This window comes from Oncorhynchus nerka, linkage group LG20, assembly GCF_034236695.1.
Source record: "Oncorhynchus nerka isolate Pitt River linkage group LG20, Oner_Uvic_2.0, whole genome shotgun sequence".
Taxonomy (NCBI): domain Eukaryota; kingdom Metazoa; phylum Chordata; class Actinopteri; order Salmoniformes; family Salmonidae; genus Oncorhynchus; species Oncorhynchus nerka.
The window spans coordinates 57,426,470-57,544,081 of record NC_088415.1 but is presented as its reverse complement, the minus strand read 5'-3'; the positions used below and the strand labels follow the sequence as shown (position 1 = coordinate 57,544,081).

Here is a 117,612-nt window from a genome sequence, read left to right as displayed (position 1 = left end):
GGCCATGCTGGAAGCAAAATAGGTCAACGGCATCATGAACTTTACCAAGTACTAGGGGCCTCGTTTATGTCACACAAGTGTTGTCTTTTTTGTGATCCAATACGTAATATAGCACACTTATCATAATTTGGTTTTAATCAAGAGAGGATAGAAAAAGTATCTAAATCCTCTATGGATCCAAATTGTGGATTTAAAAGAAAACATGAATCATCAGTGTACAATGACACCTTTGTTTTTAAGCCCTAGATTTCTAGCCCCTTGATATTATTGTTGGATCTGATTTTAATAGCTAACATTTCCATGGCAATAACAAATAGAAATGCCGATAGTGGACAACCTTGTTTTACTCCTCTTGACCGTTTAATACTTTCTGAGAAGTAGCCACTATTTAATATTTTACACCTGGGGTAACTACACAACACATTGTATAAGATATTCTCCAAAACATTCCAGGCATTTATATAAATTCTAATCATACTTTGTGCCTTTTCAAAGTCAGCTCTGACTACCAGGCCTGGTTTCCCTTAGGGTTCTATCAGTTCCAGTACTTGTCTTATATCCCCAATGAATCTTCCATGTAAAAAAAATATCAGACCTTTTCAATTTTTTGCATCACAACACGGCCTCAAGAGTTTTTAAATGGTCTGGATCTTTATTTACCCCTTGTATCCTGTTTTAGTAATAATGAAATTAGACCTTGTTGAGTATCTGATAATCTACCATTTTTATAGGAGTGGTTAAAACATGGTAACAACAGTCCTCTGAGTACATCACAAAAGGTTTGGTATACCTCAACTGGTATAACATCCAGCCCTGGAGATTTCCCGGACTTGAAGGCTTTATTTGCATCAATATGCCATTGCATATTATCAACTCAGCAAAAAAAGAAACGTCCTCACTGTCAACTGCGTTTATTTCCAGTACATATTTGTATGAACATAACAAGATTCAAAAAATGAGACAAACTGAACAAGTTCCACAGATGTGACTAACAGAAATGACATAATGTGTCCCTGAACAAAACGGGGGTCAAAATCAAAAGTAACAGTCAATGCAGCTGGTGGCCACACCAGATATTAAGTACTGCAGTGCATCTCCTCCTCATGGACTGCACCAGATTTGCCAGTTCTTGCTGTGAGATGTTACCCCACTCTTCCACCAAGGCACCTGCAAGTTCCCGGACATTTCTGGGCTCGGTGTAACGCTCATTCCTTCGACGATAAACGAGAATCCGACCATCACCCCTGGTGAGACAAAACCGTGACTCGTCAGTGAAAAGCACTTTTTGCCAGTCCTGTCTGGTCCGGCAACATTGTTGCCGGTGATGTCTGGTGAGGACCTGCCTTATAACAGGCCTACAAGCCCAGTCCAGCATCTCTCAGTCTATTGAGGACAGTCTGAGCACTGATGGAGGGATTGTGTGTTCCTGGTGTAACTCGGGCAGTTGTTGCCATCCTGCACCTGTCCCGTAGGTGTGATGTTCAGATGTACCGATCCTGTGCAGGTGTTGTAACACGTGGTCTGCCACTGCGAGGACGATCAACTGTCCATCCTGTCTCCACGGACATTGCAATTTATTGCCCTGGCCACATCTGCAGTCCTCAGAGGTCCTCATGTCTAAGGCACGCTCTCGCAGATGAGCAGGGACCCTGAGCATCTTTCTGTTGGTGTTTTTCAGAGTCAGTAGGAAGGCCTCTAGTGTCCTAAGTGTTCATAACTGTGACCTTAATTGCCTACAGTCTGTAAACTGTTAGTGTCTTAATGACCGTTCCACAGGTGCATGTTCTTTATTTGTTTATGGTTCATTGAACAAGCATGGGAAACAGTGTTTAAACCTTTTACAATGAAGATCTGTGAAGTTATTTGGAGTTTTACAAATCATCTTTAAAAAGGCCGAGTCCTGAAAAAGGGACGTTTCTTTTTTTGCTGAGTTTATGATATCACGATTTCACTGTATTACAAAGGACACCACACAAGTTCAGTATGAAATGTCAAAGAGGATTTTATTTAGATACCACAGCAGCGATCACACTTCAATAAGCTCTATTCATTTCTCTTAGTCACTTAAAACAAGGTTTAGAAAAGCTACATACCGGAACCACTATCTAATTTCATATCAACAGAACAGGATGCCTATATTACAAGAACATTTTAAAATAATAAAAGATAAATAAATACATCTATTTATTAGTTTGGCCTTTTAAATTTAAAATGAGAAACTGTACAAAGAACAAAGCCTAAAACTCAAGCCTGCATTTTGCTAAATCAAACAAAACCGTATTAAATGGTGTGTCTAGTGACAAAGTGCAAAATACAGAAGCTGAAAGTAAGAAACGCAAAACACCCTGAATACGGTTGATCGTTTTAGAAGATCTTGTGCACAAGCTACTCCCTTTCGAATTAGGCAGAGCCTGCCATCTAGGTAGCAACCAGTAACATTGCAGATGAAAGCAAAGCTACACTACACAGGGAGTGTTGCTGAAGCTGGCCAAGCCAACAAGTAGACCTGTTATTCCCTTCCAAGTCGATATAAAACAACTTTTATTTGTCCTATTTGGAGGCAAGCCATAGCAAGAAACACCACAACAACTGTCTGAAGAGAGCATTTTGCACCAAACACTGATTCAGCATTAAAAACGTACACATTTTTGACTCTGATATCTACAAAGCCTAAAGCAGAAATACGGTGGGCAGACTTGCACAGTAACGTTAGGCATCGGAAACTCCCACAGTAGTAGTATTGACAACAGCTAAGCAACCGATAGCTAATTGATGCAACAGATTCAACTCCGGCAAGGAGGACCTGATGGACCGAGTCACACACTGACATATTGTCAGCAGTTTAGATCGCAACATCGTTGCCTTGGTTTCTTCTCAAATAATAGCAGCATAGTAACACACGCTGTAACAAAAACACTGACTGTGCAAACTAATTAGGAATGTCAATTTGTTCTTGAAAAGATCTCAGATAACTTCACTTTTTGACCTGAAATGGAGAGGGACCCACATGGGTTTCTGTATTGGGAGACTGGATAACTCAAGACACCATATGAAACAATGCACTGTAGCAAAACATCCCTCTCCTTATTCAAAACATGATGGAGTAGATGTATCATTTGTAGATGAATATGTGAAGAGTCATGGGCGAGTGGAGGAATGGCGTGATGGAGCGAAGGGAAGGGTCAGTTGGTGCACTTTTTCACTCACACACACACAACTAGGGGATGCATTTGCTAAAGTGAGAGTTGTTCACAGAAGCAGTGATGTTGAGGGGAGCTGAGCAAGATACGAAATCAAACCTAAATACAGCTAAACGATACCCAGACAGCCACACAACCAAATGTACAGCGGGACAAACTGTCCTGTTTGATGCAAGAGGAAAAAGAGTGTCAGGAAAAGGGTGCATGTGTGTGTCCAGGTTGTGTATTACAGGTTATGCATGTCCACTATATGTGACTTATGGTTGTGTTTGTGTGTCTATATTTGTGTGTGTTCACAAGCTATGTGCATGTTAGGGGTTGTGTTGCGTGAGTGTGTGTGTGTCTGTTAGGGGTTGTGTGTCCAGAGTGTGTGTCTGTTAGGGGTTGTGTGTCCAGAGTGTGACGGTGCGGTCAGTGGAGGAGGAGAGGAAGGACAGGTCGTGTGTGTCTGTTAGGGGTTGTGTTGCGTGAGTGTGTGTGTGTCTGTTATGGGTTCTGTGTCCAGAGTGTGACGGTACGGTCAGCAGAGGAGGAGAGGAAGGACAGGTCGTGTGTGTCTGTTAGGGGTTGTGTTGCGTGAGTGTGTGTCTATTAGGGGTTGTGTGTCCAGAGTGTGACGGTACGGTCAGCAGAGGAGGAGAGGAAGGACAGGTCGTGTGTATGCCACCTGCACTGGATCACCTTGTCACCGTGCTCCCCTACCAGAGTCAGGGGCAACGGCTTCGTCAAGTCACCTACAGAGACAAACAAACATTTCAATATATTGTGAGTACAAAGGGCCCAAATAACACATGCTTGGACGTCTGAGTCCAAGTCATTGATAGCAGCTTAAACAAATAAATACTTCACTAGCTTCTTTGTGCTTTGGTAAGACTGCTAACGCGCAGTTACACAGTTGAAGAACACACCCATCAGAGACTATTCAGTGACAAGGGGAAGAATCAATAGCCTAGGTGCCTTCTTTTTGTCCCCTTCTCAAAACCCATTGGGTGAAAAAGCCAGCGGTCCCATCCCTGTGACCTTCTCCTCTAATGGGCATTGAGAAGGAAACGAGGAGGAGTGAGGACGCGAATTGAGATCTTCCCTAGATGTCTTACTTACCTTGCAGGTTGCTGATCATGACCTTGGTGTCGTAGGAACCAGTGAGCAGGTAGTGTGCCCCGGGGGAGAACCTAACGGAGCGCACGTCGCTGGAGTGGGGCCGGTACGTCTGCACAACGCGTCCCCCTCTGATGTCATAGAGCATACAGCCGCTGTCCTCCTGTCCCGTCGCTAGGAGACGACCGCTAGGGTCAACCGCTACCGAGGCAACGGGACTGCCTGAGAGGGGGAGAGAAGAAAAGAAAGAGAGAATATTAGACAGAGGGGAAGAGGGAGAAAGACTAATAAGTAGGTCTCATAAATGTGTGTGGGTCTGTTTCTTGGTGTGTAGGGTAGCAGTACCAACCTGATCCATGGAAGGCAGTGCCCACCACTCTAACACAAGTGGGTATCCTCAGGTCCCAGAACCTCACAGTCTTGTCCTGAGAGCCTGACGCTATCATCCACCCTCCCCACGTATACAGAGACAGAACGTGACCTGAGGATAAACACACGGACCATCAGTCTCTCTCTCTCATGGAAGCCTTTATTTTCCATATAGGAATAACGATGACTAACTAAGTAGAACATGAGTGGAATGTAAAAATGAGTGTGTGTACCTGTGTGTCCGCTGAGAGCGTGTAGGCCCTGTCCTCTCTGGCAGTCAGTGGTGTAGATGTTACAGTCTCCAGCTCCGGCGCTGATCAGGATGGCCCCTCCACTCTCTGGTCCCTCCATGAACGCCAGGTCTCTGATGGTACCGTCGTGCATACTGAACTCCAGGTCTGGACCTGAGAGAGAGACTCAAACTTTAACGGAAAGAGCGTGTACCCAACTGAAATCAAGACAACTGGAACTTTCATTGTCAGGTGTATATTGAGTCAATTCCAATTGAATTCAGTCATTTCAGGAGATGAATTACATTTAAGGATTTAAACTGAATTGATCCCGAGTATAGAGTGGATTTAAACTGAATTGATCCCGAGTATAGAGTGGATTTAAACTGAATTGATCCCGAGTATAGAGTGGATTTAAACTGAATTGATCCCGAGTATAGAGTGGATTTAAACTGAATTGATCCAGAGTATAGAGTGGATTTAAACTGAATTGATCCCGAGTATAGAGTGGATTTAAACTGAATTGATCCCGAGTATAGAGTGGATTTAAACTGAATTGATCCCGAGTATAGAGTGGATTTAAACTGAATTGATCCCGAGTATAGAGTGGATTTAAACTGAATTGATCCAGAGTATAGAGTGGATTTAAACTGAATTGATCCCGGTATAGAGTGGATTTAAACTGAATTGATCCCGAGTATAGAGTGGATTTAAACTGAATTGATCCAGAGTATAGAGTGGATTTAAACTGAATTGATCCCAGTATAGAGTGGATTTAAACTGAATTGATCCCGAGTATAGAGTGGATTTAAACTGAATTGATCCCGAGTATAGAGTGGATTTAAACTGAATTGATCCAGAGTATAGAGTGGATTTAAACTGAATTGATCCAGAGTATAGAGTGGATTTAAACTGAATTGATCCCGAGTATAGAGTGGATTTAAACTGAATTGATCCAGAGTATAGAGTGGATTTAAACTGAATTGATCCAGAGTATAGAGTGGATTTAAACTGAATTGATCCCGAGTATAGAGTGGATTTAAACTGAATTGATCCCGAGTATAGAGTGGATTTAAACTGAATTGATCCCGAGTATAGAGTGGATTTAAAGAGTGGATTTAAACTGAATTGATCCCGAGTATAGAGTGGATTTAAACTGAATTGATCCCGAGTATAGAGTGGATTTAAACTGAATTGATCCAGTATAGAGTGGATTTAAACTGAATTGATCCCGAGTATAGAGTGGATTTAAACTGAATTGATCCCGAGTATAGAGTGGATTTAAACTGAATTGATCCCGAGTATAGAGTGGATTTAAACTGAATTGATCCCGAGTATAGAGTGGATTTAAACTGAATTGATCCCGAGTATAGAGTGGATTTAAACTGAATTGATCCCGAGTATAGAGTGGATTTAAACTGAATTGATCCCGAGTATAGAGTGGATTTAAACTGAATTGATCCCAGTATAGAGTGGATTTAAACTGAATTGATCCCGAGTATAGAGTGGATTTAAACTGAATTGATCCCGAGTATAGAGTGGATTTAAACTGAATTGATCCCGAGTATAGAGTGGATTTAAACTGAATTGATCCCGAGTATAGAGTGGATTTAAATGTCATAGATCCCTTTGAATGGAAAGGATTGCTAACGGATTTGAAACTGTGTATTGAGTTGACCTGTGGCGTTGCAGGTCTCGGCACTGAAGGGCAGGACTTTGACGTATTTGTCATTGGAGCCGGTGGCTAGTAGCTTTCCACAGTGACTCCAGGCCACACAGTAGATAGAACCTTTATGGTGCTTATTCCTCTTAAAGCGAACCTCCGGCTGCTTGGTCATACCCGACACCCCACTGAGGGAGGGAAAGATAAAGTCTCATTACAGCAGAATACCTCGCAAAGGAATTAAACAGTAGATATCAACAATTTCAGGAATGATTAGTTATTAGGCTGTGTGTGTGTGTGTGTGTGTGTGTGTGTCACCTGGTGTCCAGCGGTGCATCTGGGTAGGCACACACGCGTAGCGTCTTAGAGTTGGAGCCCACAGCGTATAGCGCCCCCGTGGGGTGGAAGGCTACAGCGCGCACTGCCTGAGTGTCCTCCAAGGTGTTCACAGCTACAAACAGGGCCTTGGGCTTGTCCCCATTGTCCCCCTGCAACACACACAAACAAACATTCGGGATGAGAATGAAGATATCCCACTTGCCCCGGGCAAGTGCTTTTTAGCCCGTCAGCAGAGTTAAGAAGGTCCAGGCTGTATCACATCCGGACGTGATTGGGAGTCCCATAGCGCGGGTCCAGAGTCATCCGGGTTTGGCCGGTGTAGGCTGTCATTGTAAATAAACATTTGTTCTGAACTGACTTGCCTAGTTAAATAAACATTGTAAAAAAAAAAAATGTATTTCACACACACACAGAACTGCCCGCACATATACAGTGGCAATAACATAATTACCAGTGTAATCTGGGTTGATCTTTATGCCATTATTCTGAAATAGAGCCAACAGCTCATGTACAGTGGCAATGGGTTTAACATAATTGCCAGTGTAATCTGGGTTGATCTTTATGCCATTATCCTGAAATAGAGCCAACAGCTCATGTCAACATGGAACACCCTTCATCGCTGCTGGTCTAACTATAATCTGATGGATTCAATCTCCACTCATCACAGTACATAATCTAGGATTACTGTGCATGACCTCAGTGGGTACACTGAATTGATACTAATTTTTTTATTTGATGTATTTAACTAGGCAAGTCAGTTAAGAACAAATTCTTATTTACAATAACGGCCTACCGGGAACAGTGGGTTAACTGCCTTGTTCAGGGGCAGAACGACAGACTTTTACCCTGTCAGCTCGGGGATTCGATCCAGCAACCTTTCGGTTACTGGCCCAACGCTCTAACCACTAGGACAGCTGCCGCCCCAATGCCTCTCACTCCTAAAGAGTTCTACTAAGGTTAGACAGACTGTGTGTGTATGGGCGAAAGAGAAGGGGATAGGAACCTACCTCCTTACTTCGGGTTAGGGCTCCTGGTGAGTCGTCTAATGCGGAAGGCAGTCCGGCTACTTGAGGACTAGACCACACACAGATACAACACATTAGTACATTACTTGTGTATGTACACAAAGACAAACAAAATGTATACAAACCTGCCACACAGACATATGTGTGTGACACAAACACCCACCCGTAGCTCACCTCTGGCAGACCACTGGGGATTCGTTCGGTGGGTGTACCCCCCGACCCGCTGCGGTGCGTTGTGGCGTGCTGCTGACCACCCCTCCTCCATGGGGCTGGCCCTGCTCAGGGGTCAGGGTCACGGCGGGGTCAGGGGTCAAGCCTACAGGGTCACCGATATTGTTGTTCTCGGGAGAGGGTCCGGTACCATTGCACTGCTGGGCCAGAGACTGGACATCCTCCTCTAGACTCTCCATCCCAACGTTCAACTCCTCCAGCTTCTGAATAGACCTGGGTAGACAGAACACACAGGTTAATACACAGGACAGGACAGAGACAGAGACACCTCTGTCTTTTTAATAGTGTCATTAGGTTAAATATGTTGGATTATGACAGTCGGAGTCTGGCTCTGCTCCAGAGACACACGGAGCAGGTACCGCAGGAGCAGCTGGTGCTCAGGACATTATAAATATGTTGGATTATGACAGTCGGAGTCTGGCTCTGCTCCAGAGACACACGGAGCAGGTACCACAGGAGCAGCTGGTGCTCAGGACATTAAAGACCGTTCATAAAGAACAGAGAGGAGCAGCAGGCGGCGGGGGGTGACAATGAGGGGTCCCTTGTGGCTTCCTCCACTCCAGCCTCCCCCTGCCCAGCCCAAACCCTAGGCACACCCTGCTCCATCTGGGGTACCAGACTCCACTATACACCCAATCATTAATCATCACCAACCCGCAACACCACCACCATCAGCACCTCCCCCCAACACACACAAACCAACGTCCCCTTTCACAACCCGTTACTGAGAAAAACACCAGTATGTCAAGTCGTGTGTCTCTAAGCATTAGTCAGCAGTTTTGTCCAACAGGACAATACAACAGTCACATCCAGGCTTTGAACCATCCAGGCTGAGGCTAGATTCTCTCATTGAACTGTGGTTTCACGATAGTCGAGAAGACATCATAGGGTCAGGCCATGCTCTCCAGTGATTGGCAGTCCAAATCTTTTGGCTCCGCTCATCTAAATGAGCTGTTCATTTGGCTCCAAAACGGCTCTTCGTTCAGTAGTTAATAAAAAATATAAACCCTGAAAAATATCACATTTCTAATGTAAGCAGAAAAAGGTTGCCAACCATTATGTCAGATTGTATATCTGAGTTCAAATACATTGCACCTCACGAAATTACATCTCTTGCAACAAAGAAAAGGACGCTTTTTATTTGAATTTGAAACACGCCCGTAAACATTTTGCGTGGAACAGAATGAGGCTCTCACCTCTTCCCATTGCTCCTGCAGTGAGGAATAACCACCTTCATGATTTTAGAACTGATCTACAGATCATCGCTGTTTGGAGCTCAAGAAGCAGTGTGCAAATCAGGGAGCTTCATGAACGGTGCCTTCACAGATGCGGTTCTGTTCCAGGCGATGACCAAAAATATCTGTTTGTTCGCGAGCGACCCATCACTAATGCTCTCCCTTCTAGACTGCGGTGTGCATCAGTAGGACAAAGCCCTTTTGATCTCCCCCTATCTAACCCCCCTGCATTATTTATAAGGTCAGGGCATAATGGCATCCTTAGTGTCTCCACAGTTCTCTTGGGACCTTTCTTTGTCCTTTCCTACTTTAACTAGATTCAAAATGTTCCCATATTTTGGTATCACGCTGAAACCAGACTGTCCTGAATTTTGGGGATTTAACACGTGTCTTTCCATTGCCTCGTGTTAGGTCGAAGCCATGGGCTGTACAGGGAGGGGTGTCTTCTAAAATCCGCCAAGTTTTGTTTTTTTTGCAAATGGCTGAGGCAATCGTGCTTGATTTAATCAATATGTTTAGCAACAACCCTTATTCCATTCATCGCATGAAGGAACTACTAACTGCATGACATCATTTAACGTCTGACAGAATGTGGTCTGCCACAGATAGAGCAGTCCAACAGGAGAGTCATTACAAGGTTTGGGACGAAATGGCAACTCATCAAACCACAGAAAATCAAGGCAACCTCATGTTTGTTATGTTGGTTTCAGACTTTGTGCTGTGCAGTGATGGGTGAACTGACCTGTTGAGGACCTGAAGTCCTGTGCTGTGTGTGTCAGGGTGTGTGTGTGTGTGTGTGTGTCCACATTCCAATCTCTAACCTGTTGAGGAACGTCTCAGTGAGGCTGTGCTGCATGGCGTCTGTCCCGGGGGCTGGCTGGTCACTGTGTTGTACCCCTCCCTCCAGAAGCATCTGCTGGTAGAGTTGTCTCTGCTGCTGCTTCTGTTCCAGGTGCTGCTGCACTCTCAGACGCTGGCGGTAAAACTCCTCAAACTTCTCTGTCGAGTCATGCAGCTGAGGTGGTAAGAGACACACAGTGAACATAACGTCACACATACAACCCGTTTTCACTTTGTCATTATGTGGTATTGTGTGTAGATTGCCGAGTATTTTTTTTGTAATCCATTTGAGAATAAGGCTGTAAAGTAACAACATGTGGGAAAAAGTCAAGGGGTCTGAATACTTTCTGAACGCACTGTACATACACCGACACACACTGCTGGTAAAACCATTCCAACTTCTCAGTAGTCACACACACACGCCATACTAAAATAAACCAAATTCAGAAATAGTTTGAAGTACAGCCAACTTCTTACATACTGCCATTCACATTCAAAGCCAGCACTGACCACACACCCCTCCCTTCCCTCTGTAACTTCAGAGAAAGGGAAAAGACGGTGTGTCAAAGGCTACTTCCCTTACTGTGCCCTCTGATAGTCATTAACTTACACACTGACCAGGGGCCAGCATGCCAAAGACGAGGGAGATGCAGAGGGAAAGAGAGAGAGGGTTGCAAGAAATGAGCCGTTCATGACATGCTTTGCCATCCCTCACCCTCGTTGACACAGGGACCACAGCCAGTGTGAAATCCAATAACCACACACACGGTGTGGCAGAGGGACCCACAAACCAGTGTGAAATCCAATAACCACACACACGGTGTGGCAGAGGGACCCACAAACCAGTGTGAAATCCAATAACCACACACACAGTGTGGCAGAGGGACCCACAAACCAGTGTGAAATCCAATAACCACACACACGGTGTGGCAGAGGGACCCACAAACCAGTGTGAAATCCAATAACCACACACACGGTGTGGCAGAGGGACCCACAAACCAGTGTGAAATCCAATAACCACACACACGGTGTGGCAGAGGGACCCACAAACCAGTGTGAAATCCAATAACCACACACACGGTGTGGCAGAGGGACCCACAAACCAGTGTGAAATCCAATAACCACACACACGGTGTGGCAGAGGACCCACAAACCAGTGTGAAACCCAATAACCACACACACGGTGTGGCAGAGGGACCCACAAACCAGTGTGAAATCCAATAACCACACACACGGTGTGGCAGAGGGACCCACAAACCAGTGTGAAATCCAATAACCACACACACGGTGTGGCAGAGGGACCCACAAACCAGTGTGAAATCCAATAACCACACACACGGTGTGGCAGAGGGACCCACAAACCAGTGTGAAATCCAATAACCACACACACGGTGTGGCAGAGGGACCCACAAACCAGTGTGAAATCCAATAACCACACACACGGTGTGGCAGAGGGACCCACAAACCAGTGTGAAACCCAATAACCACACACACGGTGTGGCAGAGGGACCCACAAACCAGTGTGAAATCCAATAACCACACACACGGTGTGGCAGAGGGACCCACAAACCAGTGTGAAATCCAATAACCACACACACGGTGTGGCAGAGGGACCCACAAACCAGAGTCTCATCTGAAGGTGAAATCACACAGTCTGATTTCCCATTCTGCTCCTGGTCTGTTGATCAGTCTCCCAGATGACATGGCTGAGCAGGGCTGTTAATTCACAGTCTGATCTCTTCTAAGCCTAGAGTTGGAGTCAGGGGACTAGTGTCCTTTGGGCTGTACTGTAACTCATGTGTGTGTGTGCGCGCCAGACACACACACACACACACAGACAGAGAGAGAGAGCAGGGCAGGTGACATGTCTCTTGGCTGTAATTCAGGCCCTGTAAGCCCCAGACGGTCGATGACTCAGTGAGTCTCATACATACCACACACATTCAACTAAGTCCGGCCTATATTTAGACTGAGGGAGAAGGCCACCATCTTTGAAAGTAATCCTCTCCACAATCCACAACCCCAATCCATACACATCAGCAGAGAAGATGACTCCAGAGTTTGTTGGAACTGGGTAAAAATGGTTTCCATCTCATGCACTTACAGTTGAAGTCAGAAGATATAAACTTTAGCCAAATACATTTAAACTCAGTTTCACAATTCCTGACATTTAGTCCTAGTAAAAATTCCCTGTCTTAGGTCACTTAGGATCACCACTTTATTTTAAGAATGTGAAATGTCAGAATAATAGGAGAGAATGATTTATTTCAGCTTTTATTTTTTCCATCACATTCCCAGTGGGTCAGACGTTTACATACACTCAATTAGTATTTGGCATTGCCTTTAAATTGTTTAACTTGGGTCAAATGTTTTGGGTAGCCTTCCACAAGCTTCCCACTATAAATTGGGTGAATTCTGGCCCATTCCTCCTGACAGAGCTGGGGTAACTGTGTCAGGTTTGTAGGCCTCCTTGCTCGCACACGCTTTTTCAGTTCTGCCCATAGGATAGAAATGAGGTCAGGGCTTTGTGATGGCCACTCCAATACCTTGACGTTGTTGTCCTTAAGCCATTTTGCCACAACATTGGAAGTATGCTTGGGGTCATTGTCCATTTGGAAGACCCATTTGCGACCAAGCTTTAACTTCCTGATTGATGTCTTGAGATGTTGCTTCAATATATCTACATAATTTTCCTCCCTCATGATGCCATCTATTTTGTGAAGTGCAACAGTACATCCTGCAGCAAGGCACCCCCCACAGCATGATGCTGCCACCCCCGTGCTTCACGGTTGGGATGGTGTTCTTCAGCTTGCAAGCCTCCCCCTTTTCCTCCAAACATAACGATGGTCATTATGGCCAAACAGTTCAATTTTTGTTTCATCGGACCAGAGGACATTTCTCCAGAAAGTACGATCTTTGTCCCTATGTGCAGTTGCAAACTGTAGTCTGGCTTTTTTATGGTGGTTAAATGTTAAATGTGTTTTGGAGCAGTGACTTATTCCTTGCTGAGCGGCCTTTCAGGTTATGACGATATAGGACAAGTTTTACTGTGGATATAGATACTTTTATACCCGTTTCCTCCAGCATCTTCCAAAGGTCCTTTGCTATTGTTCTGGGATTGATCTGCACTTTTCCCACCAAAGTACGTTCATCTCTAGGAGACAGAACGCGTCTCCTTCCTGAGCGGTATGACGGCTGCATGGTCCCATGGTGTTTATACTTGCGTACGATTGTTTGTACAGATTAACGTGGTACCTTCAGGCTTTTGGAAATTGCTCCCAAGGATGAACCAGATAATTATTTTCCTGGGGTCTTGGCTGATTTCTTGATTTTCCCATGATGTCAAGCAAAGAGGCACTAAGTTTGAAGGTAAACCTTGAAATACATCCACAGGTACACCCCCAATTGACTCAAATGATGTCAATTAGCAGAAACTTCTAAAGCCATGACATCATTTTCTGGAATTTTCCAAGCTGTTTAAAGGCACAGTCAACTTAGTGTATGTAAACTTCTGACCCACTAGAATTGTGATACCGTGAATTATAAGTGAAATAATCTGTCTGTAAACAATTGTTGGAAAAAATTACTTGTGTCATGCACAAAGTAGATGTCTTAACCAACTTGCCAAAACTATAGTTTGTTAACAAGAAATTTGTGGAGGGGTTGAAAAACAAGTTTTACTGACTCCCAACCTAAGTCTATGTAAACTTCCGACTTCAAATGTATTTTCTAGAAATCTGTATATTTTGCAAGACAGACGTGGTTACATCTCATCTTCCTCCATCAGGTGTTTTACCTCGTTCCTCTCTGTAGAGCCTGGTGACGGGGCGTCCTCTCCAGGGGCGGAGTCAGGGCGCAGGGTGCCCGAACTCATCATCTTATCCACGGGCGTGTCCGTCCTGGAGCTAGGAAGAAGAATCAGAGAGATTAACTTCTGCTCTATGGACTAGCTTCTGGTAAGACAAGGGGTGGCGGTCTATGTATATTTGTAAACAACAGCTGATGCACGATGTTAAGGAAGTCTCAAGGTTTTGCTCACCTGAGGTAGAGTATCTCATGATAAGCTGTAGACCACACTATCTACCTAGAGAGTTTATCTGTATTTTTCGTAGCCGTCTACATACCACCACTAAAACCACACTCAATGAGCTGTATACCGCCATAAGCAAACAGGAAAACGCTCATCCAGAGGCGGCGCTCCTAGTGGTGCAAGACACACTCAAATGTGCATACCACCCCAACAGATCCACAGATGATGCAATCTCTATTGCACTCCACACTGTCCTTTCCCACCTGGACAAAAGGAACACCTATGTGAGGAATGCTATTCATTGACTACAGCTCAGTGTTAAACACCATATTGACACAACAGTGGTAGGCCTGATCACCAACAAGACAGCCTATTGGGAGGTCAGAGACCTGGCTGTGTGGGGCCAGGACAACAACCTCTCCCTCAACGTAATCAAGACAAAGGAGATGATTGTGGACTACAGAAAAAAACCCGAGCACACCCCCATTCTCATCGACTGGGCTGTAGTGGAGCAGGTTGAGAGCTTCAAGTTACTTGGCGTCCACATCACCAACAAACTAACATGGTCCAAACACACCAAGACAGTCCTGAAGAGGGCACAACAAAACCTATTCCCCCTCAGGAGACTGAAAAGATTTGTCATGGGTCCTCAGATCCTTAAAAGGTTCTACAGCTGCACCATCGAGAGCATCCTGACGGGATGCATCACTGCCTGGTATGGCAACTGCTCGGCCTCCGACCGCAAGGCACTACAGAGTGTAGTGCGTACGGCCCAGTACATCACTGGGGCCAAGCTTTTTGCCATCCAGGACCTCTATACCAGGCGGTGTCAGAGGAAGGCCCTAAAAATTGTCAAAGACTCCAGCCACCCTAGTCATAGACTGTTCTCTCTGCTACTGCATGGTAAGCAGTACCGGAGCGCCAAGTCTAGGACCAAGAGGATTCTAAACAGCTTCTACCCTCAAGCCATAAGACTCCTGAACATCTAATCAAATGGCTACCCGGACTATTTGCACTGCCCCCTGCATGTGACAAATAACATTTGATTTGAGCCCCACATCTGTTTGTGCTTTCTTGCCAACACCAATCACAGCAATGAAGTTAGCAAGACATAAAATCAAATCCAAGTGTATTCATCACGAGCACAGGATACAGCAGGTGTAAACGGTGCAGTGAAATGCAAGTGCAGAGAGAGGGTTGCAGAGTACAAACAGATGTACCAGACACAACTCAGATCATCCCTACTGTCACTCAGCTACGCCCTACTGTCACGGCGTCCACATAAGTGGGTGTTATTGAGCAGTAGAAAACTTCAAGATAATCACTGAGCTTCTCCTTCAACAGTAGAGTCTCAAGTGTTTTCTACCACGCAGGCTAATCAACAGTCTACTCCAGTGTCTAGGCTAAATCAAACAGGTTAATTCATGTAATTACTTGGCCTACTTAGCCAATGGTTGGGGATTATTCTAGAGGGGAAAATGACTAGGTAGAGCGCATCACCCAGGTGGGTACTCTACATTAATGGTAGATTAGTTAAATTCCCCACTTACAATGGAAAACTCTTTTACACCTCCATATTGAAAAGCGCTACATGAATCCAACCCATCCTCCTCTCACCTCTCAGGCGACTCCTCAAAGATGCTGTGGCAGTCGGAGCTCTCCAGCATCAGACTCCTGCTCAGACTCTGGCCCCCCGTGTGGTAGTTAGCGAAGGAATGAGACATGGGGGACACCCCCTTCCCCCCGGCCATGTCCCCCCCTGGGCCCCTCTTCTCCTGGCCAGACAGACCATAGGACAGCCCGTCCAGGGCCGGGTTCAGGGAGCGGGACATGTAGGCATCGGCGGACTGGGGGCGGCGGAGGGGCGAGGAGGGGTAGGGGGACAGCTTGCTGATTAGCGGGGTGAGGAGGTCTGCGTAGCCGGCCTTGGCGGGCTTGACCAGGCGGTCCACGTGGATCTGGAGCAGCTTCTGCTCGAAGGCGCAGGAGAAGACGCTGTGTGACAGGTTCTGCATCCAGGACAGTAAGGACAGGTCCAGGTCGTCACAGCCGTTCCCACACAGCATGTCCACCCCCAGGAGCACCTCGCCCTCCGTAATCTCCTCGCCTGTCGCCTTGCTCTGGAGACAGAGGTAGTCAATCCATCAATCTATCAGCCAATCAAGCATGGCATGAATCAATGGTTAATTAATATAATCAAGCAAGCAATGAAATCATAACATCATATTAAACTAAAACAGTAATATCAAGTGATCGATAGAATGGTATAGGTACTTTGTAAGTACCTGGCAGAACTCGACGCAGCACTCATACAGAACTCCTTTAATGAGGAGTTGGAAGAGGCGGTTCCCTGAGGCCCTGAACCCAGCTTCGCTCAGCTTCCTGTCTGCAGGGATGAACTCCGCCACCATGGTGCACGCCTCTTCAAAACAGTGCACCCGCGCCGTGCTGGGGTTCCAGTCCTGGAGGGGAAACATTATACTGTTTAGTCATTTAGCTAAAACCCAAACATTATGAGAGAATAATAAACCACAAGGGCTCATACATGCTTAGAACAATGAACAATGTAATAATGCCTTTTCAAATCAAAGTTTATTGGTCATATACACGTGATTAGCAGATGTTATTACCGGTGGAGCCAAATGCTTGTGCTTCTAGCTCCGACAGTGCAGTAATATCTAACAAGGAATATCTAACAAATTACACAACATATACCCAATACACACATCTAAGTAGGAATTAATTAAGACTATACATATGGACGAGCGATATAGTAGAGAATACAGAATATACATATGATGAGTAATGCCAGATATGTAAACATTATTAAGTGAATGCGATACCGTAGAATAGTGTAGAATACAGTATATACAAGTATTTGATACACTGCCGATTTTGCAGGTTTTCCTACTGACAAAGCATGTAGAGGTCTGTATTTTTTAATCATAGGTACACATCAACTGTGAGAGACGGAATCTAAAACAAAAATCCAGAAAATCACATTGTATGATTTTTAAGTAATTCATTTGCATTTTATTGCATGACATAAGTATTTGATACATCAGAAAAGCAGAACTTAATATTTGGTACAGAAACCTTTGTTTGCAATTACAGAGATCATACGTTTCCTGTAGGTCTTGAACAGGAGGGCTTCTTAAAGAAAAACTAACAGGTCTGTGAGAGCCGGAATTCTTACTGGTTGGTAGGTGATCAAATACTTATGTCATGCAATAAAATGCAAATTAATTACTTAAAAATCATACAACGTATGACCTGTTAGTTTTTCTTTGAGAATTCCTCCTGTTCTCCACTCATTACCTGTATTAACTGCACCTGTTTGAACTCGTTACCTGTATAAAAGACACCTGTCCACACACTCAATCAAACAGACTCCAACCTCTCCACAATGGCAAAGACCAGGGAGCTGTGTAAGGACATCAGGGATAAAATTGTAGACCTGCACAAGGCTGGGATGGGCTACAGGACAATAGGCAAGCAGTTTGGTGAGAATGCAACAACTGTTGGCGCAGTTATTAAAAAATGGAAGAAGTTCAAGATGACGTTCAATCACCCTCGGTCTGGGGCTCCATGCAAGATCTCACCTAGTGTGGCATCAATGATCATGAGGAAGGTGAGGGATCAGCCCAGAACTACACGTCAGCGCACGCAAGGTCCCCCTGCTCAAGCCAGCGCATGTCCAGGCCCATCTGAAGTTTGCCAATGACCATCTGGATGATCCAGAGGGGGAATGGGAGAAGGTCATGTGGTCTGATGAGACAAAAGTATAGTTTTTTGGTCTAAACTCCACTCGCCGTGTTTGGAGGAAGAAAAAGGATGAGTACAACCCCAAGAACACCATCCCAACCGTGAAGCATGGAGGTGGAAACATCATTCTTTGGGGATGCTTTTCTGCAAAGGGGACAGGACGACTGCACCGTATTGAGGGGAGGATGGATGGGGCCATGTATCGCGAGATCTTGGCCAACAACCTCCTTCCCTCAGTAAGAGCATTGAAGATGGATCGTGGCTGGGTCTTCCAGCATGACAACGACCCGAAACACACAGCCAGGGCAACTAAGGAGTGGCTCCGTAAGAAGCATCTCAAGGTCCTGGAGTGGCCTAGCCAGTCTCCAGACCTGAACCCAATAGAAAATCTTTGGAGGGAGCTGAAAGTTCGTATTGCCCAGCGACAGCCCCGAAACCTGAAGGATCTGAAGAAGGTCTGTATGGAGGAGTGGGCCAAAATCCCTGCTGCAGTGCGTGCAAACCTGGTCAAGAACTACAGGAAATGTATGATCTCTGTAATTGCAAAGAAAGGTTTCTGTACCAAATATTAAGTTCTACTTTTCTGATGTATCAAATACTTATGTCATGCAATAAAATGCAAATTACTTAAAAATCATACAATGTGATTTTCTGGATTTTTGTTTTAGATTCCGTCTCTCAGTTGATGTGTACCTATGATAAATATTACAGACCTCTACAAGTAGGAAAACCTGCAAAATCGGCAGTGTACCAAATACTTGTTCTCCCCACTGTACATATGAGATGAGTAATGCCAGATATGTGAACATTATTAAGTGACTGAGATACAGTAGAATAGTATAGAATACAGTATACACATATGAGATGAGTAATGCCAGATATGTGAACATTATTAAGTGACTAAGATACAGTAGAATAGTATAGAATACAGTATACACATATGAGATGAGTAATGCCAGATATGTGAACATTATGAAGTGACTAGTGTTCCATTCCTTTTGATACCTGCTTTCAGTAAACTGTTACCAAACCTTCTTAAAAGTAAGTTGTAGAATCAATCACTGTGCTAGAATAACAGTATGAATCATAAGGTCAGATGCCATATAATAATAATTATATATATTATTATAAGACGATATAGTATGCCATAAATATAAAAATGTGTCATGCCTTGAACTCAGCGTGGTTGGTGAGACGAGGCAGGGTGAGGAGCAGACATAGCTTGCTGTAGTCATCTTTAGAGGGACACACCTCCTCCAGAGCATGAAGACACTTCACTGCCTCCTGCATGGTGAACTCCAACTGAGGGAGAGAGGGATGAAGAGGAGAGAGCAGTAGAGGGGGAGAGAGAGAAAGAAAGAGTGGATTTTGGGCCACATTAGATTCCCTCATGTTAAGCTCACACGTAGCAGGACTTTGATACAGTCTAGAAGGTTTGCATTTTTTTTTTAAAGGGCTTTTATCATATTTATTCATTTTTAGAGGCAATGTAGCGCTACCATTCCCATTCCCTCCAGACTCAACATTCCCTCAGAGACAGAGGGGGGATGAAAAATTATGTTTTGAACATATAAATCCAGAATGTCTGTAGATCCTGTAGAAAAGCAGCTACCTGTTATCGCTCTCTAAGGCTTAGGTTGGGATGCACCAACATGGATTATCTCTTAAACTGGGTTAAATCAAGGTTTATCTATTCATCTTGTTGCCCCAAATGTTAAACCTAGTTTTAAATTAATCCCAGTTCAATTAAATCCTTCCTCTAATCTAAATTGAATTTTCACTTTAAAACCTAGATTAATTTAAACCATGTTGGTGCAACCCACCCTTGGATTCTAAATGTCAGGGTAGAAGGGCTTAGATCTCTATCATGTCCAAGGAGAAACTTCAGAAATAAGATCATGTCCGTGTTGCTTCGAACTGCTTTCAATCATTGTGCAAAAGAGATGTTCACGAGATCTAACCTAGACCTAAATCTGACTCATATGTCACACACAGTTACACGCTAACTCATGAAGAGCTGGGCTGACAACCGAACACACTTATACACACAGACACAGCTGGCTTGAGGAGCCCAGACTAATCCAGCCAGGCTACACAAGCTGGATTCACATCTACACTGTCTGTGACTAAGCTAATATAGGAAGGGTAGAGAAAGCTCGATGAATGTGTGTGGGCTAGGAGAATAAGAAGCTGCGAGAAATAGAAAATAATTAGATGGAAAAATAAAGAGGGACTGTTTCAGGATTCATTGCTCATTTGTTTGCTCATTCAGAAGAAGACAGAGGAAAGGAAACAGACAAACAAAGGATGGAAAATGTGAGGGCAGAGACAGGCACAAAGTGTGTGTGTGTGTGTGAGGGGGCTATTCTTTGTCTGTTGACTCACATGCTGTGGCTCGTCCTCAGCAGACATGGCGTTGTTCACACACAGGGCCTCCAGAAACTTCTGCTTCAGGACGATGTAACGGAACCTATGACAGCACACAACAATATAATATAGCCCCAGTGCTGGGTTGTCTCATCCTACAGTATATGCATGTGTCAGTAAAGTAATTCAAGCCCAGGATCTGCCTGAACCTATGACAGCACAACACTACAATATAATATAGCCCCAGTGCTGGGTTGTCTCATCCTACAGTATATGCATGTGTCAGTAAAGTAATTCAAGCCCAGGATCTGCCTGAACATTCTAGCCTGGGTGTCAGTAAAGTAATTCAGGCCCAGGATCTGCCTGAACATTCTAGCCTGGGTGTCAGCTTCCTAACGTGTTGTTGTTGTTGTTTGACAAGGCAATAATAGCATTGCTAACTGCAGAAATGGTCAGGCATAGTCAGACTACGTACATTCATTTCTGACCACAGAATTTAGTGTTGTATCAATGCCTCACCTTTTCCTGTCAAACGTGTCCATGCACTCCAACGGCTGAATGAACTGGAGCACCTCGTCCCACTGCCCATCCAACACCAGCTGTCTGGACAGAGATAAACCATGTACAAACAAGTCAGTTATAGGGCCAGATTGATACCAGTATCGCAATGTTTTTTCCATGGTTAAAATGAAAACACAAAGCAGACCAAACTCTTCGGTCCTTTAAAAGCCTGCTGTATATTGTGTGCTATAGCCTGGAAAATAAATGCATGTGACTCTGGATGACAACATATTGATGTTTGTTTCCAAAATGAAGGCTGTTTTTCCTAAAGAGGTTAAATCTGCTTTGTGTTTAGTTTCCTCGCCACGATACTAACGGGTATCGCGACACCCATTAGAGTGCTCTGAGCCTATTCACACTAACCAGATCCTTTCAGAACAACAGAAACAAAATGAACAAAGGGTTCTCTATTCGACTTCCCTGCTATGCCATGTCTTATGGTAACAGAACAGATTGTTTTTTTATTGGCAGATGAAAGACAGGCAGTGAATGGTCACCAGGTAACAGTGGGGCCCTCTGTGTGAAAGGGGTCCAACTCCAATCCCATCAGGCATTTCACACACCAAACAGAGTGAAATGCCAAAGAGGTCTCCACTGCTGGCTGACATTCAAATGTCCACTCCAATCCAGCATAGAAGAGGTCTAGATCATTATTGGAAAAACAAAGGAAATGATGCTACACTTTCTGAACATTGTTAGTGTTTCAGCATTAGTTTAGCAACCAGCGATCTATTCATAGGCGACTGAAAAATAACCTGCATGAAGTTGATGAAAATGCTGAACTGCAGGAATCTTGTCTAATTAGTCTGTCAACTGTTGTATTGCAGCAAACACTTATGGAGGTGTCCTGATAAGCTATGGGCGAGCCAGACCTTTGTCATTCCAAACCTAGCCATGTAGTAAGACCCAAACAGTAATGTCAGGGTCATATTCACTAGGGCACACCGTAGCAAAACATTTTGCAACTGAAAAGTTCCTTGTTGGATAAATCCATGTAGTCCCTCCCTGTTTTAATCTTGCGTTTTGTTTTCGTTGGTGCCTATTGAATACGACCCAGGTGTACCTGAGGAACAGCATGTCGTCAGAATAGAGTCCGTTGATGACTCCGCTCTCTTTCTCCAGGGCCAGCATGCTGATGTGAAGTTTCCTGGAGTTGAGGAAGTCCAGGATCACCTTGATGATCTCCACCTCCTTCACATTGATGATCTCCTCTGCTGTCATGGTGACGGCGGGCTAACACACACCCACACACACGTAGACCAGCAACAAAACTGAGAGTGAGTATACAAACCACAAACGGAGGCTCTCTTGGTGATCCTAGAAAGGCAGCCTGGTATCTGTCTGGTTAACCTAACGTAGTGGGCATAAAGAAACCTCTGAACAGGTCCCCACATCCGGTTTTCAAAGGAAAAGGAAACTAGGTTGAAGATACTATATCTGTGAAAAACTGATATTTTCATCTGACCCAGCTGTCTGGTAAACAATTCATTTCTAATGTAACAATGTCACTTTATTGCCACACTGTTCAACCAATTATTTTTTGGTTCCCAATATTTTTGCTTGGCCAACAATTGTTACAACTGACCTTTCTTTTGAATAGGCTTTCAAGAAGTCTAGCATAATTCATTTCAATTCCTTCCTGCAAACAAGCACCGGAAACATAGGTACTTCTCTACTTAATGTGGACAAAATGACAAAAGCCTCAGTTGTGCCTAATGGAATAAAGCCCCAACTCTCTGGCTACTGTAACAGCAGGACAGTGTCCGTACAACGTCTGCAGTAGAGAGTTAATCCAATCACACACACAGCTGTGCTGTTAATTAAGTAGTAACAAACAGTAACACATTATGGACTAGAATTGCTTTGATGTTCATTTAATTTGGGGCGGCAGGTAGCCTAGTGGCTAGAGCATTGGGCCAGTAACCGAAAGGGTTTCGTTCTGCCCCTGAACACGGTACTGTTCCCCGGTAGGCCGTCATTGTAAATAAGAATTTGTTCTTAACGGACTTGCCTAGTTAAATAGAAGGTTCCATTTGTATTTATTATGGTGTGTTAGGCTAACTAGCTATGTCAATAGTCATGCTATCTTGGTGTTACACTGCAACCTGCATTGTTGACAGGGTGTCCAAGCATTGGTTGCTCAAAACATACGGATGCTAACGTTACATCATTCTGCTTTTAAATAGACCTTGGTGCGGTCAACAAAGAACATGGTTAGATATCTGGCAATCAACAGAACAGGCCATTCAGAAGAGAAAAAGAACAACCAAGCTGCATGCAGATCATGCCAGATGCACTGCTGGTGACAATGACGGCAACAATTTAGCAGCAAATAAACTATGCGTATCACCTAAACAACGGATGAGTTAAGTATTACTTGTACGGAAGGGTTCAAATAAACACATATTTACAATCTATAACTACATAGCTAGCTATGAAGCTAGGCACTGCAGCTATGGGTGGGGTTCAAACCCAGCAAATTAGCTAGCTAACTGCTAGATAACTAGCTAGCTACTTCACCCCAAGCTGTTCTTGTCCTATGTTATAAAATAAACGCCAACACAAGCTATGTCTCAGAGACATTAGCTATCTATCTAGCTAGCAGCCCATGTTGGCTGGTAGCTACATACCACGAAGAGTAAGTAGTCAGACACCCAAAGCCACTAACAGATTCAGATGATAGCCAGCCGACAGGAGAGCGGCTGGTCTAGGGTGTATTCATTACGTCGATTCTATCGCAAAACGTTTAGCAACAGGAACGGCTCCGAACGCTCTTCAACGGCACGTACAATCTGTTGACTGACTATTCCATGCTCTCAAGTGGCGTTACAATTTCTTCCAGCCGCGTATTTATTTTTGAAGCGAGACACCACTGAACTACAACTTTCGTTTAAAAACAAAAGTCAACAGCGTTTGGAGTAAACGGTTTGTGTAGCAAAACGTTTTGCAACACACGGCGTAATGAATACACCCCCGGGTCAAGCAGCACAGGCGGGATAGGTGGGGCGATACTTCTCACGCATAATTAACCAACACGCTCCCAAATGCAATTTAAAGCGCACCTTGGTCTAAAAAGACATGGTCTGAAAACACTGGATTTGTTTCTATGTTGCTGAAAAAGCGTAGCTGTCACGGCGATCCTGCTTCAATTGGTTTCTCCTTCCTTTCTTGCCTCGAGTCCGCTGCTGCTGCTACCCAAGCTCCTTCGCTTGTCAAGCGCACCGCTTCGTCCACCAATCACACCCCAGCATTTTCACAAGGGCGCTCCAAGCATCTCTTGTCTTGCAAGTCAAAGCCACACAGCTTTTGGCTACGGATCAACATTCCTGGCTACTACCATCCATTGAGTACGCGCATCAAGTTGTCATTAAAGTCCAATTATGCCACTTTCAATGAGATAATGACTTGTCTGGGTGTATGACGCTTCCAAGAGAATACTTGATGGTGGATGGCTAGGCCTAATCCTCATGCCTTCACTGCTCAGACTAGATGGTGTGTTCCGTTTGCGTGTAGGCTAATCGCAGAATCACAGTGGAAAGTTCAAAACTGATTAAATGCTTGAAGAACATGGCCCCCTGAAAAGGCTTTAAGAGGATTAAGACAGACAGTGATAAGAAGTAAATCTGTTTGGTAGCCTTCCGGTTGAATGCAAGAGGGGACGACTAGTGCATTACTTCTCAATCATTAGGTGATACCTAGTGGTATTAATAAAGGTGCATTCAAAGGACCAGCATTTTTATGAGAAATTCTGTAACAAAATGACAAACGGTTTATCTTGATATTTTACCACTGGTATGTTCATCCCTGTATGTAAGCCTATGCCTCTTCCATAAGGTGTTGACCTTCATGGCACAGAATCTGCGTTTGTTTCCCCTGTGGCCTCAGGTTGCAGGTTCAAGACCCACTTGTTCTGTAATTAACTGGATATTGTGCTGTAGGAATGTGAACATTTAGCACAACAAAGAATCCAAATCTGAACCAGCCTAAAATGAGATTTAAGTGGATAACCAGGCTTCAAAAACACCAGTCACAAGTGTTGATGAACATCTGCATTTTAATATTGTTCAAAGGAATTGATAAAAAATAACAAATGCATGAACATATTGACAAGGTTCAAATAAAACAGATGTAGATGGGGGGAAAACACAGAATGGTATCTCACACATATCTGATTATCCACTACAATAGACTATGCAGTGGAAACAGTTTGCAATCACTTCTCTCTCCGTTTCCTGCCCGTCACTCATACAAGACATATTGTACCCTCTCGTGGTTTTACATTTCCTTTTGCAACAGATATGCTGCTCATATGAAACCTCAAAATGGTTTACAAAAAAATACTTTTATACGACAAAATATATGTACAGCGTAAACACTGCTTTGCTCCGAAATAAAATAAACATAAATGTCAGTTTCCTTTCATAGGTTAGAACAATGTAACATGTTGAAGCATAATGTAACAGATGTTTTGAAAGTCCCGAAGAACTATGTTTTTGTGATCTGTGTTTGACTTCATTTATGTAAGTACGCAGTTAAATCAACTACAAATACTGCAATCTACAGTGGGACAGAGTCATGAAATTCTATTCCTTACTCTCTATTGAATATGTACACATACGTATTGTGGACTACTTTAAGTGTAATAGGAATTCAACAGTAAAGATATTATCCACAATAAAGTCAAATGCGTTTGAATATCTGTGAGGTCCAAACATATACAGTACCAGTCAAAAGTTTGGACACACCTCATTCAAGGGTTTTTCTTCATTTTGACTATTAGTGAAGACATCAAAACTATGAAATACCATATATTGAATCATGTAGTAATCAAAAAAAGTGTTAAACAAAGATTCTTCAAAGTAGCCACTCTTAGCCTCGATGACAGCTTTGCACAATCTTGGCATTCACTCAACCAGCTTCATGAGGAATGCTTTTCCAACAGTCTTGAAGGAGTTCCCACATATACTGAGCACTTGTTGGATGCTTTTCCTTCACTCTTCGGTCCAACTCATCCCAAGCCATCTCAATTGAGTTGAGGTCGGGTGATTGTGGAGGCCATGTCATCTGGTGCAGCACTCCATCACTCTCCTTGGTCAAATAGCCCTTACACAGCCAGGAGGTGTGTTGGGTTATTGTCCTCTTGAAAAAGAAATGATAGTCCCACTAAGAGCAAACCAAATGGGATGGCGTATCGCTGCAAAATGCTGTGGTAGCCATGCTGGACACTGACAGTGTCATCAGCAAAGTACCACCACACCTCCTCCTCCATGCTTCACGGTGGGAAAGAGTAGGTGTGTCCAAACTTTTGACTGGTATTGTATGCCAACAAGGATTTTTATAAGATATTTTCTCGGAATTGCACAGGCTCATGACACAATTTGTGGAACTTGCTTCTATTCTAAAGCTTGAAATTGTCCTGCCAGTGACATTGAAAAGGGATCACACACTTGCATCTTTTTTAAACAATAGAAGGCCCCATATACAGTATAGTACGTTTATATACGTCCATATTAAATGATAAATGCTAGTTTCACTCATTCATTTTGAATGGAATAACCATTATATACAAACGAAATTAACTTATACAGTATATATTGTCTTAAAGTATGTTACACACCTCTGTTGATGAAACTTTAAAAGCCTTTAAAGTCCCAGTGCAGTTAAAAGCATAATTGTCCTGTGTTTGATACACTATGAGGTTGGAATAATACTGGAAAATAGTGAAAATGATGGTAATGCCCTTTTAGTGTAAGAGCTGTTTGAAAAGACCATCCTGAAATTTCAGCCTGTTTTGGTGGGAGGGGGTTTGGCCTTCTATAGTGACATCACCATGCAGTAAATTAGTTATTAGACCAATAAGAAAGAGTTCCAAACCTCTCTGTCAATAACAGCTCACTCCCAGACTGTCCTAGCAAAATTATTGCTTGAGAAATTGCTCTTTGCTAATAAGCTATTTTTGTTTATTTTTGACCATTTAAAACAATCACAATATGGTACTTAATTGTTACCCAGAAATTCTTTGATATTGAGGTAAAAACATCTGCATTGGACCTTTAAAAAACTTCCAAAGCCTTATCAAAAACATTCAATCAATTAAGAGTCAGTTGCTGACATTCCTGTGAACTAGATTATACTTAATCAATGACTTTACAATCTAGTTCTTATCGGAAGTTATGACAACCTACTTAACTATTGACACATTATGTAAACCCACCTTCTCAGTCTCATCTTTCAGCCACAGAGAAAAGCAAGCCTCACACACAGCCACCCTCAACAAGCTCTCATATACGTATCATCTTGTACTCACCAAAACATCACATTTGGCGCTTAAATATGACCTAATCACTGCGCTTTCACAAAACAAGCATAAGGCCACACATGATGAACATAGGGAACTCAAACTCGATCTATTTCAAAAGGAATGACATTCAGTGCTTCAGTGGTCCGATTCAGTAAGGCTTTCATCAGCCCCTTTTTTTTGGCACACGAGAACATGGGCACCCACGCATGCTGACGAACATACACACATGTGCACCATTAGAATGACTCTGGGTCCCACACACACACGCACACAGTCTTGCATAACAACAACAATGTCCCTTGAGGCTTGTGTTGATGTTTTTCCCCCTACATTCCAGTTGTGCATAAAGTCAATAGTGTCCTGTTTAGAAGAAAATCCCCTACCACATATTCATCAAATGAAACTGTACATCAGATATCAGATCCAGATGAATGCCAAGTGTAAGTGTTCGTTAAATATCTGAATGGGAAAGAAGATTAGAAAGATGTACTCTTTAGCACTGTCACACCAAACCAGACCCTGTAATATCCCAGGTCACAACACCCGCAAAGCCTCCCCTCAGTCCTCAACTATAACTCAGGACACCTAGCAACAATATCCTGGGTTTGGTATGAAAGGGGTTGTTGCTGTGACTACTTGAGACTACCCAGTTTCTTGGGCGTGCCCTGTTTCTTGGTCTGCCACAGGTGAGCGGCGATGGTGATGGCGTCTACACTAGCCGACATTGTCTTGGCAGGGATGTGGCTGAACTGCTTCCTATCTGAGTTATATTTATACAGGCCCTCGATCATCTTGGCTGTGATGCTCTTGGGCCCGATGCCCGCCAGCTTGGTGATTTCCTCCGTCTCAGGGCAGTAGGTGTACACCGAGCGGAACTGGCAACCCGTGTCTCGGAACAAAACCAGGAAGTTGTTGGCCCCCGACCTCTCCATTTCCTGAAAGAGATAGTGGAGGAAAAGAAAAGAACAAATGTGAGGTAAAAGAGTGAAGTAAAATTAGAGAGAAAGAAACATATTGTGTACAGCAAATGACCTACATCTATTATCTTATTCTTCTGTCCTTCGTTGACCTTGCCCGCCAGGCAGCAGTGGGCCAGGGCGTTCTGGATGATATGCTTGTTGGACTTAGCACTGGGCTCCTTGTACAGCTTTGGCCCTGAGGGAAGAAGCAAATACCAGCATAAGGAATGCAGTAACAAACAAACAGACACTCACAACACAGCCTGTTCTACACATGGGCTACATAGCTCTGGTATACTGCAAGAGTTTGGTCTCCTTTTGAAAGCAGAATACCGTGATTGCAGTGGAGCGGTCCGTACCTGTGTACTCTTGGTTGGAGGGAGTGGAGGAGGTTGTGGACTCGTTCTCCCAGTCCTTCTCTCCGTTATGAGACGGGCAGGACGACAGATTGCCCTCCGCAGAGTCTGGCCTAGCAGAGTCTGGCCTAGCAGAGTCTGGCCTAGGGATGTACACACACACACATATATACAGTACGAGTGACACATGCGTGGACACACACACAATAACAGATACACATTCACACAAAAAACAGACATAGACATATACACCACGTATACACAGACACAGAGACATACAGAGAAACAGGGTCAGAGATAGACACAGTTCTCCCAGGCAGCCTTCCCTGTTCCCTCATATTACATCATCCCCAGTGATCTCTGTGTCCCTGGATCAGATCAGAGGCATGTGCAGTAGAGCAAAGCTATTGTACAGTCCAATCATTATGGCTGCTAGGATATGGAGAAGAAACACTGCAGTATGCAACAGCAGCTTTAGGCAACTGTACAGTGACAAGAAAGAATACAACTGCAGCAGCCACACTCATGTCCCAGGCCCAGGCTCATTCATGTCCTAATTGGGGTTAGGGTTAGTGTGTACCCTAGTTTGAAGTCTCTACATACAAAACAAAGGGCCTGTGGCTCCATGTGAGCCAGCATGGCTGTGGAAGTTACCGTGCCTGGGACGGGAGAGCGCCCGTCTGCTGCAGCTTGGATGGCTCTGACGCCGGGTCTAATCTAGAGGTAACAACCACAGACAGCAGCTTAACGTAGAGCAGCTAGCATGGAGCAGCTAGCATGGAGCAGCCTCGGAGCAGAGAAAGGGCAGAGTCGGTGAGGCAGGAGGCTGGGCATGTGGGCATGTATGAAATGAGGCAGAAGCAGCTGCGGTACTGAGCGGAATTTTCTCTGTCTGTTTTAAAGGAGGTAATTGGCCAACACTTAACCGATACAGCATGACAGTGAAATAACACATCTATTAAAAACATATGGATGTGTCCTCTATGTCTCAGGTCATACTCGGAATGAATGTTGGTGTACTGTATGTGGCTTGCTCAAACATGATTCATAAATATATGTCTGCACATGGGATATTTAGATAGATTCTGTTAGGTATGGCTACAGGGAATTGTTCTCAAAGATATTACCTCAAGTAAAAGCAGATTGATTGATCAATCTGGACTGTGATGCACTGAGATGAAAGTCTAGATGAAAGGCTTGGCCCTCGGCTGGTCTAGGGAGGGGAGTTACTAACCTTCCCTTTCTGTCTTTGGGAGAGCTTAAAAAGAAAGAGATATGGCCTTTCACAGTGCCTAGTTTACTGCTTCCGGGAGGTCCGTGCAAAACAGAGGGGAAAAACAGAGAGCGAGGAGGGAGAGAAGATCAAGAGAGCGAAAACCGTTTTGGTTGCAATACCTAGACAAGTCACAAGACACATGAATGTCCTCTTGAAGAAGTATTCGTGCTTTTGATGCTCTGTAAAGCCTTTTTTTGTATCGTAGCCAGCCTGTTTGTGCTTTAGTCAACTCTTTTGACGTGGTCATGCTAAAGGAGTTGGCTAAACTGTTTGTCCTTTTTTACAGATTTTCTCAATCGCGTACAAGTATTTTTTTGGAACAATATTGTCGAGTTCAAAACAAGACACAGAACTCTGTGGCCTTTTGAAAAACAGTAAATGTGTTTTCAAAACATAATTACCTTCTCGAAACATAAATACATGAATCAAAACTATATTATACCGTCAAAATGGCAAATACATACAATAGAACACGACTGCCTGCAAACAGATGAACACTACCATACTTATCTCTCGAGTCCAAGCAGAAAACACAGAACATCCAAGTAGATCAATTATACACCACTGGGCAAAAACTGGCTGAATAAACATTGGTTCCACGTCATTTCAACAAAAACATTCAATGTGATGATGTTGACTCAACGTGGAAAATTGATTGGATTTGCAAAAAGTAATCAACCTAAGGGAATTGTTATTCACCCAACCTAAGTCCAATGACATGGTGACATTTGTTGTTGAATTCACGTTAGTTGACAACTGAACCACATGTAAATCCAAACTAGACGTTGAATTGACATCTGTGCCCAGTGGGACTTTCTTTGCAATCACTATATAATGATGATCAAAATTGGAAGTACAACTATCCAAAGTTGCAGAATTATGGGCAATTACTGTCCTTTAATTCATATTTCACAAAACAATTTCATACATATCAAATTAAATACGATTCCTAATTTAAAAAATGTTTTATATAAAAAAAGCCCCCAAAATAAGTGTGAAGGATTCATTCATCAGTATCATCTCAATCCAAATCCATGCATTTAATACATAGGCTGGTTCGCTCATAGTTTTATAGACTTTCCATTGGCGCACAAACACAATCCACAACAGAAATAAGTGAAGGTGAATACAATGGAAGAACAACATTGGTCCTGGGTGACTGAGTTGGTAGAGCAGGGTGCTTGTAGTGCTACGCTAACAACACTAGTCCTGGGTGACTCAGTTGGTAGAGCAGGGTGCTTGTAGCACTAGGCTAACAACACTAGTCATGGGTGACTCAGTTGGTAGAGCAGGGTGCTTGTAGCACTAGGCTAACAACACTGGTCCTGGGTGACTCAGTTGGTAGGGCAGGGTGCTTGTAGCACTAGGCTAACAACACTAGTCCTGGGTGACTCAGTTGGTAGAGCAGGGTGCTTGTAGCACTAGGCTAACAACACTGGTCCTGGGTGACTCAGTTGGTAGGGCAGGGTGCTTGTAGCACTAGGCTAACAACACTAGTCCTGGGTGACTCAGTTGGTAGAGCAGGGTGCTTGTAGCTCTAGGCTAACAACACTGGTCCTGGGTGGCTCAGTTGGTAGAGCAGGGTGCTTGTAGTGCTAGGGAAACAACACTGGTCCTGGGTGACTCATATAAAATTAAAAACAGAAAAACCTTATTTACATAAGAATTCAGACCCTTTGCTATGAGACTTGAAATTGAGCTCAGGTGCATGTTGTTCCCATTGATCATCCTTGAGATGTTTCTACAACTTGATTGGAGTCCACCTGCGGTAAATTCAATTGATTGGACACGTTTTGGAAAGGCACACACCTGTCTATATAAGTCCCACAGTTGACAGTGCATGTCAGAGCAAAAACCAAGGTCGAAGGAATTGTCCCGTAAAGCTCAGAGACAGGATTGTGTCGAGGCACAGATCTGGGGAAGGGTACCAAAACCTTTCTGCAGCATTGAAGGTCCCCAAGAACACAGTGGCCTCCACAGCCAAGACAATGCAGGAGTGGCTTCGGGACAAGTCTCTGAATGTCCTTGAGTGGCACAGCCAGAGCCCGGACTTAAACCCAATCGAACATCTCTGGAGAGACCTGAAAATAGCTGTGCAGCGACGCTCCCCATCCAACCTGACAGAGCTTGAGAGGATCTGCAGAGAAGAATGAGAGAAACTCCCCAAATACAGGTGTGCCAAACTTGTTGTGTCATACAGGCTGTAACATAACAAAATGTGGAAAGAGTCAAGGGTCTGAATTCTTTCTGAATGCACTGTATGCCTCCATCCACACCAAAGCAAAACTCGTATATGAAGGTCACAATGTTGGAGATGTTGACTTAGGAGTAACCCAACTTCATTCACTTCATGTCCGAAACATTTACATGTATGACACTGATGGGGTAATTTAAAATGTTAAACAATGTGTTAATGTTCTGTGAACGGTCTAAGATATGCAAGTCAGGTACAAAGGCACATTTTGTATCAGAAGTTCTTTAAATGTATTTCAGCATTTGATCATTGCTGTTCTGCAATAGATACGTTTCAACACAGATCCAAAAATTGCTTGTACACGATTGAGAAAATCTGTAATCAGGCAATTTCTGGCCTCACCTGCGGATCCTCTTATCTCCGGCGTTGCTGTCGTTGTCAAGGTTGAGGGAGGCCAGGGACATGCTGGAGACTGAGAACCCACGCGGTCGAGTACCTGGAGGTAAATACAGAAGACATTATTTGAGTGTGTGTGTGTGAATATATGTGTGTACTAAATACACATAAACAGCATAAACTCAGCAAAAAAAGAAATGTCCCTTTTTCAGGACCCTGTCGTTCAAAAAATCCCCAAAACTTCACAGATCTTCATTGTAAAGGGTTTCAACACTGTTTCCCATGCTTGGTTCAATGAACCATAAACAATTAATGAACATGCACCTGTGAAACGACCGTTACGACACTAACAGCTTACAGACGGTAGGCAATTAAGGTCACAGTTATGAAAACTTAGGACACTAAAGAGGCCTTTCTACTGACTTTGGAAAAACACCAAAAGAAAGATGCCTAGGGTCCCTGCTCATCTGTGTGAACGTGCATTAGGCATGCTGCAAGGAGGCATGAGGACTGCAGATGTGGCCCGGGCAATAAATTGCAATTTCCGTAATGTGAGACACCTAAGACAGCACTACAGGGTGACAGGACAGACAGCTGATCCTCCTCGCAGTGGCAGACCACGTGTAACAACACTTGCACAGGATCGGTACATCCGAACATCACACCTGCGGGACAGGTACAGGACGGCAACAACTGCCCGACTTACACCAGGAATGCACAATCCCTCTTTCAGTGCTCAGACTGTCCGTAATAGACTGAGAGAGGCTGGACTGAGGGTTTGTAGGCCTGTCCTAAGGAAGGTCCTCACCAGACATCACCGGCAACATCGTCGTCTTTGGGCACAAACCCACCTTTGCTGGACCAGACAGGACTGGCAAAAAGTGTTCTTCACTGACGATTCAGGGATTTGTCTCACCAGGGGTGAAGGTCGTGTAGACTTGCGTTTATCGTCGAAGGAATGAGTGTTACACCGAGGCCTGTACTCTGGAGCGGGATCGATTTGGAGGTGGAGGGTAAGTCATGGTCTGGGGCGGTGTGTCAGAGCATCATCGGACTTGTTGTCATTGCAGGCAACCTCAATGCTCAATCCCTCATGTGGTACCCTTCCTGCAGGCTCATCTTGACATGACCCTCCAGCATGACAATGCCACCAGCCATACTGCTCATTCTGTATGTGATTTCCTGCAAGGCAGGAATGTCAGTGGTCTGCCATGGCCAGTGAAGAGCCCGGATCTCAATCCCATTGACCACGTCTGGGACCTGTTGGATCGGAGGGTGAAGGCTAGGGCCATTCCCCCCAGAAATGTCAAGGAACTTGCAGGTGCCTTGGTGGAAGAGTGAGGTAACATCTCACAGCAAGAACGGGCAAATCTGGCGCAGTCCACGAGGAGGAGATGCACTGCAGTACTTAATGCAGCTGGTGGCCACACCAGATACTGACTGTTACTTTTGATTTTGACTCCCCCCTTTGTTCAGGGACACACTATTATATTTCTGTTAGTCACATGTCTGTGGAACTTGTTCAGTTTATGTCTCAGTTGTTGAATCTTGTTATGTTCATACAAATATTTACACATGTTAAGTTTGCTGAAAATAAACGCAGTTGACAGTGAGAGGATGTCTATGTCACAGGAGGTTTGTGGCACCTTAATTGGGGAGGACGGGCTCGTGATAATGTCTGGAGCGGAATAGTAGAATGGTATCAACAACATCAGACTCATGGTTTCCATGGTTTCCAGGTGTTTGATGCCGTTCCATTCGCTCCGTTCCAGCCATTATTATGAGCCATCCTCCCCTCAGCTGCCTCCACTGATATATGTGTAACATGAGCATGTGTAGTGTATGTGTGTGTGTCTAAGAGTGTGTGTGTTACCCGTGGCTCTGGCGGGTGGCTTGGGTGACTCCATGACGTCCCTGTGCATGGATTTGGGCCGGGGCTTCTTTTTGAGACTTCCATGGCGGGGCCTGACATCCATATCCTCCACCTGCTTCAAATGCTTCCTCCTCATGTACTCGTTCTTTATGTAATCTTTCCTCTGCTTGTCGTCCTCTCGCTTCTGCTGCTCCTCCTCCGCTTTCAGCCTAGGGAAGAGGGACAGAAGAGACGAGAAGCTTCAATACTTATTACCCAATCAAAGAGAAGTTACTAAGAGGCACATTTTCACTTAGTCACCCATTGACAATAATGCATGACTAAATTTGAAGTGGGAGTAGTAGTGCCGGTAGTGTTCAGACCAAGCATAACAGTGGAAAAGGTACAGGTCCCTTGAGGTCCAGACTGACCGTGCTTCCTCCTTCCTCTGCTCCTGCTCCAGCTCCTGCTGCTGTTTCTTCTCCTGCGTCTCCTTCTCTCTCCTCACCCTCTTCTCCAGCAGAGCAGCCCTCTTCACCGCCATGTCCTCCTCTCCCTTCCCATCGTCCTGGAGGTGTGTGGGGTGGAGACGGAGTCAGATATATATATAGTGTGAAATTGTTAGATTGGAAATTGTAATCTTGTTTTCATGGAACGTTTGGTGCCAACATGAAGGCTAGTTGCGGGACAAAATGACATCAGGCAGCCCTGTCACATCCTCTCATTTCAAAGATCCACACTCATCCTCAGCTCTGATTGGTCAAATCTATGTCAGAGGGAATTCAAGGCGGATGAGTATACCAAACATTAAGAACACCTGCTCTTTCCATGACCTACACTTACCAGGTGAATCGAGGTGAAAGATATGATCCCTTATTGATGTCACGTGTTAAATCCACTTCAATCAGCGTAGATGAAGGGGAGGAGACAGGTTAAAGAAGGATTTTTAACCCTTGAGACAATAGAGACATGGAATGTGTATGTGTGTCATTCAGAGGGTGAATAGGCAAGACAAAAGATTGAAGTGCCTTTGAACGGGTGTGGTAGTAGGTGTCAGGTGCACCAGTTCGTGTTAAGAACTTCTATGCTGCAGGGTTTTACACGCTCAACAGTTTCCCATGTGTATGAAGAATGGTCCGCCTCCCAAAGGACATCCAGCCAACTTGACACCACTGTGCATTGGAGTCAACATGGGCCAGCATCCCCGTGGGACGCTTCCGACACCTCGTGCAACACAATATTAGGAAGGTGTTCCTAATATTAGGTATACTCAGTGTATATGACCCATTTGAATGTTGTACAGTGTTGGCTTCATGTCCAGATATTTTTGGACTGGGATAATATCATGTGTGTCTGTTGACGCTGATAGTATGTTCCAGTATAGTGGCATACAGTAGCTCTGTTGGCTCCATTCTCCTATCATGGCTCGTTAGTCTACTGTTCTAGCATTAGTATGTGAGCTGTTTCACCCTTTATCCTAGATACTGTACACACAATTACTGTCCCAGACCCATTTGAAGTCATAGTTTATGAGTCTTCGCATAGTTCATGTGTTGCTCTTACAGTACCTATGGATCAATGAACCATTCTCGTGACATGCTACATACAGTACTTGTACCGTCCTCTCACAATTCTGAAATGTACAGTGTAGCCCATTGTTACCTTGAAGAAGAACCCACAGCACATTTTCTGGTCCTCTCCGTACAGCTCTCCTCTTTTCTCCCCCTCTCCACTTGTCTCTAGACCCTGTCCATCCAAAGGCTTCAGCAACGACAGCGGCACCTCCATCAGGTCTCTCACTGGCTGAGACAGCACCTCTGCCAACTTCTCCGTTTTCCCTTCATCTCTCCTCTCCATCTGTCTCTCTTTGGCTGGCTCTGTAGTGGGCGAGGAGGGACGAGCGCCGGCACTCCTTATCCCCGGCACCTCTGTCTCAGGTGGTTTGGTTTGGTTTTGAGGCTCCTCTGTTCCCCCTGGGGCCCCTCTCTCCTTGCCCTCCGTGGCCCCAGGTCCTTCGTCGTGTCCCAGGTAGGCAAAGGAGGTGACCTGGGTCTGGCTGGGTGAGAAGCGTCTCAGCCTGGGCAGACTGTCCACGGACGTGGGGGTGTTGAGCATCCGTCTAAAGGGGGTTACCTTGAGCTCGGTGGGGCGTGGGGTGCGTGGGGTGTGAGGGGTGCTGGCATGGAAGGAGGCCGGGCGGCGCTTGAGGCCGCCGGGGGAACGGTGGGCGGCGCGGGGGGAACCACCCGCAGAGGACAAGATTGGGGACAAGGACCCCACGGACCCCGGCCGGTTACACTGTTGCTGCGGAGCTCCCGGAGCTGCCTGTCGAAAGAGTTTAAATGTACAATGATAACTAACTAAGCAATAATAGTGTTGTGACAACTGCTTTTCTCACGATAAATTAGGGATAATAGTACGGTGATAAATGGTTTTAGGTGAAATATCTTAACTTCATCCGATATTATACGCACCTATTTTTAGCCTGCATTATCAATTATCATGCCAGTCTTGGGTAACATTTATGTGATATTGATGACCATACCTGTGTGGCGAGGGTGCTGGAGGAGGTATGACCCAGGCCTGTTGCTGTTCCCTCATGGCCATGATCCTGTCCTGCTGCTGGGCCAGCCGCTGCATCTCCGTCTGCAGGAACCCCAGGGACGTGTTCAGCCTCTCGATGGAGCGAGTGTACTCGCTCAGGTCCACCTCTCCAACCCCGACACCTGGAGCGTGACACAGCAGACATATCTCGTCCATAAGGTGGCTATTACACATGCAGAAAACACTACACATAAAACAGTACACGTGCCCCCTAGCCTGGCCCTCTATCATTTTGTGCTGTCTTGCCAATTGGTAATTGTCAAGCCAACGTTGGCAACGCAGCACAAACAGAGCTGGGACCAGGCTATTTGCTCCAAAAAGTAGGGAAGCAAAAGTAGAAAACAAAGGTTGGTTTCATCAGAAGCTACAGTGGTGACTACCTGCACCCTCCTCGCAGGGGGACTTGGGTGCTGCTCCGTCGGGCTTGCACCTCTCCGCCTGGCCCAGGCTTTCCGAAGGAGTGAAGAAGCGATCTGGGGAGGGCTTGTCCAGGTCGTGGCCCCCAGGGACGGGGCTGGTGGGGGAGGGGGTCACCCCTTTCCTTCGCACCACGTTGAGGAAGGCTGTCCGGCCCATCTTCTGACGATGCCGAGTGAACGCTGCCTCAACCTGAAACAGAGGAAAAATCTCTTATTATTTCAGCAATTTTTTGGGGGGGGAACCAATGAACATACCAAATTATCCAACAAGATGATGGTGCAAATGATTTATGTTTGATTAGGTTTGATTACTAACTGGCATAATTTGACTGGACGGCTCTTTTAGAAAACCTGCAGTAGTGCTTGAAGACCAGAGTTTTGTTATTTTTCTTTAGTTTTGGATTGTACATTGATATGGCACCCAATTCCCTACATAGTGCACTACTTCTGACTAGAGCCCTATGGAAATAGGGAATAGGATGCCGTTTGAGACGCTGCCAAAGACGAGAAGCTCTCTGAAGCGTTATTAAGCCTATACCTTCTTCTTTTGGGCCTCGATGGCTCTGCGTTTCTCCTCCAGCTTCATCTTCAGGTGCACCATATCTGACGGCAGCAGGTGGGTGTGGTCTCTGGGAGAGGGCGTGGCCGGGGTCTGGACTGGGTGGGTGGGGCTGGAGATCTGAGAAGGAGAGAGGGAGAGAGAGGGTGGGAAGAAGAGGGCGAGAGGGGTAAGAGAAAAAGCAAAAGAGAAATGCGGAGTAGGACCAAAAAGTGTTGAAAGAGAAGAAAGATCGAGAGTCCAAGAGACATTAACATGGAGAGAGAGAGAGAGTTTCTCTACTGACCTCGAGCGTGGCAGTTCGTGTGGGGGGCGTGTTGGGAACGTAGAGTTCAGCGCTCTCGGGGGTGGTCCCTCCACTGCTCCGCCCCTCCAGCTTACGGAACTTCTGCTCGGCGAAGCTGGTCATGCGAACCAGTCCGCCGCCAGAACCACCCGAGGACGAGGCAGGGCTGGGAGCATGAGACATAGGGGCTGGGGACACCGAGCTGGGGTATGGGCTGCTCCTCACCCCCCTCTCTCCATCCCCCTCTGGTAAGGGACAGGATCGGGTCATAGCCTCATAGTCAGGGTCCATATCAGAGTAGTCCCTGAGGGAAGAATTGTCCTCGTCCAAACTCTCCTGGATGTCCTCCGACCTCACGTGGATCCCTGTGTCCACTTCCTCCGTAGAGGCTGAGTAGAGGTCGGCCTCGTCTGCCCGGGCCTTAGCCGATCCTGGGTAGTCATCAGGGTCGTCCCCTGGGTCTGATGGTTCAGCTCCATCGTGGAGGAAGAAGCCGTTGGCCCCGGGCCCCAGACTGCCGTGGGGCCTCTCTGTGTGGTGGATAATCTTCAGAGCCTCCTCAATGCTAGGGGGGCTCGATGGGCTGACGGGGCCGCGGCCGTCATTGCCGTTCTCTTTGAGAACACCATTGGAATATCTAGATTGACAGACATTTATTCAACACTTATATCAAAAGAAACGAACAGTTAGTAACATATTTATATTCAGCATATGTATCCCTTGTACACACAACTCGGGTGTCCTACCGTCAGAGCCATCATAAGTACCTGTTCCGGTTCTTGTGTGGCTGAGTCTGCCCACGCCCCAGTGCTTTGTGGGGGTTTGGTGAGTCCGTGTTGTAGTCCTCCTCAGTTATGTGCCCTGCGGTGCTGCTAGGACCGTTGACGCTGACCGGCTGAAAGGAGAGGTGGCGCCTCATGTCCCCCTGGGGTGCGTGGTGAACTTTGAACACCCCCAGGCCCTCGGTGCTGGCAGAGCGGGTCATGCCCCGGAGTGAGGGACCCCAACAGGGAGGGACGTTAGGATCCCCGTCCAAAGGAATCTCAAAGGAGATGCCCCTAGACCGTCTTTCCTTAGGCCACGTCCCCACACAGCCGTCTACATAGGACATGGTCCTCTTTATCACACCTGCCCGAAACAGGGGGAGAAAAAAGGTTAGTTCCACACACACAGAGACTAAATCAAAGAGAACCAATAGTAGTTCAGAGTCTTCTGACAGATACGTGTTTGTGATTCTGAGGAAAGGGGTAGTTCCTGTGTTCTTACCTGAAGCAGAGTCTGGTTGAAGCCTGAGACAGAGAGAGAATTACAATAAAGCTCAAAATCACGCCTCCTGTAACTGCCAAGTTGAACTACGCTCGACCTTTCCCAAGCTTGCTCAATAAGGGAACATTAAATAACTCCAGGTTAGTAAATTTGTCCACTCAATATTAAATCATACCTTTTGTGTTCTGGGCTGTCCCCAAAGTCCTGTTTGGCTGGGCTACAGATAGGAGCCATAGCCCTTGCTGACGGGGCTAGATCCCAGGCTGACAAACAAACACCAATCAGTCAATAAATAAACACTCAAGTCAATAAAGGTAGATGACGTGGTCTGAATTCTGGTGAAAACTGAAATATACTATGTCAATGCAGTTGATTACTTCATTATCCCCATCATCATCTTCAGAGTCACCCTTTTTGGCTTACCTTGTGGGTCAAAGACTCTGGGCTGTACAAACGAAGGCTTGACCACTTCAAACCACCAGAACAGCTCTGCCATAAACACCAGGTAGTTATTCTGCAACAGGGCAAAACACACACGAGTTAGAGAAGGGCAAAGAAAATGTAATACAACCAAATACGAAACATGTGTCCACAAGGTGCCTCTGTTAAGACACATAGGAGGCAAAATACATCAAGTGTTCATACCCCTGGACTTTTCCCACACGTTGCTGTACTACAGCCTGAATTTGAAATGGATTAAATGTCGATGCTGTGTCACTGGCCTACACACAATAGCCCATCACGTCAAAGTGGAATTATGATTATCGGAAATGTTTGCAAATGAATGAGAAATGAAAATCTGAAATGTCTTGAGTCAATAAGTGTTCAACCCCTTTGTTATGGTGGGCCTATATAAGTTAATGAGTACAGATTTGCTTAAACAAGTCACGTAATAAGTTGCATGGACTCACTCTGTAGTGCAATAATAGTGTTTAACATGATTTTTGAATGACTACCTCATCTCTGTATCCCACACATACATTTTATCTCAGTCGAGCAGTGCATTTCAAACACAGATTCAACCACAAAGACCAGGGAGGTTTTCCAATGCCTCGCAAAGAAGGGCACCTATTGGTAGATAAAAAAACAGACTATTCCTTTGAGCATGGTGAAGTTATTAACTACACTTTGAATGATGTGTCAATACACCCAGTCACTACAAAGATACAGCAGTTAAGAATAAGTTCTTACAGGCATCCTTCCTAACTCAGAGGACGGAAACTGCTCAGTGATTTCATTATGAGGCCAATGGTGATTTTAAAATGGTTACAGCGTTTAGTTATAGAGTTGAATGGCTGTGATAGGAGAAAACTGAGACTGGATCAACAACATTGTAGTTACTCCACAATACCAATCTATTTGACAGAGTGAAAAGAAGGAAGCCTGAACAGAATAAAACATTCCAAAACATGCATCCTGTTTGCAACAAGGCACTAAAGTAATACTGCAAAAAAATGTGGAAAAACAATGAACTTTTTGTCCACAAAGTATAACACTAAAAACAAGACAAAAAGTTAATAGTTTTTCCACATTTTTTGGGCAAATCCAATTGGGCAAATCCAATACAACACATTACTGAGTACCACTCTTCATATTTTTCAGGATAAAAATGAAACGGAAGGGGGCAAAGCACAGACAAAATGCTCGAGGAAAACCTTGTTCGGTCTGCTTTCCACCAGACTGGGAGACAAATTCACCTTTCAGCAGGACAATAACCCAAAACACATGGCCAAATCTACACTGGAGTTGCTTACCAAGATAACATTGAATGTCCCTGAGTGGTCTAGTCACAGTTTTGACTTAAATCGTCTTGAAAATCTATGGCAAGTCTTCAAAATGGCTGTCTAGCAAAGATTAACAACCAACTTGACAAAGCTTGAGGAATTTAAAAAAGGTGATTCTAATATCTATTGACTCAGGGGTGTGAATACTTATGTAAATTAGATATTTCTGTATTTCATTTTCAATACATTTGCTAAAATTTCAAAAAACATGTTTTCACTTTGTCATTATGGGGTACTGTGTTGTTGATTTAATCCATTTTGAATGCAGGCTGTAACACAACAAAATGTGAAATAAGTCAAGGGGTATGAGTACCTACTGAAGACGCTGTGACTGAGGCCAGGGATAGCAGGTCAAGCTGCCTCTGAGCTGCCTTTGTTGCTAGGTAACTGATTGTGTGTGTGTGTGTGTATACGCGCATTATTGGCAGCCTCATATAGCTATGTTACCTCAACTTCTAGTGTGTAGTGGAAGAACTGACTAAATACCATCTGGTATAGTTTAGTGTGCAATACACACCCCATAGAGTGTAACCCAAATAAGATGTTATGCTTTTTATGATTTAATGGTAAAAAGAGACTCTGGAGACCTCCATAGAAGAGTCATTCATTTGTTGAGAGCCTTTTAAACCACATTTTGACTGGGCTTCTCTCTCTCTACGGAAAAGAGCCTCTCCATTGACCACAAAACTAAGACTGGACATTAGATTCCCAACATGGTTGCTTGGTTATTCTCTTTGTATTGTTATAGTTCTAGGACATCAAGTCGAGTTTTGAGTCTAGAACAAACTCCTCCACAAATAACGGGTGTGAACAGTGTCCCTTTTCACACACGCCCACACACATACACTGTGGCTGGTTGGTTAGGGGTTCTGGAGGTTTGGCCAGTTGGGAGTTGGCTCTATGCCAGCTTTTGGCTGCTCTTCAGGAGCCGTTCTCTCACTCTCTGTCCCTGCCTGAGGCACTCACTTGTAGCACTGCTTCACACAAGCAACAAGCAGTCTATGGAAAAGACACAGTGTGCCAACGGTCAGGGGGAGGACCAGAATCCTAATTGGTTCTGACTAATGTTCCTATACCAGTGGAGGCTGCTGGTATAGGAACTTAATAATGGTTATCAACCACATGGAAACCACGCGTTTGATACCATTCCAGCCATTATTATGAGCTGTCCTCCCCTCAGCAACCTCCACTGTCCTATACTGCATGCTATGCATTCTGGGAGTCTATAGCCAGATCACATGGTTTTCTATCTGTTTTGTCCTGCCTCACATTGAAAACATCTCAGTTAAGTGATCAATTCTGTGTATGATTAGTAAATCAGAACCCCATTCAGTATTCTTTTTGCACATAAAGAATCAACAGTTCTTTACTGACAGTTCTGTCTTCCTTTGATAGAAAATGTAAAAACAACAGAACAAGAGAGGCAGGGAGAGGCAGGCACAGAGAAAGTAGCATGACACTTCTCTCTAAGCAGCCTCTGTTTGTCTGAGGGGGAGACTTTGGCCCACTTTGGCCCTTCTGTTCTGGAATAACCCCATACAAGCACGCACACACACACACTGACTCATTTGACTTGGCAGAACAGTCAGTGTGACAAAATTGACCCCTCCTACACAAACACGCACACCCAAATCTCCTCTACCCACAGAGTACAGTACACTAATACAGTGGTTCAAAACCTTTTTTTAACCGCGGCACACCTTGATGGGATATAAAATGAAGCTCATCGACAATTTCCCTATTCATTTATTTAGTGGCAATCGCCGCCATCTCATCTGATCCATACTGAAAACCATCTATTTTCTATTAGATTAAATAGGGTTCTGTAACGATTTTCTTCTGGGGAAAGAGAGGCGGACCAAAACACAGCGTGGTTACATGTAAACATCTTTAATAAAGATGAACAATCTACAAAACAAGAAATGTGAAAAAACCAAAACAGCCCTATCTGGTGCAACAGAGACAGGAACAATCACCCACAAAACCCAACACAAAACAGGCTACCTAAATATGGTTCCCAATCAGAGACAATGACTAACACCTGCCTCTGATTGAGAACCATATCAGGCCAAACATAGAAATAGACAAACCAGATACACAACATAGAATGCCCACCCAGCTCACGTCCTGACCAACACTAAAACAAGGAAAATACACACGAACGATGGTCAGAACGTGACAGGATCATTTGAAATATTTTCAGTTTTACTAATTTGTGTGTACCCCTTTAAAAGCGTCCCGCAAATCTGCACCAGAAAGAAGAAAATGTATCTCCGGTAAAAAACGCTTTGGGCTACAGACAAGGTTTTCTACCTTGTAAAGGTGCAACCACGGACACAAAGCCATGCTCCGTTTGTTTCTATGGCAGAGGCTGTGGTATAGCTAAGCCCAGAGCCATACAGTACCAGAGGCTGTGGTATAGCTAAGCCCAGAGCCATGCAGTACCAGAGGCTGTGGTATAGCTAAGCCCAGAGCCATACAGTACCAGAGGCTGTGGTATAGCTAAGCCCAGAGCCATACAGTACCAGAGGCTGTGGTATAGCTAAGCCCAGAGCCATACAGTACCAGAGGCTGTGGTATAGCTAAGCCCAGAGCCATACAGTACCAGAGGCTGTGGTATAGCTAAGACCAGAGCCATACAGTACCAGAGGCTGTGGTATAGCTAAGCCCAGAGCCATACAGTACCAGAGGCTGTGGTATAGCTAAGCCCAGAGCCATACAGTACCAGAGGCTGTGGTATAGCTAAGCCCAGAGCCAAACAGTACCAGAGGCTGTGGTATAGCTAAGCCCAGAGCCATACAGTACCAGAGGCTGTGGTATAGCTAAGCCTAGAGCCATACAGTACCAGAGGCTGTGGTATAGCTAAGCCCAGAGCCATACAGTACCAGAGGCTGTGGTATAGCTAAGCCCAGAGCCATACAGTACCAGAGGCTGTGGTATAGCTAAGCCCAGAGCCATACAGTACCAGAGGCTGTGGTATAGCTAAGCCCAGAGCCATACAGTACCAGAGGCTGTGGTATAGCTAAGCCCAGAGCCATACAGTACCAGAGGCTGTGGTATAGCTAAGCCCAGAGCCATACAGTACCAGAGGCTGTGGTATAGCTACGCCCAGAGCCATACAGTACCAGAGGCTGTGGTATAGCTAAGCCCAGAGCCATACAGTACCAGAGGCTGTGGTATAGCTAAGCCCAGAGCCATACAGTACCAGAGGCTGTGGTATAGCTAAGCCCAGAGCCATACAGTACCAGAGGCTGTGGTATAGCTAAGCCCAGAGCCATACAGTACCAGAGGCTGTGGTATAGCTAAGCCCAGAGCCATACAGTACCAGAGGCTGTGGTATAGCTAAGCCCAGAGCCATACAGTACCAGAGGCTGTGGTATAGCTAAGCCCAGAGCCATACAGTACCAGAGGCTGTGGTATAGCTAAGCCCAGAGCCATACAGTACCAGAGGCTGTGGTATAGCTAAGCCCAGAGCCATACAGTACCAGAGGCTGTGGTATAGCTAAGCCCAGAGCCATACAGTACCAGAGGCTGTGGTATAGCTAAGCCCAGAGCCATACAGTACCAGAGGCTGTGGTATAGCTAAGCCCAGAGCCATACAGTACCAGAGGCTGTGGTATAGCTACGCCCAGAGCCATACAGTACCAGAGGCTGTGGTATAGCTACGCCCAGAGCCATACAGTACCAGAGGCTGTGGTATAGCTAAGCCCAGAGCCATACAGTACCAGAGGCTGTGGTATAGCTACGCCCAGAGCCATACAGTACCAGAGGCTGTGGTATAGCTACGCCCAGAGCCATACAGTACCAGAGGCTGTGGTATAGCTACGCCCAGAGCCATACAGTACCAGAGGCTGTGGTATAGCTAAGCCCAGAGCCATACAGTACCAGAGGCTGTGGTATAGCTAAGCCCAGAGCCATACAGTACCAGAGGCTGTGGTATAGCTAAGCCCAGAGCCATATATTTATAAATAAATCCTAATCAGACTTTCCTTTGCTAATGATTTTCACACACCTGAGAGTTCCTCAAGGCACACCGGTTGAACACCAATGACTAATATATTCTTCATGAGTCATTCTTTCCAAAAAGTAATTTAAAACATCTACCCTCCCTGCCCTCTTATGCCCCACTATGCATCATTACCCCATTTGAAAATAAGATATGATCCCTTATTGATGCCACGTGTTAAATCAACTTCAATCAGTGTAGATGAAGGGGAGGAGACAGGTTAAAGAAGGATTTTTAAGCCTTGAGACAATTGAGACATGGATTTTGTATGTGTGTCATTCAGAGTGTGAATAGGCAAGACAAAATATTTAAGTGCCTTTGAACGGGGTATGGTAGTAGGTGCCAGGCGCACCGGTTTGTGTCAAGAGCTGTAACGCTGCTGGGTTTTTCACACTCAACAGTTTCCTGTGTGTATCAAGAATGGTCCACCAACCAAACGACAGCTAGTCAACTTGATACAACTGTGGGAAGCATTGGAGTCAACATTTAATCCTAGCAAAAAAACCCTGTCAGTTAAGATCATCACTTTTTTTTAGGAATGTGAAATGTCAGAATAATAGTAGAGAGAATGATTTATTTCAGATTGTATTTCTTTCATCACATTCCCAGTGGTTCAGCATTTTTTATACACTCAATTCGTATTTGGTAGCATTGCATTTAAATTGTTTAACTTGGGTCAAATGTTTTGGGTAGCCTTCCACAAGCTTCCCACAATAAGTTGGGTGAATTTTGTCCCATTCCTCCTGACAGAGCTGGTGTAACTGAGTCATTTTTGTAGGCCTCCTTGCTCGCACACACTTTTTCAGTTCTGCCCACAAATGTTCTATAGGATTGAGGTCAGGGCTTTGTGATGGCCACTCCAATACCTTGACTTTGTTGTCCTTAAGCCATTTTGCCACAACTTTGGAAGTATGCTTGGGGTCATTGTCCATTTGGAAGACCCATTTGCGACCAAGCTTTAACTTCCTGACTGATGTCTTGAGATGTTGCTTCAATATATCCACATAATTTTCCCCTCTCATGATGCCATCTATTTTGTGAAGTGCACCAGTCCCTCCTGCAGCAAAGCACCCCCACAACATGATGCTGCCACCCCCATGCTTCACGGTTGGGATGGTGTTCTTCGGGTTGTAAGCCTCCCCCTTTTTCCTCCAAACATAACGATGGTCATTATGGCCAAGCAGTTCTATTTTTGTTTCATCAGACTAGAGGACATTTCTCCAAAAAGTACAATCTTTGTCCCCATGTGCAGTTGCAAACCGTAGTCTGGCTTTTTTATGGCGGTTTTGAAGCAGTGGCTTCTTCCTTGCTGTGCTACCTTTCAGGTTGTCGATATAGGACTCGTTTTACTGTGGATATAGATACTTTTGTACCTGTTTCCTCCAGCATCTTCACAAGGTCCGTTGCTGTTGTTCTGGGATTGATTTGCACTTTTCGCACCAAAGTACGTTCATCTCTAGGAGACAGAACGAGTCTCCTTCCTGAGCGGTATGATGGCTGCGTGGTCCCATGGTGTTTATACGTGCGTACTATTGTTTTTCAGTTTGGAAATTGCTCCCAAGGATGAACCAGACATTCCCATGATGTCAAGAAAGGAGGCACTGAGCTTGAAGGTAAGCCTTGAAATACATCCACAGGTACACCTCCAATCGACTCAAATGATGCCAATTAGTCGATCTGAAAATTCTAAAACCAAGACATAATTTTCTGGAATTTTCCAAGCTGTTTAAAGGCACAGTCAACTTAGTGTATGTAAACGTCTGACCCACTGGAATTGTGATACAGTGAATTATAAGTGTAATAATTTGTCTGTCAACAATTGTTGGAAAAAATGACTTATCTCATGCACAAAGTAGATGTCCTAACTGCCAAAACTATAGTTTGTTAACAAGACATTTATGGAGTGGTTGAAAAATGAGTTTTAATGACTCCAACCTAAGTGTATGTAAACTTCCGACTTCAAATGTATATTCTACCTCCATAGTCAACACCCCATTTCCCTCCCTACCCAACTAACCAAGTCTTGGCCCCTCCCATGTCCCCCCAGCTTCCCCTCCTGTACCCCAGACCGCTGTCTCACACAGCCTCCATGTCCTCCCAGACCTCTTCCCTCGTCGCCCACAGCCTCCCTCCCTTCCTATTCCCCCACCCCCTACCCTGTCCCCCAGCCCCCTCTGTTCCCCATGGTCCTACCTTGATGGAAGAGTGGGCATAGAGCATGTCCTCCAGGGAGAAGTGGCAGCAGTGGTTGAGGTTGTCCCTACAGAACTCCTGCACCAGCTGCAGGTTGTACAGACTGTCAGCCAGCGACATGGTCTCCTTCAGACAGATATCTGGAGGGGCGGGGAGAGGAGAGAGCATAGGGGCGGGGTTAGTGTTTCTATCTTCAGGGGTTGGATTCGCATGGATTTGAAAAGCTTCAGCTGTTCATCAATGGCTTTTCTGTTTTTTATGCAAAATCAGACTTTTTATTTATTTTTATGATTGTTATTTTATTATAAATGTTCCTTTTATAAAATACTTAGTATTATTTGTAGTGTTTAGCCAGAATAATGGTCAGAGGAGGCAAGGTTGGAAGGCAGGGGAGAGTACACAGAATAACAGAGATGGTGATGTCATGATGGGGAGAGCCCACGCAGACTAGAAGGAGCTGAAGAAGGATTGGACAGTGATGTCATCAGTCTACCAGATTCTTCAGGAAGTACAGCATTTCCACAATGGGAGCCAAATGGAGCTTTCATTGAAATGGAACTGAATGAAACGATTGTCACAGCTGGGTCACATGTACTGTTAAAAATTGCCGTGTTCTAGAATATTCCCTCACTATCCAATCCTTCTTTACAGTATCTCATTCTAGCACACACAGACATCCATATATGACTAGGCACTCACAGAAGGGGAGTGGCAATGTTTATGTTTAAAAAATAACAGTCAACGGTTGTCCTCTGTCTAAAGGACTGTGCTGCTGTCACATTACTGACCAATCACATCTTCGCCTGGCCCTGGGGCATTTTTAGAACAGTGGGTGGAGGCTGGATCACTGGGTACTGTCTCAACAGACTCCTTCTCCCTCTCATGTTATGGAAATCCCTCAGGTTTAATCCTTCAATAATAATATTTAGCAGACACCTTTATCCAAAGAGACGTACACATATTTTTGTACGTATGGGTAGACCCAGCAGGATTCAAAACCCACTACCCTTGGCGTCTTCTATTGACACCATTACCATTGAATAACATGTGTCATGGAATAAACCTGAACCTTATGGACCCTTTTGACAGTATTGATGAAATGGTAAACATTGACTTCATCACTAGGGGCTAATCTTCTTCCCAACAGCATTTTTTCACATCATATCTACTGGGCAGGATAGTGGATAAGCTATTCTCTCTCTGTATGTGTGTGTGTGTGTGTGTTAACTATTCTGTGTTGTAGCTAGTCTAAGCTAGTCTGATAGACTGCAGTCATGGTGATAAGGGGTATTCCTGACAGTTGGAGTCATATCAGGGTCAGGGATCATTGTCTCAGAACGGATCGGGAGGTCAAACTGTCGGAAAAATCACTGTTCAGTTGTATGTACAGTACCAGTCAAAAGTTTGAACAGTGAAGACATCAAAACTATGAAATAACACATATGGAATCATGTAATAACCAAAAAAGTGTTAAACAAATGAACACATTTACATTCATTTAGATTTAGATTCTTCAAAGTAGCCACCCTTTGCAGACGACACAGTAGTAGGCTTGATTACCAACAACGATGAGACGGCCTACAGGGAGGAGGTGAGAGCTCTGGGAGTGTGGTCCCAGGAAAATAACCTCACACTCAACGTCAACAAAACAAAGGAGATTATCGTGGACTTCAGCAGAGGGAGCACCCCCTATCCACATCGACGGGACAGCGGTGGAGAAGATGGAAAGTTTTAAGTTCCTAGGCGTACACATCACTGACAAACTGAAATGGAGGCTGAAGAAATTTGGCTTGTCACCTAAAACCCACACAAACAGCCTGGTACGGCAAATGGTACGGCAACTGCACCGCCCACAACCGCAGGGCTCACCAGAGGGTGGTGCAGTCTGCACAACGCATCACCGGGGGCAAACTATCTGCTCTCCAGGACACCTACAGCACCCGATGTCACAGGAAGGCCAAATAGATGTTCACCCCACTATCATCCATTATTATCTCATATGTACGTATATACTGTATTCTATACCATTTTACTGTACCTTAGTCTATGCCGCTCTAACATTGCTCGTCCATATATTTATAAACTCAGCAAAAAAAGAAACGTCCTCTCACTCTCAACTGCGTTTATTTTCAGCAAACTTAACATGTGTACATATTTGTATGAACATAACAAGATTCAACAACTGAGACATAAACTGAACAAGTTCCACAGATATGTGACTAACAGAAGTATAATAGTGTGTCCCTGAACAAAGGGAGGGGGGTCAATATCAAAAGTAACAGTCAGTATCTGGTGTGGCCACCAGCTGCATTAAGTACTGCAGTGCATCTCCTCCTCATGGACTGCACCAGATTTGCCAGTTCTTGCTATGGCACCTGCAAGTTCCCGGACATTTCTGGGGGGAATGACCCTAGCCCTCACCCTCCGATCCAACAGGTCCCAGACGTGCTCAATGGGATTGAGATCCGGGCTCTTCGCTGGCCATGGCAGAACACTGACATTCCTGTCTTGCAGGAAATCACGCACAGAGCGAGCAGTATGGCTGGTGGCATTGTCATGCTGGAGGGTCATGTCAGGATGAGCCTGCAGGAAGGGTACCACATGAGGGAGGTGGATGTCTTCCCTGTAACGCACAGCGTTGAGACTGCCTGCAATGACAACAAGCTCAGTCCTATGATGCTGTGAAACATCGCCCCAGACCATGACAGACCCTCCACCTCCAAATCGATCCCACTCCAGAGTACAGGCCTCGGTGTAACGCTCATTCCTTTGACGATAAATGCGAATCCGACCATCACCCCTGGTGAGACAAAACTGTGACTCGTCAGTGAAGAGCACTTTTTGCCAGTCCTGTCTGGTCCAGCGACGGTGGGTTTGTGCCCATAGGCAATGTTGTTGCCGTTGATGTCTGGCGAGGACCTGCCTTACAACAGGCCTACAAGCCCTCAGTCCAGCCTCTCTCAGCCTATTGGGGACAGTCTGAGCACCGATGGAGGGATTGTGCATTCCTGGTGTAAGGCCTGATTCACGCAGTCTCCTCTGAACAGTTGATGTTGAGATGTCTGTTTTTTTGGGGGGGGGGTTACCTTTATTTAACTAGGCAAGTCAGTTAAGAACAAATTCTTATTTACAATGACAGCCTACCCCGGCCAAACCCGAACGACATTGGGCCAATTGTGCGCCGCCCTATGGGACTCCCAATCACGGCCGGGTGTGATACAGCCTGTTAATTGAACTCTGTGAAGAATTTATTTTGGCTGCAATTTGGTAACTCTAATGAACGTATCCTCTGCAGCAGAGGTAACTCTGGGTATTCCTTTCCTGTGGCTTGATGGTTTTTGCGACTGCACTTGAAGAAACATTCAAAGATCTTGAAATTTTTCGCAATGACTGACCTTCATGTCTTAAAGTAATGATAGACTGTCGTTTCTCTTTGCTTATTTGAGCTGTTCTTGCCATAATATGGACTTGGTATTTTACCAAATAGGGCTATCTTCTGTATACCAACCCTACCTTGTCACAACACAACTGATTGGCTCAAAGAAATTTCACAAATGAACTTTTAACAAGGGACACCTGTTAATTGAAATGCATTCCCGGTGACTACCTCACAAAGCTGGTTGAGAGAATGCCAAGAGTGTGTAAATCTGTCATCAACACTTTTTTGGTTACTTCATGATTCCATATGTATAATTTCATAGTTTTGATGTCTTCACTATTATTATACCAGGTAGAAAATAGTAAAAATAAAGGAAAACCCTGCAATAAGTAGGTGTGTCCAAACGTTGGACTGGTACTGCATGTCTAATGGTTAAAACAATATAGCTGTTGATACTACTGGTCATTGTTTCCATTTACAATCATTTGTTGAGCCCGACGATGATTCTGTGCCCAAAGAGTCCCTCTGTAATACTGCATAATGTAGCTATCATGTTTCTAGAAAATATATAGTTTGCTTTGAATGAATGCCCCTATGCTCATCAGATTCTGGTCAATCCCTTGTGTAACGGCAGCCTAATGTACTTACCATTCTGAGTGAGTGTGAGCTATAACAGATGCTGTTACTGCAAACTATTAGTATAAAGTAGGCCAACCAGAGAAGGCTACAGGTATGAAGTGGTACCTTCCAGTCTGACAGACGTTGGGCAGTAGAAGTGGACGAGTGCAGCCAGGGCACAGCCGTCTGTGTTGTCCTTTAGCAGATTGTCCACCAGGGGGAGGGAGGGAGCTGACCTCTGCTTCTCATGCTCCCTCCTATAGCGCGCCTGCAGCCATTGCAACAACAGAGAGAGATTACAGGTCAGTGATATACAGTTAATCTATGCAATCAGAGCAAGGAGAGGAATGTATGGGGATGTATATATAGGCTCCTCACACACAAATGTACACAAGCGGTCTTTGTCTTTGCATAGATGCACAGTCACGCCCTCTCACACACACACACACACACACACACACACACACACACACAGTAGTTTAGTCTGGGGTTATTTAAGCATTGGAAGGTTCAGACTCAACTAAACAGGTAGTGGGGTGTCGCTGCATGCAAAGAAAACAGACTGTGGAGACTTTGACAGATCGACCAACGCCATCTTTATAGGGGAGAGGGAGAGGCTGACATTGTCCTCTACGGTAAAGATCCTGTATCGTTGTCGAATGCAAAGAAAACAGTCGGCACCAAGGCTACACTTCCACTGGGTTTGGAGTTTGTGTACCGTAATTACACTAAGGTGTGACTGAGTCTGAATGTCCCTATATCATCTAGTGATTTACACTAGTCTCATGTTCCTACATTAACTGTTACGACCAGATAAATCTCCTGTGCTACAGTATCCAACCAATATAAATCTCCTGTGCTATGGTGTCCTGCAGTGTTGACTGGATGGAGGTAAGATTAGGTTCGCTGATCTGATCCAGGGTCACTTTGTGTTTTCCCCCTTTCATGATTTTGGTAAGGATAAGGGCAGGGTGATGATTTACAGTTTAATAAGCTGTTCTGACAGAGGGAATACGTTATAGTTGTAGATTTGTTTCTCTCAGAGCCTATAAAACACACTGGTGCCGCACCAGTACAACAACTGGTTCCCCTCTCTGCTCCCAGTCTCACCTTTAATAAAAGGAACAGGCTGGGCATCCATTACTTTACTAGAAGAAAGAGTGGTCCCATTTTTCAAACAGAGAGAGGAGAGTCTAAGTTGCGTTTTGTCTGGTGTGTGATTCAGCATTTTGTGTGATATCGTGGGTTGTTTACGTATGCTTGCACTGTACTAGCATTGAGGTGCAGTATGAGCATCTATATACAGATGTTATACAGCTGTTCTAACACACAACATGGAGGTAAGAGGGAAGGAACAGGGCGGAGCATCATTGGAGGGTAGGGGTGGGTTAGGGGCTGCACGTGGGTTAGGGTAGTGGTAAGGCGCCAGGGGAAGGGGAGGTATGGGGGAGAGGGAGAGGCTGATAGATGGACTTACAGGTACCAGTCTCCAATACCATTTGTCTGGAGCCTTGAGATAACAATGGACACGATGCCAACAAGAGGAAGAGAGGGGAAAGTCATTAGGCCTAGGAAGGCTCAGGTCTACTGTATCCACACACATCATCCTGTGGGACATGTTTATGTCTTTTTGACTTTTTTATTTGATTTAAATCATTGGTTCACGTGTCAATTAACTTCCCACAGTGGTCACAGTGACTCTTCTCCATCCAGACCAACGGGAGGTATGGAGCTGCAGCTGATAGACTCCCTATGCATCCTACTCAATATCAAATTACCCAGCAGCTACTGTGAGTGTCTCCTTTGTCACAACTGAAAGAGTACCCCCACCCCCAATCACTTCACAACACACTCTCTGTCATCAGATCAAGTTCAAAGACTCTTCACAGTCACACACACACACACGGCCCTTAAATTGAGACGGTCTGAGGCTTTCGTCTGAGAAAGGGATTGTTGTCTGTATTCGAGCTGTGACACTAAATCGACGCCCTCGTCCGCTTTCCAAACGGCACCCTATTCCCTATCTATTGCACTACTTTTGACCAGGGCTCATAAAGGCTCAGGTCAAAAGTAGTGCTCTATGTAGGTAAAAAGGGTGTCATATGGAACGTAGCCCCTCTTTACAGTGTGGTCTGTTCAGTGAACAGACAGCCCTGTCTGTGTTGACCCTGATAAAGGCAGTGATAGAGAGAGTTGCTTCTGACAGAGCATGTGCTCCAGCAGTTTATTAGGAGCTTACAGTTCTTCTCTGGCTGAGGCTAACAAGCACGTCAAGGCCTCCCTTCATTTTTTACTTTGAAAAGGGTAGTATGTGTGGGAAGGAAGGTATCGGTGTGTGTGTGTGTGTGTGTGTGATACGATCTCTCTCTTATTATATCATAGGCACAGTAGTAACTTTTTGATAAAAGGTCGTCTGATGTGATTTAGCTCCTGATGTAATTGTGCGGCTTCTCAATAGTTGCCCAGCTTAACGGAGTTAAGCTCTGATCACAAGATGCTTACAACATTTGCCAAAGGAAACAGTCAAAGGAAATGTATTGTTTGTTTACCCTTTATTTAGCCAGGTAAGTCTAATGATTTTTTACAGGGAAGTTCTGAGAACCACATGTTGAGCTTGGTGTGAGCCGTGGTTCAGTTGTAAATTCGGGAGGTGCCAGAACAAAAAGTGAGTGCCAGAGGGGGTGACCGGAACGCATAAAAGAAAAATCCCCTTTATAATAAAGCACTGCATGCATATCATGCATTTGCATAGAGCAGTAAGAGGCGCTTCCAGAACTTGCACACATGGGGACCATTGTTAATAGCCCAGGGTCAGGGGAAATGTGTCCTTTTATAAACGCATTTCATGCAGTTTTGCGTCATTTCACATGACTGGAGACTTTGGCAGAATCTTTTATACCGCCCAAAATGATGGAAATGACAGGCTACTATGACACTGACAAACTGAACATCTGAGATCAATAAAACGACCGTGTCTTGTGGAGACACATTTTGTAGGCTGCAATATGAGGAGGAAATTATAGTCCTACAAATGCTTTACAGTTTCACTGACTCACCCAATGATGCGCAGATCACTCGCCGGTGATGGCCGATGCGTTCGTGCCAAAAGCCTATCTTTCTCTTGTTTTACATTGTAAAACAATATTTGGAAGTTGATCAAATATTTTGGTAGCAGACAGATTAGTCTTCACTTTTCAGCAGGAGCCATTTGCTTTCCAACCTGTGTTTTGTCTCGCAATTGTATCTGAAATATTGGGAAAGGCCTGTTTTGTCTGCATGCTGTTCACTGACAGATTTGCAGTGCGTTCCGAACTGTAGGCTATGCCTTGTTATTGGGCTGCACACAATCCACAGCCAGGCTTTAAAAAATATACATTATTGATCCTCTGTGGCTAAATTACAGGCCTTCTCATGGTGTAGTAGGCTATTCTGAATTACTTCATTTCTTTCTGACCAGACAGTAGTTATTCTATAAATTTAGAAAATTAATTTCAATTTATCAGGGGTGCTGAAGCTCTGATTATATAAGGAAATAAATGACCAACGCTGGAGAGATGAGTTGTAGACTCGTCTATCAGAGCAGAGAGAGGGAGAGAGATCTCTTTCAGAGATACAGGCTCGCTTCTCACACAGCCACGGCCAGGCGTTGATCTCAAACGTAGGTTGCAATGTTGCGCAAACCATAAGCCCGGGCCGACCCAACCCAAATCAACTCTTAGAATATCAGGCCCGGACTGAAAACCAACTTTTTCACATGACTTTTTTTGGGGGGTTGTCAGGAGAACGAACAAAGAGGCAACTCTAATGAACTGATAGGAGTTTGGCTTTGGAACATTCTCAACACATTTAATGAACTTGACAAAAAAACTTCACCATAACATTTCGTACAGGTTTCCTCATGGTTTTATTTAATGCCATGTTCTCAAATTGTTCCGAGAATATTAGGAACATTTTCCATAAAAACCACAAGAACATTTAAGTTCAGAGAATGTTTAAAAAAATGTTATTTAAAACATTTAAAACATTTCGTTCTCAAAACATGAAGAAAACTTTTTTTTGTTACTTTTAGTAACATTTGAAGAATGCTCCAAGAAAGTTATTTAAAACATATACATTCCGTTCTCAGCATCTTGAACACACTTAACTCTCTTGTTAAGTGTGTTCAGGTGTGTTGGCTGCGCCCACTAATTGGCCCTACCTGATGTTAATGAATGCGTGTTTCCTTTGAAATGAGGTCTGTTTGAATAGACTAAAACAACTATTTATGTGTAAAAGAAAACATGGCATGGACTAATTCTATGGATAGAGAGCAGAAATAGGTTAAAATACCACTGATGCGTGTCACAAAAACTAAATGTGTTTGCATGTTTCCTATCTATGCTTGGAGTTCAACAAAGCGAACCCAAAATAAGCTAGCAGTGTTATTAACAGTGCTATCGAAAGTTTCAGTGAAAGTTTTTTAAGGAAGTTATTCAAAAACCTCCAAATAACCTAAAGTGTTATTAACGTTCACAGAGCATGAAAACTGTGAAGGAACAAGAGTAAAACGTTCTCAGAACCTCCCTGCAAACTAAAAATAAACCTTCCCAGAACATGTCCACTTCTGTTGTCAGATTTATTACATTTACATTTAAGTCATTTAGCAGACGCTCTTATCCAGAGCGACTTACAAATTGGTGCGTTCACCTTAAGACATCCAGTGGAACAGCCACTTTACAATAGTGCATCTAAATCTTTTAAGGGGGGTGAGAAGGATTACTTTATCCTATCCTAGGTATTCCTGAAAGAGGTGGGGTTTCAGGTGTCTCCGGAAGGTGGTGATTGACTCCGCTGTCCTGGCGTCGTGAGGGAGTTTGTTCCACCATTGGGGGGCCAGAGCAGCAAACAGTTTTGACTGGGCTGCGCGGGAACTGTACTTCCTCAGTGGTAGGGAGGCGAGCAGGCCAGAGGTGGATGAACGCAGTGCCCTTGTTTGGGTGTAGGGCCTGATCAGAGCCTGGAGGTACTGAGGTGCCGTTCCCCTCACAGCTCCGTAGGCAAGCACCATGGTCTTGTAGCGGATGCGAGCTTCAACTGGAAGCCAGTGGAGAGAGCGGAGGAGCGGGGTGACGTGAGAGAACTTGGGAAGGTTGAACACCAGACGGGCTGCGGCGTTCTGGATGAGTTGTAGGGGTTTAATGGCACAGGCAGGGAGCCCAGCCAACAGCGAGTTGCAGTAATCCAGACGGGAGATGACAAGTGCCTGGATTAGGACCTGCGCCGCTTCCTGTGTGAGGCAGGGTCGTACTCTGCGGATGTTGTAGAGCATGAACCTACAGGAACGGGCCACCGCCTTGATGTTAGTTGAGAACGATAGGGTGTTGTCCTGGATCCCGCCAAGGTTCTTAGCGCTCTGGGAGGAGGACACAATGGAGTTGTCAACCGTGATGGCGAGATCATGGAACGGGCAGTCCTTCCCCGGGAGGAAGAGCAGCTCCGTCTTGCCGAGGTTCAGCTTGAGGTGGTGATCCGTCATCCACACTGATATGTCTGCCAGACATGCAGAGATGCGATTCGCCACCTGGTCATCAGAAGGGGGAAAGGAGAAGATTAATTGTGTGTCGTCTGCATAGCAATGATAGGAGAGACCATGTGAGGTTATGACAGAGCCAAGTGACTTGGTGTATAGCGAGAATAGGAGAGGGCCTAGAACAGAGCCCTGGGGGACACCAGTGGTGAGAGCACGTGGTGAGGAGACAGATTCTCGCCACGCCACCTGGTAGGAGCGACCTGTCAGGTAGGACGCAATCCAAGCGTGGGCCGCGCCGGAGATGCCCAACTCGGAGAGGGTGGAGAGAGGATCTGATGGTTCACAGTATCGAAGGCAGCCGATAGGTCTAGAAGGATGAGAGCAGAGGAGAGAGAGTTAGCTTTAGCAGTGCGGAGCGCCTCCGTGATACAGAGAAGAGCAGTCTCAGTTGAATGACTAGTCTTGAAACCTGACTGATTTGGATCAAGAAGGTCATTCTGAGAGAGATAGCGGAGAGCTGGCCAAGGACGGCACGTTCAAGAGTTTTGGAGAGAAAAGAAAGAAGGGATACTGGTCTGTAGTTGTTGACATCGGAGGGATCGAGTGTAGGTTTTTCAGAAGGGGTGCAACTCTCGCTCTCTTGAAGACGGAAGGGACGTAGCCAGCGGTCAGGGATGAGTTGATGAGCGAGGTGAGGTAAGGGAGAAGGTCTCCGGAAATGGTCTGGAGAAGAGAGGAGGGGATAGGGTCAAGCGGGCAGGTTGTTGAGCGGCCGGCCGTCACAAGACGCGAGATTTCATCTGGAGAGAGAGGGGAGAAAGAGGTCAGAGCACAGGGTAGGGCAGTGTGAGCAGAACCAGCGGTGTCGTTTGACTTAGCAAACGAGGATCGGATGTCGTCGACCTTCTTTTCAAAATGGTTGACGAAGTCATCTGCAGAGAGGGAGGAGGGGGAGGAGGATTCAGGAGGGAGGAGAAGGTGGCAAAGAGCTTCCTAGGGATAGAGGCAGATGCTTGGAATTTAGAGTGGTAGAAAGTGGCTTTAGCAGCAGAGACAGAAGAGGAAAATGTAGAGAGGAGGGAGTGAAAGGATGCCAGGTCCGCAGGGGAGGCGAGTTTTCCTCCATTTCCGCTCGGCTGCCCGGAGCCCTGTTCTGTGAGCTCGCAATGAGTCGTCGAGCCACGGAGCGGGAGGGGAGGACCGAGCCGGCCTGGAGGATAGGGGACATAGAGAGTCAAAGGATGCAGAAAGGGAGGAGAGGGTTGAGGAGGCAGAATCAGGAGATAGGTTGGAGAAGGTTTGAGCAGAGGGAAGAGATGATAGGATGGAAGAGGAGAGAGTAGCGGGGAGAGAGAGCGAAGGTTGGGACGGCGCGATACCATCCGAGTAGGGGCAGTGTGGGAAGTGTTGGATGAGAGCGAGAGGGAAAAGGATACAAGGTAGTGGTCGGAGACTTGGAGGGGAGTTGCAATGAGGTTAGTGGAAGAACAGCATCTAGTAAAGATGAGGTCGAGCGTATTGCCTGCCTTGTGAGTAGGGGGGGAAGGTGAGAGGGAGAGGTCAAAAGAGGAGAGGAGTGGAAAGAAGGAGGCAGAGAGGAATGAGTCAAAGGTAGGCGTGGGGAGGTTAAAGTCGCCCAGAACTGTGAGAGGTGAGCCGTCCTCAGGAAAGGAGCTTATCAAGGCATCAAGCTCATTGATGAACCTGGAGGGCGATAAATGATAAGGATGTTAAGCTTGAAAGGGCTGGTAACTGTGACAGCATGGAATTCAAAGGAGGCGATAGACAGATGGGTAAGGGGAGAAAGAGAGAATGACCACTTGGGAGAGATGAGGATCCCGGTGCCACCACCCCGCTGACCAGAAGCTCTCGGGGTGTGCGAGAACACGTGGGCGGACGAAGAGAGAGCAGTAGGAGTAGCAGTGTTATCTGTGGTGATCCATGTTTCCGTCAGTGCCAAGAAGTCGAGGGACTGGAGGGAGGCATAGGCTGAGATGAACTCTGCCTTGTTGGCCGCAGATCGGCAGTTCCAGAGGCTACCGGAGACCTGGAACTCCACGTGGGTCGTGCGCGCTGGGACCACCAGATTAGGGTGGCCGCGGCCACGTGGTGTGGAGCGTTTGTATGGTCTGTGCAGAGAGGAGAGAACAGGGATAGACAGACACATAGTTGACAGGCTACAGAAGAGGCTACGCTAATGCAAAGGAGATTGGAATGACAAGTGGACTACACGTCTCGAATGTTCAGAAAGTTAAGCTTACGTAGCAAGAATCGTATGGACTAAAATTATTAAAATGATACAGTACTGCTGAAGTAGGCTAGCTGGCAGTGGCTGCGTTGTTGACTTTGTAGGCTAGCTGGCAGTGGCTGCGTTGTTGGCACTACACTAATCAAGTCGTTCCATTGAGTGTGATAGTTTCTAGCTGGCTAAATCGTTTTTCTAGTCAGGAAACGTGCTAGCTGGGTTACCACCTTTTTTGTGATTATATTCTTTGTTATCACAGTGAGTTGACTGTTTTTCAATGAGGAGATTTGATCTGGCCACTAAAGAGCATTTTAGGTTTGATCTTTGACCTCTCAGACAGGGTAGTGACTTGACACAGGTCACTGTGGGTGAGATGAGGACTCTCGTGTCTCTTTGTACTGTCAGCAGTAGACCAGAGGGATGACTCAGAATGTCACATAGGCCTTACATAACTAATGTCCCTGCAGTGCAGTCTGTCCCACTCGATCTCTGTTGCCCTCTCTCTGTCTTTCTCTCTGTCTGTCTGATGCTCTCTCTGTCTTTCTCTCTGTCTGTCTGATGCTCTCTCTGTCTTTCTCTCTGTCTGTCTGATGCTCTCTCTGTCTTTCTCTCTGTCTGTCTGATGCTCTCTCTGTCTTTCTCTCTGTCTGTCTGATGCTCTCTCGGTCTTTCTCTCTGTCTGTCTGATGCTCTCTCTGTCTGTCTGATGCTCTCTCGGTCTTTCTCTCTGTCTGTCTGATGCTCTCTCGGTCTTTCTCTCTGTCTGTCTGATGCTCTCTCTGCCTTTCTCTCTGTCTGTCTGATGCTCTCTCTGTCTTTCTCTCTGTCTGTCTGATGCTCTCTCGGTCTTTCTCTCTGTCTGTCTGATGCTCTCTCTGTCTTTCTCTCTGTCTGATGCTCTCTCTGTCTTTCTCTCTGTCTGTCTGATGCTCTCTCTGTCTTTCTCTCTGTCTGTCTGATGCTCTCTCTGTCTTTCTCTCTGTCTGTCTGATGCTCTCTCTGTCTTTCTCTCTGTCTGTCTGATGCTCTCTCGGTCTTTCTCTCTGTCTGTCTGATGCTCTCTCGGTCTTTCTCTCTGTCTGTCTGATGCTCTCTCTGTCTTTCTCTCTGTCTGTCTGATGCTCTCTCTGTCTTTCTCTCTGTCTGTCTGATGCTCTCTCTGTCTTTCTCTCTGTCTGTCTGATGCTCTCTCGGTCTTTCTCTCTGTCTGTCTGATGCTCTCTCTGTCTTTCTCTCTGTCTGTCTGCTGCTCTCTCTGTCTTTCTCTCTGTCTGTCTGATGCTCTCTCTGTCTTTCTCTCTGTCTGTCTGATGCTCTCTCGGTCTTTCTCTCTGTCTGTCTGATGCTCTCTCTGTCTTTCTCTCTGTCTGTCTGATGCTCTCTCTGTCTTTCTCTCTGTCTGTCTGATGCTCTCTCTGTCATTCTCTCTGTCTGTCTGATGCTCTCTCTGTCTTTCTCCCTGTCTGTCTGATGCTCTCTCGGTCTTGCCCCCAGTCTTGCTCTGTTCCACTGATTTTGCTCTCTCTCTCCCCTTTCTCTTTCTTGCTTGCTCTGTGTTGTGTGGGTCTCTGCTTCTCTCTCTGTCTTGCTCTCCCTTCCTCTTTTTTCTCCCTATCCCACTCTTTGTTGTCTCTGCTCCTCTCTCTCTCTCTCTAATAGTAGTGCAGCAGAGTCTCTTGCCAATATCTCTATACAGCTGACATGACACTGAGCTCATCTGTTCTTCTGTTAGCAGGGGAAATGTGTGTGTGTGTGTGTGTGTCGTTTGTGTCAAAGAGAAAACGAGAGCGAGAAAGAGAGGAGTGAAAGTGGCAAGAGCGAGAGAGAGAGAGAGAGAGAGCAGGAGAGAGACGGAAAGAAAACAATATTCTGCATCTGTATATTCAGTTCGTACTCGTGGAGTTGGAGAGGTTGGAGAGGGACCCTTGCTGTTGGGCCTGGGAGACCCTGTCCAGACTGTTATATCAGACCATGTCAACAGAGGGCAACGAGGGAGAGAAGTCAGAGCGTGTGTGTCAGTGTGTGTGTGTGCTTGTCAGTACTCACCCTCTGTGATGCAGTAGCTGTGCTCTCAGGGCAGGAGCTCTCTCTCAACCTCTGCTCCTCCACCAGAATCTCCCTGAGGTGCTCATTCACCTAGTGAGAGAGAGAGAGAGAGAGAGAGAGAGAGAGAGAGAGAGAGAGAGAGAGTGAGAGATTGGAGAAAGATAATGGATATTATTGAAGGTCACATTACCAATAAGGAATAAGGGGGAATGAATGTTTTGTTTTTGTGTGTGCAAGTGAGAAAGAAAGAGACCGATTACAGTCTCTCATGACAGACTAAATATCCTTGGTGGCAAGATTAAATTGACCATAATGTAGTTTAAAAAAACAGTCCTATGACTTCCATCATTCAGCCCATGAAAACATTGCAACCTCTCATAACCTCATAAATGATGCGCTCTAGCTCTAAGCCTTGTTGTGAAGTTGTACATGTACAACAAACATAAACCAAACTTCATGAGGGAAATAAAATCGTTCTCACTCTCACTAGATCTCACACCTAAACTATCGCCTACGGTAGCCTATCAAAACACATTTCCGGTAAAAAAATATATCTATATATATTTTTGAATAATTAAATCTTACTCCTGCGAGGAAACTAGTCAAATTAAGATCCCACATCTGTGGGCATGTGTATTCATGTCAATATGTGTGTTCGTCCATCCTCATATGTCTGCATGAGTGTGCATTTTTCCGTGACTATATTTGTAAGCGTGTGAATCTGTGTGTGAAGCATACGTGTGTGTACATGCGTGTCTGCATGTGTGTATCCGTCTGGCCTTGGGCTCGCAGCAAGGAGGAATGTTGTCAACAAGCTCAGATGGTAGCCGACAACAAGGAGCCAGAGTGTGTACTCTTTAGGATGTAGGATGCTGGGACATAACTAGGATGCCGACGGGAGGTACGCTAGCAACATTAGCATCAATACTAATGGTGTGTGTGTGTGTGTGTGTGTGTGTGTGTGTGTGTGTGTGTGTGTGTGTGTGTGTGTGTGTGTGTGTGTGTGTGTGCGCGAGCGTGTGTGTACCCTACCTTGTTGATCCAGGTGGTGACTGCGTCCTCTGTGTCGTAGGGCAGGTCCCTGATGTATCCGTCGGGGTGGGAGGAGAGGTCATTGGGAGGGGAGGAGAAGCGGTGGACGCAGGCCATCACCCGCTCCACACTCACCATCTCCACCGTGTACGCCGTCATCAGAGTGTCTATCAGGGCCAGGTGGGAACTCTGGGGAAGGGAGACGATGTTAGAATGGTCCATGTTGGTCCATGTTTTCTCAGAGACGGGTGATAGAATGGATGCTCAGAGAGGACACCATCATCAATGTTTTCACAGAAAACATTACATCCCTCTTCCAGTCACACCAAAATAAAAAGCTAATAGATTCCCATCTAAGGTCAAATGCAGGTCACATAAAACCCCCGGGCATGTTCAGTATTTATGAAAACATTAACGGATGTCATAAATGGGGAACCGTGTAAATGTGTGTCTTAGTGTGTGTTAGTCCTAGAACAGTACGAAGCATGACATTCTGCTGGCCTTTCCAATCCCATTCCAGGGCGGTCAGAACAGCTAGCAGCTCTCCCTCCCCTTCCTCTTCCTGCCTCTTCAGAGGTCTGGCCCACTCTAACATCTTCTAATGTGTGTGTTTACTTCCTGGTGTGACACAGGTCAGCTCTGCCGTTCAGCACGGATTCAGATGGTTACTACTGTGGTAAGAAGAGCTGCTCTCCAATCAGTTTATTAAAGACGGCACTCTGTTATTCCAACAATACTATGCTTTAAACTACTGAAGCACAACTAACGGCACCAAGCAACAAAACAGAGAAACACAAAAACACAACAGACCTCTCTATTCATGACCCCATAGAGACGCTTATATAAGAGACTGTTTACACGTAGTGTGGCCCTGTGTTTCCAAAGAGAGAGAGAGAGACCGAGAGAGGGAGAGGGGGAGAGACTGACACAGACAGAGAGAGAGAGAGAGAGGGGGGAGGGAGAGGGGGAGACAGACTGACACAGACAGAGAGAGAGAGAGAGAGAGAGAGAGAGAGAGAGACACAGACAGAGAGAGAGAGAGAGGGAGAGGGGGAGAGACTGACACAGACAGAGAGAGAGAGAGAGAGAGAGGGGAGGGAGAGGGGGAGACAGACTGACACAGACAGAGAGAGAGAGAGAGAGAGAGAGAGAGGGGGAGACAGACTGACACAGACAGAGAGAGAGAGAGAGGGAGAGGGGGAGAGACTGACACAGACAGAGAGAGAGAGAGAGAGAGAGAGAGAGAGAGAGGGGAGACAGACTGACAGAGAGAGAGAGGGGGAGACAGACTGACAGAGAGAGTGAGAGAGAGAGAGAGAGAGAGAGAGGAGAGGGGAGACAGACTGACAGAGAGAGAGAGAGAGAGAGAGAGAGAGAGAGAGAGAGAGAGGGGGGGGAGACAGACTGACAGAGAGAGAGAGAGAGAGAGAGAGAGAGAGAGAGAGAGAGAGACTGACAGAGAGAGAGAGAGAGAGAGAGACTGACAGAGACAGAGAAAGACAGAGTCCAACTGACCAATTTTATAGGATTCAGTATCTCAAAAAAATGATCCAAGATCGCATGCATTTTCTAACATCACCCTTTCAAGAATGAAGAACTGCTTCATCTGATGCATCATAATGCATGTATTCACATCCCTCCACGTAGTCCACATTTGTTGTGTTATAGACGGAATTTCAAACGGATTCGCTTTTTCCTTCACTGGCCCACACAAAATACCCTATAATGTCAAAGTGGAATTATGTTTTTAGATTTTTTTTAAACAAATGAACTTAAAATGAAAAGCTGAAATGTCAATAAGTATTTAACCCCTTTGTTATGGAAAGCCTAAATAAGTTCAAGAGTTAAAAAAGTGCTAATTAATACAGTATTCATGGTGCCGCTTGCACAGTCACTACAAAGATACAGGGGTCCTTCCTAACTCAGTTGCCAGAGAGGAAAATATATTTTATTGTGAAACAAACAAGAAATAAGACAAAAAAACAGAACTTGAGCGTGCTTAACTATTCACCCCCCCCAAAGTCAATACTTTGTAGAGCCACCTTTTGCAGCTATTACAGCTGCAAGTCTCTTGGGATATGTCTCTATAAGTTTGGTACATCGAGCCACTGCGATTTTTGTCCATTCTTCAAGGCAAAACTACTTCAGCTTCTTCAAGTTGGATGGGTTCCGCTGGTGTACAGAAATCTTTAAGTCATACCACAAATTCTCAATTAGATTGAGGTCTGGGCTTTGACTAGGCCATTCCTAGACATTTAAATCTTTCCCCTTAAACCACCCGAGTGTTGCTTTAGTAGTATGCTTAGTGTCATTGTCCTGCTGGAAGGTGAACCTCCGTCCCAGTCTCAAATCTCTGGAAGACTGAAACAGGTTTCCCTCAAGATTTTCCGTGTATTTAGCGCCATCCATCATTCCTTTAATTCTGACCAGTTTCCCTAACCTCTCGAGCCAGCTAGGGTGTGGAAGCCAACGAGCTGGCTAGGCACCCCCAGTTCCATCGGTGGCGACCCAGAGCCGATGCCACCACACCAACCGGAACGCCAGTACTCCCCGATGCTTCGTGTGATGGCTTCTGCATTCTGTCACATGGGATGATGCTGGAGAGACGTGGCAGGTACGGGGAGTCAGGCTCTTCTGTTCTGACTGACAATTCCAAGAGTTTTACTTTACCATCCAGAAATCCAGTCTGGATTTAAACCAATGGCCTTACAGACTAGAAGTGCAGCTGTGAGATTTTAGTCCTAGACCCTTCTGAACCCACTGACGTTATTTACATAAATCCACTAATCGTAAATGTTTTTAAGTTGTTCTTTAAATGTATTTTATTTGATTTATTTTACCCCCTTTTTCGTAGTATCCAATTGTTGTAGTAGCTACTATCTTGTCTCATCGCTACAACTCCCGTACGGGCTCGGGAGAGACGGAGGTTTGAAGTCATGCGTCCTCCGATACACAACCCAACCAGCCGCACTGCTTCTTAACACAGCGCGCATCCAACCCGGAAGCCAGCCGCACCAATGTGTCGGAGGAAACACCGTGCACCTGGTGTTTTTTTTTTATCACTTTGGTGCAAGTATGTGGTACATTTTCACAACTCTTAGTACAAAATTCAAAACAGATCATCAAAAAGACGTGTGCTCCGGGCATGTGCTGACCAACTGGCAGGTGTCTTCACTGACATTTTTAACATGTCCCCGATTGAGTCTGTAATACCAACATGTTTCAAGCAGACCACTATAGTCCCTGTGCCCAAGAACACAAAGGTAACCTGCCTAAATGACTACAGACCCGTAGCACTCACGTCAGTAGCCATGAAGTGCTTTGAAAGGTTGGTAATGGCTCACATCAACACCATTGTCCCAGAAACCCTAGACCCACTCCAATTTGCATACCGCCCAAACAGATCCACAGATGATGCAGTCTCTATTGCACTCCACAGTGCCCTTTCCCACATGGACAAAAGGAAGAGAATGAGAATGCTATTCATTGACTACAGCTCAGCGTTCACCACCATAGTGCCCTCAAAGCTCATCACTAAGCTAAGGATCCTGGGACCAAACACCTCCCTCTGCAACTGGATCCTGGACTTTCTGACGGGTCGCCCCCAGGTGCTGAGGGTAGGCAGCAACACATCTGCCACGCTGATCCTCAACACTGGAGCGCCACAGGGGTGCATGCTCAGTCCCCTCCTGTATTCCCTGTTCACCCATGACTGCATGGCCAGGCACAACTCCAACACCATCATTAAGTTTGCAGACGACACAACAGTGGTAGGCCTGATCACCGACAACGACGAGACAGCCTATAGGGAGGAGGTCAGAGACCTGGCCGGGTGGTGCCAGAATAACAACCTATCCCTCAACGTAACCAAGACTATGGAGATGATTGTGGACTACAGGAAATTGAGGACCGAGCACACCCCCATTCTCACCGACGGGGCTGTAGTGGAGCAGGTTGTGAGCTTTAAGTTCGTTGGTGTCCACATCAACAAAAAACTAGAATGGTCCAAACACACCAAGACAGCCGTGAAGAGGGCACGACAAAGCCTACTCCCCCTCAGGAAACTAAAAAGATTTGGCATGGGTCCTGAGATCCTCAAAAGGTTCTACAGCTGCAACATCGAGAGGATTGGTTGCATCACTGCCTGGTATGGCAATTGCTTGGCCTCTGACCGTAAGGCACTACAGAGGGTAGTGCCATCCAGGACCTCTACAACAGGCGGTGTCAGAGGAAGGCCCTAAAAGAAGACCCCAGCCACCCCAGTCATAGACTGTTCTCTCTACTACCGGATGGCAAGCGGTACCGGAGTGCCAAGTTTAGGACAAAAAGGCTTCTCAACAGTTTTTACCCCCAACCCCTCTTTTTAAGCTGCTGCCACTCTCTGTTTATCATATATGCATAGTAACTTTAACTATACATTCATGTACATACTACCTCAATTGGGCCGACCAACTAGTGCCTCCGCACATTGGCTAACTGGGCTATCTGCATTGTGTCCCACCCGCCAACCCCTCTTTTATGCTACTGCTACTTTCTGTTCATCATATATGCATAGTCACTTTCACCATATCTACATGTACATACTACCCCAATCAGCCTGACTAACCAGTGTCAGTATGTAGCCTTGCTACTTTTATAACCTCGCTATTGTATATTGCCTTTCTTTTTACTGTGGTTTTATTTCTTTACTTACAGTACCTATTGTTCACCTAACATATTTTTTGCACTATTGGTTAGAGCCTGCATTTCACTGTCTACACCTGTTGTATTCCGCTCACGTGACAAATAAACGTTGATTTAATTTGAAAATACAATTGACGATTACAATACAGGTGGAAGATGTATGATCTGCATGATTGTACCACCCTCCTTCAGGCCATGGATGAGGTATGTAATGATTTCAATCCACACATACAGTACCAGTCAAAAGTTTGGACACACCTACTCATTCAATGGTTTTTCCTTATTTTGACTATTTTCTACATTGTAGAATAATAGTGAAGACATCAAAACTATGAAATAGCACATATGGAATCATGTAGTAACCACAAAAGTGTTCTTCAAATCAAAATATTTTTATTTATTTGAGATTCTTCAAAGTATCCACCCATTGCCTTGATGACAGCTTTGCACACTTTTGACATTCTCTCAACCAGCTTCACCTGAATGCTTTTCCAACAGTCTTGAAGGAGTTCCCACATATGCTCAGCACTTATTTGGACTCTGCGGTCCAAATAACCCTTACACAGCCTGGAGGTGTGTTGGGTCATTGTCCTGTTGAAAAACAAATGATAGTCCCACTAAGTGCAACCCTGACGGGATGGTGTATCGCTGCAGAATGCTGTGGTAGCCATGCTGGTTAAGTGTGCCTTGAATTCTAAATAAATCACTGACAGTGTCACCAGCAAAGCACCCCCACACCATCACACCTCCTCCTCCATGCTTCACAGTGGGAACCACACATGCGGAGATCCTCTGTTCACCTACTCTGCATCTCACAAAGACACTGCGTTTGGAACCAAATATCTCAAATTTGGACTCATCAGACCAAAGGACAGATTTCCACTGGTCTAATATCCATTGCTCGTATTTCTTGGCCCAAGTTAGTCTCGTCTTCTTATTGGTGTTCTTTAGTAGTGGTTTCTTTGCAGCAATTCGACCACGAAGGCCTGATTCACGCAGTCTCCTCTAAACAGTTGCTGTTGAGATGTGTCTGTTACATTTATTTGGGCTGCAATCTGAGGTGCAGTTAACTCTGATGAACTCTGCAGCAGGTCTTCCTTTCCTGTGGCAGTCCTCATGAGAGCCAGTTTCATCATAGCGCTTGATGGTTTTTGCAACTGCACTTGAAGAAACTTTCAAAGTCTTTGAAATTTTACGGATTGACTGGCGTTCATTTCTTAATGTAATGATGGACTGTCACTTCTCTTTGCTTATTTGAGCTGTTCTTACCACAATATGGACTTGGTCTTTCACCAAATAGGGCTATCTTCTGTATACCACCCCTACCTCGTCACAAGACAACTGATTAATTAATTCCACAAATGATCTTTTAACAAGGCACACCTCTTCATTGAAACGCATTACAGGTGACTAACTCATGAAGCTGGTTGAGAAAATGCAAAGAGTGTGCAAAGCTGTCATCAAGATGGCTACTTTGAAGAATCTCAGATATAAAATATAATTTGATTTGTTGAACACTTTTTTGGTTACTACAAGATTACATATGTGTTATTCATAGTTTTGCAGTCTTCACTAGTATTCTACAATGTAGAAAATTTAAACAAATTAAGAAAAACCCTGCAATGAGTAGGTGTGCCCAAACGTTTGACTGGCACTGTATGTCAGGATTGGATTCACCATGCCAAAAGGTTCCCCCCCAGGTACATGAACAATGAGGATATTTACTGTGATTTTGACAGGCTTGATACAAACTAGTGCCTGCTAAACTTTGTTTGTTTCATTTATTTCATTTGATTACGTTGTTAAAGATGTCTTCAATGATCACACCTTTCACACCCCAGACAGTCAACCCGACAACACGCCCCTCAGGGAGAATCCCCTCGGGGTCGGTAGAGGCTACTGAAGAACTGAAGAGACGGGATAACGCATCAGGCTTGGTGTTCTTAGAGCCCGGACGATAAGAAATAACGAACTCGAAACGAGCGAAAAACAGCGCCCAACGAGCCTGACGCGCATTAAGTCGTTTGGCAGAACGGATGTACTCAAGGTTCCTATGGTCAGTCCAAACGACAAAAGGAACGGTCGCCCCCTCCAACCACTGTCGCCATTCGCCTAGGGCTAAGCGGATGGCGAGCAGTTTGCGGTTTCCCACATCATAGTTACGTTCCGATGGCGACAGGCGATGAGAAAAATACGCGCAAGGGTGAACCTTGTTGTCAGAGAGGGAGCGCTGGGAAAGAATGGCTCCCACGCCCACCTCTGACGCGTCAACCTCGACAATGAACTGTCTAGAGACGTCAGGTGTAACAAGGATAGGTGCGGATGTAAAACGCTTCTTGAGGAGATCAAAAGCTCCCTGGGCAGAAACGGAGCACTTAAAGCACGTCTTGACAGAAGTAAGGGCTGTGAGAGGAGCTGCCACCTGACCGAAATTACGGATGAAACGACGATAGAAATTCGCGAAGCCGAGAAAGCGCTGCAGCTCGACGCGTGACTTAGGGACGGGCCAATCGATGACAGATTGGACCTTAGCGGGATCCATCTTAATGCCTTCAGCGGAAATAACAGAACCGAGAAATGTGACGGAGGAGGCATGAAAAGAGCACTTCTCAACCTTCACATAAAGACAATTCTCTAAAAGGCGCTGGAGGACACGTCGAACGTGCTGAACATGAATCTGGAGTGACGGTGAAAAAAATCAGGATATCGTCAAGGTAAACGAAAACAAAGATGTTCAGCATGTCTCTCAGGACATCATTCACTAATGCCTGAAAGACAGCTGGAGCGTTAGCGAGGCCGAACGGCAGAACCCGGTATTCAAAGTGCCCTAACGGAGTGTTAAACGCCGTTTTCCACTCGTCCCCTTCCCTGATGCGCACGAGATGGTAAGCGTTACGAAGGTCCAACTTAGTGAAAAACCTGGCTCCCTGCAGGATCTCGAAGGCTGAAGACATAAGGGGAAGCGGATAACGATTCTTAACCGTTATGTCATTCAGCCCTCGATAATCCACGCAGGGGCGCAGGGACCCGTCCTTCTTCTTAACAAAAAAAAACCCCGCTCCGGCGGGAGAGGAGGAGGGAACTACGGTACCGGCGTCGAGAGCTACAGACAAATAATCTTCGAGAGCCTTACGTTCGGGAGCCGACAGAGAGTATAGTCTACCCCGGGGGGGAGTGGTTCCCGGAAGGAGATCAATACTACAATCATACGACCGGTGCGGAGGAAGAGAGGTGGCCCTGGACCGACTGAACACCGTGCGCAGATCGTGATATTCCTCCGGCACCCCCGTTAAATCACCAGGCTCCTCCTGTGAAGAAGAGACAGAGGAAACAGGAGGGATAGCAGACATTAAACACTTCACATGACAAGAGACGTTCCAGGAGAGGATAGAATTACTAGACCAATTAATAGAAGGATTATGACACACTAGCCAGGGATGGCCCAAAACAACAGGAGTAAAAGGTGAACGAAAAATTAAAAAATAAATGGTCTCGCTATGATTACCAGAGATAGTGAGGGTTAAAGGTAGCGTTTCACGCTGAATCCTGGGGAGAGGGCTACCATCCAAAGCGAACAAGGCCGTGGACTCCCCTAACCGTCTGAGAGGAATGTCATGTTCCCGAGCCCAGGCTTCGTCCATAAAGCAGCCCTCCGCCCCAGAGTCTATCAAGGCACTGCAGGAAGCTGCCGAACCGGTCCAGCGTAGATGGACCGACAAGGTAGTACAGGATCTTGAAGGAGAGACCTGAGTAGTAGCGCTCACCAGTAGCCCTCCGCTTACTGATGAGCTCTGGCCTTTTACTGGACATGAAGTGACAAAATGACCAGCGGAACCGCAATAGAGACAGAGGCGGTTGGAGATTCTCCGTTCCCTCTCCTTAGTCGAGATGCGGATACCCCCCAGCTGCATAGGCTCAGCACCCGAGCCAGTGGAGGAAGATGGTAGTGATGCGGAGAGGGGGGCAACGGATAACGCGAGCTCCCTTCCACGAGCTCGGTGACGAAGATCAACCCGTCGTTCTATGCGAATAGCGAGTTCAATCAAGGAATCCACGCTGGGAGGAACCTCCCGGGAGAGAATCTCATCCTTTACCTCCGCGCGGAGACCCTCCAGAAAACGAGCGAGCAAAGCCGGCTCGTTCCAGTCACTGGAGGCAGCAAGAGTGCGAAACTCGATAGAGTAATCTGTTATGGATCGATTACCTTGACATAGGGAAGACAGGACCCTGGAAGCTTCTTCCCCAAAAACAGAACGATCAAAAACCCGTATCATCTCCTCCTTAAAGTCCTGATACTGGTTAGTACACTCAGCCCTCGCCTCCCAGATTGCCGTGCCCCACTCACGAGCCCGTCCAGTAAGGAGAGATATGACGTAGGCGATACGAGCTGTGCCCCTGGAGTAAGTGTTGGGCTGGAGAGAAAACACAATATCACACTGGGTGAGGAACGAGCGGCATTCAGTGGGCTCCCCAGAGTAACACGGCGGGTTATTAATTCTGGGCTCTGGAGATTCGGGGACCCTGGAAGTGGCCGGTGGATCGAGGCGGAGATGGTGAATCTGTTTCGAGAGGTCGGAGGCTTGGGCGGCCAGGGTCTCAACGGCATGTCGAGCAGCAGACAATTCCTGCTCGTGTCTGCCTAGCATCGCTCCCTGGATCTCGACGGCTGAGTGGAGAGGATCCGACGTCGCTGGGTCCATTCTTGGTCAGATTCTTCTGTTATGCGGGTGAGAGAGGACCCAAAAGCGCTTTAACAGAAACAGAGTCTTTTAATGTCAAAACACAGGGAAGACATAGATCCTCTTCAGATGTATCGATTGACAACATAGACAACCCGCAGAGAGGGCGACAAACAAATTATAACGTCCTCTGATCTTAACAGGAGAGTCCCCTTCTAGCAGCAGAGGAGAATAGCAGGGTTAGCGCCGACAGACTGCTGGTCTCTCCGGGTAGGCGCGGGTAGTAGAGGACAGAGGTACCTGATCACATGTAGCATCTGATGAAGAGGCAGATTACGACAGGACAGGACAAGGGTGAAGCAAACGAGAATCTGACAAAGACAGAAGCAGAAACAGAGAGAGAAATAGAGACCTAATCAGAGGGAAAAAAGGGAACAGGTGAGAGAGAGTAAACGAGGTAGTTAGAGGAGATGAGGAACAGCTGGGGGAAGGAAAGGGAGAGAAGGTAACCTAATACGACCAGCAGGGGGAAACGAAGAGAAGAGAAAGAACAGGAACAAGACATAACATGACAATACATGACACTTAGTCACTTAATGTTCACATATCTGGCATTACTCATCTCATATGTATATACTGTATTCTATTCTATGGTATCTTAGTCACTTAATGTTCACATATCTGGCATTACTTATCTCATGTGTATACACTGTATTCTATAATATTCTACGATAATGTATTGACCTAATAATGCTTACATATCTTGCAATACTCATCTCAAACAGTTGAAGTTAGAAGTTTACATACACTTGGGTTGAAGTCATTAAAACTTATTTTTCAACAACTCCACAAATTTCTTGTTAATTAACAAACTATAGTTTTGGCAAGTCGGTTATGACGTCTACTTTGTGCATGACACAATTCATTTTTCCAACAATTGTTTACAGACAGATTATTTCACTTACAATTCACTGTATCATAATTCCAGTGGGTCAGAAGTTTGCATACTGTCACGTTCTGACCATAGTTCTTGTGTGTTTTCCTTGTTTTAGTGTTGGTCAGGACGTGAGCTGGGTGGGCATTCTATGTTGTGTGTCTAGTTTGTCTGTTTCTGTGTTTGGCCTGATATGGTTCTCAATCAGAGGCAGGTGTTAGTCATTGTCTCTGATTGGGAACCATATTTAGGTAGCTTGTTTTGTGTTGGGGTTTGTGGGTAATTGTTTCCGTGTCCGTGTCTGTTTCACCACACAGGACTGTTTCGGTTTTCACATTTATTGTTTTGTATTTTGTGTAGTGTTATCGGTTATCGTCTTTATTAAAGATGTTTAACACTAACCACGCTGCGCTTTGGTCCTCTCCTTCCCAGGAAGAAAGCCGTTACAGATACACTATGTTGACTGTGCCTTTAAACAGCTTGGAAAATTCCAGAAAATGATGTCATGGCTTTAGAAGCTTATGAGGCTAATTGACATAATTTGAGTCAATTGGAGGTGTACCTGTGGATGTATTTCAAGGCCTTCCTTCAAGCTCAGTGCCTCTTTGCTTGACATCATGGGAAAATCAAAAGAAATCTGCCAAGACCTCCAAATTTATTTTGTAGACCTCCACAAGTCTGGTTCGTCCTTGGGAGCAATTTCCAAACGCCTGAAGGTACCACATTCATCTGTACAAACAATAGTACGCAAGTATAAACACCATGGGACAATGCAGCCGTCATACCGCTCAGGAAGGAGACGCGTTCTGTCTCCTAGAGATAAACGTACTTTGGTGTGAAAAGTGCAAATCAGTTCCAGAACAACAGCAAAGGACCTTGTGAAGATGCTGGAGGAAACAGGTACAAAAGTATCTATATCCACAGTAAAACGAGTCCTATATCGACATAACCTGAAAGGCCGCTCAGCAAGGAAGAAGCCACTGCTTCAAAACCGACATAAAAAAGCCAGACTACGGTTTGCAACTACACATTGGGACAAAGATCGTACTTTTTGGAGAAATGTCTTCTGGTCTGATGAAACAAAAATAGAACTGTTTGGCCATAATGACCATCGTTATGTTTGGAGGAAAAAGGGGGAGGCTTGCAACCCGAAGAACACCATCCCAACCGTGAAGCACGGAGGTGGCAGCATCATGTTGTGGGTGTGCTTTGCTGCAGGAGGGACTGGTGCACTTCACAAAATAGATGGCATCATGAGGGTGGAAATTGTGTGGATATATTGAAGCCACATCTCAAGACATCAGTCAGGAAGTTAAGCTTGGTCGCAAATGGGTCTTCCAAATGAACAATGACCCCAAGCATACTTCCAAAGTTGTGGCAAAATGGCTTAAGGACAACAAAGTCAAGGTATTGGAGTGGCCATCACAAAGCCCTGACCTCAATCCTATAAAAAAAATTGTGGGCAGAACTGAAAAAGCTTTTGCGAGCAAGGAGGCCTACAAACCTGACTCAGTTACACCAGCTCTGTCAGGAGGAATGGGACAAAATTCACCCAACTTATTGTGGGAAGCTTGTGGAAGACTACCCAAAACATTTGACCCAAGTTAAACAATTTAAAGGCAATGCTACCAAATACTTATTGAGTGTATGTAAACTTCTGACCCACTAGGAATGTGATGCAAGAAATAAAAACTGAAATAAATCATTATCTCTACTATTATTCTGACATTTCACACTCTTAAATTAAAGTGGTGATCTAACTGACCTAAGACAGGGAATTTTTACTACGATTAAATGTCAGAAATGTTGAAGAACTCAGTTTAAATGTATTTGGCTTTGGTGTATGTAAACTTCTGACTTCAACTGTATATGTATATACTGTGTTCTCTATTATTTTACTGTATCTTAGTCCGTTCCACTCTTGACATCGCTCGTCCATATGTATAGTCTGTATTCTCTACTATTCTACTGTATCTTAGTCCGTTCCACTCTGACATCGCTCGTCCATATGTATAGTCTTAATTCATTCCTACTTAGATGTGTGTATTGGGTATATGTTGTGTAATTTGTTAGATATTCCTTGTTAGATATTACTGCACTGTCGGAGCTAGAAGCACAAGCATTTCGCTCCACCGGTAATAACATCTGCTAATCACGTGTATATGACCAATAAAATTATTTAATTTGTTTGAAACTCCATCTGTAACACAACAAAATGTGGAATAAGTCGACCTTGCTTTTTCTGCTATTGGATTAACTGATTGTTAAAATAACTACATTGAGAAGATGTCATTATTTTATATGTTGGTGTTAAAATGAATGTACTCATCATATTTCACTGTAAACCTCTATTTTGGATCAGTGGTTTTGTGGTGAAAGATGTCTACAAACAAAGGTTTAAAAAGTGTTACCAGTTTGGAGTACTAAGAGTTTCCCTTTTCCATTCACCTTATGAAAATAGTAGGAACAGCCATTCCGGACCATGAGTCCTTGTTTTCCATTCACCACATCCTTATGAAAATAGTAGGAACAGCCATTCCGGACCGTGAGTCCTTGTTTTCCATTCACCACATCCTTATGAAAATAGTAGGAACAGCAAATTCCGGACCGTGAGTCCTTGTTTTCCATTCACCACATCCTAATGAAAATAGTAGGAACAGCAAATTCCGGACCATGAGTCCTTGTTTTCCATTCACCACATCCTTATGAAAATAGTAGGAACAGCCATTCCGGACCGTGAGTCCTTGTTGAAAAGGTTGTTTTCTACAACATGATGATGATAATATTACAGCAAAATCTTCTATAGTATTTGACCTTTTCTGTACTATTGAATAACAATTTCAAAGGGTTGTTTTCAAGGCTTTACATTGTTGCTGAGGAATGGTACTGTCATGCTAGATCGCTCAGGAGGGATGAGTTTTAAACTGTGGGTATTAGGCTGCTTACAGTAGCTGGGATCTCCTCTGGAATAAAAACAGTGCTGGTGTTGATAGTAAAGCATGGATTTAAAAGCCTTAGATCCCCTCATAAAGAGATCTGCCGTGTGTGTGTATGTCTTCAGAGTCAGCTCTAATGGCACTAAACCATTGACTGGTGACAGTAGCACCTAAAAAGGCTTTGATTTGACCAGACACAGATATTACTGGTCATAGTGAGAGCTGTACTCTCATCTCATCTCACAGCTAAAACATTGTCATTGCATGAGGAGGACACATATTTACATTGAGAACATTGACATCCACATCCGCTCTCATTAGGTTATCAACACGAAAGTAAAACTGTTATTAATGTGGTGTAAAGCAAACATTCTCCTTTTATTTCCTGTTATTCAGCAACTAAGGCTGTGCATGTGTGTGTGTGTGTGTGTGTGTGTGTGTGTGTGTGTGCGTGTGCCCTTGATCAAAGACACTCAGAGGAAAGGCCACTTCAGCTGAACATACAGATAATACCAGTAGTGACAGACAGACACCTACCGCTCCCTGAGTCACCAGTGTCTGCTCAGCAAAGATTCACCCTCAGATACAAAGATACACCGTCAGAGACAAAGATACACCGTCAGAGACAAAGATACACCCTCAGAGACAAAGATACACCCTCAGAGACAAAGATACACCCTCAGAGACAAAGATACACCGTCAGAGACAAAGATACACCGTAGGTGAAGGAGACACATAGAGGAGGGCCCTTTAAACTATTGAGATGTGCCCCCAAGGACAGAGATGGATGAAGGTCAGAGAGATGGATGCTCTTTGTTCCTTAGCCTACAGTTTATACATTCTATTGCTCTGCTCTTAAGTAGTGGGACTGTCACTTATGCATGCCTCCTATGCTAATGTCATTCCACAGATGGCCTTTCACACACATACTGAAAACGCTGCCTCGACAGACAAATCCAATTGCATCTCCTTTCCTCCCTATGCAGTCCTGCTCCCTGGTCTCATAGACGTCTTTCAGCACATACAGAGGGTTGTGGATGGAACACAGTCGGTGGTTCTCAATATGCATACTGCCGTGCTCCGAGCACGCAAACTGTAGCACGGGAGGGTCGGAGCTTGTGTCCAAATCAAGGTATGCGAAACGGAGCACGGAGGGGACTTCTAGGATGCGTACTCCGCTCGTACACATTTAGAAGCATGCATCGACACAAGCTTGAACGAAAAGCATGGAGTAGAAATATGAGGCAACCAATTTCTTGAAATCAATCAATTATTTGAGCTGAAGCGAGAGAAAAACTCAAACTTCGGAATTAAATGTTGCCCATTCACATCTCATACAGTATGTTGCCTGACTACAATATTTTATCTTGAAAACGTTAATAAATACATTCTGTGTTAATTTAGGTATGTTTACCTGCTTACAATACCCACTGTAGTGTGCGTAGATTGCAAGCCCATAGTAAGTCAATAGGGCGAACTGGCTAGCTACTACTGTTAGCTAGCTAGCTAGCCACAAAGAATTGGATAACAAAGTTCTGCTTAACTAGCTGACTAGCTAGATTATTGCGATTCACATATAGCTACAGTGATGGAAAAAAGTATTTGATCCCCTGCTGTTTTTGCCCACTGACAAAGAAATGATCAGTAAATCATTTTAATGGTAGGTTTATTTGAACAGTGAGAGACAGAATAACAACAACAAAAAAATCTAGAAAAACACAGGTCAAAAATGTTATAAATTGATTTGCATTTTAATGAGGGAAATAAGTATTTGACCCCCTCTCAATCAGAAAGATTTCTGGCTCCCAGGTGTATTTTATACTACCTGTACTACGAGCTGAGATTAGAATCACACTCTTAAAGGGAGCTTGTTACCTGTATAAAAGACACCTATCCTCAGAAGCAATCAATCAATCAGATTCCAAACTCTCCACCATGGCCAAGACCAAAGAGCTCTCCAAGGATGTCAGGGACAAGATTGTAGACCTACACAAGGCTGGAATGGGCTACAAGACCATCGCCAAGCAGCTTGGTGAGAAGGTGACAACGGTTGGTGCGATTATTCGCAATGGAAGAAACACAAAAGAACTGTCAATCTCCCTCTGGCCTGGGGCTCCATGCAAGATCTCACCTCATGGAGTTGCAATGATCATGAGAATGGTGAGGAATCAGCCCAAAACTACAGGGGAGGATCTTGTCAATGATCTCAAGGCAGCTGGGACCATAGTCACCAAGAAAACAATTGGTAACACACTACGCCGTGATGGACTGAAATCCTGCAGCGCCTGCAAGGTCCCCCTGCTCAAGAAAGCACATATACATGCCCGTCTGAAGTTTGCCAATGAACATCTGAATGATTCAGAGGACAACTGGATGAAAGTGTTGTGGTCAGATGAGACCAAAATGGAGCTCTTTGGCATCAACTCAACTCGCCGTGTTTGGAGGAGGAGGAATGCTGCCTATGATCCCAAGAACACCATCCCCACTGTCAAACATGGAGGTGGAAACATTATGCTTTGGGGGTGTTCTTCTGCTAAGGGGACAGGACAACTTCACCGCATCAACGGGACGATGGACGGGGCCATGTAGCATCAAATCTTGGGTGAGAACCTCCTTCCCTCAGCCAGGGCATTGAAAATGGGTCGTGGATGGGTATTCCAGCATGACAAGGACCCAAAACTCACGGCCAAGGCAACAAAGGAGTGGCTGAAGAAGAAGCACATTAAGGTCCTGGAGTGGCCTAGCCAGTAACACACTACGAGTGGGACAAAATCCCTCCTGAGGTGTGTACAAACTACAAGAAATGTCTGACCTCTGTGATTGCCAACAAGGGTTTTGCCACCAAGTACTAAGTCATGTTTTGCAGAGGGGTGAAATACTTATTTCCCTCATTAAAATGCAAATCAATTTATAACATTTTTGACATGTGTTTTTCTGGATTTTTTTGTTGTTATTCTGTCTCTCACTGTTCAAATAAACCTAACATTAAAATTATAGACTGATAATTTCTTTGTCAGTGGGCAAACGTACAAAATCAACAGGGGATCAAATACTTTTTACCCTCACTGTAGCTGATAATTATTAAGTAAAACATTTGCTTTGTGTGTATTGTATCTTGTTTCGTGCCATTGTCCTGGCTGGAAAAAGGTTCAGTAAATGGGGAGGTGCAGCGTGCGTGAGGTAATACAGTAGGGGGAGATGCAGCGTGAGGTAATACAGTAGGGGGAGATGCAGCGTGAGGTAATACAGTAGGGGGAGATGCAGCATGAGGTAATACAGTAGGGGGAGGTGCAGCATGAGGTAATACAGTAGGGGAGGTGCAGCATGAGGTAATACAGTAGGGGGAGATGCAGCGTGAGGTAATACAGTAGGGGAGATGCAGCGTGAGGTAATACAGTAGGGGAGGTGCAGCATGAGGTAATACAGTAGGGGGAGGTGAGCGTGAGGTAATGCAGTAGGGGAGGTGAGCGTGAAGTAATACAGTAGGGGGAGATGCAGCGTGAGGTAATACAGTAGGGGAGATGCAGCGTGAGGTAATACAGTAGGGGGAGGTGAGCGTGAAGTAATACAGTAGGGGAGATGCAGCATGAGGTAATACAGTAGGGGAGATGCAGCGTTAGGTAATACAGTAGGGGGAGATGCAGCGTGAGGTAATACAGTAGGGGAGATGCAGCGTGAGGTAATACAGTAGGGGAGATGCAGCGTGAGGTAATACAGTAGGGGAGATGCAGCGTGAGGTAATACAGTAGGGGAGGTGCAGCGTGAGGTAATACAGTAGGGGAGATGCAGCGTGAGGTAATACAGTAGGGGAGATGCAGCGTGAGGTAATACAGTAGGGGGAGATGCAGCATGAGGTAATACAGTAGAGGGAGATGCAGCGTGAGGTAATACAGTAGGGGGAGATGCAGCGTGAGGTAATACAGTAGGGGGAGGTGCAGCGTGAGGTAATACAGTAGGGGGAGATGCAGCGTGAGGTAATACAGTAGGGGGAGATGCAGCGTGAGGTAATACAGTAGGGGGAGATGCAGCGTGAGGTAATACAGTAGGGGAGATGCAGCGTGAGGTAATACAGTAGGGGGAGATGCAGCATGAGGTAATACAGTAGGGGGAGATGCAGCGTGAGGTAATACAGTAGGGGGAGTTTTCTCCACACTCTCATCCTCACAAGAACAGACTCAAGAGAACGTCCTTGGAGAATGCTCTCGGAGCATGAGAGTGTGGAGCACGGTAGTATGCATATTGAGAAACACCCTGTGTCTCAGACAGAGGGCGAGAGAGAGAGAGAGAGAGAGAGAGAGAGAGAGAGAGAGGGGAAGGGAAGGAGAGATGGGAAAGGAGAGGGAGAAATACATGGGAAAGAGAGGCAGACGGGCAGAAAGAGGTAAAGCAGCAGAGAGAGAGAGAGAGAGAGAGAGAGAGAGAGAGAGAGAGAGAGAGAGAGAGAGACAGAGAGAGAGAGAGTGAGTGAGTGAGTGAGTGAGTGAGTGAGTGAGTGAGTGAGTGAGTGAGTGAGAGAGAGAGAGGGGGGAGACAGACTGACAGAGAGAGACTGACAGAGAGAGAGAGGGTGAGAGAGAGAGAGAGAGAGAGAGAGAGAGAGAAAGAGAGAGGTAGAGACTGACAGAGACAGAGAAAGGCTGTATAAAGGCTGCCATTTACGTGCCTAGACTTGGTCTGAGACCACACCCTCTATCGTACTGCAGTGGAGCACCAGCACGTATTCCTCTTCTCCACTCTTCCATCCCCCTTTCCTCTCTTCTACTCTACAACCCCCTATTCTCCCCTCCCCTCCTCCCATCACAGATGGTCACATACCCATTCCCCATTTCCTCTCCTTCTCTGGAGCACAGATGTAATCCCCTCTCCGATCTACTTCCTACACACTGTCATACTCGACCTGTCCTCTCACCCCCCATATACAGATACAGTATATTATATCCTCTGATGACATTATATTCCCTCTCCTCTCGACTCCCCCTCCCTCCCTCCCTCCCTCCCTCCCTCCCTCTACCTGGAGCCTAACCAAGTAGTAGCCCTTACTCCTCAAACCACTCCTCTTTTCCTTTCATCTGACAGACCTCCACAATCCCCCTTCCTCGCCCTCTCTCTTCAAGCACAGTCCTTCCCTCCTTCCTCCCTGGACCACAGCCAAGAGGCAGCCCCTCTACCCCTCCATTCCTTCACTCCCCCTCTCTATTCATCCCCTGACAGTCTGCCACGCTCCCTCTCTCCACTCCTCCTCCTGCTGTCCTCCTCTTTGACATACTGTCATCCTGCCTTCCGACATGGACCTGTGCCATGTAGTGGTGCGTGAAAAAACATTGAGGTCATAATTTCTCCTCATATGCTCCATAAACCCAATACAGAAATTCTCTGGGCAAATGTATCTGCACTAAACTTCACAGACTGCTGAGTCGACACATACACACTCTCAACTCCTATGGGGAACCCACCTATACTGAAGAGGTTGTGCATTTTGTAACGGACAATGGGGGTGTATACGATATACTGTATCTGTGTCAGTCCCTGCATGTGTCAGGAAGGATCTACAGGCTAGTAAATTAACTGGCTGTAGGCTTTGTTGCCAATGAAGGTCATTTCCTGTTTACACCCTCTTTACACATACAGTATAGGCTCTATTTGTCTGCTTAAACATATCGACTAAAGCTGCCTGCTTAATCAGATCACCACCTATACACACACGCAAGCACACACACACACACACACACACGCACAGAGAAAGAGAGAGACCCACGCTGTCCTTGGATACCATAGGAATAGGTCAAACTAAGAGTCCCCCCTCCATCTCGCCCCCTCATCACACTTGAGCGACTACTTCAATTGATCAAATCCTCAACATAGTGAACTAGTGACTTTGTGTTATCCTCTAGACATGTGTGTTAGAGACAGAGGCCGTGTCTACACTTGACACTTACATGCAACTTCTGCTATCAGAATATATAAGATCGCATTGAAAAGACGGGTCTAGACGCACAAAAGTTGCTTTGTGGTCTGATTGTGTTCACATTCGGCTGACCACCACAGAAGGTGGTCAGGTACGCATTGTGTGCAAATTTATCCTCAGTCTTGATGCAATTAAGCTACCAAAAGGTCATACAGTGGGCGAAGTCACCAGTACTCTGCCGACAAGTCTCCGGGAAAACATGTGTTTTGGGACCAAGAGGCACCTTTTTATTAAAACGTTGGAGGAAATTCCAACTAGCGTGGGGGGAACGTGTTTGCTGGCCTCATAAAAGCTGGCCATCTAGCTAATAGTTAGAAAAATAGAGTTATGCTAATCCATTTGCAATCCCTTTAGCTTTGCTTGTTAGCTTGCTGGCTAGCTACATCAGTAGGTTAGCTGGCTAGTTAGCTATAGGGTTGGGCGATAACGATAGTATAGGATATCGAAGATGATTTGACAGCCATCGTTGACTGGCACCACACAGTAAAGAGCTGACTGGGCAGCCCACAGCAAGGCCATGACAAGTGGCCTATTTCTTCGCTATAGCCTGCATAACCTATTTAAAAAAATATGTTATAAACAGTGGCAATTTTAGAATGAAAATCTTGGTGGGGCAAACAAAAAAACATTTTTTTAGGGCATAGATAAAACAGCAGAGTCCCAACACCTTACCACACACTGTTAGGGCCTAGATAAAACAGCAGAGTCCCAACACCTTACCACACACTGTTAGGGCCTAGATAAAACAGCAGAGTCCCAACACCTTACCACACACTGTTAGGGCCTAGATAAAACAGCAGAGTCCCAACACCTTACCACACACTGTTAGGGCCTAGATAAAACAGCAGAGTCCCAACACCTTACCACACACTGTTAGGGCCTAGATAAAACAGCAGAGTCCCAACACCTTACCACATACTGTTAGGGCCTAGATAAAACAGCAGAGTCCCAACACCTTACCACACACTGTTAGGGCCTACTTAAAGCAGCAGAGTCCCAACAGCAGTCCCAACACCATACCACTGCCACATAGCTTATATGGATGACTTGCTTAAACAAATGTGGTTTCTACTGACAATTGCGATGTACAAACTATGGCATAAGGGGACGATGAGCAGATAAGAGGCAATCCATAATTTCGATTAAGCGAGCTAGGACGGACGTAGTCAATATAACTATTTGTTCAGTCCAATGTACAGCAACAGAATTCAGAACATGGGCTATTCTTACAGTATTCTCCCTGTATACCAAGTTAGAACTGTAGGATTAATAAAGGGGGCATATAAGCAGACAATGAAAGCTCTTACAATATTTTATGATAACATTTCTCTAAAACAGGCTATAGACTACATGTGCACCACCAAGTCAGAACAGTAGTCAAAATTAGGAGGGGAAACGGACCAAATTATTAGGGTGAGCTTATTAGGAGGTGAACAGCTGTATGTTCTGTAATACTGTATTACTGTATATTACTGTATATTACTGTGAACAACACACAACATACAGTATTACTTTCTTAGCTACAGCTTACATATATCCCTGGCATATTACATAATTTATGCAACAGCATACAATACATTTTTGGGCTCACCTTGTTGTGCTGTACTCACTTGAACAGAAAGGTGGCGTGGCAGTCCTTCGTGGGCAAATTTTGTCATCAAACTTTGTCATCAAAGTCTGGCATTCTCTGGATTTATGGTGCTTTCAAGACAACTGGCAAATTGGGAAAATACAAGGTCGAATCATGATGACGTCAGGGTTCTTCAGGTCGTAGCTCTAGAAAGAGGCCAGGGTTCCCGACATACAATTCCAAGTTGGATGACCGTTCAAAACGTATTTCCCCAGTCGGAGATAGTTTTTTCCCAAGTTCCCAGTTGTCTTGAATGTTAATCTTTGAAACGCTTTCACCCAGAATTGGGACCACACACTCACTCCAATGAATAGCAGTCTAGTGATTGCCACTGATTCCTTCAAAACCACTCATTGTTGAATTTGCGACTTCCAACTTTTTGTGTAATGTTTATGTCCAATGGCCGATGAGCACCGATACGTTTTATCTATAATTTCTCTTCATATGACAAGGATTAAAAAGGATTTGCCAGTAGATTGTCGACTTGATTCATGATGCTGACTGGTAGTGTCAGGATTTGGCCAGGGTTGTTCCGGTTTTTGGTCACTAGATGCCCCCATTGTGCCTTTTGACCTTTTGTTTTCCCTTGATCCCCATTATTATTTGCACCTGTGCCTCGTTTCCCCTGATTGTATTTAAACCCTTTGTTTTCCTCAGTCCTTTGCTCTGTGTTTGTATGTTAGCACCCAGCCCTAGTATTCTGTTAACTCTTGTTGATCCCGGTGGACGCTCTTGTGGAATTCTGTTTTTTGTTCTTGTTTATTTATTTTTGAGTATCTTTTGAGGCTTTTTGTGCTATACCTACCACCTTGTGGATTTACCTTTTTTGTCTTGGAGGATTACCTTTGTTCTTGTGGAATTCCTTTTGAGGTTGTGGAGTTACATGTGTTCCTGAAGGACTTCACTTTTTACTACATTAAATACATCGTCTCAAGTACTGCTGTGTCTGCCTCATCTTCTGGGTTCTGCCGACTATTCGTGGCTCAGTTGGTTAAGTGACTGTTTCTCACTCCGGAGACCCGGGTTCGTAACCGGGTCCTGACAGAAACACAGAGCCAAAAATGAACCCAGAGGCAGCCAGTTCCCAGGACCTTGTTGCCATGCTGTCCCACCACCAGGAGACTGTCCAACGCCACAAAGCCACCCTGGTTCAGCAAGAGGCCTTAATGGCTAGACATTCTCATCTTCTGTCGGAGATGCTGACTTCCATAAAGCAGATATCTGATCGACTTACCTCGGCAACAGTTCCCGTCCCAGTACCTCAGATTCACGTACCCATGGCAGTTAACCCTCTGGCTGAACCTCGTCTTCCACCTCCCCAACGGTTCTCAGGTGATCCAAGTGCTTGTAAAGGGTTTCTCACCCAATGTTCTCTCTCCTTCGAGCTGCAACCCTCGTCGTTCCCCACCGACCGGTCTAAGATCGCATATATCATCACCCTGCTGTCGGAAAAAGCCCTGGCCTGGGCTACTGCTGTGTGGGATGCCCATAGTTCCTGCTGTGCCAGCTACTCTGCCTTTGCTGAGGAATTCAAACGAGTGTTTCAAGGCCCAAGCAGTGGTCCTGACTCAGCCAAACAGCTCCTGACTCTCCACCAAGGTCGGCGCAGCGTGACGGACTATGCCATCCAGTTCCGCACGGTGGCAGCAGCGAGTGGTTGGAACAACGAGGCGCTCACTGTGTGCTTTCTGAAAGGCCTTTCCGACACTATCCAAGATGAACTGGCCACTCGGGAACCACCGGACAATCTCGAGTCCCTGATCAAGTTGGCCTCACGCATTGACCAGCGTCTGAGAGAGAGAGAACTCAACCGTAGACCTCTAGCCCCTATCAGTCCCAGCTCCGAGTCCCCACCTTTATCCTCGCTGGCTCCACCGGAACCCATGCAGATTGGACGCATCTCCCAGGCTGAGAGAGACCGCCGGATGAGGGAGCGACGCTGTCTATATTGCGGCAAACCGGGCCATTTCCGTTCCACGTGTCCCGGGCTCCAGGGAAACGCTCTGTCCCGTACAGACCGGGGGGAACTGTAACGGGAAACATAACCTCCTCCCATCCGTCCAACTCCCGTCTGCTCATTCCAGTCACCCTTTCCTGGGACAACCACAAGCTTCACCTTCAAGCCTTGGTAGACTCTGGAGCCGCAGGTAACTTCATGGATGGTGTCTGGGCGAAGGAGAATGGCGTTCCCTTTGAACCTCTAAGTGACCCCATGAGGGTTACTACATTGGATGGAAGCCCTTTGGGATCTGGACTTGTCACTCATGTCATTTGATCTCCTGTTCCGAGTTCCCTCTCGTCCTTGGATACCCCTGGCTTCACAGCCATAACCCTCACATCGACTGGTCTATGGGCACTATCAAGCAGTGGGGTCCTACGTGCCAAGCTACATGTATTTTCCCGAATTCCCCGAGTTCTACTCCCGAGTCTTTAGAATCCATCGACCTGACCCGAGTTCCCGAGTGTTACCATGACCTCAAACTGGTATTTAGCAAACAGAGGGCCACCATGCTACCACCCCATAGACCTTATGATTGCCCCATCGAACTGTTTCCGGGCACTTGCCCCCAGGGTCGGATCTTTTCCCTATCTCCACCCGAACGAGCTGCTATGGATACCTACATCAAGGACGCTCTGGAAGCAGGCCTCATGCGTCCATCCACCTCCCCGGCAGGAGCAGGGTTTTTCTTTGTGGCCAAGAAAGACGGTGGATTACGTCCTTGCATCGACTACCGGGGACTCAATGCCATAACCGTCCGTAACCGTTACCCGCTACCCCTTATGGCCACAGCCTTCGAGCTGCTCCAGGAAGCAGTTGTTTTCACTAAGCTTGACCTGTGGAACGCATACCATCTTGTGCGGATCAGACCTGGTGACGAGTGGAAGACCGCGTTCAACACGCCTACTGGTCACTATGAATACTTGGTGATGCCCTTCGGCCTGACCAACGCCCCAGCGGTGTTCCAAGCGCTCATAAACGATGTGCTTAGGGATATGCTTAACATATTTGTGTTTGTTTACTTGGATGACATCCTCATCTTTTCGAGCTCTCTTCAAGAACACACAAAGCATGTCAGACAAGTACTCAAACGCCTCCTAGACAGCCATCTGTACGTTAAGCCGGAAAAATGTGAATTCCATTCATCCCGAGTACAATTCCTGGGATTTGTAGTGGAACCCGGTCGAGTCCAAATGGACCCCAGGAAGGTAGGGGCGGTAGCGGATTGGCCCACCCCCAAATCCGTTAAGGAAGTTCAGCGTTTCCTGGGCTTCACAAACTTTTACCGCAAGTTCATCAAGAACTTCAGCTTGGTGGCAGCCCCTCTCTCAGCTTTAACCAAGGGTGGCAATGCAAGGTTTTTGTGGGGAAGAGAAGCTGAGACGGCCTTCCAAGGACTCAAGCAGCGCGTCCTCTCTGCTCCCATCCTGATACTACCGACTACGGATGAACCGTTTGTGGTGGAGGTAGACGCCTCAGAGGTTGGTGTTGGAGCTGTCCTGTCTCAGAGGGGTGAAGACAAGAAGCTTCATCCGTGCGCTTTCTTCTCACACCGGCTTACCCCGGCTGAGAGGAACTACGATGTGGGGGATCGTGAACTCCTAGCGGTTAAGATGGCATTGAAGGAATGGAGACACTGGCTCGAGGGGCTTCTCACCCGTTTCAAGTGCTTACGGACCACAAAAATCTGGAGTATATCCAGCAGGCGAAGCGGTTGAACTCTAGACAAGCTAGATGGTCTCTTTTCTTCAATCGATTCCAGTTTATCCTCACCTATCGGCCCGGGTCGAAGAATCTCAAACCGGATGCCCTGTCCCGAGTCTACGCTCCTGCCATTCGAGATGACACGGACATGCCTGTCCTTCCTGCTGCTAAGATCGTGGCTCCGATTTCGTGGCAAGTTGAGGATACCGTGAGACGAGCTCAAGCTATCGAACCGGACCCGAAAGGGGGTCCTGCCAATCGGTTGTTTGTCCCCAAGGCAGTGAGGACTCAGGTCCTTCTGTGGGGGCACTCCTCTCGCCTCACCTGTCACCCGGGCGTAGGTCGCACCTTGGAGTTCATCCAGCGTAAGTTCTGGTGGCCTACCATAAGAGAAGACGTTGCCTCTTTCGTCAATGCCTGCCCCGTGTGCTGCCAGGGCAAATCTTCTCACCTCCGCCCTCAAGGACTCCTTCACCCTTTACCTATTCCCCACAGACCCTGGTCCCATATCTCGTTGGACTTTATTACTGGCCTTCCTCCATCCCATGGCAATACTACTATCCTAGTCATAATCGACAGGTTTTCAAAGGCGGCCAGGTTCGTCCCTCTGACTAAGTTACCTTCTGCCAAGGAGACGGCTGAGTTGGTAATTAATCATGTGTTCCGAGTCTTCGGCATTCCTCAAGATATGGTTTCTGACAGAGGTCCCCAGTTCGCCTCAAGGTTTTGGAAGGCCTTCTGCCAACTCATGGGTGCTTCTGCCAGTCTATCTTCAGGGTACCATCCGGAGTCCAACGGCCAAACAGAGAGGATGAATCAAGAGCTGGAAGCCACCCTCCGATGTATGACTCGTAACAACCCGTCCACATGGTCGTCCTTCATTGTTTGGGCCGAATACGCGCACAACACCTTGCGCTCCTCCTCCACTGGTATGTCCCCGCACGAGTGTCAGTTTGGCTATGCCCCTCCATTGTTCCCGGACCAGGAGGCAGAAGTCAGAGTGCCTTCAGCCTTGAAGTTCGTCAGACGCTGTCGGCTTATGTGGAGGAAGACCCGTCTTAATCTTATGCGTTCCTCACAGAGGTACCAACAACAAGCCAACAGACGTCGCCGTCCCGGGCCTACCCTGCGCCCCGGCCAGAGAGTCTGGCTCTCCACAAGAGACTTACCACTACGGGTGGAGTCTCGCAAGCTGTCCCAAAAATACATCGGTCCCTTTAAGGTTGCCAGGAGAGTTAACCCAGTTTCTTATCGCCTACACTTACCCAGATCCCTTAAGATTAATCCCACATTTCACATTTCCTTATTAAAACCTGTTGTTTTTTCTCCCCTTGTCCCGGCAGACAGACCTCCCCTCCGCCTCGTGTCATTGGAGGCCAGCCGGCTTATACCGTCCATCGGATACTGGATTCCCGCCGGTGCAGCGGTCCTGGCAGTATCTGGTGGACTGGGAAGGCTACGGTCCCGAGGAGCGCTCCTGGGTTCCTGCCAAAGACATACTGGACCCTGACCTCATTCGTCAGTTCAGGGCTCTCCACCCTGAGAGAGCTGGTAGGAACGTCAGGAGCCGTTCCTAGGGGGGGGATTCTGTCAGGATTTGGCCAGGGTTGTTCCGGTTTTTGGTCACTAGATGCCCCCATTGTGCCTTTTGACCTTTTGTTTTCCCTTGATCCCCATTATTATTTGCACCTGTGCCTCGTTTCCCCTGATTGTATTTAAACCCTTTGTTTTCCTCAGTCCTTTGCATGTTAGCACCCAGCCCTAGTATTCTGTTAACTCTTGTTGATCCCGGTGGACGCTCTTGTGGAATTCTGTTTTTTGTTCTTGTTTATTTATTTTTGAGTATCTTTTGAGGCTTTTTGTGCTATACCTACCACCTTGTGGATTTACCTTTTTTGTCTTGGAGGATTACCTTTGTTCTTGTGGAATTCCTTTTGAGGTTGTGGAGTTACATGTGTTCCTGAAGGACTTCACTTTTTACTACATTAAATACACCGTCTCAAGTACTGCTGTGTCTGCCTCATCTTCTGGGTTCTGCCGACTATTCGTGGCTCAGTTGGTTAAGTGACTGTTTCTCACTCCGGAGACCCGGGTTCGTAACCGGGTCCTGACAGGTAGCTAAGATTTTGAAAGTATGACGTTGACATGATCAGTTCAATGAAAACTGCTGTAGATATAACGTGATTTAATGTAATTTTATCTGTGGCCAATGACCTTGAGCCATCTTGGATAGGCACTTCTAATGTAACTCTATGGCAGCACCCAAGGGGCTTGCATTTTCGAGCTCTACCCTTAGATTTGGAGGTGACGTAGTGTCCCCATGAGTGACAGAATACTGAGCCAATCACGGCGCAACTAGAGAACATTACCAACCCCTACGCTCTGTCTTTTCCACTGGCTGCCCCAACACCACAGAAAGGACTGAGCTGCAGTAGGCTAAAACACCTGCATTTTGGAGCTGCCTTATGCAAGAAAGCAAAAAAGAGACAACGTTTGTATGCGACTTAATTAACTCAAATTTTGTCAAATATTTTTTACATTGTTTGCAAACTGATATGTGACACGTATTAATGACAAAATAACCTGCAAAACAGGCATCCCCGCAAACATTTTTTATTTATTTGTTGCTAGAAAGGTGGGTCTCAAAACATGCTCTGAATGACTGGTCGCGACTGGTTATAAACAATGTACAGAATGCAAGAGAACAATGTAGCAGCGCAAAATATATCACAAAGTTTTATGGGTACTTAATCATGATAGGACAAAGGTTGACATCGCCCAACCCTAGTTAGCTACAGTAGTTAGTGTGGAAGGACCACCAGAGGGCAGGCTGGGCTCATGGATAGTAGCCCAACAAGGCATGGGAGACAAGGTAACCAGAGGCAATTAAGCACAGCTGACGGTACTAATGACATACTCTCCTTCCCCTATAAGAGAGAGAATGGAACCAGCAGAGAGGGGGGAAAACTATCTCTGGAAGATGGCCACCGAGAGAGAGGAGCTATCCAGGAAGAACCACTAAGACGGTGACAAGCCCGTGACTTTTTGTTGTAGTTTAAAGATAAGCCTATTGTGTTCCGGTTTCATCCGGAGAAGAAGATGTATGTTTTTCCCTGGAAGATTTTCATTGATTATGTTGGACTGTTTGTGTTGACCAAATGCCCTCAATAGAGAACTGTGTTCAATCAAGAAAACTTACTCCTGACTCGTTTATTCCACCTTCCCGCTTTAGAGTGACGCCCAATTACTTGGTCCGCTCACATTAGCTACTGCCATCAAGTTGTTAAACTGTTAATACTTTTTAAAAGATTACTGATTATTGTATGGGATCAATATACAAACGTTTGGAGAAAGATAACTTGAAAAAAACATTTTGATTGAGTAAATGTATTTATTGGTTTATTTTCTTTTCGATAAGAGACTAAAATTAAATAAATTTAAGGTTATTTGTTGATGTCATTTTTTTTTATAACAATTTGTGTCATTAGATTTTGGGTGGGGTCACAAAAAATGGGTGTAGACAAATTATGTATTTGAAATTACATGATCAGACCTTCATGATCATAATACAAAAACTGCATTAACTGTCAAGTCTAGACACGGCCAGAGAGAGGGAGGGGGGAGAGAAAGACAGGGGAGAGAGAAAGAAAGAAAGAAAGACCAAGGGAGGGAGCAAGAAAGTGCTGTTGAAGAGATAGAAAGAAAAGAAGAGAGATTGAGAAGGACAGAAATAACTGATGATGAGATATGGAGAGAAGGAGAGCGAGATTAGGGAAGGAAAGAGCCTGTGTGCCACAGCAGATTCCAATTCTCCCAGAAAAAGAGCGACAGAGAGAGAGAGAGAACTGCAACGCAGGTTCCCATTTCGTCAGCAGCTATGTTCAGTCTCTGAACTCATGATCCTCAGCCACACAGTATTGGATTAGAATAACTATTTCGTAACTGTTGACGCATTCCCTCTCGGGAAGCTCACGGCATTCCCCTCATATCTAGCTATAATACATTCTTCAACAGATGATCAATTGAAAAGGACTGTAGATTTAAAAGGGCTGACTTTTAAGCCTTTCCTTTGCACATCAAAACAACTTTTCAGAAGAAAGTCATTTTTACCTTGTACTGTGTGACATAACAGTACCGTCTGTCTGTAAGTGGTTTATCTTGGAAACCTGTCATTAGGCTTGTTTTTGTCCTTTCCAAGAGACACCGCTGAGAATACTGTACTCACAGAGCCCTACCTTAGAGCACACACAAAGAGACAGAGGATGAGTGAGTGAGTGAGTGAGTGAGTGAGTAAAAAGAGAGAAGGAGAAGCAAGCGCACATAGAGAGATTAAAATGGGATGAGACCCAACCAAACCCTAATATTACTCTTTACAATCTGTATGTGTGTGTGTGTGTGTGTGTGTGTGTGTGTGTGTGTATATGTGTATGTATGTGTGTGTGTGTATGTGTATGTATGTGTGTGTGTGTGTGTGTATGTGTATGTATGTGTATGTGTGTGTGTGTGTGTGTATGTGTGTGTGTATGTATGTGTGTGTGTGTGTGTGTATGTGTATGTATGTGTGTGTGTGTGTGTAAATGTGTATGTGTGTGTGTGTGTCCAGACAGCTCTTCATCCTCACCATGTGTATGGGTGTGTGTGTGTGTGTGTGTATGTGTGTGTGTGTAAATCTGTATGTGTGTAAATCTGTATGTGTGTGTGTTTGTCCAGACAGCTCTTCATCCTCACCATGTGTATGGGTGTGTGTGTGTATGTGTGTCCAGACAGCTCTTCATCCTCACCATGTGTATGGGTGTGTGTGTGTGTGTGTCCAGACAGCTCTTCATCCTCACCATGTGTATGGGTGTGCCGGTCAGGTCCCTCTCTGTGACCAGTCGGTCCTGGTCAGTGACGTACAGTCCCTTCTGTGCCAGGGCCTGGATGATGGCGTTGTGTCCCAGCAGAGGTTTGACGGCATCGCTGCGGAGGATGAGGCTCCCCGCCCGGCAGTAGAGCTCTGCAGACAGGAGCAGGCATGCCACCGGGGGCTTCAGGTGCTCCTGACTGTACTGGTCCCTGTAGAAAGGGTCCACCAGCTCCTCCGGGACCGCATCTGTGAAGGGAGAGAAGAGGGGTTAGTGTGGTGATACGATGAACATAGTTTCTCTGAAAGAGGGGGCCGGATTAGTTTGGGATATGATAACTGTCATCTGGGGATGTGTCTGTGGAGGGATCGGGTACAGGTAAAGCTGGGATGATAAACCCCAAATTATCAACACATTATCAACACCATACCAATCACTTATCACAGGCATTATGATAAGTAGCCTATACTAGAGAAATGTCAAGTTTGAAATAAGTTTGCTAATATGGGTGATTGTTAATGGGACAATTGATTGCTACAACCATCAGACTAGTAGTAGTAGTTTAAAGGACACTTTTTTAAAACTGTGGTGCACATTAACCTTATAAACTTCTCATTCTATTTATTGCTATCGTATCAATTCAGGCAATTTATCTCGATATGGATTTTTGTCCATGTCGCCCAGTTCTAGCTACGGGTTAGTGTGGACATATGATAAACAGAGTTTCTCTGGGAGGACGTGAGGATGGGTGGGCTACATAAGTAACATTATAGTCAGCTCATTTTGGGCTGTCCGTGGAGAGAGGGGAAACAGGTTACTTTGGTGAAACAATAACTGACATGACTGTACTGGCCCCTGCAGAATGAGTCCACCGTGATGGCAACAGGCGTGCCTGTGCGAGCCCCACTCTCCCATTGCACACATGCTTCTCTCACACACGGATCTTAGACCTCCATTGACGGCGTGCTTAAGAGTGTGTGTGTGTGTGTGTATATACATTAGGCTTGGGCGGTATATCATTTATCTCCAGCAGAGGGCTCTAGCTACGCATCTCATTTGCAAACTTACTAGCTTAGTGGCTTCTTGCTTACAGCAGAGACAATCAATCTCCTCCTGGATCAAGATTTAGTTTTTTTATTCGATTTATTTGTTACATTTGTAAAGAAATAGCGCCCTTTGTGTGCACTGACGGTAACACCGTATACACCGGTATGGTACAGGAATGGTGTGTGTGAGACAGAGAGAGATTCTTTGTCTGTTGACTCACATGCTAAATCTGATTTACTTTATCTTTATCTTCAAAATAGCCAGACACACACACACACACACACACACCAGACTTGTCTGCACTCAGGGCAAAGAGTACACCACTTTCTGCTCGTCTCTGGTGTGTGCCATCACATGTTGTGTCAAGGGGTCCCGAAAGTGTTTTTGAGGCTGAGAAAGGGACGGAAGGGATTGAAAGTTGGGCTGGGAATTGCCAGGGACCTCACCACGCGATTTTATTACCATACTTGGGTGCCGATACAATATGTATTGCGATTCTCACAATTCTATATGTATTACGATTCGATACTGCAATTTTATTGCGATTTCACGTTCAAACATATTGCCTTGCTGAGAGACACATTTTCTGCAGAGAACATTTGTTTTGATCAGTCATGGAAATAAAAGTGCTGAAAACATTCTCACTATTTAAAGTGAAACAGACAGCATTGTAGCTAAATTAAATATTATTATTTAATTCATATATATACACCCCAGGAAGAATATGACTTTTAAAAACATTTTCTGTCAAGCAAGTATTTAGACATTTTTATCAATTCTTAGAATGTTTGGGAATGACGTATACTGTACTAAGGCATTTGTGAAAACTCTATAGCAATACAGAATGGGAAAGCAGCTGTGCGTTTGGACAATTAACTGCATTAAATAAAACCTGAACCATCTGTCTTGTCCAGGACCAGAGTCGATGCAGACCGGTGCACCAAAGCCAGTCAGAGATACAGTAGGCCTTTATTTGCCACACAGGCCTTCCGTCATTCACTTTGAACTGGACTGTGTGTTTACAGGCAGTAGGGCCTGCCATCATTCACTTTGAACTGGACTGTGTGTTTACAGACAGTAGGACCTGCCATCATTCACTTTGAACTGGACTGTGTGTTTACAGGCAGTAGGGCCTGCCGTCATTCACTTTGAACTGGACTGTGTGTTTACAGGCAGTAGGGCCTGCCGTCATTCACTTTGAACTGGACTGTGTGTTACAGGCAGTAGGCCCTACCATCATTCACTTTGAACTGGACTGTGTGTTTACAGGCAGTAGGGCCTGCCATCATTCACTTTGAACTGGATTGTGTGTTTACAGGCAGTAGGGCCTGCCGTCATTCACTTTGAACTGGACTGTGTGTTTACAGGCAGTAGGGCCTGCCATTCATTAGTTATTCTGCGCTCTGGCACACTCAGATGAGAGTACTCTGAAATTGGAGTAGATAGCGAGAATGAATTTGTGTTATCCAGTTAGCCATATGCTAACTGGATAACAGTCGTTCAGGTTCTTGCTAGCTAACCAAATGACACCTGCATCTCTAGCTGTGTAAAATATAGCCACCAAAAAGCAATATTAGGGGAAAAAGTCAGTCACTCACCCACTCCAATGACATGAATGACATCCTCCTAGCAGCTAGCTATCTAGCTAACGTTAGGGTCCATGTTTTTAGCTTGCTACATAAATAGATGCGCTAGCCTATTAGCTACGCTATGACTGACTTGTGATCTTTGCCCTTGTATTGACATTTCCAGTCTTAGTTAAATTTGTCCATTTTGTCCAAAATATTGAGCCATTGACACTGAAACAGTGCATCCTGAATGGAGGCAGCAACAATGTACCGGGCCAGCTGTGATTTACAACGTCATAGCAATGCTTTTTGGACTACCGAGAAATGTATTGGTGAATTATATCACTCATGCATTGAACCGCATCCATCTACTCTGGCAAAATGCCTTTGTGTACACCATGGAATGTAGAGTCAAATAGAACATATATTTTTAAAACCTCTTATAATGTTGGTTTTGTTGCATGAACTGGGAATTTGATATGTTTTACTGACATTATGACTATCTGTTTCTTTCATAACTGCAAAGTAGTTAAAACTCTGTCAGTTCCACTTTAAAAAGATGAAGAATGAGCTATAGGATGGAAAATACCAGCATTTTGACACAGGTACAGCCAACTAGCACTAGCTAACGCTATCTAGCGAGAAATATATATATATATATGTTATTATAATTTTTTGACTAATCGATATAATATTGTCTGTAACTGTATCGATTTCCCACCATCCCTAGTTGAAAGGGTGCGTATGGGGTAATGAGGGCGTTTGTGGTGTGTTTGTGTGTGTGCATGAGGTCATTTCCCCTCGCCATGGCTGTGAATCACAGGCACAAACAGGGGGAAACAGAAGACAGGGCAGGCATCTTAAACGTGTATTATTACATATTTGTGATCATTTCTGAGTGGTCCCTACAGCGTACCATCGCAAATATGTGATTGAAACAGTAGTAACAGAACATTTGATGTAACAAACGTGTCTAAACAGCATTGTTGTCTGAAAAGCACCTAAACAATTGTTTGTACTGATGGGAAATAAAAGGTCTTTACAACTTTATTTCTCAATTTCACCTTTTATTGTTCAGAAAAGAGACGTGTGTCAGCTAAGCTAACAACAGCTACATTCTTTATGATGGCAGCCATGTTTGTTTATATTTGACAAGCGATAACTCCCTAATCCCAGAATTCCATTCCCTATAAAACACAAATAAATAAAGTAAAAGATGGCTGTGCCCATTGCCCGAAAAATATGAACTTAGTTTGGCCACTTTTCAGCATTTTACAAATCTTCTATGTACTTGTTACAGTATATACAATAACCGGATCGCTTAACTTAACTAGTAATTGAGAGTTTTTGACTAATCACAAAGCAAATAAAATGCTATCACCTCGCAGATCATCACACCAAATAAAAGCCTACTGCCTGGCCTAACCGTTAGCGCGAAAGCTAAACAGGGTTGCCAGATTTGGATGAAACTATTTTAGGTGGGCTTGGAAAGGGGGGGTTATTTCATTTGTGGGGGATTTCAAGTCCATGGGGGGTAGAAATGGGGGAAGGTATCGTGGGGGGAAATATTACTGTGATGGGGGGCAAACACAGCGGAAGTTTATAAGCTAAATAAAACCCCTGATACTCGGGCAACACCGAGTAATGATAGTTACAATCTAAGTCAGTCGATTGAACCATCCCTTCACTTTGTTTGTTATAACATCTTTGGTCTGACAGACGTTTACGTGACAACCAGAATGCATTGTATGATGTCAACAAACATGGCGCCACACATAGCTGGCATTTAGCTTAGCTTTAGCTCATCATAATCAGTATAACCTTAAAAAATATATTTTACACACATCATGACAATCGAAAACATGCGAATAAAACAGTAAATACATTATGCTCCATACAGTGCATTCAGAGAAAGTATTCAGACCCCTTGACTTTTTCCACATTTTGTTACATTCCAGCCTTATTCTAAAATAGATTAAATCATGTTTTATCCTCATCAATCTGCACACAATATCCCATAATGACTAAGCGAAAACAAGTTCAGACATTTTTGTAATATTTTAAAAAAATCTGAGATGCCTTATTTAAATAAGTATTCAGACCCTTTGCTATGAGACTCGAAATTGAGCTCAGGTGCATCCTGTTTCCATTGATCATCCTTGAGATGTTTTCTACAACTTGATTGAAGTCCACCTGTGGTAAATTCAATTGATTGGACATGATTTGGAAAGGCACACACCTGTCTATATAAGTCCCACAGTTGACAGTGCATGTCGGAGCAAAAACCAAGGTCGAAGGAATTGTCCGTAGAGCTCCGAGACAGGATTGTGTCGAGGCACAGATCTGGGGAAGAGTACCAAAACCTTTCTGCAGCATTGAAGGTCTCTAAGAACACAGTGGGCTCCATCATTCTGAAATGGAAGAAGTTTGGAACCACCGAGACTCTTCCTAGAACTGGACGCCCAGCCAAATGAAGCAATATGGGAAGAAGAGCCTTGGTCAGGGAGGCAACCAAGAACCTGATGGTCACTCTGACAGAGCTCCAGTGTTCCTCTGTGGAGATGGGAGAACCTTCCAGAAGGACAACTATCCTACAGCACCACCAATCAGGCCTTTATGGTAGAGTGGCCAGACGGAAGCCACTCCTCAGTAAAACGCACATGACAGCCTGCCTGGAGTTTGCCAAAAGGCACCAAAATTACTCTCAGACCATGAGAAACAAGATTCTCTGGTCTGATGAAACCAAGATTGAAATCTTTGGCCTGAATGCCAAGCATCACATCTGGAGAAAACCTGACACCATGCCTACAGTGAAGCATGGTGGTGGCAGCATCAGGCTGTAGAGATGTTTTTCAGCGGCAGGGACTGAGAGACTAGTCAGGATCGAGGGAAAGATAAACGGAGAATAGTACAGAGAGATCTTTGATGAAAACCTGCTCCAGAGCACTCAGGACCTCAGACTGGGGCGAAGGCTCACCTTCTAACAGGACAATGACCCTAAGCACACAGCCAAGACAATGCAGGAGTGGCATCGGGACAAGTCCCTGAATGTCCTTGAGTGACTCAGGCAGAGCCCGGACTTGAACCCGATCTAACATCTCTGGAGAGACCTGAAAATAGCTGTGCAGAAACGCTCCCCCTCCACCTGACAGAGCTTGAGAGGATCTGCAGAGAAGAATGGGAGAGACTCCCCAAATGCAGGTGTGCCAAACTTGTAGCGTCATACCCAGAAGACTTAAGGCTGTACATGCTGCCAAAGGTGCTTCAACAAAGTACTAAGTAAAGGGTCTGAATACTTATGTTAATGTGTTATTATTCATTTATTTTTTTATACATTTGTTTTTAAAAACTAAAAACCTTTTTTTGCTTTGTCATTCTGGTGTATTGTGTGTAGTAGATTGATGAGGATATAAATAAATAAAAAATTAGAATAAGGCTGTAACTTAACAAAATGTGGAAAAAGTCAAGGGGTCTGAATACTATCCGAATGCACTGTACATACATACTGTGTGCTACAGTAGAAACGATAACACGACATACAGAAACTATAATGATAACGTAATAAGGCACTTACTTTGATAGGAACTCACACGTCCAAAGTTATTATTAGTAAGGAAAACAACATTGAAGGCAATGCGGGTGCCAGCCGGAAAATGTACTGGGGGGCAAAAAGTTATTTTCTGACTGGGGATGCGCAAATGCCTGCATACTTGATCTGGGGAAACTCTGGGGAAGTGCTTAGGCTCTCCTTGAAGAGAGAAGTTTGTTTGGCTCAGCAAAGCCTCAAACATAAATTGTCCGCAAAAGGGAAATGGGCTTCTTCTTTGTGAATTAATGAGGAGGCAGAGCACACCTCAATTCAAACTGTTGTTAGAAAATAAAACGTGTTAAAAAATCCTTTGAAATGGACAAGTTGAAACATAGCCTGTAGATAATTAGCAGGCAGCCTTGGTTTGAGGCAGCGTAGGTTAACCCCCCTTTTGCATAACAATCCCACTTTGGAACAGTGAGTGTATTCTGACATTACACGCATAAAAAAACTCACACTGGGGCGACCGATTAAGGTTAGTCCTTAATCCGTCCAATAGGCTTCATTTGCTTTTGCCCGATTGAAAATGTATTCTGCAATGTATTCACAATACCATTTTTTACGATATTATATCGATTCTATGACTCCAAGTATCGATCGTGATAAATCGTGATACATATAGAATAGCAATGCATCGGGACACCTAAGTATCGTGATCATGCTGTACGACTTGGTAAAGCGAGAGTGCTATTAGCCTAGTGAATGGAGAGGTCAGAGAACTAGGCAGGCAGACACTTCCGAAGACGTGGGCTACTCTGCCTGGATGGTGGACTGGCGAAAAGGAACCGGGATGTACAGCGGACACTGTGGCCTACTTGTAGGAAAGGCAGACGTGTACAATGTATTTTTTACAGGAGGTAAAACTAAAAAAACGGGGTTAGGGTTATAGTGTATCATTTCCAACATAAGTGAGGACTCTTCATCCCCTATCAGCAGATTACATTTCTTCCAAGGAGGGTTCAGAAGCTAATTTCGAAAGTGTGTTGTTACCCACAGAGACGAAAGTGGGCTATTTCCGACAATGGCGGGTGTTTACCATTCCAACAATCACTTAACAGCCAGTCACTTCAGCAGCTAGTCACAATAACGTTCTGTCCCCACTATAAAGTCCCCATACTGTCCCCACTCCCCACTATAACACCCCCTCATAACCCTGAGAGGGTGGACAAAAGCTCCTATGACCTCACATAGCCTCCTAAAACAGCACCAATGCCAAATACAGTAGTAACACAGTCTACTACACATCTTTATCTGGACGGTACCTTATGCTGTACAATGTTAACAGAGTCTTGCCATGTAAGTGCTGCTAGAAGAAATGGTGCTATAAAGAACCAAACAGGGGGTTCTATGGCTTGGTTCATATGGCCCTCAAAAATGTTCTATAAGACCAACAAAGCACCCTTCTTTTTAACAGTGTGGAGTGCAGATACAACCTTCACAGAGTAAGTGGGCTTTAGTTTTCCACAGGTTCATCAAACGCTGCCGCGTCAAGGAAAACCCATCTCCTTTGTGTCTGCCATCAAACAGGAAATAGACAGGAAGTAGCTGTCGCAGGAAGTCCAAACACTAGACCTGGAATATCGACCGTTACCGTGCCGACCACAGGAGTCGTCCAATCGGAGCACAGCACAGGGAGGGAACATTAAAGAATGTACACCAGTCAGCAACATTACTTGTCTGTTACTATGCAGTTATTACTTTCTTAGAAACCTGTGTAGCCTATAATCGGCAGTTGATAATGTCTGATTCAAAACACAGGGTTACTTCGCTGAGAAATAACTAGATATATTTTAGCAGTGGTTTTCAGAGGTAACATTTTTGTTCAGTTGCTCACTATGCCAATTCATGTTGGACTACTTCTTTTCCAATGCAGTACGAACATCAATTAAGTCAGACCAAAGTATACCAGAAATGTTGTCACTCACATTGATTGTGGCTAATGAATTCACACGTTACTAGACTAATTAACATTAGTGCTCAGAGCCAGTATGTAAAGCTGAAGCATCTTCTGTTGGTCCTTCCATTGGGCCCAGTCTCCAGCCCGGAGGCCCCTGCATTGTGATGTAACTGAGACAAATGCTGCCACTCTAGACTGGGTCTCCACGACGTCAACACACCACAGATGTTACAGAGACAGGAGAGAAGAGTAGGGTCTGAGGAGAGCACCAAATACAACAGCTGCTCACAAAGCGGTTTAGACCCCCCCCCCCCCCCCCCCCGACAAACGTTGAACACTGAAGTTAGACCGTGAGATCTTGTTGCAAAGAGAGAGTGAGATGAGAAAGAGATAGCGGGCGAGCGAGAGAGAGCATTGGGACCTAGTCAGGGATCCAGTACCAGACAGGAAAGCAGAAAACACAGATGCCTTTGGTCAAAATGTGTCATAATAGAGGAAAACATCTAGTGAGTGTGTATGTGTCCGTACATGCTCTTATGGTCACGCTTATAGTCCTTTCCTGTGTCTAGGCTATATTTCAGTTGATCTACAGCAGTGATCAGCATGCATTTTGAATGGGAGAGATTGTTTTTGGAATTGTCTGCATTACGTGGGTCAAACTACTGTCAGAACCATAGTAAGTAGACCAAACGTGGCTGTGTGTGTAAACTAAGACTTGGTTGATGAATTGGGCCACTGTTCTCATGGTGCTGGAAGGAAGCAGTAATGTGTGTCACCAGGAGGGACAGGAAAAGAACCCAGTCCTGGTATGCTAATAGCCTGCAGTCCTCTATGACAGAGTAGTGAGGGGGAGGGGAGCAGTGGACAGGGCTTTCCACCATTTTATACACTTGAGAAAAGCCTACATGCTGGAAACTATAGGAGGAGCTACCTCGTCTATGTGCTTAGCATAGTGTCGTGTGGCCATTGAACGTGAGAATCCTTGGCTCCCAAGGCTAGCTGCAGCATAACCCCCCCCCCCCCCTGTCCATTATTACCATACACAGATCGAGCAGATGGTAGTTAAGAGTGTAGCCTCATTAAAAAACTTCCGTAGAGAGCTGGAGTCAGTCAACCTCCAAGCCCAGAGCCAGCTGGAATTACTGACTTCATAGGACTGCTGCTGCCTACTGGCCAAGGCCAAACCCAAGCCTCCCCCCCAACTACACTGGTAGCAGATTTTAATATAGGCTAAGTGTTGCCTGTCATCCAGAAACGCTACTCTGACTGTTTTCTGTTCACATTCTAATTTCAACCACCCCGAAGTAACAACTGTGTTATTGTCAAGTCACATGGAATGATCCAATAAGGCCTGAGGTATATTTATTTAACAAGGCAAGTCAGTTAAGAACAAATTCGTATGTTCAACGATGGCCTAGGAACAGTGGGTTAACTGCCTTGTTCTGGGGCAAAACGACAGATTTGTACCTCGTCGGGTATTTGATCTTGCAACCTTGCGGTTAATAGTCCCACGCTCTAACCACTAGGCTACCTGTATATGGCCAATAAATGTACAACTGCTAAGGGATGTTCTTACGCACGACGCATCACGGAGAGCCTGGATTACAGCCCTTAGCCGTGGTATATTGGCCATATACCGCAACCCCCCCAGGTGCCTTATTGCTATTATAAACTGGTTAACAACGTAATTAGAATAGTAAAAAGTTTGTTTGTCATACCCATGGTATACAGTCTGATATACCACGGCGTTCAGACAATCAGCATTCAGGGATCAAACCAGCCAGATTACAATACTGTTTATATGTTCCATCAACCTGTATATGGCCATGTGGCCATTACTGTGAACATCAGGAACCAGCTGCAGTTACTGATCAATCAAATGCCATGTACTTGGGAGAATAAATACATGATCAACAACAGCAACAGCGTCCTCTGCCGTGTTCATAACAGAAAAACCGGAGATATTGGACAAACGTGCAACAGTTAGTCTGTCCAGCCCCTGCACTTCTCCTCGGACACAGACCGTCAATTAGAGACCCTGGTGGGACTAATACAATGACTAATTAGCATGTTTAATTGTCGCTCGCGGTGAAGATGATGTTTCAACAAGGCTATATTGAGGCCAAATAACACATTCTTAACACAGATAAGACATGCTATCTTGGCCCATCGGAAATACCGAGGTTAATTATGATAAACCCTCTGAAGATGCGCGCACTGACACAATTTGTCCAAATGTTGCATCACATTTGACACATTTCCACCCCAATATTCAGAAAAAAAAGGGCGCCACCTACCTGAGCCGAAGGCTTTGGCCACAAGCCATGTCAAACTACAGTATATTTTGGCCCTTGTGAAATCATAGTGATCAAAAGCCTTGATCGAGGGCACGATAAAGGTCCGCCTCAACCCTTGGTATCTGCCGCACCGCTCATCTTCACGGCTGGCGCGCTCGGCCTCCTTTACAGAGAGGGAGATGGTCGGTTAGCTCGTGGAATTCTACCGGCGGCAGATGACATCCCGTCCAAAGGAATTCGATGCAGCAAAACTGTTCTTTCCGTTCAAACTTTAAATGCGTTATCTAGCCAAATACCGACTGGACACCGTTATAATTCCCCACACTCAGATATGTTGTGGCTCCTTCCCGTGGTCCTTATACGTTCACCGTTTTTATTTCCAAGTGTCCGATACTCTCAGTACGAGACGAGAATTCCAGCCAGGCAACTGCAGTAGTTTTGGGGATTTTCATCCATTGATTCCCTGACATTATCTTCAGGGTTGCCAAGCATACCGTGGCTATGTTTATCTACGAAACGGGTCGCGCATTTGCCCGAATTCTATTCGCTGGAACAGTTGAATTATAAGGTATAAGTAAACGGAAAAGGTTGTCCTTGTCCAGAATTAACTGGTTTTAGTTTTCCTCTCCCTCGATCACGGCGGCGTCTCCCTGCGCTTTTCCTGCCGCACTGGCCTCAGAGGCGAGCGCCCCCAGAGCGCCTGCGCGGTCCACCCAGAAGTTCCACAGACAGTGCTGGATACAGTGCAGGATACACTGTTGGATACAGTGGTGGATACAGTGTATCAAGTATCTTGTGAAATTCCCGCCTGACGTGTTTCCTCTGCACTTGGAATGCCACTAGGTCTACGCTCAGTATGTCCCAAAATTTCTACTACAACAATTACCTTTGACGTAGTTATGCTGCATTGAATGAAACTTGTTTACCAGCATGGTTACTTTTGGTCGTATAGCCCATGTGATTAGGAGCTTGGATTACTTACAATAACTGTGTGATGACCTAAAGAGGACGTATAGGATGGTATACTGTATTAATCAAAGTAGGGTGAATCTCAGTGCTGTGAAATTATATTCTCTAATCTTTATTTAACCTTTTGCTACTATACTAATAATATATGCCATTTAGAAGACACTTTTATCCAAAGCATGCATACGTTTTCTTATCATGTTAGTCTCATCACAATAACATATCTTTTTCAAAACCCTGGGATTAGGACTGGCGATTCTGGTCGGAGATGTGGCAAGCAGAACATGAGAGGTTTGAGGTGTTCTGATCCTGAATCAGTGGTTTGGGTTCAGGGCAGAGAAGGCTTTGGGTGAAGACAGTTAAAACAATAGGCATTTCAGACAGGAAGGGGTTATTTCTTTAAGACACACTGCCTTTGAAGTTCAACATCTGTTCTGTACATATAGTCCATTTTAGTAGATGCTCTGTTCCAGAGTACTGGTCCCTCATTTGCATACTGGTCCCCCATGGGAATCAAACCCACAACCCTGGCTTTGCAAGCACCATGCTCTACCAACTGAGCCACACAGGACCACTGCACTACCCTACCAAGCAAAAGAGCAGTAACTGTACATTTGGTCAAAAATGAGTTATTGACATTAAATGCATGCTTTATCATGTGGACAAATATCATTGTGTTGTGTTATTATTATATATTGTTTTATTTAACTCTGCAAGTCAGTTAATAACAGATTCCTACTTGCAATGATGGCCTACGCTGGCCAGCGCTGGGTCAATTGTATGCCGCCCTATGGGACTCCCAATCATGGCCAGTTGTGATACTGCCTGGAATCGAACCTGGGTCTGTAGTGACACTGAGATGAGGTGCCTTAGACCACTGTGCCACTCAGTAAATGCAAGAAGTTACAGTGAAACAAAAGAAAAAGGCAGTAACTGCCATCACACGTGCCAGTTAGTGCCTTTTACCTTGGTTTCACTGAGCTTTGGGCTCCAGTGTCTACGGTTTACCTTGGTTTCACTGAGCTTTGGGCTGCAGTGTCTATGGTTTACCTTGGTTTCACTGAGCTTTGGGCTGTAGTGTCTACGGTTTACCTTGGTTTCACTGAGCTTTGGGCTCCAGTGTCTACGGTTTACCTTGGTTTCACTGAGCTTTGGGCTCCAGTGTCTACAGTTTACCTTGGTTTCACTGAGCTTTGGGCTCCAGTGTCTACAGTTTACCTTGGTTTCACTGAGCTTTGGGCTCCAGTGTCTACGTTTTACCTTGGTTTCACTGAACTTTGGGCTGCAGTGTCTACAGTTTACCTTGGTTTCACTGAGCTTTGGGCTCCAGTGTCTACGGTTTACCTTGGTTTCACTGAGCTTTGGGCTCCAGTGTCTACGGTTTACCTTGGTTTCACCGAGCTTTGGGCTGCAGTGTCTAGGGTTTACCTTGGTTTCACTGAGCTTTGGGCTGCAGTGTCTACAGTTTACCTTGGTTTCACTGAACTTTGGGCTGCAGTGTCTACAGTTTACCTTGGTTTCACTGAGCTTTGGGCTCCAGTGTCTACGGTTTACCTTGGTTTCACTGAGCTTTGGGCTGCAGTGTCTATGGTTTACCTTGGTTTCACTGAGCTTTGGGCTCCAGTGTCTACAGTTTACCTTGGTTTCACTGAACGTTGGGCTGCAGTGTCTACAGTTTACCTTGGTTTCACTGAGCTTTGGGCTGCAGTGTCTACGGTTTACCTTGGTTTCACTGAGCTTTGGACTGCAGTGTCTACAGTTTACCTTGGTTTCACTGAGCTTTCGGCTCCAGTGTCTACAGTTTACCTTGGTTTCACTGAGCTTTGGGCTGCAGTGTCTACGGTTTACCTTGGTTTCACTGAGCTTTGGGCTGTAGTGTCTACGGTTTACCTTGGTTTCACTGAGCTTTGGGCTCCAGTGTCTACAGTTTACCTTGGTTTCACTGAGCTTTGGGCTGCAGTGTCTACAGTTTACCTTGGTTTCACTGAGCTTTGGGCTCCAGTGTCTACGGTTTACCCTGGTTTCACTGAGCTTTGGGCTCCAGTGTCTACAGTTTACCTTGGTTTCACTGAGCTTTGGGCTGCAGTGTCTACAGTTTACCTTGGTTTCACTGAGCTTTGGGCTCCAGTGTCTATGGTTACCTTGGTTTCACTGAGCTTTGGGCTGCAGTGTCTACAGTTTACCTTGGTTTCACTGAGCTTTGGGCTCCAGTGGCTACGGTTTACCTTGGTTTCACTGAGCTTTGGGCTCCAGTGTCTACGGTTTTCCTTGGTTTCACCGAGCTTTGGGCTGCAGTGTCTACGGTTTACCTTGGTTTCACTGAGCTTTGGGCTCCAGTGTCTACAGTTTACCTTGGTTTCACTGAGCTTTGGGCTCCAGTGTCTACGGTTTACCTTGGTTTCACTGAGCTTTGGGCTGCAGTGTCTACGGTTGACCTTGGTTTCACCGAGCTTTGGGCTGCAGTGTCTACAGTTTACCTTGGTTTCACTGAGTTTTGGGCTCCAGTGTCTACAGTTTACCTTGGTTTCACTGAGCTTTGGGCTCCAGTGTCTACAGTTTACCTTGGTTTCACTGAGCTTTGGGCTCCAGTGTCTACAGTTTACCTTGGTTTCACTGAGCTTTACCTTGGTTTCACTGAGCTTTGGGCTCCAGTGTCTACAGTTTACCTTGGTTTCACTGAGCTTTGGGCTCCAGTGTCTACAGTTTACCTTGGTTTCACTGAGCTTTGGGCTCCAGTGTCTACGTTTTACCTTGGTTTCACTGAGCTTTGGGCTGCAGTGTCTACAGTTTACCTTGGTTTCACTGAGCTTTGGGCTCCAGTGTCTACGGTTTACCTTGGTTTCACTGAGCTTTGGGCTGTAGTGTCCACGGTTGACCTTGGTTTCACTGAGCTTTGGGCTGCAGTGTCTACGGTTTACCTTGGTTTCACTGAGCTTTGGGCTCCAGTGTCTACAGTTTACCTTGGTTTCACTGAGCTTTGGGCTGCAGTGTCTACAGTTTACCTTGGTTTCACTGAGCTTTGGGCTCCAGTGTCTACGGTTTACCCTGGTTTCACTGAGCTTTGGGCTCCAGTGTCTACAGTTTACCTTGGTTTCACTGAGCTTTGGGCTGCAGTGTCTACAGTTTACCTTGGTTTCACTGAGCTTTGGGCTCCAGTGTCTATGGTTACCTTGGTTTCACTGAGCTTTGGGCTGCAGTGTCTACAGTTTACCTTGGTTTCACTGAGCTTTGGGCTCCAGTGTCTACGGTTTTCCTTGGTTTCACCGAGCTTTGGGCTGCAGTGTCTACGGTTTACCTTGGTTTCACTGAGCTTTGGGCTCCAGTGTCTACAGTTTACCTTGGTTTCACTGAGCTTTGGGCTGCAGTGTCTACGGTTGACCTTGGTTTCACCGAGCTTTGGGCTGCAGTGTCTACAGTTTACCTTGGTTTCACTGAGTTTTGGGCTCCAGTGTCTACAGTTTACATTGGTTTCACTGAGCTTTGGGCTCCAGTGTCTACAGTTTACCTTGGTTTCACTGAGCTTTGGGCTCAGTGTCTACAGTTTACCTTGGTTTCACTGAGCTTTGGGCTCCAGTGTCTACAGTTTACCTTGGTTTCACTGAGCTTTGGGCTGTAGTGTCTACGGTTTACCTTGGTTTCACTGAGCTTTGGGCTGCAGTGTCTACAGTTTACCTTGGTTTCACTGAGCTTTGGGCTCCAGTGTCTACAGTTTACCTTGGTTTCACTGAGCTTTGGGCTGCAGTGTCTACAGTTTACCTTGGTTTCACTGAGCTTTGGGCTCCAGTGTCTACGGTTTACCTGGTTTCACTGAGCTTTGGGCTCAGTGTCTACAGTTTACCTTGGTTTCACTGAGCTTTGGGCTGCAGTGTCTACAGTTTACCTTGGTTTCACCTTTGGGCTTGTCTATGGTTTACCTTGGTTTCACTGAGCTTTGGGCTCCAGTGTCTACAGTTTACCTTGGTTTCACTGAGCTTTGGGCTCCAGTGTCTACGGTTTACCTTGGTTTCACTGAGCTTTGGGCTGCAGTGTCTACAGTTTACTTTGGGCTTGTCTACAGTTTTTCACTGAGCTTTGGGCTGCAGTGTCTACGGTTGACCTTGGTTTCACCGAGCTTTGGGCTGCAGTGTCTACAGTTTACCTTGGTTTCACTGAGTTTTGGGCTCCAGTGTCTACAGTTTACATTGGTTTCACTGAGCTTTGGGCTCGAGTGTCTAAAGTTTACCTTGGTTTCACTGAGCTTTGGGCTCCAGTGTCTACAGTTTACCTTGGTTTCACTGAGCTTTACCTTGGTTTCACTGCTTTGGGCTCCAGTGTCTACAGTTTACCTTGGTTTCACTGAGCTTTGGGCTCCAGTGTCTACAGTTTACCTTGGTTTCACTGAGCTTTGGGCTCCAGTGTCTACGTTTACCTTGGTTTCACTGAGCTTTGGGCTGCAGTGTCTACAGTTTACCTTGGTTTCACTGAGCTTTGGGCTCCAGTGTCTACGGTTTACCTTGGTTTCACTGAGCTTTGGGCTGCAGTGTCTACGGTTGACCTTGGTTTCACTGAGCTTTGGGCTGCAGTGTCTACAGTTTACCTTGGTTTCACTGAGCTTTGGGCTCCAGTGTCTACAGTTTACCTTGGTTTCACTGAGCTTTGGGCTCCAGTGTCTACACCTTGGTTTCACTGAGCTTTGGGCTGCAGTGTCTACGGTTTACCTTGGTTTCACTGAGCTTTGGGCTCCAGTGTCTACAGTTTACCTTGGTTTCACTGAGCTTTGGGCTCCAGTGTCTACAGTTTACCTTGGTTTCACTGAGCTTTGGGCTGCAGTGTCTACGGTTTACCTTGGTTTCACTGAGCTTTGGGCTCCAGTGTCTACAGTTTACCTTGGTTTCACTGAGCTTTGGGCTGCAGTGTCTACAGTTTACTTGGTTTCACTGAGCTTTGGGCTCCAGTGTCTATGGTTACCTTGGTTTCACTGAGCTTTGGGCTGCAGTGTCTACAGTTTACCTTGGTTTCACTGAGCTTTGGGCTCCAGTGTCTACGGTTTTACCTTGGTTTCACTGAGCTTTGGGCTGCAGTGTCTACAGTTTACCTTGGTTTCACTGAGCTTTGGGCTCAGTGTCTACAGTTTACCTTGGTTTCACTGACTTTGGGCTGCAGTGTCTACGGTTGACCTTGGTTTCACTGAGCTTTGGGCTGCAGTGTCTACAGTTTACCTTGGTTTCACTGAGCTTTGGGCTCCAGTGTCTACAGTTTACATTGGTTTCACTGAGCTTTGGGCTCCAGTGTCTACGGTTTACCTTGGTTTCACTGAGCTTTGGGCTCCAGTGTCTACAGTTTACCTTGGTTTCACCTTGGTTTCACTGAGCTTTGGGCTCCAGTGTCTACAGTTTACCTTGGTTTCACTGAGCTTTGGGCTCCAGTGTCTACAGTTTACCTTGGTTTCACTGAGCTTTGGGCTCCAGTGTCTAGTTTACCTTGGTTTCACTGAGCTTTGGGCTGCAGTGTCTACAGTTTACCTTGGTTTCACTGAGCTTTGGGCTCCAGTGTCTACTTTACCTTGGTTTCACTGAGCTTTGGGCTGCAGTGTCTACGGTTTACCTTGGTTTCACTGAGCTTTGGGCTGCAGTGTCTACGTTTACCTTGGTTTCACTGAGCTTTGGGCCAGTGTCTACAGTTTACCTTGGTTTCACTGAGCTTTGGGCTCCAGTGTCTACGGTTTACCTTGGTTTCACTGAGCTTTGGGCTGCAGTGTCTACAGTTTACCTTGGTTTCACTGAGCTTTGGGCTCCAGTGTCTACGGTTTACCTTGGTTTCACTGAGCTTTGGGCTCCAGTGTCTACAGTTTACCTTGGTTTCACTGAGCTTTGGGCTGCAGTGTCTACAGTTTACCTTGGTTTCACTGAGCTTTGGGCTGCAGTGTCTACAGTTTACCTTGGTTTCACTGAGCTTTGGGCTCCAGTGTCTACGGTTTACCTTGGTTTCACTGAGCTTTGGGCTCCAGTGTCTACGGTTTTCCTTGGTTTCACTGAGCTTTGGGCTGCAGTGTCTACGGTTTACCTTGGTTTCACTGAGCTTTGGGCTGCAGTGTCTACAGTTTACCTTGGTTTCACTGAGCTTTTCGGCTCCAGTGTCTACAGTTTACCTTGGTTTCACTGAGCTTTGGCTTGCAGTGTCTACGGTTTACCTTGGTTTCACTGAGCTTTGGGCTGTAGTGTCTACGGTTTACCTTGGTTTCACTGAGCTTTGGGCTCCAGTGTCTACGGTTTACCTTGGTTTCACTGAGCTTTGGGCTCCAGTGTCTACAGTTTACCTTGGTTTCACTGAGCTTTGGGCTGCAGTGTCTACAGTTTACCTTGGTTTCACTGAGCTTTGGGCTCCAGTGTCTACGGTTTACCTTGGTTTCACTGAGCTTTGGGCTCCAGTGTCTACAGTTTACCTTGGTTTCACTGAGCTTTGGGCTGCAGTGTCTACAATTTACCTTGGTTTCACTGAGCTTTGGGCTCCAGTGTCTACGGTTACCTTGGTTTCACTGAGCTTTGGGCTCCAGTGTCTACAGTTTACGGTTTCACTGAGCTTTGGGCTTGTCACTGTTTACCTTGGTTTCACTGAGCTTTGGGCTGCAGTGTCTACGGTTGACCTTGGTTTCACCGAGCTTTGGGCTGCAGTGTCTACAGTTTACCTTGGTTTCACTGAGTTTTGGGCTCCAGTGTCTACAGTTTACCTTGGTTTCACTGAGCTTTGGGCTCCAGTGTCTACAGTTTACCTTGGTTTCACTGAGCTTTGGGCTCCAGTGTCTACAGTTGACCTTGCTTGGTTTACCTTGGTTTCACTGAGCTTTGGGCTCCAGTGTCTACAGTTTACCTTGGTTTCACTGAGCTTTGGGCTCCAGTGTCTACAGTTTACCTTGGTTTCACTGAGCTTTGGGCTCCAGTGTCTACGTTTTACCTTGGTTTCACTGAGCTTTGGGCTGCAGTGTCTACAGTTTACCTTGGTTTCACTGAGCTTTGGGCTCCAGTGTCTACGGTTTACCTTGGTTTCACTGAGCTTTGGGCTGCAGTGTCTACGGTTGACCTTGGTTTCACTGAGCTTTGGGCTGCAGTGTCTACGGGTTTACCTTGGTTTCACTGAGCTTTGGGCTCCAGTGTCTACAGTTTACCTTGGTTTCACTGAGCTTTGGGCTCAGTGTCTACAGGTTTCACCTTGTGTCTACAGTTTACCTTGGTTTCACTGAGTTTTGGGCTCCAGTGTCTACAGTTTACCTTGGTTTCACTGAGCTTTGGGCTCCAGTGTCTACAGTTTACCTTGGTTTCACTGAGCTTTGGGCTCCAGTGTCTACAGTTTACCTTGTTTCACCTTGGTTTCACTGAGCTTTGGGCTCCAGTGTCTACAGTTTACCTTGGTTTCACTGAGCTTTGGGCTCCAGTGTCTACGTTTTACCTTGGTTTCACTGAGCTTTGGGCTGCAGTGTCTACAGTTTACCTTGGTTTCACTGAGCTTTGGGCTCCAGTGTCTACGGTTTACCTTGGTTTCACTGAGCTTTGGGCTGCAGTGTCTACGGTTGACCTTGGTTTCACTGAGCTTTGGGCTCCAGTGTCTACAGTTTACCTTGGTTTCACTGAGCTTTGGGCTCCAGTGTCTACGGTTTACCTTGGTTTCACTGAGCTTTGGGCTGCAGTGTCTACGGTTTACCTTGGTTTCACTGAGCTTTGGGCTCCAGTGTCTTCAGTTTACCTTGGTTTCACTGAACTTTGGGCTGCAGTGTCTACAGTTTACCTTGGTTTCACTGAGCTTTGGGCTGCAGTGTCTACGGTTTACCTTGGTTTCACTGAGCTTTGGACTGCAGTGTCTACAGTTTACCTTGGTTTCACTGAGCTTTGGGCTGCAGTGTCTAACAGTTTACCTTGGTTTCACTGAGCTTTGGGCTCCAGTGTCTACGGTTTACCTTGGTTTCACTGAGCTTTGGGCTCCAGTGTCTACAGTTTACCTTGGTTTCACTGAGCTTTGGGCTGCAGTGTCTACGGTTTACCTTGGTTTCACTGAGCTTTGGGCTGCAGTGTCTACAGTTTACCTTGGTTTCACTGAGCTTTGGGCTCCAGTGTCTACGGTTTTCCTTGGTTTCACTGAGCTTTGGGCTCCAGTGTCTACGGTTTTCCTTGGTTTCACCGAGCTTTGGGCTGCAGTGTCTACGGTTTACCTTGGTTTCACTGAGCTTTGGGCTGCAGTGTCTACAGTTTACCTTGGTTTCACTGAGCTTTGGCTCCAGTGTCTACAGTTTACCTTGGTTTCACTGAGCTTTGGGCTTGCAGTGTCTCACGGTTTACCTTGGTTTCACTGAGCTTTGGGCTGCAGTGTCTACAGTTTACCTTGGTTTCACTGAGCTTTGGGCTCCAGTGTCTACAGTTTACCTTGGTTTCACTGAGCTTTGGGCTCCAGTGTCTACAGTTTACCTTGGTTTCACTGAGCTTTGGGCTGCAGTGTCTACAGTTTACCTTGGTTTCACTGAGCTTTGGGCTCCAGTGTCTACAGTTTACCTTGGTTTCACTGAGCTTTGGGCTCCAGTGTCTACGGTTTACCTTGGTTTCACTGAGCTTTGGGCTCCAGTGTCTACAGTTTACCTTGGTTTCACTGAGCTTTGGGCTGCAGTGTCTACGGTTGACCTTGGTTTCACCGAGCTTTGGGCTGCAGTGTCTACAGTTTACCTTGGTTTCACTGAGTTTGGGCTGCAGCTTTTGGGTTTCACTGAGCTTTGGGCAGTGTCTACACTGGTTTGGGCTCCACCTTGGTTTCACTGAGCTTTGGGCTCCAGTGTCTACGGTTTTCCTTGGTTTCACCGAGCTTTGGGCTGCAGTGTCTACGGTTTACCTTGGTTTCACTGAGCTTTGGGCTGCAGTGTCTACAGTTTACCTTGGTTTCACTGAGCTTTTCGGCTCCAGTGTCTACAGTTTACCTTGGTTTCACTGAGCTTTGGCTTGCAGTGTCTACGGTTTACCTTGGTTTCACTGAGCTTTGGGCTGTAGTGTCTACGGTTTACCTTGGTTTCACTGAGCTTTGGGCTCCAGTGTCTGCGGTGTTTCTAGCTTTGGGCTCCAGTTTACCTTGGTTTCACTGAGCTTTGGGCTGCAGTGTCTACAGTTTACCTTGGTTTCACTGAGCTTTGGGCTCCAGTGTCTACAGTTTACCTTGGTTTCACTGAGCTTTTACCTGGTTTCACCGGCTGCAGTGTCTACAGTTTACCTTGGTTTCACTGAGCTTTGGGCTCCAGTGTCTACAGTTTACCTTGGTTTCACTGAGCTTTGGGCTCCAGTGTCTACAGTTTACCTTGGTTTCACTGAGCTTTGGGCTCCAGTGTCAGTTACCTTGTTTCACTGAGCTTTGGGCTCCAGTGTCTACGGTTTCCTTGGTTTCACTGAGCTTTGGGCTGCAGTGTCTACGGTTTACCTTGGTTTCACTGAGCTTTGGGCTCCAGTGTCTACAGTTTACCTTGGTTTCACTGAGCTTTGGGCTCCAGTGTCTACAGTTTACCTTGGTTTCACTGAGCTTTGGGCTTGCAGTGTCTACAATTTACCTTGGTTTCACTGAGCTTTGGGCTGTAGTGTCTACGGTTTACCTTGGTTTCACTGAGCTTTGGGCTCCAGTGTCTACAGTTTACCTTGGTTTCACTGAGCTTTGGGCTCCAGTGTCTACAGTTTACCTTGGTTTCACTGAGCTTTGGGCTGCAGTGTCTACAGTTTACCTTGGTTTCACTGAGCTTTGGGCTCCAGTGTCTACAGTTTACCTTGGTTTCACTGAGCTTTGGGCTCCAGTGTCTACAGTTTACCTTGGTTTCACTGAGCTTTGGGCTCCAGTGTCTACAGTTTACCTTGGTTTCACTGAGCTTTGGGCTCCAGTGTCTACAGTTTACCTTGGTTTCACTGAGCTTTGGGCTCCAGTGTCTACAGTTTACCTTGGTTTCACTGAGCTTTGGGCTCCAGTGTCTACGGTTTACCTTGGTTTCACTGAGCTTTGGGCTGCAGTGTCTACGTTTACCTTGGTTTCACTGAGCTTTGGGCTGCAGTGTCTACAGTTTACCTTGGTTTCACTGAGCTTTGGGCTCCAGTGTCTACAGTTTACCTTGGTTTCACTGAGCTTTGGGCTCCAGTGTCTACAGTTTACCTTGGTTTCACTGAGCTTTACCTTGGGAGCTTTGCAGTGTCTACAGTTTACCTTGGTTTCACTGACCTTGGTTTCACTGGGTTTGCGCTGCAGTGTCTACAGTTTACCTTGGTTTCACTGAGCTTTGGGCTCCAGTGTCTACAGTTTACCTTGGTTTCACTGAGCTTTGGGCTCCAGTGTCTACAGTTTACCTTGGTTTCACTGAGCTTTTGGCTGCAGTGTCTACGGTTTACTTGGTTTCACTGAGCTTTGGGCTCCAGTGTCTACAGTTTACCTTGGTTTCACTGAGCTTTGGGCTGCAGTGTCTACAGTTTACCTTGGTTTCACTGAGCTTTGGGCTCCAGTGTCTACAGTTTACCTTGGTTTCACTGAGCTTTGGGCTCCAGTGTCTACAGTTTACCTTGGTTTCACTGAGCTTTGGGCTGCAGTGTCTACGGTTTACCTTGGTTTCACTGAGCTTTGGGCTGCAGTGTCTACAGTTTACCTTGGTTTCACTGAGCTTTGGGCTCCAGTGTCTACGGTTTACCTTGGTTTCACTGAGCTTTGGGCTCCAGTGTCTACGGTTTACCTTGGTTTCACTGAGCTTTGGGCTGCAGTGTCTCACAGTTTACCTTGGTTTCACTGAGCTTTGGGCTGCAGTGTCTACAGTTTACCTTGGTTTCACTGAGCTTTGGGCTCCAGTGTCTACAGTTTACCTTGGTTTCACTGAGCTTTGGGCTTGCAGTGTCTACGGTTTACCTTGGTTTCACTGAGCTTTGGGCTGCAGTGTCTACAGTTTACCTTGGTTTCACTGAGCTTTGGGCTCCAGTGTCTACTTTACCTTGGTTTCACTGAGCTTTGGGCTCCAGTGTCTACAGTTTACCTTGGTTTCACTGAGCTTTGGGCTCCAGTGTCTACAGTTTACCTTGGTTTCACTGAGCTTTGGGCTCCAGTGTCTACAGTTTACCTTGGTTTCACTGAGCTTTGGGCTGCAGTGTCTACAGTTTACCTTGGTTTCACTGAGCTTTGGGCTGCAGTGTCTACAGTTTACCTTGGTTTCACTGAGCTTTGGGCTCCAGTGTCTACAGTTTACCTTGGTTTCACTGAGCTTTGGGCTCCAGTGTCTACAGTTTACCTTGGTTTCACTGAGCTTTGGGCTCCAGTGTCTACAGTTTACCTTGGTTTCACTGAGCTTTGGGCTCCAGTGTCTACAGTTGACCTTGGTTTCACTGAGCTTTGGGCTGCAGTGTCTACAGTTTACCTTGGTTTCACTGAGCTTTGGGCTCCAGTGTCTACAGTTTACCTTGGTTTCACTGAGCTTTGGGCTCCAGTGTCTACAGTTTACCTTGGTTTCACTGAGCTTTGGGCTCCAGTGTCTTTTACCTTGGGCACTGAGCTTTGGGCTCCAGTGTCTACGGTTTACCTTGGTTTCACTGAGCTTTGGGCTCAGTGTCTACAGTTTACCTTGGTTTCACTGAGCTTTGGGCTGCAGTGTCTACAGTTTACCTTGGTTTCACTGAGCTTTGGGCTCCAGTGTCTACGGTTTTCCTTGGTTTCACTGGCTTTGGGCTCCAGTGTCTACAGTTTACCTTGGTTTCACTGAGCTTTGGGCTGCAGTGTCTACGTTTACCTTGGTTTCACTGAGCTTTGGGCTGCAGTGTCTACAGTTTACCTTGGTTTCACTGAGCTTTCGGCTCCAGTGTCTCACTGAGCTTTGGCTCCAGTGTCTACGGTTTACCTTGGTTTCACTGAGCTTTGGGCTCCAGTGTCTACAGTTTACCTTGGTTTCACTGAGCTTTGGGCTGCAGTGTCTACAGTTTACCTTGGTTTCACTGAGCTTTGGGCTCCAGTGTCTACAGTTTACCTTGGTTTCACTGAGCTTTGGGCTCCAGTGTCTACAGTTTACCTTGGTTTCACTGAGCTTTGGGCTGCAGTGTCTACAATTTACCTTGGTTTCACTGAGCTTTGGGCTCCAGTGTCTACGGTTACCTTGGTTTCACTGAGCTTTGGGCTCCAGTGTCTACGGTTTACCTTGGTTTCACTGAGCTTTGGGCTCCAGTGTCTACAGTTTACCTTGGTTTCACTGAGCTTTGGGCTGCAGTGTCTACGGTTGACCTTGGTTTCACCGAGCTTTGGGCTGCAGTGTCTACAGTTTACCTTGGTTTCACTGAGTTTGGGCTCCAGTGTCTACAGTTTACCTTGGTTTCACTGAGCTTTGGGCTCCAGTGTCTACAGTTTACCTTGGTTTCACTGAGCTTTACTTGGTTTCACTGAGCTTTGGGCTCCAGTGTCTACAGTTTACCTTGGTTTCACTGAGCTTTGGGCTCCAGTGTCTACAGTTTACCTTGGTTTCACTGAGCTTTGGGCTCCAGTGTCTACGTTTTACCTTGGTTTCACTGAGTTTGCGCTGCAGTGTCTACAGTTTACCTTGGTTTCACTGAGCTTTGGGCTCCAGTGTCTACGGTTTACCTTGGTTTCACTGAGCTTTGGGCTGCAGTGTCTACGGTTGACCTTGGTTTCACTGAGCTTTGGGCTGCAGTGTCTACGGTTTACCTTGGTTTCACTGAGCTTTGGGCTCCAGTGTCTACAGTTTACCTTGGTTTCACTGAGCTTTGGGCTCCAGTGTCTACGGTTTACCTTGGTTTCACTGAGCTTTGGGCTGCAGTGTCTACGGTTTACCTTGGTTTCACTGAGCTTTGGGCTCCAGTGTCTTCAGTTTACCTTGGTTTCACTGAACTTTGGGCTGCAGTGTCTACAGTTTACCTTGGTTTCACTGAGCTTTGGGCTGCAGTGTCTACAGTTTACCTTGGTTTCACTGAGCTTTGGGCTGCAGTGTCTACAGTTTACCTTGGTTTCACTGAGCTTTGGGCTCCAGTGTCTACGGTTTACCTTGGTTTCACTGAGCTTTGGGCTCCAGTGTCTACAGTTTACCTTGGTTTCACTGAGCTTTGGGCTGCAGTGTCTACGGTTTACCTTGGTTTCACTGAGCTTTGGGCTGCAGTGTCTACAGTTTACCTTGGTTTCACTGAGCTTTGGGCTCCAGTGTCTACGGTTTTCCTTGGTTTCACTGAGCTTTGGGCTCCAGTGTCTACGGTTTTCCTTGGTTTCACCGAGCTTTGGGCTGCAGTGTCTACGGTTTACCTTGGTTTCACTGAGCTTTGGGCTGCAGTGTCTACAGTTTACCTTGGTTTCACTGAGCTTTTCGGCTCCAGTGTCTACAGTTTACCTTGGTTTCACTGAGCTTTGGCTTGCAGTGTCTACGGTTTACCTTGGTTTCACTGAGCTTTGGGCTGTAGTGTCTACGGTTTACCTTGGTTTCACTGAGCTTTGGGCTCCAGTGTCTACGGTTTACCTTGGTTTCACTGAGCTTTGGGCTCCAGTGTCTACAGTTTACCTTGGTTTCACTGAGCTTTGGGCTGCAGTGTCTACAGTTTACCTTGGTTTCACTGAGCTTTGGGCTCCAGTGTCTCTGATTTACCTTGGTTTCACTGAGCTTTGGGCTCCAGTGTCTACAGTTTACCTTGGTTTCACTGAGCTTTGGGCTGCAGTGTCTACAATTTACCTTGGTTTCACTGAGCTTTGGGCTCCAGTGTCTACGGTTACCTTGGTTTCACTGAGCTTTGGGCTCCAGTGTCTACGGTTTACCTTGGTTTCACTGAGCTTTGGGCTCCAGTGTCTACGGTTTACCTTGGTTTCACTGAGCTTTGGGCTGCAGTGTCTACAGTTTACCTTGGTTTCACTGAGCTTTGGGCTGTAGTGTCTACGGTTTACCTTGGTTTCACTGAGCTTTGGGCTGCAGTGTCTACGGTTTACCTTGGTTTCACTGAGCTTTGGGCTGCAGTGTCTACGGTTTACCTTGGTTTCACTGAGCTTTGGTCTCCAGTGTCTACAGTTGACCTCTGTATTATTTATTGTTCTTTGCTGATACAAGTATCAAACTATATGACACTGAAGGCAGTAACTACCATCTAGGGTCGAAGGTCATATCAGAGGTCAGGGTCAATATGAATAAAAATAATGACCTCATAGGAAGACAACAGAAGACAACCACATCTCCAATGATCTGCCTACAGTTGATCTGGCTGCACAATAAAACAACTTTGAAGTCATTTTTCTCAGTTTCACTCTATGAGCAGTTACTGCTCTGTTGCTTGGTAGGGCAGTATACCGGTGCTACCTGGATGATTGTGCAGTTTGCAGTTATTTTCTGCAGTACTCACATACTGACATGTTACATCATTGCCTCCCAGTGGGCTGTATTGGTATATACATCTACTAACTTTGATAGGACTTTTTTATTCAATGCCCATTAGATGGCAGTCCTTAGCTACTTCTTCCAACAAAACTTCCACATCAGCGATTCTACAGAACCCAGTTTCAACAACGGCAAAGGGAATTTACAGAACAGCATGTGTATGTGTACTGTGTTGTGGTGTGTGAAGTACTTTGAGAAAGTGAGGTTTGCACTGCAGATAAAGTGTGGATACAGCTTGATGGAATAATAAGACAGACTTTCTATGGGGTC

The 117,612-nt window shown here is 45.6% G+C and overlaps 2 protein-coding genes across 3 annotated transcripts; both read right to left on the bottom strand.

Annotated features, from left to right (window-relative positions):
- Nucleotides 1-1,977: 1,977 nt before the first annotated feature.
- Nucleotides 1,978-24,188, bottom strand: LOC115102862 (WD repeat-containing protein 47-like). Of its 2 annotated transcripts, none has more exons than XM_029623253.2 (17): nt 24,016-24,188; nt 22,017-22,186; nt 20,912-20,995; nt 20,411-20,495; nt 19,196-19,327; nt 16,546-16,722; nt 15,878-16,380; nt 14,027-14,135; nt 10,212-10,405; nt 8,099-8,368; nt 7,907-7,973; nt 6,879-7,048; nt 6,576-6,748; nt 4,901-5,071; nt 4,648-4,779; nt 4,302-4,520; nt 1,978-3,934 (listed from the first exon to the last, which is right to left on the bottom strand). In XM_029623253.2, the coding sequence occupies exons 2-17, from the start codon at nt 22,172-22,174 to the stop codon at nt 3,792-3,794; spliced, it is 2,787 nt and encodes a 928-aa protein (XP_029479113.1). In that variant the 5' UTR covers nt 22,175-22,186; nt 24,016-24,188; the 3' UTR covers nt 1,978-3,791. The 2 variants fall into 2 exon arrangements, with proteins under 2 accessions (XP_029479113.1, XP_029479116.1); XM_029623256.2 differs by lacking the exon at nt 24,016-24,188 and adding an exon at nt 23,584-23,933.
- An 801-nt stretch (nt 24,189-24,989) lies between these two features.
- LOC115102860 (calmodulin-regulated spectrin-associated protein 2-like) lies at nt 24,990-102,618 on the bottom strand. The gene is given in 23 exon segments (XM_065005647.1): nt 24,990-28,189; nt 28,291-28,409; nt 28,573-28,712; nt 32,442-32,535; nt 34,309-34,517; nt 34,719-34,855; nt 35,950-36,576; nt 36,579-36,612; nt 36,833-37,013; nt 37,272-37,500; nt 37,849-37,989; nt 38,156-38,792; nt 38,923-39,283; nt 39,422-39,444; nt 39,597-39,684; nt 39,845-39,935; nt 47,405-47,544; nt 51,528-51,669; nt 61,202-61,291; nt 62,234-62,422; nt 91,596-91,855; nt 102,006-102,116; nt 102,119-102,618. Coding segments are annotated over 23 exon segments (4,371 nt in total). The 5' UTR covers nt 102,144-102,618; the 3' UTR covers nt 24,990-27,886.
- Between the last annotated feature and the right edge of the window lie 14,994 nt (nt 102,619-117,612).

What these genes read in the sequence shown, in the direction of transcription:
- LOC115102862 (XM_029623253.2), bottom strand. Translation starts at nt 22,174, where the DNA reads ATGACAGCAGAGGAGATCATCAATGTGAAGGAGGTGGAGATCATCAAG. An exon ending in GCTCTACAGAGAGGAACGAG is followed by an intron (nt 10,406 to 14,026) that starts GTAAAACACCTG and finishes TTACCACCTCAG; the next exon opens with CTGCATGACTCGACAGAGAA. An exon ending in CACTGCCTTCCATGGATCAG is followed by an intron (nt 4,521 to 4,647) that starts GTTGGTACTGCT and finishes TCCCCCTCTCAG; the next exon opens with GCAGTCCCGTTGCCTCGGTA.